The 121,896-nt window shown below is 48.4% G+C and overlaps 2 protein-coding genes across 4 annotated transcripts; one reads left to right on the top strand and one right to left on the bottom strand.

The window, feature by feature from the left end:
* The first annotated feature begins 919 nt into the window (after positions 1 to 919).
* On the top strand, positions 920 to 64,479 carry BCAM (basal cell adhesion molecule (Lutheran blood group)). 3 transcript variants are annotated; one of them, XM_083455300.1, is made up of 16 exons: positions 920 to 1,113; positions 35,818 to 35,951; positions 36,060 to 36,276; positions 39,269 to 39,339; positions 41,257 to 41,353; positions 42,425 to 42,607; positions 44,025 to 44,149; positions 44,801 to 44,960; positions 45,458 to 45,573; positions 47,259 to 47,400; positions 49,196 to 49,323; positions 51,232 to 51,370; positions 54,472 to 54,507; positions 56,610 to 56,757; positions 59,881 to 59,995; positions 60,740 to 64,479. In XM_083455300.1, exons 1-16 carry the CDS (start codon positions 1,038 to 1,040, stop codon positions 60,743 to 60,745), a joined length of 1,893 nt encoding a protein of 630 aa, XP_083311426.1. In that variant the 5' UTR covers positions 920 to 1,037; the 3' UTR covers positions 60,746 to 64,479. The 3 variants fall into 3 exon arrangements, with proteins under 3 accessions (XP_083311426.1, XP_083311425.1, XP_083311427.1); XM_083455299.1 differs by having other exon boundaries at positions 940 to 1,113; positions 54,469 to 54,507; XM_083455301.1 differs by lacking the exons at positions 59,881 to 59,995; positions 60,740 to 64,479 and having other exon boundaries at positions 955 to 1,113; positions 54,469 to 54,507; positions 56,610 to 56,776.
* Positions 64,480 to 86,885: 22,406 nt separating this feature from the next.
* CBLC (Cbl proto-oncogene C) lies at positions 86,886 to 114,782 on the bottom strand. Its single transcript, XM_083455498.1, has 11 exons — positions 113,701 to 114,782; positions 109,284 to 109,430; positions 105,330 to 105,486; positions 101,114 to 101,235; positions 98,944 to 99,081; positions 97,932 to 98,019; positions 97,066 to 97,197; positions 92,473 to 92,655; positions 92,245 to 92,367; positions 89,371 to 89,526; positions 86,886 to 88,110 (listed from the first exon to the last, which is right to left on the bottom strand). The coding sequence occupies exons 1-10, from the start codon at positions 114,033 to 114,035 to the stop codon at positions 89,398 to 89,400; spliced, it is 1,554 nt and encodes a 517-aa protein (XP_083311624.1). The 5' UTR covers positions 114,036 to 114,782; the 3' UTR covers positions 86,886 to 88,110; positions 89,371 to 89,397.
* Positions 114,783 to 121,896: the final 7,114 nt, after the last annotated feature.

Raw genomic sequence — 121,896 nt, 5'->3', positions numbered from 1 at the left:
TGCTCTTGTTTAATTCCAAGCTGCCTTGGAGACCAATTTGAGCAAAAAAGGAGGTAAAAATACAAATAGGCTGTATAAAGCAATATTATTTTCTGGAGTGGCAGCACACCCCCCCCAAAAAAAAAATCTTTGGCACCTGAAAGTCTAGATTTACTGTCATAAGATTTCATGTGTCTCATTACAGCAGACAAAGCATCAGCTTGAGTGACAGCTTTATGCATCAAGAAAAGAACGACACTCTGCACTTGCTCAGAGGTCCTCTCTTCTTATTTCTAGGTCTCAACCTCGGCCCTTAAAAGTGGATAGGCAAGAGGAAGTATAACCTCATTTGTATTTTAAGGGGATGGGATATTGTTATATTGTAATGTAACTATATGGGCAGGAATTGATAAATTGACAGCTGATGGATAATGGGAAATAAAAAATAATACAAATTAAGAAATAATTGCAAATTGTATATATGGACTGAAATGTGAGTTAAGAGATAAATAAGGAATATTTACGCAAAGGGAAAAACTAGGGGCGCATCTAGGAGGAGGAAACTATTTTGGCAATTTTTTATTAAATTTGATTTAATTTGGCATTGATTTGTTACAAAATTGGAAAACTAAGAAATATTATTTGGCAAATATTATCCCAGCACCTCGCTTTTTAGAAACCAAGCCCCGAGGGAGAGGGGCGGGTGTAGGTGGTGGGGGAGGGCGGATCTCGGCGCGGAAAAGCGGGACGGCGGAGTGACGGCAACCCCCTTTACCTGGGAGTAAGCTCCGTTGAATTCAACAGGGCTTACTTCCGAGGAGAAGGGGCTCGGATTGCGCGCCGAGCAGGCGACCGTCTCCCCTCCAGCCTCCGCCGGCTGGGGAGCCTCGCTCGCTCTCCCGCAGACCCGGGGGGCGCGGCTGGGGCTGGCGCCGAGCCGCTGGGGGCGGGCCGGGGGGCGGGCCGTCTCGCCGGGCCGGAGGGGGCGAGCTGGCGGCGGCGGCTGGGGTGCCGTAGTCGGTGGCTGCAGCTCCTCTCGGACGCACCAAAGGCGCACCATGGGCTCCGCTCGTTCCCCGACGGCGCTCCCTCTGCGCGGCCTCGTGATGGGGCTTTTTCTCCTCGCCTGCTCAGGTAAGGAGCCCGGGGAAGACCCCCGATCGCGGCGGCGGCGGCTGCTTCCTTTGCCAGCCGGGAATGGAAAGGGAAAGCGGGAGCCCGGGCGCGCGCGCCCCGGGGTGAGAAGAAAGAAAGAGACCGAGCGCAGCCGCGCCGGGAATGGCAGCGCAGCTCGCCCGGGATCTCCCTGCGCTTTCGGACACCCCCCTTCCCCAAAACACCCTTTTGCCCACCGAGGAAGCTTCCCGGGTCTTAATTCCTCCCCCTCCGCGGGTTTAAGCGTCGGATCCACCTGCTCTTCTCCGCAAGTCCCTCCCTTCCCAAGTTTCTGGCAACTTTTACGCGTCCGCGGGAGGAAGGATTTGGTGGCGAAGAGGGGTGGGGGGTCGCCTTGCACCTGCGATCTGCCCCCCCCCTATATTTTTGGAAGCAGCCAGCCTGCCACCTCTCCCTGCAGAAAGGTCTCTTTTCTTTCTCCCTGCGTTGCGTTTTGTGGCAGATGATCCTTCTTTTCTACCCGATTCCCTTTAGCCAACCACCTTTCGGGACCAGGAAAGGCGCCATGCGTTCTCTTCTACAATCCCAGGGAAGAGAGAGCCCAAAATGAATGGGGCGGGGTGGTGGGGTTGGCGGGGGCCAGGTTCAGTTCTAGGGGGGGTGGAGAGGACGGGGGGGGGACTTAGTAGATCAGGGTGGGGTGCAGGGACTGGGAATAGTTCTCTGTGTTACTGAATAGGTTTCGCCTCTTTGCTAGGAATTCAGCTCAGTGGCGTAGCGTGGGTTGTCAGCACCCGGGGCAAGGCAAGTAATTTGCGCCCCCTAACCCGTAGATTTTAGCACTGCGAGTGCGAGCGCCCCCCCCCCACAGATGTTGCGCCCGGTGCGCCCGGCCCCCCCCCTGCACCCCCCACGCTACATTCAGCTTAGTGCTTGGAAAAGTCTGGGGCTGGAGTGTAAGCGTCTCCTGGTGGGGGACCAGCCAAAGATCCCATCTCTGCCTTCTCCATCCTGCCCTCTGACACCGCCCGCATCCTGCACCACCTCTCCAATTAATATGCTACAGAGCCCCTTGGCAAGATCTAGGGTCCCCTTGGGGTCACCGCAACATAAAGCCTGTGACCCCCCCCTTCTTTCTCTCCCCACCACTCAGCTCTCTGCGCTTTCACCTTCCCAGTCCCTCCTTGCTGCCCCAGGACTGCTGCTGTTCCCTGCTCCCCCCCCCCCTCATATCCTCCCCATCCTCTCTTGGCACCGATTCTCATTTCCTGGCACTCTTTCTTGCTCAGCGGTGACTTGACCGTTCTTAAGTGACTCATGGGCAGGGTGAGGTGATTTGGAACGTAATTAAGGGAGGAAAAATAATATGCGAGTTCCTTCCCCCCCCCTACATCCCCCCCCCATCAAATACAGAAGAGGAGCTGAGGAGAACGGTGCCATCCTGGACTCAAACGCACCTCTTTTCGTCCACACACACCAGATGGTGCTATTTTATTCCAGGCTAATTTAACCTGGAATAAATCCTGAACCCTGGTTCTGTGCACGTCCTTGCTTAAAAAATCCCACCCTTAAAACCTCAGCCTTTCCTTAACCATCTGGATTATGAAAGGTGCTTAGCCCTTATCATCTCAAAAAAAGCTGTTTTGAGTGCTAAGGCTGAGGATTAAAACAAAAGAGTGCCTCTGGGCATGTGCAGAGTTCTTTTAGAAAATATATCTAAGGAACCGTGGCTCAGTCCACCTTTACATATTTGGGATTAGGACACTGAGCTCAGAGGGTGTGGTTTTTACACAGGGGTGAGATCCAGCACCTCTAATTCTTGCTACTTAAAAAAAATACAGTGATACCTCGGGTTAAGTACTTAATTCGATCTGGATGTCCGTTCTTAACCTGAAACTGTTCTTAACCTGAAGCACCACTTTAGCTAATGGGGCCTCCTGCTGCTGCCACGCTGCCGGAGCACGGTTTCTGTTCTCATCCTGAAGCAAAGTTCTTAACCCGAGGTATTATTTCTGGGTTAGCAGAGTCTGTAACCTGAAGCGTATGTAACCTGAAGCGTATGTAACCCAAGGTACCACTGTAAACCAAAAGCTACAACCCAGGTTTCAGTCCTCCTCATAGGAACTGTAGCATAGAATGGATCTAGCCGCCCGAGATTCAGAAAACAAGCTCCGCGGAGCCTTTTGTCTTGGGTTCAAAGTTACCCCTCAAGTATACTTTCCTCCCCTGCTCCCTTTCAAATCATTTTGGGACCCCCTTTCTCTCAGGACACTGGGTTTTGCCCCACCCTGACAACACCCTCTGAGTCATGACCCCCTTGCGCCGGATTTTGTAGATGCCAGAGGCTGGCACACAGGGGAGGATGTTTATACAATCTGCTCTTAGGGAGGCGGATGGGCTGCTGGAATGATGCTGGGTTGGGTGTGGAGGGCTCTGCTGGAATGAGGCAGGGGGTGCCCAGAAGAGGAGGAGGAGGAGGTATAACTCAGTTGTAAGTCTCCCCCAGTCCCCTTCCCCCAGCTTGGAGTACTGGGAGGGATGCTCTTACCCAAACAAGACTCAGCTCGCTGTTTGCTCAGCCCCAGCCTCTTTGCATTCCTGGTCCCCTGCGTTAGCTTTTCCCAGCCTCCTGGGCTCTTCAAGAACTGCTCCCTTTACCCCTCCGAGCAATGGCTGAGATTGCTGCTCCAAGGCAGCTCTGCCTCACCCCAGGCGGAGGCAACAGCAAGCACCTTGGGAGAGGATTTTGGGGGGTGTCCCTCTAGTCCCCCCTTCTTGAAACCTTCCCATCCAGAGCACCCTTTAGAAAAGGAGGTGTTCTGAGATTTGAGCCCCTGTGAAAACCACATATCCGATTATTATCAGTTGGTAAGCCTCTTTTATGGCAAGCCCCTTTAAGAACCCATTTTGTAAAGTGCTTAATTCATCCGATCCTGGCGAGCTCAGCTTGGGCATGCTTCATAAGTCTTTTCTCCAGGCCCAGAAGTATGAGATCAGGGTGGCTCTCCTGGTTTCCTGACTGGTGAGGAGGAAAAAAGAGAGAAATCACTCTGCACATGCTCACTGCAACCGTCGCCACCATGTTCCAGAATTGAATCTTGGCTGAGATTTCAGTTCTCACGCAGCCCCTCTTTAGGCGTATCATCCTCCTCCTCCTCCTTCAAAGATTTTTACCCCTTTTGTGTACATAAGAGCCACGAAAATCAATAAAATACAGCAATTAAAGCCTCTCCAGGTACAATTTCAGCAACTACGGCAGCCAGAACATTAAAAAGGGAGGGCAGAGAAGACAATATTGATAGCAAATGCCAGGATAAACAGAAAGGTCTTTAACTGCCTGTGAAAGCAGCCCATTGCCACGGCTTTGCTGATTTCCATTGGTAGCTCATCTGCAAAACGGGTGCCACCACAGATAAGGCCATCCTCTGAACCCCTGGCCAATCAGGCTTTAGGAAACGGGGGTCCGGTCTGGAGGGCTTCATGCATAGATCACCCTGAGTTGCGTTGGGAAAGTTGATCTTGGAGAGAGCCTCGTCCCAAACTGTTTCGGATCTTTATAGGTCAAAACACGCACCTTAAATTTGATGTGTGGCAGCTAGCTGGCAGCCACGCCCTGGGTGGCATAATGTGTACTGGGCACGATTCCTGGTTTCTCTTATCTGCGTTCGCAGCTTCAAATGACAAGGGCCCGAGATAAGGAGTTTCATTTACTTCAGTTTAAATTAATATCGGCAACTGCCTTTTGGATTTAAGGCTGCATTTTAAGTGTGTGTGTGTGTGTGTGTTTTATTAATGCATGCTGCCTTGGTGGTGTAGCTGAAAAGTAGGATATTTATTACATGAATACATACTTTTTTAAACAAATATCTTATTGAACTGTATAAAATGGGAGGCATTAACTAACAGTTCCAGATGCAATGCTATATGCTTAAAATGCATTAGTTGCTTGTGACACCCATGATAAATCTCCTTGCTCTCTGCTAATGGTGAGCATCAAGGAGCTGTGCCGACAGAGGTATGGCATCAGCGCATGGGGCCGAGGAGGGTTTTATCTAGTCCCCTGATTACTAATGGGGTGCAGATGTGCTGTGAAATCATCCCCAGCTACTGTGTAGAAGCAGTGCAGATGGCCAGCTCCCCATGTGGCCGTATATCTGCCCTAGTAAGTCCCCACTTGCTGAATTGAGGTGGTTAAAGAGGTAAGGAGATTTGATTTCTTGAAGATGCAGGGGTCCCTGTCCTTGTTAATGGTGATGAGGGGCAGGATAAAGGGAGGAGAATAAAGAAACTGCAAAGCTCAAAAGCGTGATGCAGAAATCGGGTGTCGTGTTCTCCAGCAGTGCGCTCATACAAGCCTAAACGGGCTCCTCGACTGTGGTGCGTGTAGCGTCGTGGAAGAAGCCTTGAGCCCTTGAGGGGGTAGATAGTTGTTTTTGCTCCCGCTGCTTCATTTTTTAAGCCTGCAGTTTATAGCTGCTGTGTTGTTTTTACGCCGTTGCGTTTTTATGACGGTTTTGGTGGGTGGGTTTGAACTGTGTTGCGGATTCCTAAGATTCTTACGGGAAGGCAGCATAAATAAATTGTTGTGGGAATTTCTGGCTTGTTTTTTAAAAAACGGAGTTTCTAGTCCTCATGGAGGTGGAGAAAAATTTTAGAGTTGAAGGAGGGACTAGCTTGCAATTGGCTTCTCAGTAGCGATTTTCTTGCCTTCTTTACGCTGCTTCTCCTTTTCAGAAGTAGCTGCTCTGCTTATCCCGAACCCCACAATTTGGTCACTCGGTCTTCTGACCAGTGCCTCTCCTCACCTATAGTTTGGAAGAAAAGAGCGGAGAAAGAAAATGAGATTTGCAACCCAGTTTGTTTGTTCTGAAGTGAGTCCCCTGTGCTCAGTGAAACGTATTCTCAGGTAAATGTGCGTAGAACTGCAGCCTCCGTGTCTATTTTGGTTCTCAAGAGGGTGGAAAGTTAGGAGTCAGATACCAAGCTGACAGATCTCTGCCTGGGGAGATGGTGGCGCTTGGATTCTGCGAGATGCCTCTTCCTGGCTCAGCCTCAGGGCATTGTGAATGAGACCGGTGTGAGCCTGCTGCCTCTTGCCCAGCCCATGTGTGTGACATTTGAGGTGTGAAAATCGCCTTGGCTCTCTGCTTAGGGAAACAAGACTCGGAGCAGCTTTCCACAAGTGGCATGAAGGATGCTAGAAATAATTGCCTTTGCATGGGAGCCGTGCATGGAACACACCGTGTCCTGCGTCCTGCTGGGAGTTGCAAGCAGAGTGGTGCATGCATGGCCACATTCGCACCATGCGTTTAAAGCGCTATGATACCACTTTAAACTCTGGGAACTGCAGTTTGTTAGGGGCACCAAGATTTGTCAGGATACCCCTGTTCCCCTCCCGGAGCTACAATTCCCAGAGAGGTTTTCACCGTCAATCCCTCTACAGAGGGAACTTTGGGAACTGTAGCTCCCTGAGGGGAACAAGCCGTAACAAATGGCAACTCCCAGAATCCTTTGGGGGGAACCCATGGCTGCTTAAAGCCCTTTAAACATGGTGTGCATGGGGTCTGTGTGTGGCAGCGAGGGGTCAGGCAGTCGTGGCGGCTCTTCCACACAAACAGCTTGCCTCGTGGGCTGACCCTTGCGCCCAAAGAAGCCCGGGGCTCGCCCGGGTGCCGCAGGCCTGTCATGGCTCCCTCGGCGATGGGGCGACGTTTTTGTCCATTCGGGGGCACCTCTTGCTCCTTTTCCAAATCCTGCCCGCTTGCTTCATATCCGCACAAACGCTCTCCCTTGCCAGAGAGAAAATGCGCCTGCCAGGAGGCGGCTAAGCGGTGCCCGTGACAGAATATGCCGCTCTTGTGTGCCAGCCGTGGCACTCACAGTGCCACGCTGCCAACTCTGGGCTCTCTTCCTCCACCTTCTCCCCCTCAGCCTGATTCCCTGATAACATCTCTTATATCCCTGAGCCAGAGAGAGGGAAGACAACCGGTCTGGCCACTTCAAGGGGCCCTCAGAGCCCAGAGCAGCGGCTGGGGGCTGGGCGGCTGTCCTTGCAGAAGGGGATGTTGCCAAATCCGCCCTTCAGGCCTACCTAAGGGGGCTGCGCCCCGTCCTCTATTCCCTTGGCAACCGTCCTCTGCTTTGTTCCCCTGCCTTTCCCATCAAGGCCTCTCAAAGCCCCTTTATGCGGCGGCTTCTGTGGTTTCAGGTGTGTTGAGGCCTGTTCCGTCCCACAAGGAACGCCTTTCATTGAAAGGCACCTGCCCGGCTTCCTTCCTCCCTGGGGCAAGGCCTGTTTTCGTTCCCCTGCTGTCTTTCTCTGCCTCTTCCTTCCTGGCGCCCATTTCTCTCTCTCTTTCTCCCCCCTCCGTTTCTCTCGCTCTGCCTGACTCCTTCTTCGCCCGTCCATCCCCTTCGCCGCATTGTGTTTATCTGACCAAGCGTGTAAACTTCTCTTCAAATCGCAGGCTAGAAATTAATGTGCGTGATTCCTCTCATTCAAACACACACGCGTCTTTATCCGTGGCAGAGCCTGGGCAAAGATTGTCCGGTAAACTCGGTCAGAACGGACACTTGACTTCTGGATTTTGACTTCTGGAGTGCTTTTGTGCACGCGCTGGGCCTTGTGTTTTGCTTCTTCGAAGTAGCCATGCTGTCGCAGGGAACCCTGGAGTCCTGGAAATCCTGTTCCCAGACCTATGGTCTAAAGGCTCTGCTAGAAATTGACCCTGGAACCTTTCATTTTAAAACGCCAAGGCTAAATGCGGAGGCAGGTGTCCCTGAGCACGTGCAGAGTGCCTTTATCTTTCCGCTGATTATCCATAGCTTGCAGGTTTTGCAAAGTTTCTGGAGCCGTGGTTGATAAGTGGTCTGAAGCCACCGCACAGAAATATTTGGATTGTCTTCTCAGAGCTGGGGAAAGAACCCAGGAGTTCTGGCTTTGATTTTTTCCGCTTGGAGCGCCCCTTCTCCTCCTCCTGCTCTCAAATTCCTGAAAGTTCCCTCTTCCTTTGCTCTATTTGGCAGCTCCCACACCAGGCAAACTCCAGTTCTCCCCCATGTTAATTAGCTGGCTTCATTAAGCATGTCTGCAGGCTCCCCAGCCCGGCTGGGATGCTGAGCTGATGCCTTGCTCTCATCGCTGCCCTGGGAGCCAGGGAGATAAACAATGTGCCCAGCAGCACCGCCTTCCCTTTCATCCTTAAGACTGGCACTGTGGGGTGGGGTGGGGGGAGAAAGCTCAGAAAGCCCTTGCTCTAGCACCGGCTTGTGGTTATTTCTAGACCCCGGGGCTTTTTTTAGCTCCTCTGGGGATTTGGGGCTGGTCCCCCCAGGCAGCTCTGGGCTGGATCTATTCATAGCTGGGCATTTGGTCTGTGGGAGCTGGAAAAGAAAGCATCCCTCGCTTTCGTAGCCTCTGAACGTGACGCTGAAGAGCAAAGGAACTTTGTCGGATTCCAGCCCCCTTGCTCCCACCCTCTGGAATTCATGTGCTGAACATAGCAGGAACCCGCGCGCATGCATGCTACCTGTCGTGCCCCGGATCTGCGGGAAAGCTGTGCCACGGGACTTGGTGTGCGCATGCAAACCGCAGGAGAGTCTGTGGTGCAGACACGCATGTCGCTACATGTACTTAGAAACATGCTTAGGTATGTGCCACAGGGGACGTTTGCCGTGGGTGTGTGCATGTTCCGCGCTTGATTTTAAAAAAGCAAAAGCTCTTCCGAGGCAATCTGGATTCTGCAAGGGATGAGCTGAATTCTGCGACCTGTGTACATTATACACGTTAAGTAAATCTTAATCCCCGCTTCCCCGAGCTTGCAGAATTTACTTTGCAGAATTGTGCTTATGCCACACAGAGGAAGAGAAATTGGCCGGGCGCTGAAATTTACAACACATTAAAACGTGAAATAACACAACCCGGAATAAAACAAATTCAAGCTACCAGGAAAATATTTCAGATCCATAATAATAATAATAATAATAATAATAATAATAATAATTTATTATTTATACCCCACCCATTTGACTGGGCTTCCCCAGCCACTCTGGGCAGCTTCCAACAAAATATTAAAATATAGTAAGGCATCAAACATTAAAAGCTTCCCTAAACAGGGCTGCCTTTAGATGTCTTCTAAAAGTCTGGTAGTTGTTCTCTTTGACATCTGGTGGGAGGGCCTTCCACAGGGCAGGTGCCACTACCGAGAAGGCCCTCTGCCTGGTTCCCTGTAACTTAACTTCTTTAAGTGACATGTTGCTTTCTCCCTATTTATTTAACTACTTATCTTCTAGAGCTGCCCCATTGCAGAAGGACTCTCGGAAGGCAATGTGGGGTAGTGGTTAGAGTGTCGGACTCGGACCTGGGAGATCAGCGTTCAAATTCCCACTCAGTCCTGATGCTCACGGAGTCCGTCACAGCCTCTTGACCTACCTTGCAGGGTCATTGTGGGGGATTAACCGAGGAGAGGGACAAACCATGTACCCCTTGGGGAAAGGGGGTGGGAGAAAATGCAGTGAATAAGTTCTTCTGCTTACCTGCAGAGGGGCCAGCCAGATGGAGGTGTCACTGGAGGCACCCAGAGATCTCCACGTGGTCGCAATCGGACCAGCGCCAGTAGCAAATTGGATAATTTCTAACACCCCATCAGGACCAGTAGCTCTGATGCTGCAATGCCGGAGGCTGCATCCAGCATTTCTCGGTTGCCCATGCTGTCAGGAAGGGAGTCCCTAAACCTCCTCTCTCCTTGCTAAGTGAACTTTTCTAAGCCTGCTTTGTGCAGCAGCTGTTGCTAAGTAAACTAGGGAACTCGCTATCTTCAGCCGTCCATCCAGTCTCCCCTTGACCTTCTGCCATCTAGTCAAGATGTTTCTCTTCCAACACGCATCTGGCCTCTCAGGATCAGTTTTTTAGCAGATCAACCTCTTTATTTGCACTGCTTTTCTACGCTGCTCCTTTTTCTTGTTTTATTGATCGCCAACGCGTTACAAATTGATTTTGCAGTTTTTAAAAACCGTTGTTAGCTCCTCTGCGATTGCAACAGAAAATCAGCTGGAGTAAAAACGAGCCAAAGAATAAATATGAATATTGCAATATGTTTTTGTGCCGAAGCTGGACACACTTCCTAACTGGTGCTGTTAGGGCTAGGGTGATGGTGAGAATTGCTCCTCTGGTGAGAATTCACCCTTTTCTAGATCAGGTGTAATATTATAGACTTGATTACATGTGTGTTGTGGGGGAGAGTGGGCAGAAAATGGAGGGATAGGTCTGTGGACTGCAGAACTGATTTCAGCTGCAGAACTGATTTCTTGCTTGTCCTTGGAATCATAGTGTTGTCGAGTTGGGAGGTATTCCAAGGTCATCTAGTCCAACCGTCTGCAATGCAGCTGTCCTTTGGTGGGCTCGAACCACTGACCTTCTGGTTAACAGCCAGACAGATTGAGCCATGGCGCCTTTGCCTGCACATCTCGTTTCCTTACATACTACATCAAGCTTCCTTTCCCTCTTTCGCCTGTAGGCTGTGTGTGTATATGTGTGCAAGCATAATATTATTGTTATCCTTGTTGTAAAAATCTTAATTTTATGGCAAGGGAATCCGGTTTCTGTAGAACTGGAAATAAAAATGGGTGCAAATCAATTGGTTTGCACCCGTTTTTATTTATTATTTCCTTAATGTGTATCACACCTTTCTCCCAATGCAGGGCCCAAGAATAAATTAAGCAGATGCAACTTTAGAGTGTGGGAAAATCAAATAAGGAACCCTATTAAACAAATAAGTAAACCTATCGTGCATTGTGTGATTTATGCAAAAAAGACATGCATGTCTTCATTTTTGTTTTCAAGGGCCCAGATATTCAAGGCATCATTTCATATTCTTTCAGGGAAATGATGGAGAGACAGCTATGGGACACTGCGGGGGAGGGGGGAGCCTGTAGGTTATCGTGGTTGGATGCTAGGAAAGAAAATGCGAGGGGACTGAAGTTTGCCTCTTGATCTTTGGTACCTCTTCATATACTGCAAGGCTTCTCACCAGCCACGAGGGCTAGCCAGTTTTCTTTAACAAAGGAGGCAGCGAGAATCCCAGGACGCCAAGTTTTGAGCTGGCTGCCCAGCGCTGCAGTTGCAAGCCCAAATCCCAGCGGTGCAGAAACGCTGCGTTCTTTCTGCTCCCATTAGTCCTTGGCTGCTCGTCTTCCTCTCGGTTCCTCCTCCTTCTCCCTTGCCCCCCCTCTTCCCCCCTCCCTGTTTTTATTCCTTGGTTGTCCCTGGCTCCTTTTTCATGGCAGGCCACAGCTGTTCCCTGGGTCAGCGGCACCTGTTACTGTTTAATCAGCCTCCCCTTTCTCAGTAACTCCTTCGTCTCCGCCGCCACCCACCCCCCTCAGGGGACGACCTGGAACCCACAAGGCTAGCAAGGGAGATCCCTCCCTCTGGGGATCTGCAAATAGAGAACGGTCTGTGTGATCCACTTCTAGGGCTTCATCAGGACCCTCCCCTTTTGCTCTTTTTAGAAGTGACTAAATAGCCGTGCTTCTCAAGTCACTAGGAAGCATGACATAGAAACATGCGCATGGCCTCATGGTATGTCCTTGGAATCCTGCACCTTCTTCTCCTTCTGCCCCATGTTTCTTTTTTTTCCTTTCCAGAAGCGGAATTCAGGTGCCTTTTGAAGATTAAACTGTTTCAGCAGACCTTTGGCCTGGTTGGCTGATGGTCAGCGTTCAAAACTCCCCATTGTTCTAGGCGCATTTTGCGAGCATCATCAGCGCGAGCAGTTTCTGAGTTCTGGGTGCAGTACTGCGCCTAAGATTTCAGATTAAAACTGCAGCGGGGAAGGAAAGGAGGACCTTTTTCTGCCTCCCTACTTCCAGCTAATCTCTGAAGACTGGAGAAGAGACCCTCTTAAGAAAATTAGGGGGGTGGGCAGGGGAAGGACTAGACCATGTGTAAAATGAACACAATATTTTAGCTGCAGTTCATTCATTTTCAACTTTGTATTCTTCTTATAAAAAAACTCGCCTAGACATTCCTTTGTTGTGCCTATAACCTAGGTTTAAGGTGCGTTTTAGCCCCTAGCTTTCATATCTCAGTTTCTAACACTGATGATGATATATTTATTCCCCATGCCCCAAGATATCTCTCTTCTCTAAGTGGCTGGTTTGCATTTAATTTTTGCGGGGTTTGTCTGGTGCATGAGAGAGAGAGAGAGAGAGAGAGAGAATGAGAATTGTTCTGTACGCCATTCTGGGAGGTTGAGAAGCAGAAACAGACAGGCGACGAGACATCAATATTTTAAGTAAATAAGTGTGCTGCTGGGCTCCCCATGGATGGGGCATGCATCCTGCCTGAAGGAACCGTGTCCTAAATGCCTTTTCATGCTGTGACTGCATGTCAGCTACTTGTAGACATCTCCTGGCTATGCGTGTGGCGGGGACAGGAATCACCTCTCTTTATGTGTTTCTCCGTTCTATCCCTCCTCCTCCTCCTGTGACATGAAACCCTATCAAGGTGCATGTTCAGAACAGCTGGCTTAACCCAAGAAGCTCCCTTAGGGTAGGCCACACCATTTCAGCACTCCCCTGTAGATCTGTTTGGCTAATAAAGAGTTAACGCCAACTCACTCGGTGTGATTTACTGCTGCTCGCTTCACAGGCAGATGTCTTCTCCATCAGCCTTCCTCAACGGGGCGCCCTTCCAGCTATTTTGGACTATGACCACTCCTATTCCTTGAAGGAATTGTGGGAAATCGATTGAATCAACGAAGCACCTAGAGGGCACCAGGTTGGGGACAGCTGTTCTACACCACCTGCTACCTGATCCTCGTAAACAGGAGGTGCCAGGAATTTAAATGGACTGTGCCAGCTTGTACTCCTTACCATTGAGTTGTGACTGACCCCTCTTAAGTTTAAGGGACGCGGGTGGCACTGTGGGTTAAACCACAGAGCCTAGGACTTGCCGATCAGAAGGTCGGCAGTTTGAATCCCTGCGACGGGGTGAGCTCCCGTTGCTCGGTCCCAGCTCCTGCCAACCTAGCAGTTCAAAAGCACGTCAAAGTGCAAGTAGATAAATAGGTACCACTCTGGCAGGAAGGTAAACGGTGTTTCCGTGCGCTGCTCTGGTTCGCCAGAAGCGGCTTAGTCATGCTGGCCACATGACCCGGAAGCTGTACGCCGGCTCCCTCGGCCAATAAAGCGAGATGAGTGCCGCAACTCCAGAGTCGGCCACGACTGGACCTAATGGTCAGGGGTCCCTTTACCTTTCAAAACCTTTCGCTGAGCTCTTGCCCGAAGGGAATCATTGCAGCGGCTTCTCCCACACGCCACCCTTGCAACTTTAATATATCTGCGTGTAAGCGGCTGGCTAGGAAAACCTGGAGGAATTACATGTTGCAATTTAACTAAATCTCCTGCAGCAGCAGCTCCCTGTTTGGAAGCCGAGTCATCTTTACGGTCTCTCTTTCATTCCCCTAATGCATTAAGACGCCGCGGCCAAGAAGGTTCGGAGAAACCGCAAGCCAAGCATGCCTTTCCATCTCGGTCCCATCCATTAGGAGCCTTCCCTCCAATTGGCTGATTAACCTGCAGATTATATGGTTTCAAGCTTTTCAAGGCCAGATAATATGGAGGAGTCCTAATCCGTGTTTGCGATTGGGGTGGTAATTCTGGATTAATTAACGCAGAGCAGGAGAGTGTGACATTGAGGTTGTGAACAAATGCTTCCTCCCCGTTTTTGTTTCCCAGCAACAGGATTTCTTCATTGCTTTGTTTACGTGACAACTTGTTTTTCCTCCAAATTTGAGGAAGTGTCGTCTGCTTGGCCAGAGAGGTGTTGTCCAGTCTCTGTCCCCTTTATCAGCTTTGCACCCCCCCCAAAAAAGGACTTGTTTGGGATGTTAGCAGCTTGATGGGCAGGAAAAGCAGAGCATAAATGCTTTAGCGAATATATTAATGTTCAGTGGCAAGCATCCAAGCCACCCAGAATGTTTCTCTTTGCTCTGGAGAGAGTCTGTTTTTCTTCTGCACTTCACACTACAGAGGTGTAGGTCATGGGGCTACGCATTGGCAAAGAAGAGCAGTTCCCTCTTGACGGTCTCCTTGTTTATCATGGGATCTGTTGCTCTGCTGTGGCTATCGATTAGTTCCTGGGCTCAGTCCAAAGGGCTGCTTTTGATCTCTAAAGTCATTTATGGCTCTGGTCCAGCGTATCTCAGGGACCTGGTCTCCTCATATGAACCAGCCCAAACCCTTTGTCAGAGGCCCTTCTCTGTGTGACCCACCTGAGGGCTGTCACCTGGAGGATGGAGCGAGCTTGTCTTCTCCTGCTCCGGAGGGCAGGACCCGAAGCAACGGGTTCAAGTTACAAGAAAGGAGATTCTGACTCAACAAGAGGAAGAACTTTTTGACAGCCAAAGCTGTTAAGACAGTGGAATGGATTCCCCCAGGAGGTTGTGGACTCTCCTTCCTTGGAGGTTTTTAAGCAGAGTTTGGACGGCCATCTATCATGGATGCTTTAGCTGAGATCCCTGCATTGCAGGGGGTTGGACTAGATGACCCTCGGGGTCCCTTCCAACTCTTATGATTCTATGTTTCTAAGTGCAGAATAGGGACGCGGGTGGCGCTGTGGGTAAAAGCCTCAGCGCCTAGGGCTTGCCGATCGAAACGTCGGCGGTTCGAATCCCCGCGGCTGGGTGAGCTCCCGTTGTTCGGTCCCAGCGCCTGCCAACCTAGCAGTTCCAAAGCACATCAAAGTGCAAGTAGATAAATAGGTACCGCTCTGGCGGGAAGGTAAACAGCGTTTCCGTGTGTGGCTCTGGCTCGCGAGAGCAGCGATGTCACGCTGGCCATGTGACCCGGAAGTGTCTCCGGACAGCGCTGGCCCCCGGCCTCTTGAGTGAGATGGGCACACAACCCTAGAGTCTGGCAAGACTGGCCCATACGGGCAGGGGTACCTTTACCTTTACCTTTTAAGTGCAGAATGCTGCAGTATGAGTGCTGACAGGAGTGAGGCCCTGTCAGCATATAATAACTGCTCAGAGAGCTGCACTGGTTTCTGATATGCTACCACGTAGGTAGGCAAACTAAGGCCCAGAGGCCGGATCCGGCCCAATCACTTTCTAAATCCGGCCCGCGGACGGTCTGGGAATCAGCGTGTTTTTACACGAGTAGAATGTGTCCTTTTATTTAAAATGCATCTCTGGATTATTTGTTGGGGCTGCCCGGTGTTTTTACATGAGCAGAATGTGTGCTTTTATTTAAAATGCATCTCTGGGTTATTTGTGGGGCATAGGAATTCATTCATATATTTTTTTCAAAATATAGTTCGGCCGCCCACAAGGTCTGAGGGACAGTGGACCGGCCGCCTGCTGAAAAAGTTTGCTAACCCCTGTGCTACCAGGCCAAGTTCAGTGTGTTGCTATTAGTATATAAATCCCCACCTCTTCCCCTTGAAAACCGGCTCTTTAGTACAAGATCAGTTCCCCAGAGATGCAGATAAATCCTTTGTCGTCTTTTAGGCAGCAGGCTAAGACCTTTCTGTTTCCTCGTTAATGCCTTTGGTACGTTAATGTTGCATCTTTTTAATGAGGTGGGTAGAAGTGGTTGCTGGATTTTATTTCGTATTTTGTATTGTCGTTGACTTTTCCGTTTTTCCGCTTTTAAATTGCTCTGACGTGTTTTGTTGTGCCCAGCCGCTTTCGAGGCTTTTCAGTTGTATAAAGTGGACCGGCAAATGGAATAAATAGATAGCAGCAATAAGAACAGAAAGGGGCTGGGGATAATCAATACGGGGGAGTGAAAGAGGCACCGCATTCTGCACCAAAGCAAAGTGGATTCTGAGACTGGCATAAGTGAAGCAAAACGCATCGTCAGCTGTTGTGCATCACATATCGAATCTCCTAGACTTGAGGATCGACAAGGAACTAACCCCGCAGCGCCATAAACCCCTGCTCCCTAGAGATCCTGACCAGCCCCTTCCCCAGCTTTTAAGACTTGGAAGCATAAGCCTGCCTTTCCCCTGATATATAGCTATCTATTTTAAGCTGCTGCATTATGTCGCCATTTCAGAATATTTTAGCCCCTGTACCATGCAGTCAAGGAATATGCAGTTCTGGCTATGATGTCTGGGGCCCAATTGCATGTTTTCTGTCCATTCACGAGAGACGGAAGAGAAAAGCCCACTTTAGGGGTGTGGGTATAGGAAACCTTGAACCTGCCTGGACAGCTCAGTCAATGAGTATGTGGTGTGGACAATGCCAAGGTTGCAGGTTCGATCCCCATACGGGACATATTCCTGCATGGCAGGGGGTTGGACTAGATGACCCTCAGAGTCCCCTCCAACTCTATGATTCTTTCCACTTGCCGCTGCTCCGCTCCCAATTGTCTCTTCCAAAGATGTCCCCCCCCTTTTTTTTCTTTTCTTTTGGAAAGAGCTTTCAAACTGCAGTAACAGGCTTTTGTGTGTCTTGTGTAATTTGGCACTGACAAGAAAGGGGGGGAAAACGAGGCGGGGAGCTGACCTGGCTTTGGAAACTTTAGTTAAAAGAAAACCGCTCTTTTGGACGCAGGTTAGTGTGTCGAAGAGAGGGATGATATGTCTGGGTTATTGCATCACTTCCATGGCTCTCAGCAGGGCAGAGTTGGGACACTTACAACCCGACACTGTATTGTTTCGATTCCAGTTCCCACCAGCACCAACCAACCAGCATGCCCAGTGGTCAGGAATGATGGGAATTGTAGTTCAGCAATACGTGAAAAGTACCATATTTTTCGCTCTATAAGACGCACCAGACCACAAGACGCACCTAGTTTTTGGAGGAGGAAAACAAGAAAAAAAATATTCTGAATCTCAGAAGCCAGAACAGCAAGAGGGGTCACTGCGCAGTGAAAGCAGCAATCCCTCTTGCTGTTCTGGCTTCTGGGATAGCTGCGCAGCCTGCATTCGCTCCATAAGACGCACACACATTTCCCCTTACTTTTTAGGAGGGAAAAAGTGAGTCTTATAGAGCAAAAAATACGGTACCTAGTTCGCTATCCCTGCTGTAGGGGATGAATTCAGGTTGGAGGAAGAAGGTCAAGATCTGCAACTGAGGTCCCTGGTTTCTTTTCCCATTTTTGGGAAGAGAGTTGTAGGGTCCAAGGTGTGAATCTTCTCTGCATCAGGGAAGGAGTTAAGGATACATCTTCTTCTTTTTTTGCAAACCTGCCATCAAGGTGGGAGATAGAACTCCTGGGTTCTCTTTTTCCCACTTCTGGGGGATCCAGGAGCTCTGTCTTCAATGAGCAAAAAGTGTGTTAGAGTTGCGGTTTTGTTTGTTCTGGTGAGGATGGGATTTCTTGCCCAAGTGCATTTCAATCTGTTTTGGCTCCGGTTTTGAAAATGTGCTTGGAGGCGGAGAGGGAAAAAAAACTTCCTGTTTTCTTATGGATAGGATGGTTATCTGGAGAGTCCATAAAAGGTGGTAAAAGCTTGGCTAGAGTTGGCTGGACAGAGTTCAGGGCAGGAGGGATTAGGAACTTTCAGAGTTTGGGAAAAGGGGGTTGTAGGAGCTAGCCGAGGCATTTGGGCCTCACTGCGAGGCAGTGTGGCGTAGTGGTTAAAGCATCTTTCCCTAGCATGGTGGCCTTCAGACGGTTTGGGCTAAAACTCCCATCGGGATGGGAACTGTAGTCCAAAACAGCTGGAGGGCGCGAGACCCGGGTTCAAATCCTTCCTCCGTCACGAAATCTACCTCACAAGGTTGTTGTGAGGATCAAATTGTGTGTGCCGCCGGAGTGGACGGTTGGGGAACAATGTGTGCTGACCGCCCTGAACTCCTTGGAGTGAAAGTGGGATCGAAATGTAACAGCAGACAAACATTTCACCCCACATTTTACTACACGTTGGCAGTGGTAAAAATTCTCTTTTTTGATGCAGGAGATGGAGGCTGAACATTTGGAGCATAAGCAACACACATGTAGAGCCTTTAAACATACATAAAATCCCACCAAGAATCTAGGGAGCTGTAGTTTCTTAAGGTTACTGGGAATTGTATATGTGAGGGGTGAACTACGGTTCCCAAGGATTCTGGAGGCAGTGTACTTTAAATGTCTGGTGCAACTGATAAAGTTAGATCAGGTGTCAGCATACTTTTTCAGAAGGGGCCCAGTCCACTGTCCCTCAGACCTTGTGGGGGGCCGGACTATATTTTGGGGGGGAAATGAACGAATTCCTATGCCCCACAAATAACCCAGAGATGCATTTTAAATAAAAGCACACATTCCACTCATGTAAAAACACCGGGCAGGCCCCACAAATAATCTAGAGATGGATTTTAAATAAAAGGACGCATTCTACTAATGTAAAATGTAATGTAATGCATTCTACTAATGTAAAAATGTAATGTAAACCTTTGAAGGTGACCCGGAAACTACAACTAATCCAGAATGCGGCAGCTAGACTGGTGACTGGGAGCGGCCGCAGAGACCACATAACACCGGTCTTGAAAGACCTACATTGGCTCCCAGTACGTTTCCGAGCCCAATTCAAAGTGTTGGTGCTGACCTTTAAACCCCTAAACGGCCTCGGTCCAGTATATCTGAAGGAGCGTCTCCACCCCCATTGTTCTACCCGGACACTGAGGTCCAGCACCGAGGGCCTTCTGGCGGTTCCCTCACTGCGAGAAGCCAAGTTACAGGGAACCAGGCAGAGGGCCTTCTTGGTAGTGGCGCCTTCCCTGTGGAACGCCCTCCCACCAGATGTCAAAGAGAACAACAACTACCAGGCTTTTAGAAGACATCTGAAGGCAGCCCTGTTTCGGGAAGCTTTTAATGTTTGATGTATTATAGTATTTTAATATTCTTTTGGAAGTCGCCCAGAGTGGCTGGGGAAGCCCAGCCAGATAGGCGGGGTATAAATAAATTATTATTATTATTATCATTATTATTATTATTATTATTAAAACACGCTGATTCCCAGACCGTCCGCGGGCCAGATTGAGAAGGCGATTGGGCCAGAGTTACAGTAGATTGTCTGCCGGGACTCATTGCTTTTGCAAATCCCCCGCCCCATTGCTTTCTCCTCTGCCCTGAGAGAAGTTGGCTATTCTTAGGAGACCCCTCCTCAATATGAATAAAGAGGCTGGCCTGGGTGCACGCCGGCCTCTTTCATCTGCCCTTCCCATGGCACTGCGGGCTGCGTCTGGCGCAGGCTCAGGGATTTGGGGTGGGTGTGGGCGAGGGGGCTCCCTTCCCGGCCTGGGAGCGTCCCCAGCGCCAGCTGTCACTGGTCTGCGTCCCCTCTGCGGGAATCCCACTAACAAGGCTAATCTGTCACTCCAGCTTCTCTTCCCCGGCGGGGAAGGCCTGAGGGAGGACAGGGCAACCTGAACCCAGACAGGGCTGGGGGTGGGAGAGAGAAAGATGGCCGGGTTGGGCTCAGATGGGACAGCTTTTGTGTGCGTGCCTCAGAGGTGGGACACCGTGGTCCCCCGGTCTGATACGGGGCGAGGAAGCTTCTGCAGCAGACATTTTAAGCTAACCAGACAAGCCTCACATAGTTTTTTGCAGTGGGAGGTGGTGAGGAGTCACGGATTGGGGTTTGGCCAGAGCCTCGGAATTTGCTTTTAAAAACAAGTAAACAAAACCTTTGAGTGAAATCTAGGGGGCTGTTAAGCTGTCAGAAGTGGCTGGCTATTTACAGTTTGGATATGGCGGTGAGAGGAAATTTAAGAAAGGGGGGGAAAGCAAGGCTTTGCCAAATTCTGGGAGAACTAGCACCGGGATATAATCTATTTAGCTGTTCTTTATACAGCGCAATGAAGCTTTAGGCGGGTGTTAAGATGCTTTTGTTTTTCAAAGCACCAGTGGCTCATTTGACAACCAGGGTTCAGGGTCCCCCCCTCCCCATTTTACCCTCACAACCACACTATGAGGCCCACAACAGTTTGTTTGGGTTGCAGATGTGCCCCTCCCAATGGTGATCTCTTGTGTAGCTGAATGTTCCCTTATACATAAAAAATAAAATTCAAGAATGTGATAGTTCCAAAAGCTAATCTGGTTGGAGGTGGCGGGGAGATGAAGAGATGAACACAAACATGGCTATGGGAACATTCCCAACGTGAAACTCAGCTGCTTCACTCTGTTCCTCAGTTTCAGTGGGAGATGGTTTGGGGGCAGATGCATCAAAGCACAGTGTTTCATAAAAAACTGCAGGATAGATAGGGAATAAAGCAGTTATTTTATGTGTACTGTGTTTCCAGAACAGTGGTGAGCTGACTTAGGCTCCAAAATCTAATTGTTTCAGTGTTGGAATTAACACCTACCATCTCATTGTTCCGATGTGCACAATTTCCTTTGTGTAGTGGAGAGGGTGCCCCTAAGGTAAAGGTACCCCTGCCCATATGAGCCAGTCTTGACAGACTCTAGGGTTGTGCGCCCATCTCACTCAAAGAGGCCGAGGGCCAGCGCTGTCCGAAGACACTTCCGGGTCACGTGGCCAGCGTGACATCGCTGCTCTGGCGAGCCAGAGCCGAACACGGAAACGCCGTTTACCTTCCCGCTAGTAAGCGGTCCCTATTTATCTACTTGCACCCAGGGGTGCTTTCGAACTGCTAGGTTGGCAGGTGCTGGGACTGAACAGCGGGAGCGCACCCCGCCGTGGGGATTCAAACCGCCGACCTTTCGATCTGCAAGCCCTAGGCGCTGAGGCTTTAACCCACAGCGCCACCCGCGTCCCGCCCCTAGGTACATGCAGAGTTCAGTTCCCTTGACGCAGCCACCACAGCCGTCCTCCCTCACCCAGGATCTTAGCAGGGCTAGGTTTCTCCACAAACAAAAGAGCCTTGGTGAATCTCGTTTTGCAAAGCAGGCAGCGTACAAAATGCGTTTCAAGGTCTTTCGCTTGCCCACACACATGGCTAGGAAGGGGGGATTAACTGCATACTATTTGCAAACATGTACATGTGCTCAAGCATTTGTTTGCATGCAGGCACGCAGCAGAGGGGGCAAAAAACAATTTTTTTTCAGTCAGTCACACTTTGGGTTCAGTGAGTTGTTACCAGAAGCGCAAGCCTTCCTCTTCTGCTAAAGGGACACTTTTCTGCTGCAGAAACTCATTACAAGACGGACGTTCTTCAATCTAGCCTAGGCTTCTAAACCCAGCTGCTAAGATTATCTGAGTGGCAAAACCCTTGCATGGTTCAGCATTTGAATGAATGGGGCTTCCTTTCCTTGCCCTTTCCCAATCTCCGCTTTTGGGTGTAATGCCAGGAATCCTGGCTGGTTGAAAAACACGTTGACAATTGAGGTGGCAGGCCTGTATGTTTTATCACTTGATCTTGTGTAGTTTTCATAAGTAAACATGCGAATTTGGCTCTCGTGATGAGTCAGAGCGCCGTTTCATCTAGCCCGGTGGTTTTCCCCTCTAAGCATCTCGGTCATTTTCCGCTTCAACTTGCCTTTCGAGTGATACCTAGGCATTACCTGAACTTTTCTGTGTTGAAGAAGATTCTGGGCAGGTTTTTGTGCGAAGGCTTGACTCCCGCATGGCGTTTGTTGCAGACCTATTGAGTCTTGCTGTGGCCCTGTGTAAATTGAAAGGTTGCCCTAGGCAGGAGTGTGTGAAATTACCGCCAGCTCATTTCTGAAAATAAATGTTCAGGCTGAGTGTGTGTTCATGTGTGCTGTGTTCTTTAATTTTAAGAGTGTGACTTGTCCACACTCCCCATTCTCTGTTTTGCATCTGGCTCCTGTTGGTGAATAAAGTAGATTCGACAAGCCTGGCATCTGCCCACCCCTTCCTCAGAGCATGTCCAATACACCCTGAATCTCTCTCCATTGCAGAGGAATCAGAGAGACCCCAAGGGACATCTAGTCCAACCCCCTGCAATGCAAGAACGTCAACTAAAGCATCCATGACAGGTGGCCATCCAACCTCCGCTTAAAATTAACCTCCCAGGAGTTTCCCAGGCACAGTTCCTCGCTGGTCTCGCTACCGGAGATATCTTTTAAAACAAAACAAAGCTTGGGGGTGTTGCAAGCTGAGCCATGTAACTGTTTACTTACATGAGTAATGGTTCCTCTCCTATACATGTTCAAATCGTACTTCAGCCATGGACTGCCTCTCTGGACCTGTCCTTGACATACAGGTGCCAGATGTACCCAGTTAAGTGGAACAGTTCTGGGTTGCGCATGAACTTTCTCTCTGTCAGTAGAGCGCAATGTCACTTTCCTCTGCCGTGCTCTCCTGAGTGCCAGCGAACTGAGAGGGAAGGAGGGAGTGTTCATGTTGCGAATGTGCTTTGCCGCCACTCACACAAAGGCATGAAGCCATGCATCCCAGTGGAGCCTGCTGCCTGGGCGCACCCGGTGTGCCACTATGGCCCTGTCTCCCTCACGGTGCGGACAGGAGACAAAGCGAGCGAGTGGCACACATCTAAGGCTGGCAGCTCGCGTTTTTCTCACCATTATCTATACAGGCCTTTTGAGAATAACGTTCTTCCCACAGGGGAGCCCTTGAAAATCTCTTTCCCACCCTGCTTCTTCCATGCGCAGGCTGGAGCATGGCCCCAGGGGAAAGTGTGCTTCACAGGCCCAACAAGGCCCAGCCTGGCCAAAGAGCCTCTGGATGTGGGCCAGAGGTCCTCATTCTCGTCCTTTCTCAGTCACGATGGAAACAGCTGGTTGGCCTTTCCAAGTTTAATGTCCCCAAAATAAAATGAAATAATCCCCAGAGAAAACGGGCCTGGCAGCGCACCCTGGGGACTAGAGAAAGGCATGTGGGCCTATATGGTTCCAAATGGTTTTAGGCCGCTGGAAGCACACCTCAGGCGGAGGGAAAATGGGTGTGTCTGTGTGTTTTTGATTCCTGGTGTCGACCATTCTTGTGAGGCATGGCGTCACCCAAGCTCTGTTTTCACTGCTGCAGGGTGGCAGCAAGCTGGCAAGCTGCCTTCTGGTACAGACTGCCAGTCGCTGGCATCTGTCTCGGCCTCCTTCCCATGGGAGACCTGACTTGCACTCTGAACATTGGGCATGTAGGCAAACCCAATCCTAAGCCAAAGGGCATCCATTTTCAGGGTTATTGTTTTGGTAATGTTTGGTAATGTTTTGGTTGTTGTTTGTTTTGGTAATGTTTATTGTAGAATGTATTGTAGAAAAACAGAGATCCGCATCCACATTCAGTCGCAAGATACAGTCAGACAGGGGGTCTCTTCATAGCTCCATCGCTATCAAACATCGCAGTATATCGAGATATCGTGATGCTTAACTGGTGATATATCGTGATGCTGAAAACCAGATATTGCCCAGCCCTAACGAACAAAGCACTGAAAGGAGGCAGGCAGGGGGGAAAGACACTGCCTTGTTTCCCATCAGTTAACCAAGTCGAAACTCACATATTATTATTATGTGCAAAGCTGCTGAATGGTCTAAAATTTAAAAATATCTGTAAGCAATATAAACGAGAGACAGGGGAAGAGGGAGGGAGGGAGGGAGATTTTTAATTGCTTCGGTTAGGGCCATCAGTTTTCCAGTACTGGGTTTAGAGGAGATTAATGTAACAATGCATATTTGCTGTTGTAGTTCAGCCTCGGCACCTCTGTGGCCGACAGTTGGTTCAGCTTCGGCAGCCACATTGTGAGCTGACAGGCGGCAGATAACCTGCCCATCTCATTTATACATAATTAACCTCATTTGCATACAATTAAGCATGTGCTTGGCGAGTGGAAGACTACAGCCGGTGGACATATTGCAACATTTCCGCGCCTGTCTTTTGTGTAATTTCTAGGCTGAGGCCAGGAGTGAGCTGTTGTTTATTTTCTTGTTGCTTAAGTGTGAGATTGCTGCACCTTCTCAAGCTCAGAGCAGTTACACCCCCCCCCCCCCACTCTGCAGTTGCTCATAATAAACCTATGTCACACTGGAGACAAGTGAGAAAATGGACGGTTTCAGCTCTTTGCAAACGGAGGTCGCAAGTCTCCTTTTGCCAAGTCTTCCAGTCATATTGAAGGAGGTGAGGACAGGTGACCCCACCTAGGCCCAAAGTCACCCCGGAGGCTGGGAGTCAGTGGGTGTGAAGAAAGGTGAATGTAAACAAACAGAACATTTTTCACCTGGGCCAAGGCAAGGTATATCTGCCAAAATGCCTTTCATTGATGGGGACAGGAGTGCCCTCCTTTCCATTGCCTTGCCCCAGCCAAAATGAGGGTTTGTCAACTCAGACGTACCAATCCTAAGTTAACCTAAAGCATGGTTTGCAAGCCCACTTCAAACTACACTTTTGGATTCCAGTTTGCTGTCCAGTTGTGAGCCACGGTCTGTCAACTTGGACTTTATGCCAAACCATAGTTAAACTACAGGAACCATTCTGTGGAGCTAAATTCAGCCAGAGTCATAAAGCTGTTGTCCCTAAACATTCAAAATCACAACGCTGTCTCTCAGAATCACGATATAAGGGTGCGTAATACATTTGAAGCTCTTCTGAGTTTTGATAATAAGGTGTTTACTCAGGAGGCTGAAAATTGGAGGGGAAATTGAGTTCTTTCCTCCTCTCACTGTTCCGCAACTAGAAAAAAACAAATTTCAAAGTGAACAAATCAACTTGCTTAGTTTAGACAAACCTGCTAGTATGCCCCTGTTTGAGGACTGGATCGCAGGACTTGCCTGTCACAGTCCTGATCTTGTGCATATCACTCATCTCACCGTATGCAAGAGAGGAACGCTCAGTATTTTCTCGGCTCCATTTTGTCACTCGCTCCAGGGCAATTGCCTTCTCAGGAGCGTGTTTTAGCCTGCTGCAGGAAGGAGAATGGTAAGGGCTTGTTCTGTAACCATTCCTCCCCTTTCATCTCTTTTACCAAAGCTTCTGCTTCCCCAAGAGAGAAACCCGAATTGGGTTTGCTCAGCATCTGCAGGTCTTGGGCATTTTAAAACAACAAGACATGTTCTTTCTTTGAAAACTTGCCCCATGCCTTCATGTCTTTCTGCTGTGAATCACCCCTCCATACCTCAGCATGCAAAACGGCATTATACGGAGAGTGATTATGGGTGTATCTACTCCAAAATGTTGCAGAACACTCAAGAATGCTTGGCCTTGATTCATGTATTTTTTTCTGATGTCCGATATTGAAGCTGTTTTGCCCAAGACCGGATTATTGCCCAGACTAACAAGGCCAAAGCCTCAGGGCTTTGGTTTTCATAAAATGGAGCCGGTGCATCAATTCATTTTCTTCTCTAAATTTATCAGCTAAAAGGCCTCTTCTCAACGGCCTGGCTGAGGGCCTGTGATATTTGGATAAATATGGCGCTGTTTTTAATGGTTTGTGCTGGTGCTGGGGAAAGGAGAGGAGAGGATTTCACAAGTGGGGGGCCACCACAGAAAAGGCCCGTTCTCGTGTTGCCACCCTCCGGGCCTCTCGTGGAGGAGGCACATGAAGAAGGGCCTCAGATGACGATCATACTTTGGCCACCTCATGAGAAGAGAAGACTCCCTGGAAAAGACGCTGATGCTGGGAAAGATTGAGAAGCGGACAACAGAGGATGAGATGGTTGGACAGTGTTCTCGAAGCTTCCAGCATGAGTTTGACCAAACTGCGGGAGGCAGTGGAAGACAGGAGTGCCTGGCGTGCTCTGGTCCATGCGTTCATGAAGAGTTGGACACGACTAAATGATTAAACAACAACAAGCTGCTAAAAGCTTTATAGGTCAAAACCAGCACTTTGAATTTGGTCCGGAAACTTATCAGCAGCCCGTGCAGTCAGGCCAGGATCGGTGCGGTGTGCTCAAACCGTCTTGCCCCGGAGAGCAGCCTAGCCGTCAAATTCTGCACCATCTGGGGTTTCCAAACTGTTTTCAGAGGTTATTCTTTCGAAGTGACTTGGGTTATGTTTTCTGTGAAGTTCCATTGGGCATAACAGAACTAAACGGGCTCGGCCCTGTATACCTGAAGGAGCGTCTCCAATCCCATCGTTCAGCCCGTGCACTGAGGTCCAGCACCGAGGGCCTTCTGGCTGTTCGCTCACTGAGAGAAGTGAAGCTACAGAGAAGCAGGCGGAGGGCCTTCTCGGTAGTGGTGCCCACCCTGTGGAACACCCTCCCAAATGTCAAAGAGATAAACAGCTACAGTGGTACCTCAGGTTACATACGCTTCACATTACATATGCTTCAGGTTACAGACTTCACTAACCCTGAAATATTACCTCGGGTTAACTTTGCTTCAGAATGAGAACAGAAATTGCAAAGCAGCGGTGCGGCAGCAGTGGGAGGCCCCATTAGCTAAAGTGGTGCTTTAAGAACAGTTTCAGGTTAAGAACGGACCTCTGGAACGAATTAAGTACTTAACCTGAGGTACCACTGTATTTGACTTTTAGGAGACATCTGAAGGCAGCCCTGTACAGGGAAGTTTTTAATGTTTGATGTTTTATTGTGTGTTTAATATTTTGCTGGGAGCCACCCAGAGTGGCTGGGGCAACCCAGTCAGATTGGGGGCATAATAATAATAAAATTATTATTATTATTACACACCGTTCTCTTGAAACCGAAACCACTTGTGTTTTCATGGTTCCTAAAGGCTTAGCTTTGCATGAAGTGGCTACGAATCCCCACTTTCACACTGACGTTGGAGACAGGGACCCCGTTGCAGAAATAGTAAGGGGTATTCAAGAGACACATACCCTGTGCCCTGAACCATTATTCTACTGGTTGGGACACAGGGAAAGAGACGGGGTATTGCCCATTCTGCCCCATTCAGCCCCATGTCCCCTTATAAAGAGCAATAGTTCTCCTCTGAGCTCCCAGAAGTCAGAGTGGAACAGAAACATCCGCCAAAAAGAGAGAGAAAAGGGTTAAGCACCACGGGTAAGAGGGGTGTGGGAGGATATTTGGGAATGGTTGGCCTTGAAGCTAAAACCTTTTTAAGTTGCCAGGCCAGCTGCTTATGCATCTCTTTGCCACAGGGTTGTTTGAGCTTTGCTGCTGGTCCTTTAGCACAAAGGCCTTTGCATCTGAATAATGCCAGGAACTGAAAGCTTTTGATTTGGCCTCTCTGTTCCTGCTGTGCTCTTAATTTCAATTTCATTTCCTCTTCTATCTGGGGGCACCTGTTTTCTCTTTCCCCATAAACATTCTAGGGTGGCAGCACTTAAATAAACCCAAGGCTGTCCTGAACCTCTAATAGTTATTCAGAACAAGGGTAGGCAGACTTCTAGAAGCAAGGCAGAATTACGTGCAAAAAACTTGGAATTAAAGAACACTGAACAGGATACCTGTGCTCAGGACCGCAGTACTTCAAGGATGGCTTATCTCTATATGAACCAACCCTGTGATCATCATCTGAGGCCCTTCTTTGTGTGCCTCCTCCACGAGAGGTCTGGAGGGTCGCACCACGAGAACGGGGCCTTTTCTGTGGTGGCTCCCCATTTGTGGGATGCTCTCCGCAGGGAGGCTTGCCTGGAGCCTCCATTGCATATCTTTAGGCGCCAGGTGGAAACCAGGCCTTTGATTCTATGGCCTTTTAAATGTGTTTGTAGGAGGAGAGTTTTTGTCTTGTTTTTGTTTTATTATGTATTTTGTGTTCGCATTTTGTGTTTTCGTGTTGTGAACTGCCCCGTGACCTCTGGATGAAGGGCGGTATACAAAATGTATTAAACAAGCAATAAATGACTCTGAGCACTTTCTCAGTCGAGGAAATTGCTTTTTGTACTGGAGCTAAACTTAGTTTGCAAACCTTTCACATAAACTTCTGCTCCTTACTGGCCTCCTTTTTCTCCCCCACTTCAGCCACTTAATTTACACAGAAAAAGGCACTTTGTGGTTGCCGTTGTAAAACAATCATAATCCCTTGCAGCTCCTGGGCTGGAGTTTTATTTTCTCTTAATTTAATTCAGACTGGCTTTCGATGGCCAGAGAGATAGATGAGAGGGCATTGGCTTAGCGGTCGGCATGTTGTGATGTTACATTGCCACAATCTGCCCTGGGACCAGGTGGGTTGTCAATCAGAGAACTAATAAAGGCATTTGGATAGGTGCAGTTTATCTACATAATGGTTGACCTGGGCGGCCCAATCAGCTCCCAGAAAACAGGTGGACCACGTGTTCTGCGTCATATCTACCAGTGGGCATTAACAGAGCCAGTGTGGTGTAGTGGTTAAGAGCAGTAGACTCGTAATCTGGGGAACCAGATTCGCGTCTCCACTCCTCCGCTTGCAGCTGCTGGGTGACCTTGGGCTATTCACACTTCTCCAAAGTCTCTCAGCCCCACTCACCTCACAGAGTGTTTCTTGTGGGGGAGGAAGGGAAAGGAGAATGTTAGCTGCTTTGAGACTCCTTCGGGTAGTGATAAAGCGGTATATCAAATCCAAACGCTTCTCTTCTTTCATGGTAATTCACAGGTTTTGCATGTAAAAAGCCTTTGGTTCAATCCCTGATAATCTCCAGGTAGGACTGGGACAGACTTCCTGCCGGGAACCCTGGAGAGGCACTGCCTCACGTTGTTGACAGCACTGAACTAGATGGATAGTCCGGCTTTGGTATTACGCAGTTTCCTAGATTTCCCTAGGAATGCATCTATGCCAGAACTACAGAGCCCTTAGAGGGCACCTGTCAGGGACTGGCTGGACGCAGAGGAATGGTGGGAGGAACCAGGTGGGGAACCCCCAAGGGAAGAAGGCTCAGAGCTCGCCCTCCTGCTGCAACAAGCTCCCCTCCTCCCTTGTCTCCCAGAACCAGGAGAGGCATGAAGAGGGTGGAGGAGAAATTAGCACCATGAAGGCGCAGTCTCAGATTGCTTGGGGAAAACTCTACAGAGGAGGGAACCTAGGCAGCTGTGAGAAGGCAGGGACTTACAGCCTCCACAACTGCTCCATAGGGACAAGACTCACCAAAGATGATTTGTTGTGCTCAGTAGACCTGACACAGTTTTTTTTTCCTAATAAAGAGTCCGGCTAGCTCAGGATTGTCTCACTAATAGGCACCTGCTTTCCAGAGTTTAAGGCAAGGGATGTTCTGAGCCTTACCTGGAGATTGCCAGGATTGAACCCAGCACCTTATGCATACAAGACACATGCCGTACCCCTAAGCTACGCCACGCCCCATCCCTCAGGAGGATTGCAGATTGCCCCCCCCCCATTTTTTAAAGTTCATTTTATAACACAAATAAATAACACAACAAACAACACAAACAAATTCTTGTCATATCCTTATTTTTCTAAACATTGTTAAGTGGGCTTCCCCAGGTCCTACCTATCTGATTTTCATTTTACTTCATCTTCAGCCGTTTACACACATCATAGTTTCTAACCATCTTTTTTTGGTCACACTTAAAATAACTTCACATTTTATCACTTACAAATAATACTATTTTAAAATACACTATCTTCTACTTCTAACCCTACAGCCTATATCCACTTCCAAAGCTATTCAAAGATTTAAATATTAACATATTTTTTTCAAATATTCCTTAAACTTCTTCCAGTCTTCTTCCACCGTCTCTTCTCTCTGGCTCTCGGAGTCTCCTGGTCAGTTCGGCAAGTTCCATAGACAGTGGTACCTCAGGCTACATACGCTTCAGGTTACATATGCTTCAGGTTACAAACTCCGCTAACCCAGAAACTTTGCTTCAGGATGAGAACAGAAATTGTGCTCCGGTGGTGCTTCAGGTTAAGAACAGTTTCAGGTTAAGAACGGACCTCCGGAACGAATTAAGTACTTAACCCGAGGTACCACTGTAGTTCATCATCTTCATCCGCCATTCTTCGATAGTTGGTAAATCTTGTTTCTTCCAATTCTTCACTAGTAATATTCTTGCAGCTGTTGTGGCATACAGAAAAAAAGGCAGATTGCTGGAGGTGTTTCACACAAGGGATATTTTTCCTGCAACTCAAACATTCACCCCACTATCACCCTTAGTAAGCAAGCTTTCCTTTCAAAACCTTAAGCAGCTGAGTGTAACCAAAAGAGGGGGGAAAGGCATGTGTGCGTTGTACCTTAGAGACAGCGATGCCTCTGCCACCCCATTTTCAACCCCGGACATGCTTCCGCCTTCCCCTGGGCACTGTATTCATCCAGCATCCTTTAGACCTTGCAATCCCTCCCTGTCTCTGGGCCTTGTGCCTGCCTGCTCTGCAGTCCGAATAAGTTCCTTCCTTCCTTCCCAGAGAATCTTTTACAGAGGAGCTTATCATAGCCCTGTCTCTGCCTCTAACTTTGGGTACCCTTGGGGGGGTGTTTTGGTGGGGGGACCTGCTCCGTTCCTCCGTCTGCCTTGGTTTGAGATGTTACGTGAAGACGAGGAGCCTTCTGTCTATGCACCAGGGTTTATGAATCAATCTCTTTTTCTTCCCTGGGTTTTCCCAGCTGGTTCCCTGGCGCTCAGCAGTTTCTGGGCATTCCGCCTTGCCAGAAGCGCCCCCCCCCCCTCTCCATTACCCGGCTGGGAGATGAAAGCTGGCTCTCTCCCCCCCACCCCCTCATTTGGAGGGGCTTATCCTGGAACAAAGCCCTCAGCGCCAGCCTGGAATCCCAAGCAGCTGCCGGCTTGCTTGCTTCCTTGTGGGCCCTTTCATATCGCCAATTTCTCTCTCCCCTTTCACACACCCCCCCCCAGTGCCAGATAGCTGCTTTATTCCTCTTCTCTCCTCTCTCTCCCCCCCCCCCCATACCAGCTCCTCCCAGCAATTCTCAATCAAGATTGCCTTAAGTGTAGCTAAAGGCATATAATATCTGATATTTAATGGAGGGAAAAGGGGCATGCTTGTCCTGTTTTGAGAGCATGGGAAATGCACAACATACAATGTAATAGAGAAAGCTGTGTGTGTGTTAGGTGTGTGTATGTTAGGTGTGTGTTAGGTGTTTGTGTGTGATGCCACATGAACCAGTCTCCCTACAATGCACACACATAACGCTAAGCTGTGGTTAACAGTGTAATAATAATAACAATAATAATTATTATTATTATTTATACCCCACCCATCTGGCTGAGTTTCCCCAGCCACTCTGGGCGCCTTCCAATCAAGTGTTAAAAACAATACAGCATTAAATATTAAAAACCTCCCTAAACAGGGCTGCCTTCAGGTGTCTTTTAAAGAGAAGATAGCTGCTTATTTCCTTCACATCTGAAGGGAGGGCGTTCCACAGTGCGGGTGCCACTACCGAGAAGGCCCTCTGCCTGGTTCCCTGTAACTTCACTTCTCGCAATGAGGGAACCGCCAGAAGGCCCTCGGCGCTGGATCTCAGGGTCTGGGCTGAACGATGGGGGTGGAGACGCTCTTTCAGGTATACAGGACCGAGGCCGTGTTATGATGAAAAGACCCATTGCTTAGTTCATATGATCCCCTAACCATGGTTTGGAGGGCTGGGGATAAACCATGGGCTCTCACACTCCCCCTTCCCTTCTTCTGTGCAGCTTCATTTCCCCGTTTCCTGTTTGGAGCTAACCATAGTTTGCCATGGCACCCAGGTCAGGAAACTATGGTTAGCTCCTGCTCTCCACTGTGCTGTTGCTTCTCTGTAAATTGGAAAGATGCAGTTTTGGCTCTGTGTGCGTTTGTGTGTATGTGCAGGAGTGCGAAAACCCTGTGTAGGCTTGCAGACTGTTGAGTTGCGTATGAAAGGAGGAAAGGTGGTATACAGTGGTACCTCAGGTTAAGTACTTAATTCGTTCCGGAGCTCCGTACTTAACCTGAAACTGTTCTTAACCTGAAGCACCACTTTAGCTAATGGGGCCTCCTGCTGCCGCTGTGCCGTCGGAGCACGATTTTTGTTCTCATCCTGAAGCAAAGTTCTTAACCTGAAGCACTATTTCTGGGTTAGCGGAGTCTGTAACCTGAAGCGTATGTAACCTGAAGCGTATGTAACCTGAGGTACCACTGTATCTGGAAGGGTATCGATCATATAATCATCTATAACATCCATGACAAACGGTCACCTGCACTTTGCTTAAAAACCTCAAAGGAAAGTCCGTATCATAAAAATAGTAATATTTTGAGGGGTATTAATTAGTACACGCATACCAGCTACAATCCTATGTAGCACGGGAGGATTGGGTACAATTGTCAGGATATCCTCGGACCCCACTTTACCAACTTTATTCTAGTAGTAAAACCGGAAGTTGCAGCAGTATACCTCTGGGACTTTAAGCTTAGAATTTGAAATTTCTCCTCAGGATGTTGCAAAGAACGTGGCTTCTGGACCAGAAGCATTAGGCGGTCTTGTGGTGGCCAGCGAGTGGAGAATAAAAGGATTGCGTTTTCCACTTAAAGCCAAGCTGCCCCGGCCCTTATCTGCTTCTAAGACACGGCAGCAGAGAGAGAGAGAACGAGCCGTGGATATTTTTAGAACGGCTGAGGAAAGAGGAGCCGGGCATTCGGTGATTCTGCTTTGCAGCTTAGAAACTTTCGAGGGCAAACTTCCCTTTGGAACCGTCTCTCTCAACAGCAGTGGGGAAAACCAATGTTAGAAAACGTTTGTTGAGTACTGTGGGGATCTGACGGTTTTCAACAGTTGTGGAGACCCCCAGCACCGCCCTCCTGCCCCTCAGGGGGTGAATGTCAAGGACTTTACTCTGCTGAACGCAGCATGTCTGCCTTTCCACATATTTGCAATTCCCAGAGTTGCTTGGGAAGAGAGGTGGATGGTTAAATTACCATGGGAAGCGTAGTTCTGGGAGGGGACTAGGGGGTTCTCCTAACAACTTTCAGTGCTCTTAACAAACTACAGTTCCCAGGATTCTTTGGTGGAGGCTAGGGCCACATTCACGGTGCACACTAAAATTTTATTTTATTTCTTTTTTACATTTATATGTCATCTTTATCATCCAAGGATCTCAAGATTGTGTACGCGTTTCTCCTCCCCATTTCGTTTAATCCTCACAAGAACCCTGTTGTAAATCTCGCTCCATATCTCTGCAGCCACATGCAGGGTTTTTTTAACTCCAGAGAAGTTGCCAGTGTTTTTAGTGGAAATCTGTCCTAATGTACATACATGTACCCAGGTTTGATAAATTACACTCGTACTTTTGAAGCCAAACGCCTTGGCTCCCAAACAAATCGGCTCCCAAACGATCGAAACCCGGAAGTGAGTCTTCCGGTTTTCGAATGATTTTCGGAAGCCGAAGGTCCGGCGCAGCTTCCGTGGCTTCCGATTGGCTGCAGGAGACTCCTGCAGCCAATCGGAACCCGCACTTTGGTTTTTGAATGGTTCCGGAAGTCAAACGGACTCCCGGAACGCATTCTGTTCAAAAACAGAAGGCATTCTGTACACATTTGCCCAAGTGGTTTTCCTTACTATAATTAATGACTTTGTACACTTCGGTTGGTTGGAGAACTCTGCCGCAAAATTCAGAGAAGTGCAAATTTTGAATAGTCATGTTTTGAGAAATGCAGATTTGGGGAATTTCTTGTTCAGATCAACATCAAATTTCTCCTTTCAGAATGGTCCCTGGTGATGACAGGGGCAAGGAGAGAATCTGCTGAGGGCATTTATTTCAACCACACACACGAGAGAGAGATCTCACATGTTGTGAGAATCATAATTCTATACAGAACAAGTTTCACACCTTTCAAATCAAGGCATTTATAGGCCAGAGAGATGAATTGCATTCTCTTCAGAGGCCATTTTACTTCCCATTGGGAATGTTACCCATTGTGATAAAAGATGAGCTGCCAATTTCAATGTTTCTCCTCCTCCCTCTGTTGCCATGGATGGGGCAGAGGAAAGGGCCGCTGTTTACAAAAAAACAATAACAGCCCAGTGAAGGGGGGATGACCTGTTTGTTGAAAAGATAGGCTGGCGAAAGCTGCTGCTGTCACATAATAGATAAGAGCAAGTGCTGTGAGCCAGGAAGTACACGGTTCAGATTTCATCTCTGCTCTGAATTTATTAGATAGCTTTGGGCAAATAACCAACCACCTCCCCCCGCCCGGATTTTTTTCCCTCCTCAGCCTCAACCTTTGCAATATGAGAATAAATGCCTATCTTGCAGGATTTCACCGGCGAGGCCTGAGAGGAAGCACTTTGAAAAACACTTTGTGTTAGCTGCATAAATCCTAAAACACGCTGCCGTTATTTGTTATTTAAAATGATGGGCGAGGGCCGTAGCTCAGGCGCAGAGCACTGCCCTTTCTTGTTGAAGGCCCACGGTTCAATTCCTGGCATCTCCGGGTCGGGCCTTGCCTGGAGACCTGCTGCCGGTCTGTGTAGGCAGCACTGAGGTAGATGGAACATTGGTCTGACTTGGTTTATTTACTTATTTATTGAATTTGCATTTTATTCATTTCTTAACATTCTTATATTACATCGGTAAACGTTGTCATATTACATTACAGCACTTAGTATAATATGATTTCCAACATGTATACATAAATTATATACAAATTTTATATGCCTAGAAAGAAAATGAAACAAAAAAAAAAAAAGAACAAAGAGAAAAAACAAAAACACTTTCCTCGCCCAAATCATATACATACCAACACACTAGACTTCCTGTCTTTCCCGTTTTATATTCCTTTTTTCCAAATGATTGTACTCTTATTATTGTATATTTCTTTACATATTATCTAATACATTCCTATATCAATATGTGTTCTTAGTCCTATTTCTCAACTCAGTCTCACTCCAGCGTCAATCAAATGCTAGCATAGATAGCGAATTTTTACTGTATTTTTGAACATATGTTTTATATCTATCCCACTTTTCCGTAAATTTTTGTTTTGAATTGCCTCTCGGGGTATTTGTTAACTGCGCCATTTCAGCAAATTCTTGTAGCTTGTAATGTCAGTCTGTTATTGTCGGGGTTTCTTGTTCCTTCCACCCCTTTGCCACCAAAGTCCGAGCTGCAGCCGTTGCATATAAGAATAAAGGCCTTCGGAGGTCTGACTTGGTTTAAGGCGGCTTCCCATGGATTTAAACCACAGGGTGAACTTTGAACATAAGGAGAACCTGCCGGGTCAAGCCTGCAGCCCGTCTAGTCCAGCATCCTGTTCTCACAGAGGCTGCCAGAAACAGAAACAGGCAGGCGGAAGAGCACTGTTCCCCCATGTAGTTTCCAGAAATTAGTATTCAGAAGTATTGCTGCCTCTGACCGTGGAGGCAGAGCATAGCCATCATGGGAAGAATAATAGAATTCTAGAGTTGGAAGGGACCCCGAGGGTCATCTAGTCCAACCCCCTGCAATGCAGGGATATGCAGCTGTCCCGTACGGGGATCGAACCCGCAACCTTGGCATCATCAGCACCACGCCCTAACCAGCTGAGCTATCAACAGCCTTATCCTCCGTTAAGTTGTCCAATCCTCTTTTAAGACCGTTATGTGGCCACAATAAAAGTATGTGTTTATGACTGCGATGTCCGAAAACGTGCTGTAATTAATTTTGGTGGTTAACGTTTTTGGGAAATTGAGTCTGTAACGTACGTGCAAAAATGGTGGGCAGCACCGAGCACTTTGTGAGGATTACAGTGAATGATCTCTTGACAGCGACACAGCCGTTAAGATAGAGGTCAGCAACTGGTGGCCCCCAAGCTGAATCCGGCCCCCCTAGAAGGAAGCCCCAAAGTTGCCAGCTTGGAGGCAAAAATATGGGATATGGAAGAACCATTGACGGTGGATATGGGGCTTGCTTGGGTAGGTCCTTAGGCAGGTGAGCCTTGGGCCTATCCGTTTTGAGGAAACCTCTGACAAAATCTACTACTGAGCATGGCCTTAGGTTGTTTTCTGGTCAGTCCTGATCTTCATTCCTTCATTCTTTTTCTCCTCCCCTCAGCCCCAGAATGCCACGCAGAAGTGCAAGTGTCCGTCCCGCCTTTGTTGGAGGTCCAGCTAGGCCACAAAGTGTCCATCTCCTGCACTCACACCACGGAAGGTCATGCTGGCTTGCCCCTGGTGGAGTGGTTCATCGTAAGTATGCGGGTCTTGGGAAGGCGGATCATGGCGGCTGGGGGTGTGGTGCTTTTAGATGCCCTTAGTAACCAGCCCTTTTCTCCTTGGCTGTGAATACCTCTGCAGACGGACAAGAATGGGGAGCAGCGGCGTGTGGCCTACAGCGATCAGGGTCGGCAGGGGGTGGACAGAGGCACCGAATACACAGACCGTGCCTCCATGGAAGCCGGCCACAGTTTGGTCATCAAAGCGGCCGAGGTGATTGACGAGAGAGCCTTCTCCTGCCAGGTGACGGCGGGCGCCGCAGGGAGCGGAATGGGAGTGACGCAACTCAAGGTGTACGGTGAGGCTCCTGTCATCGCTTCTCTCGCCACGAGGCGCTCCTGCCACCATCTTGTCTCCTTGTCCTTCCCTCGTAAAGCTCTCTTTACGGCTTGTCCGTGTTTTCACTGCCTGCCCACATGTTTCCTGGCTCCACCCTTGCTCCCCTTGCACCTGAAACTCTCCTTTGGGCCGGCCCTACCGTTGAGGCAGTGTGAAATGGCCGCCTCAGGGTCCTGGTTTTGGCTGTCAAAGAATGCTAGCAAACCTAAATTAATTGCTAGTCGATTGGCAAGGAGGAGGAGAGGTGCTTGTAGGATTTTCTGCCTGCAGGACCAAATAATTTGTCTACCCTCAAGCTTTGTGCATGAGAATTGCGGGCGGGTGGAGATTTATTGCTCTGCCTCAGGCGGCAAAATCTCTTGGACTGGCCCTGCAGATTCCACCTTCAGATCCCAACCTTGCCTTCAAACACACCGTTTTTTGGTTAACCCTTAGGCCGCCACATGAACTGGCGCAAAGCCTAAATAAGTCCCTACGGCTGGGATTTAGATCCTTGGAGCCAGAGACCTCTCCCCACTCCCTTAGGTTAGCTGTATAAGCACCTTGTGAATCAGTAAAAATGAATCTTGCTTTTCTTGGCTTGACTAGCACTTAAAAGCACCGTGTGAATCAATCGATAGAAGAAAAACAATCCCTGCTGCACAACCCTTCTTGGCCAAATGTGTTTTTTTTCCTGTTCCGGGTGTCTCGGCCCTTTTATGTCATCTCCGTATTCCCTTTGCCAAGCTCTGAAAGGCTCTTAAAGAGGAAGTTCTAGGCCCTAAGATGGCCCAATATATTTCTGGTACCTGAAGCAGAACATCCCTAATGGTGGTAAAATATTTGTGATTGGCAACTTAAAGGTGCCCTCAGAGCTGCAGCCTGAGCTGCCCCTTCTTTGCCTTGCATAATGATAAGGCCCGTCCTCTCTAGGTGTCGTCCTCCACATTAACCTGTGGATAAATTAGAACTAAGCCGGTGTTTTGTGGAGACAGGATACACAGTGTTAAGATATTGTGAAATGCCTGCCTTGCACCAGTTCAACCTGTGTCAACCTGTTTCCTTATCTCCTTAGAAGGCCCTTTTTTTGTGTGTTCCTTTTCATTTCGTTTCACTGCCTACTTATATTACTATACGCAAGGCAGTTTACAAGCTGAAGAAACAGTACCTTATATCTGATCCAATACAAATAAGTCTCAGTAGAAACATAACTTTAAATTAAACAACTTATGTCAAATAATATAATAATCCTTTGGAATATAATAGTACGCAAGGAAATTAAATTATCAGCAAACGACAATCAAATAGCAATTCACTCTTAACAATTACAATAAAAAATTACTGTAATCAGTAAAAATGACAGCGAGTCACAACACATAAAATACCACAATATGTTCAGGACCGCAAGGAAGGATCACATCGAGAAACCAAGACACACAACTTGAGCCTGGTTTTGTGGCAGCCTTGCCTTGCTTAACGCTGGTCCTGCTTGAGAAAGATATAATATAATTTCTTAGAGATAAAATAGCATCATAGAATTGTGGGGCTGGGAGGAACGTCAACTATCAGAATACCAATGGAACATATTGTAGCATTGCAGGGAGATCACTCAACCTTCCCACTCTGGCGAGAAATACCTTGTGCCCCCATCTCTTTGCTATCCTGGTTGATCTCCCCCCATCTAGGACTCTCTAGGACTTCTCATAACTCCCTGCAACCCAGTCCTCCTGGGCCAACCTCTTTCCCTCCAGCACCCAGCTGCTTCTTCGCCCGATGATGCGTAATTCCTTCCCTTACGAAATCGTTTCCCTGCCTGCAGCAAAACACCTGGAGACGCCACCTCCGCTCTTTTTTCCAAAGGTGGCTTGCATCTCTCATTCTGCCTGTGCTTTCCCCCTCCAGCAACCTAATGCTGATGGGTCTTGCATGCTCCGAGTTTCCACGGCCATGGTCTTCCAGTGGCCAGGTTCAGGTCAGCCTCCCTAACTTTGGGACATCAAACAGCTGCTTGCAACAACATCCCAGTGGCTCTGTCATGCACTTGCAAACACAAATGGGACAAGAGAAGCAGCTGTGTTTGTCTACACACCTTCCATGCTAATAAACAGAGACGCCTGATCATTTCCCCCTCTCTGATTAAGAGGAAGCGGTGGGGCTTGTTGTCCCGGAATCTAGCTCAGTGCTGGTTTGTTTTGGGGTTCAGCCCCCCGCAACCTTGCTTATTGAATAAGATAACTTCTATTGTGTTTGTCCTTGAACCGCAGCAGCACCAAGCGAGATAACAAAATTTAAACCAGATAACAGAAACTCACACAAAAAATTCAATACTCTCTATTTATAACCAGTAATTCATAAAGTTAATAATTAGGATTAGCAAAACGAAAACATTCACACTGAAGCATGAAACATATTAAAACATATTCTTTAAAAAAAACCCAACCATTTGTGTAATACAAAACTGATATCAAAGTATGTTGCTTGTGTTTTCATATCTCCATGGTACCTCCATACGTACTCCTATGTAAAGCAGCCTTTATGGCAAAATAAGCAACCCTCTGTGCCACATACTGATTAGTGACTTGTAGCAGGAAACCCAGCTTCCTTTTTGCACCACAAATTTTGGGAAACCTGTTTACTGATGTGGGGGCCCCTGCATTTTGTGGGTGAGATCACCCTGAATTTTGTTCCGAGACAAGAGCTCCTCGCTTGTTTTCTCAATTTCAATCTCTTCATTTCCCCTTGGATCTGGGGAATGAAGATGGGAGGAGGCGGGACTTCCTAGTTTCCTAATTTCCGCGGTTTGGGTGCCACTGGTGAAAAGGCCCCGCCTTGCATAGTCACCCACTCAGGACCCATCCTCAAAGGAAAAGCTTAATAAACAGGGATGTACATGCAGAACATGGCAAGTCTTGTAAGTGAGCAGAGTAGTCAATGGCCCTACTATGTCTGACCTCTACTGTCTCCTCAAACAGGTGCACCAGAAGCCCCAGAGGTCATACCTAACAGCAGGACCCTCTCTGTGACTGAGGAGGATGCCTCAGAGGTGAGATGCTGCTATCCTTTTCTTAAAGACAAAAACAAAACCTTGGAAGTGCCTGAAAGCCTTATTTCCTGACCTCAGGGCTTGGAATAGGTGCACTGACTATGGTGCCTTCACACCAAAGGGAGAGCACTCTGTACATGCTCAGAATTCACCCTTCTCCAGCCCCTTTCCTGGTGCTGAAGTGAAATGGCTCAAAGAGATAGATGAGGATGAGCTGGAAACACCTTTGAGTGTGTTCCCTGCTCCATAATTATTATTGTGAGGGAGGTTTTAAGACTTTCCTTGGGTGTGTGGATCTAGTTTCCCTTCAAGTTGGAAGACCCCACAGTTCCATGGGAATTAAATATGGCATCAGTCTCAGATTCCAGCTACTTGAACTTCTCCGTTTTGAGTTCCATTTTTAAAAAGAAAGAAAGCATCTTTCTAGCTCTCGTGCTTCAAACCGTGTGGGCTGTGCCTGGTGAATCTCAGGGGAGGCCACTGAATAAGATTTCCAGTTGTCCGGAGTCAGGCTTCTCTGCCCTATATAGCTTTGTCTCTCCTCATAATCAGCAGAAAGAATAAATCATGCAAAACACTCACTGCGCTCGGCAGGAGATGGTGCCCCAGCCAACTGCCATCTCCTCAGGAGGTCCCCTCCAAGTGACGTAAAAATTGGGCCTTCAGCCTTGCCAATATTATCTTATTGGTTCCTATTGAATGCCTTACTTTTTCAACAAGACTTTTAAAATAGAGATTATTTTAACCCATTCCGTATCCGTGTTGCAGCTAAAACGTTTAATATACAGTGGTGCCCCGCAAGACGAATGCCTCGCAAGACGGAAAACCCGCAAGACGAAAGGGTTTTCCGTTTTCAGAGGCGCTTCGCAAGACGAATTTCCCTATGGGCTTGCTTCGCAAGACGAAAATGACGAAAATTCTTGAGTTTATTTTTCGCTCCCCAACCCCTTTTTCTGAAGCGCTAAGCTGCTAATAGCCTTTTAGCAGCAAAACCGCTAATCCCTTAAGCCTTAAAAAGCCGTTAATAGCCCTTAAACTGCCAATAGCGCTAATAGCGCTAATCCGCTAATGGCCTTGCTTCGCAAGACGAAAAAACCGCAAGACGAAAAGACTCGCGGAACAGATTCTTTTCGTCTTGCGATGCACCACTGTACCGTGTTTTTTGCTCTATAGGACGCACCGGACCACAAGACACACCTAGTTTTTAGAGGGGGAAATATTGGCTTCTGCCATAGCCGCGCAACCTCTCCAGCCGGGAGCTAAACCTCTCCAGCGCGGCTAAAGAAGCATGGCTAAAGAAGCCAAGGCAGCGAGTGCGATCCATCCCGCTTGCTGCCTTGGCTTCCTCTTTAGCCTTGCGCACCCTCTCCCGGCTGGAGAGGCTGCGCGCGGCTATGGCAATTCCCCCACCTCCCGCAAAAGCCCAGAGGAGCCGCGCACCCTTTAAGGAGCGTGCGGCTCCTGCGGGCTTTTCTACGAGGAGGGAGAAGGGACTGTCTGGCCGCGTCAGTCCCTTCTCTCTACTGGGGAAAAGCCCGCAAGAGCCGCACACAAGCTCCTTCCTGCCTCCCCCCTGCATTCGCTCCATAAAACACACACACATTTCCCCTCACTTTTTAGAATGGAAAAAGTGTGCCTTATGGAGCGAAAAATACGGTATATATTTTTAAATTGTAAACGGCTTCGGGGTGTTTTATGCCGGGAAGCGATTAACAGGAAGTTAGGAAAGGTTGCAGAAACCAGCGCAATTTAGCGTTTCCTCTTTTTTTTTGTACTGCCCCGCTGGCAAGGTGGGAGGCTGTGACTGTAAATAAGACTAACTAACATCCCAGGTGGGAGAACTCTCCTAAGGACAGTGAGGGAGAGTGGTCATAGCAGGGCCTTACCAGTGATTCACCGGCTTTCCTTCCTCCCCAGATTGCGACCTGCACCAGCAAAAATGCCAACCCGGTGCCAACCATCAGCTGGTACAAAGATGGCCGCTCTCTGAATGCCTCCACAGAACGCAATAAGGGTAAGGAAGCTGTTTTTCCGCTGTTGTCTTTCCTTTGAGGATATGAGCTGTCTGAGAAAACATAACTCTAGGTACATCTCTGACTGCCACTGCCATTTTCAGTCTTGACTGCCACTGAGCATCTTACACCATCCTGAAGCTAATTTGGAATAAATGTATAGACAAACAGTTGCTCTCTCTCATCCTTTCCTCAAGAGTGCTGCCTGTTGTTTAAACTTATTTTTCCCCTCAAAATAGGCCTGCATCACTCAAAATAGGCCTCTATTCCTGCAGAACCTTAAAACCACCCATTAAAACAAAACCACCACACAGCTGAAAACCATATAGCTGCTAAATCCTTAAACTGCACGGAAGTTGCCATTTTATATACCGTGGTACCGCAGTTTTTTTAGGGACACAGGTGGCGCTGTGGGTTAAACCGCAGAGCCTAGGACTTGCCGATCAGAAGGTCAGCGATTCGAATCCTCGCGACGGGGTGAGCTCCCGTTGCTCGGTCCCTGCTCCTGCCAACCTAGCAGTTCGAAAGCACGTCAAAGTGCAAGTAGATAAATAGGTACCACTCCGGTGGGAAGGTAAACGGCGTTTACGTGTGCTGCTCTGGTTCTCCAGAAGCGGCTTAGTCATGCTGGCCACATGACCTGGAAGCTATACGCTGTCTCCCTTGGCCAATAAAGCGAGATGAGTGCTGCAACCCCAGAGTTGGCCACGACTGGACCTAATGGTCAGGGGTCCCTTTACCTTTACCTTGGTTTTTGAACATCTCCGTTGACAAACATTTCGGTTTTTGAACACGCCTCAGAAGTCGAACATGCCACGTGGCTTCCCCTGAGTGCAAGATTCTGAGGCCTAGCTCCTGGCTATTGAGTTTTCGGTTTTCAGAACTCGAACGGTCTTCCGGAACGGATTACGTTCAAAAACCGAGGTACCACCATATTTCTTTCAAATCACCGAAACGATGCGTTGGAAAATATCCTTGTGCTGCCCCGTTTCTAGAGTTCTCGCCTTCCCATGTGCCCCTCGGCCGACTGGCCTCACTCTCTGCATCACCTGTATACCTGTGCTCCTCCCCAGAGCTGTATGTCGTGTCACGGACAGTGAAAGAGGCGTCAGGGCTGCTCTCCGTCTCCAGCACACTGTACCTGCGGGTGAACAAATCTGACAAGGACTCCAACTTCCTCTGCCACGTCAGCTACGCAATGCCGCACGGAAAAGTCGGCATCGCAAAGTCGGACCCCTTCCAGCTCACGTTGCACTGTAAGTTACGTGGAAATGTTGGGAGCGTCTGTGGAGCATTCATCCTGTATGGTTTCAGGTGTGGTGGCCTTCAGTAAGCATTTTCCGTGTGACTGTGTCAATGTTATCATTAGTGTTTTATTAATTCTCTTCCAAACCACCGTTCTGAGGCCATTTACACATGTTTGTGTCCCTGCCCAAGTTTTAAGATCTCCTTTGGAGGCCTGCCTTTGATCCTCAGCGAAGGCCCAGTGGATGGGTACAGGGCCTTTTTGGTGGTGGCCCGCAGACTGCAAAATGGCCTCCAGCAGCTTTCCTCTTTGACCTGCTGTTAGAGGTGCAGCCAGAAGGGGTTGGTGCCACCTGAGGGACAGCTCATTCGGGAGAACATGGGACTCTTAAGCTCAGGGTTATGGGTTCGAGCCCCACGTTGGGTGAAAGATGCTGGAGGGTGGGCTAGAGACGACTCTTGTGGTCCCTTCTAATTCTGTGCTTCTACGAAGACCCTTGCTTTTTGGTTTTGCTTTTAAAATTCTATTTGTTGCAAGCTGCTCCGAGGTTCCTAGTCAGGTAGAAGGTGCAGGATTACAAATATCGTTCAGAATAAATCTGTTCCGGCAGGCTTTTAATTTGCTTTAATCCTGGCTGAGGGCTTTGATGTATGACCTTAATGCTCCTGCTTCTAGGATCTTGCCGCGCATTGGTTCTAATTTTATTGTATCATGGTCAGGCGTAGCTAGGTACTTAAAGGAATTGGCGCGCGGTCCCATGGCTCAAATTCTTTCAGCCTAGCCAGCCTCACAGGGTCGTAATGGGAATTAAAGGAGGAGGAGAAGAACCATAGAAACTACCTTGATCTCCTTGGAGAAAAAGGTGGGGTTATAGATGCAAGAAATAAGCAAATAAATACTGTGCAGCAGGCTTACAAGATCTTTGGAATGTGCAGGAGAAACTCAGAGATCTACGATTAATAGTAGTAGTAATAATAATAATAATAATAATAATTTTTTATTTATACCCCGCCCTCCCCAGCCAAGGCCGGGCTCAGAGCGGCTTACAAGCAATAATAAAAACAAGATGAATGATTACAACTTAAAAACAAAAGTAAAGTACAACATTAAAATACTGAAACATTAAAATATTAAAATGTAGCCTCATCGCAGGAGGAGAAGGAAAAGAAAAAAGAAAGAGAGGGAGGGAGGGAATCAAATTGGCTCCAAGCCAAAGGCCAGGCGGAACAACTCCGTCTTACAGGCCCTGCGGAAAGAAATCAGATCCTGCAGGGCCCTGGTCTCATGAGGCAGAGCGTTCCACCAGGCTGGGGCCTGTGTTGAAAAGGCCCTGGCTCTGGTTGAAGCCAATCTAGTAGTAGTAATAATAATAATAATAATACAGAAATAAATAGTCATGTGGTTTCAGTGTGGCCCTCTTTCCTCAGACTTCACAGAAAACGTGCAGTTTTCTGTAGATTCCCCAGAGGTCATCAAGGAAGGGGATGATGTCGAGTTGCAATGCCAGGCAGACGGCTACCCCCCACCGGAGTACGTCTTTTACAAAATAAAGGTACCGTTGACCATGTCTTTTTATCCATGCCCAACCTGTTCCTTCCTGGGGGGGAGACAGTGGGGGAGGGGTTTGAGACGATCTGCGTGTTTTGGTTTTATTTGCTGATATGAGTTGGAAATGAGGGTCACGGGTGGCGCTGTGGGTTAAACCACAGAGCCTAGGACTTGCCAATCAGAAGGTCGGTGGTTCGAATCCCCGCAACGGGCTGAGCTCCCGTTGCTCGGTCCCTGCTCCTGCTCACCTAGCAGTCTGAAAGCATGTCAAAGTGCAAGTAGATAAATAGGTACCGCTCCGGCGGGAAGGTAAATGGCGGTTCCATGCACTGCTCTGGTTCTCCAGAAGTGGCTTAGTCATGCTGGCCACATGACCCGGAAGCTGTACACCGGCTCCCTCAGCCAATAAAGCGAGATGAGCGCCGCAACCCCAGAGTCGGCCGCGACTGGACCTAATGGTCAGGGGTCCTTTTACCTTTACCTTTATGAGTTGGAAAACAAGGACATCCTTTCTGACAGCAGTGGGCATGAAGTCACTTCTCCAGGCCTCAGGCTGGGTGGCGGTTGCCATTGCTGTTTCGCTCCAGACAAAACAGGCCTCCTGACTTTTTTTTTTTGGGGGGGGGTCCCCTTTTTGCCTCCCTTGCAAATCCAGAGTGAAGACACACAGGTAGACCTGGGGTCCAGCGCCAACGGAATCCTGAGCCTTCCGCATGTGACCAAGGCAGACGGCGGGACATACCGGTGTCAGGTGCTGGACTTTGACAGTCCCAGTACCGTAGAGCTGGAGAAGGAGGTGACCATCTATGTCAACTGTGAGTGCCCCGTGGACTGCTGGGGGAGGGGCAACAGGGCATCATGCTGGGAGACAGGTTGGTGGGGGAGACGACGGCAGTGAAACATGTTAGCTAAGTCACTTCAATACCACAGAGTCCAGAGAGAAAAGTGACCCTGACAAGACCTTAGAGAAGAAGCAAAAATGGTGTAGAATTTGAGGAGAATGTACATAGCAGGGAGATGTACAACCAAACATACAGAGGAGAAACTTCCTCTAAACTACACAGCCAACCAGAGCACTTGCTGCTTCACGGAAGATCTTGCCAATCTGTCTGGTTGCCAAGCAACACCTCCACATACGCACACGCCCTTCTTGGGTAGTTGAGTATCACTGAGAACGGAATTAACCCCTTAAGTTACAAACTGAATGATCCCTGCTGTTGCACTTCCATCAAAACCCTGAGTATTGTCAGCCTCTCTCACTCTTTCTCTCTCTCTCTCTCTCCCCCCCCCCTTCCCCCTGTTCCCACTTTAGATCTGGATCACCTGGTTCTGAACCCAAACAAGACGGTGATGGCAAGATTGGGCGAAAACATTGAGCTGACCTGCTCTGGTACTGGTTCCCAGATGCCCACCTTGCTATGGAAGAAGGTGGGTGGAGGCGCCACACGCTTACGAAATAACGCAGGAGCTACGATCTAGCTCAGCATCGCCATTTGTGGCGATTGAGCACTAAACATCAGGTTTTCCTGGGGGGGAAGTGGGGGAACAAACAGAAGTTTGACTGATGTCCTTGCTCTCTTGCAAAGCACAAACTCCACAGGTGCCCTGGGTGGGTTGTGATGGTTTCCACAATTCTTTCCCTATTATCTTCATTCCTGTCAGGGACTGCCATCGGAGCAGGAGGAGGTGAGAGGGCTCCCGGATGATGGTGGAGAGGGCCCCAGTAGGAGGAGGGATAGCCCATACGCTGGGGAAGGAAATCAGCATAACACCAGTGGAGAAGGGGAGGAGATAGAAGAAGCGGAGAGGTGGCTCCAGGACTCTTCGCAGGAGACCAGCGGAGAGGGGACTAGTGCTCCTTTGCCCACACCCACCTTGCGCAAAAAGCTTTCGCGCAGGCAACGGGGGAGGAGACTGGGCGTCAAGCAGCTTTTATGTTGGAAGCGGTTTAAGAAACGCCCACTGACGGATTCTGCCAGCGACTGAGGCAGCCACGGAATAGAGGCTGTCCGGTCAGAAAGGGTTCAACCATGCAACCTAGCCAGGAGTAAAGGCAACTTACGCACAAGCAATCCCTAGAACCATTACAATTCCTCTAGCAGCTTGACTCAGACCTTATCTCGTCTCGCAGAACTGTGTCTTTAAATTTGCAACTTGCAAGGCTGAAACGTCGAAAGGCGCAGCTAGCAGAACAAAGCCTGAAGCTGCACACTCAAAGGAATCCTGCGGTTCCCTTGCCCAGCTTCCCATAGCTGCAAATGGAGCCTGTGCAAGAGAATCACCCTGTTGGGTTGCAGACTGTCCTGCTGGTCATAAGGGTGGAAATGGTAGGCAGTCAGAAGTGATGAATCTCCAAATACCAGAGTCTTTTCAGGTTGTCAGACCTGTTGCGACAACATTGAGGGATAGAAACTTGCATTTTAAGCGTAAGAATGGAGATGCTTGGAAAATGCATCTGGCGGTGGGTGGTGAGTCTAGGAGCAATCTCTCCCCCTGGTTTGTTTTTAATTGTACTTCGCCTTGTAGTTATTTATTTCATAAAATTTATATACCGCCTGATTCTGGAAAAAGCCTCAAAGCGGTTTACCCAAAAAAAGCTAAAGCAATAACATTATCACTAAAAGATTTGCAACCGCAATTTAAAACATACAGAAAGTTTAAACCGCAGTAGAGTAGAATGAAACAAATCAAAACTCCTACAAACTTCCTGGGTAGGCTTGTCTAAATATGAATGTCTTCCGAAAATCCTGCCCATTCTCAAAGGCTCGAGGCAGGTGACCCCACTTTCAGAAGTAATGATGATGGTTTAAGGTCATTTATGTCCTGCCTTTTCCCCAAGTTGGGGTTCAAGGTATGGCTTACAGCGTTTAAAAAGGACAAGGCAACAAACTAGCTAAAAACAATCATTAAAATGCATCAGAACATGTTTAGGACCAGCAGTTCAGATCCGCTTTGCCTGGACAGTAGCTGAGTGAGCAGATCCCGTCTTCTGCTCTGAGCCGGAAGGTCTCAGGCTGCCAGATGACAAAGAGGGAGCTGGGCTAGCCTCTCTTGGGAGGGAATTGCACCATTCAGATGCAGTCTCTTGTTTTTCCTCCCCCATCCCCCTGCAGGGAAAGACTAAGGTGGGAGACGGCGAGAGGTTGCCCCTGAATTCACTCGACTACCACATGGCCGGCGGGTACACGTGCGAAGCCTCTGTGCCCAGCATACCTGGGCTGCAGCGGACCCAGACGGTGGAAGTCGTGGTGGAAGGTAGGCTGGTTGGGGGGCGGCGGAAGCTAAGAAAAGAATTGCCCTGCAAAATCAGGCTGATGGCCCATAATACTCGAGCATCCTTTTCTCACAGTGGAGACAACCTGAAGCCCAAGGGAAGCCTCGGAACAGGACATTTTATTTATCTGTCGTGATACATTCCTCCAAGGTGTTGTTGTTGTTATTATGATTAATAATAATAATAATAATAATAATAATTTATTATTTGTACCCCGCCCATCTGGCTGGGTTTCCCCAGCCACTCTGGGCGTCTTCCAACAAAGATGAAAAATACACTAAAATGTCACATACTAAAAACTTCCCTGAACAGGGAAACAGATGTTTTCTGAATGTCAGGTAGTTGTTTATCGCTTTGACATCTGATGGGAGGGCGTTCCACAGGGCGGGTGCCACTACCAAGAAGGCCCTCTGCCTGGTTCCCTGTAACTTGGCCTCTCGCAGCGAGGGAACCGCCAGAAGGCCCTTGGAGCTGGACCTCAGTGTCCGGGCAGAACGATGGGGGTGGAGGTATACTGGGCTGAGGCCGTTAAATTAAATAAATTTGTAAACCAACCTTCATCCATAGGGCTCAGGGCAGTTCACAACATAAAAATACAAGACAAAAGCACAAAATACAGAATAAAAACAACAAAGGACGCCCCCCCCAACCAATAACCTCCACCCCCTCTCACAAACACGTTTAAGAGGGCGTCAGACGTTAATTAGCCGAAGGCCTGGTTGGAGAGGGACATTTTTGCCTGGGGCCTAAAGGTGTATAATGAAGGAGCCAGGCGGACCTCCCTGGCGAGTGCATGACACAAACAGGGAGCCACCACAGACAAGGCCCGTTGTCATCTTTCCACCCTCCAGACCTTTTGTGGAGGAGACAAATGAGGAAGGGCCTCAGAGGAAGGTCACAGGGTCCAGGGCAGTTCATGTGGAAAGAGGCAGTCCTTGAGCCTCTCAAGGTGGCATGCATGGTTCCCCCCCACAATAACCCTGTGAGGTAGGTTTGCCTGAGAGTCAGAGATGGACCCAAGGCCCCGCAGTGAACATGAACCCTTTTCTCCCAGTTTCTCTTCCAACTCTCATCCGTTGCCCTTTTAAATGTGTTGTGGTAGAGGGGGGATTATTTGGTTTGTTGTTGTTCATATTTTTACTATGTGCTTTGTGGAGTTATGTTGTTACGTCGTGACCTGCCCTGAGATCTGCAGATGAAGGGCGGCATACAAATTTAATAAGCATTAATAATATCAAACACCGCAACACGTACTGGCATGAGTGACACAGAATTCCAGTCACTGGCATTCGGGCGTTGGTTGACTTCTTGGGATAGGCTTGGGCCTACGCCGGTCTCTCAGGCCAGCCTACCTCAAAGGGTTGTCGTGGCGATAAAAATGGGAGCTCCTTGGAGAAAAGGCCAAGTTTAAGCAAATCTTGAACACAAATCTCATACATGATTCTGTGAAAGGGGGACGGGGGACAACGGTTGCTGCTGGATTACTCTCCTTCCTTCCTTCCTTCCTTCCTTCCTTCCTTCCTTAGCAACTTTCTAGTCCCTAAGCCTATGAAGACCAGCTTGAAGGTGTATAGGCCATATTAGAAGCTGACTAGAATACATAGATGGATATAATTCATTCAGTTAGTCATGGAGAGAGGCTGGTTAGCATTTTCTGTGCATGTTGCAGAATCCATCCTTTTCCTCGGCCCAGAACTTAAAAGCCTTTTGGGGGCAGGGTTCATGTGCCCCCTCCTGGTTGTCATGTCCTGACTTCCTCCTCCTTCCCAAAAACAGGAACCCCGCAAATGGAGCAGCCCCAGTCCACACGCCATTACCAGAGCCTGGGCCAGAAACTGAGCTTCACCTGTTCTGCTTTCGGCTACCCTGAGCCAGAGATCAAGTGGAGTGTCACTGGGGAAGAGGTGAGTCCAGCGGCGAAGAGCTTTGTCGGGCAAACACAGGGGACCGGCTGGTGAGGATTGTGGAGCAATTGTAGCACCTTACAGGGGCACTTGGGACGTGGGTGGCACTGAGTTAAACCACAGAGCCTAGGACTGGCCAATCAGAAGGTCGGCGGTTTGAATCCCCGCGATGGGGTAAGCTCCCGTTGCTTGGTCCCTGCTCCTGCCAACCTAGCAGTTCGAAAGCACGTCAAAGTGCAAGTAGATAAATAGGTACCACTCCAGCGGGAAGGTAAATGGCGTTTCTTTGTGCTGCTCTGGTTCGCCAGAGGCGGCTTAGTCATGCTGGCCACATGACCTGGAAGCTGTACGCCGGCTCTCTCGGCCAATAAAGCGAGATGAGCGCCGCAACCCCAGAGTCAGTCACGGTTGGACCTAACGGTCAGGGGTCCCTTTACAGGGGCGCTGGACCTTCCCCTTCACCCTCCTCTGGGCCTGAGGGCACAGAGGTTTGCAGAGTGTGTTCCTGCTGGATTTCTTGGGAGCTGGTCGGGTCTTTCTCAAATGAGGCCAGCGGTGGCAGATCAGCTTCCCTGAATACGTCAGCACAAGGGAGGGTGTGTGTGTGTGTGTGTGTGTGTGTGTGTGTGTGTGTTGGGTCTCTTCTTTTGATTCTGGGGAGCAGACGATTTGCTACCTTAGGCCAGAGGGCTTTGTTCCCACGTGGCTGGCAGCGCAGCGTGCAGCTCACCCCACAGATCACAAGGAGACCTGACAGGCCTGCTTGGGGGCCCCCTATTCAGCACCTGTGCCCCAAAACGAACCCAGATAATCCCCTGCAACGTCCTGGAGCTGAAAAGCAGGCTTGCAAGGGGTTCATTAGTGGGCGAGTCAGCGTCTGCAGGATTCCCTGCCAGAAGATGGTTCGCAAACCGCTGTTTTTAGGGTCCTTCTCTCCCCCCCACCCTTGCCTGCTGATACCCAGCTGCTCTCAAGCTGTCAGGCTGGGGGAAGCGGACTCCCTGGGTGGCCTCTTTGTGCGCCGAGATGAACAGAGGGAGTGGGCAGGGGCTGCGAGAAAAAGCCCAAGGTCACGAGTAGACACAGAAGAGCTGTCTCTGCCGTGACTTCGCCCCAGTCCGCCCCCTCACCACCAGCATGCAAGGCACACTGGGAATTGTAGTCCACAGGACAGAGCTGAGAATCCTCCCTTCGTTCTGTGAGGATTTCCATCTGACTGTGTTGCTCCGGCCTATACAAAAACATAATGAAACATTAAACATTAAAAACCCTCCCTATACAGTCATACAACATGTTACGTCCACTTCATGTTACGTTCTTTCAGGTTACGTCCCGCAGAAGTACCAGAAAGGGTTACTTCTGGGTTTCGCCGCATGCGCAGACGTGCAAAAAGACGTCATGTGCATGCGCAGAAGCGGCGAATCGCAACATGCACAGATGCACCGCTGCGGGTTGTGCTCTTTTCATGTTGTGAACAGGCCTCCAGAACGGATCCTGTTCGCAGCTATAGGTACCACTGTACAAGGCTGCCTTCAGATGTCTTCCACAGCTTGTATAGTTACTTAACTTACAGTCATGCAGGTATGGGGACACATATTGGCCAAAGTAAGCTGTAGTTCTGCCCTCGGGCACCCTTGCAACAACGTTGCGAGGTAGGTCATTATTTGTAATGAAGTCGGGTCTGGCATTGCACACGTCCACCTGGTTCTCAGCTCAGTCTCTTGATCCCTACTCTGCAGCAGCATTCTTAACTGCTTTTATTGTAGCTCCTGCATGGAGAAGGGCCTCTGGCATCCCAACCCACCTGTCCAGAAACAAAGGTGAATCAGGCGTGAGGCAGAGAGCTGGGGATGGAGAGAGACTCCGTCCCATGCGAAATGCTGCCATTCTTTGCTTCTCTCTTCCCAGCCGTCTGCGAGGTCCTTTGGCAACAGAGTCGTCAGCGAATTGTCGGTGGAGGTGACCCCTGAACTGGCCCAGAACGGGGTCACGTGCTGGGCAGAGAACGAGCACGGCAAGGCCGAACAGACGTTCCTGTTACAGATGGGTGAGTGCCCACAAAGGGAATTGCAGGACCTTTCACCCTTTCGCTCCAGACGCCTCTGCTCATCTTTGTTCGCAGATGACTTGTAGTAAATAGTCCAAGCAGCAGCATAAACCAGGGTCCGAATTAAGCAGAATGTTAACTGCAGAATTGCAATTTAACTTGCATGGTTTTTTAAAATTTAAGTGGCAGCGGTAATGGTCGGGGGAAGAGCAGGATTGCCTCCCCAAATTCTCACCACGGCCTTCTCCTCACCCTAAACTGCTACGTACCCAGAAATCACAGGATTGTAGAAGGGACCCTAATGCAGGAATCTCAACGAAAGAATCCACGATCAAAGCCTTTGCCCACATGCTGCTGTCCCAATCCTGACAACCGCTACTGACATCTTTAAGTGCCGGGCATGTTCAATTGCAGTCGTGCAATTAGTTACATGCTCAGTTTGGCTCTGGCTGAAATTGGTTCTGGGGATGCCCAAACCCTTCAGATGAGTGGAGGTTTTTGGCCCAGGTGTGGCGCTTAGTCATTTGCAGCGCTCAGGCTGCTTTCTTCCCCCGCAGGCTGGGCAGGTGTAGACAGGTTGGCAGGGAAAGGGAGCACATGGCAGTGGTTAGACAACCACAGACATTGGTTGAGGCCACTGCAAGGTGTGTTTCCACCCCCTTCCAGTAGCTCTGCCTCTCATTCTAATTTCCTGGCATCAAAGCTGTTGACAAATTCTTAATCTTCTCATTTAAACCAGTTGTGGAGAGCCTGGTGTGTGACGATGGGCCTCTCTGTGAAGGCACGCTCTCAGCACGCCTTGCTCCTGGAACCTGCTGCTTGAACCTGCTGCTAAAACTGAGTTTCCCTCTCCATATTAGCCGGGAGTTCAATGCGCACGCCTCCCTGATTCTGGAGGAAGCTGCGCTCCCAATGCCCAGTCGCCAGTTTAAAAATCGAAGCCATCAAGCGCACAGCCTTGCGGGTAAACTGGTCCCAAGCTGATATGTGGGATAATCTTGTGAGGAGGGGTGTTGCAATTTCTGTGCAGGTTCCCTATTGGGGGGGGGGTCATTTTTGCACAGGGGTTGTGGACGTTAGGGTTTGACTCCTAGACAAACCTTCCCCAATCTAGCGCTCTCCAACATTTTGGACTACAAATCCCATCGGGCCCATAGTCCAAGACCATCGGGGGGGGGCACCAGGTTGGGAAATGACCCAAGGAGACTTTCCCATGGCTGCCTGAACTCTGCACAAAGTCACAGCCCAAAAGTGTGCACTTAGAAAGGCTCAGTTCTGCCACAAACTTTAATAATAATAATAATTTATTATTTGTACCCTGCCCATCTGGCTGGGTTTCCCCAGCCACTCTGGGCAGCTTCCAACAAAGATGAAAAATACACTAAAATGTCACACATTAAATTAAAAACTTCCCTGAACAGGGCTGCCTTAAGATGTCTTCTGAATGTCAGGTAGTTGTTTATCGCTTTGACATCTGGTGGGAGGGTGTTCCACAGGGCGGGCGCCACTACCGAGAAGGCCCTCTGCCTGGTTCCCTGTAGCTTTGCTTCTCGCAGTGAGGGAACCACCAGAAGGCCCTCGGCGCTGGATCTCAGTGTCCGGGCAGAACGATGGGGGTGGAGACGCTCCTTCAGGTATACTGGGCCGAGGCCGTTGAGGCCTTCTTGCAAGGTGTGTGTTTACTTCTGCGAAAACATGCCTAGGTACTTCCTCTGCTAGGCCAGGGATGGGGCAATACGCCTCATTCCTGGAGCAACAGAAATCGTACTCGCCACCAGCTTCCTCCTCCTCCCCCAGCATCGAAGATTTCGCCATACGTTGCCTGTATTCTTTCAACAGACATCTCTCCCACCCCCCCTTCCCAAAAAGGGAACAAAACAAAGGTGCTTGTTTTTCTTTAACTGCCCAACAAGCAGTTTCCTTGGAACGGAAAAAAACGTACAAAGCCGTTTCACAACAACGCGGGGGCACTGCAGAAAGGGAGAGCCTCTCTCGGGAAATCCAAGCACTAGTGGGCCATGCAGTTACAGAATCGTAGAGTTGGGACCCCGAGGGTCATCCAGTCCAACCCCCTGCAATGCAGGAATCTCAGCTAAAGCATCCATGACAGATGGCCGTCCAAACGCTGCTTAGAAACCTCCAAGGAAGGAGAGTCCACCAGCTCCCGAGGGAGAATGTTCCACTGCCAAACAGCTCCTACCGTCAGAAAGTTCTTCCTGATGTTTAGTTGGAATCTCCTTCCTTGTAACTTGAAGCCATTGGTTCGAGTCTTACCCTCTAGAGAAGAAGAAAACAAGCTTGCTACATCCTCCATGAGATATTCCATTGAGATATTTGAAGATGGCTATCTCCTCTCAGCCTCCTCTTTCCCAGGCTAAAATACCCAGCTCCTTCAACCATTCCTCATCAGGCCTTGTTTCCAGACCCCTTTTTTGTTTAAAAAAAGTTTTTTATTAACAATTTCAACATAACAAAATATCAAAACATATCATATTCATTATTTTTCCCCCACCTCCCCATCGAACCCTGCCTCCTTCCTCCCCCCTCAATACATCCCCCAGCTCCTTTCTGATTTTCCAACACATATTATTCTCTGCATACTGTAAAATTGTATAAATTGTCTACTACGTTAACAATCAAGACATCTGTGTATGTTTATTCAAAACCTGCCAAGGAGTCCAATTCATTTTGTTGTCTTTTTAAGTAATTTGTATAAAGTTCCCATTCTTCTTTGAAGGCACAGTTGTCCTTGTCTCGCAGTTTGCATGTCAGTTTAGCCAGTTCTGCATAGTTCATCAATTTCTCTTGCCACTGTTCTTTTGTCGGGGTTTCCTCATTCTTCAATCCTTGTGCTATCAAGACTCTCGGCCTGTTTTCCTGGCCCTTGATCATCTTGGTCGCCCTCCTCTGCACACCTTCCAGCTTGTCAATATCCTCCTTAAATTGTGGTGCCCAGAACCAGATGTGGGAATCTTTTGGTCCTCTGAATGATGAAAGGGATAAGGGGAAGTAGGGATTTGGGTGCAGGCTGAGCGACTGCAGACCGCAGCAAGAGTTCACCCTGTACGTTTGCTAACGTACCTGTCTCTCTTTCCAAGCAGTTGCGCCGACGACATCTGCTTCTCCAGTGCCAGCAGGTAAGTCCCTCTTTGCCTCCCTCCTTCTCCATTCTCTTCCCGCCCCGCTGCCCCCAGACTCTGCATTGCTATTACAGTGGGTGGGCAGGGTGGGCAATGACAGCACAGCTTAGCTGGGTGGGCTTGCTGACAGTTCAGGTGGCTAACTGCTTTTTCCTTCTCATGCATGCTGCCTCAGGGAACCCCGAGCTCCGGACAGGTGGGTGTTTGAGGATGAGAAGGCAGGGCAAGAGTCACATGCACAATTGCCCTATGGAAAGGGTAGAGACAGGGCCTTTTTGGTGGCGGCTCCCTGTATGCAGAACTCCCTGCCCCAAGAAATCGGGTCGCCTTCTTCTTTATTTGCATCCAGTCAAATAAAGGAAACAGCCTTAAAAATAATAACAACTCCCTTTAAACAAGCTTTCGAGTCTGTTGCTGCTTAAAGGTATCAATTGTCTATGCTGGTCTCTGCGGTTTTCACTTTTTTGCTGCTGTTTTTAAGCTCGATAATTTATGTCTTAACAGTTGGGTCCCTTTGGCTTTTCTGCTTGCGTTGATATTCACAAGTCTCTTTGAAGGGGAAATAGTGGAATATAATCCCTTTTTGGGGGGAGTTGGGGGAGAAGCCTAATAATAGTAATAGTAATAATAATAATAATAATAATAATAATAATAATAATAATAGGTATTCTGGGTTTGACTTATTTCCACTTCTCCCTCCCCATGCGAGGGGAAAAACAGGCGAAATAAAAGAGGGAAGCCTTTCATGGAATCTCTTTCCACCGCGGAAAGATCGGAATAGATTAATTTCCCAGATGTTTTTGCTTGCAGGTTTCTTTTGCTTTCAAGTGGAATAAGGTCAGGGAAGGTTCATTGTGTGTAATTTCGGAGCTCAGAAATGCTATCCAAGTTTGAAGTAGTACATGATTCACTTACCACAGTTTATTTCTCCCTGAGGTTTTGGGTTTTACTGTTTTTTTAAAAATCCAAGATTTCAGTGGTGTGTGTGTGTTTGTGTGTGTGTGTGTGTGTGTGTAACACACCACATGAATAGCTGTGGCCTTGTGCTGTTGGTGACCTGTGGCTGAAACTACACCGTGGAGAGAGTTTTTCCTCAGGTTTGAGTCCCTAGCTGTTGTTAGACTACAAGTCCCATCATCCCTACCTAGCAGGGGTCAGGGATGATGGGAGTTGTAGTCCAACAACAGCTTAAGAACCTGAGTTTGAGAACATGGCTAGACCTATAGAAACTGCCTTTGGCTCCTCTTCCTCCCGCACTCCAGCCCAAATTCTGAGAATTGTGGTTTTGCCCCACCTCCTTCAGAATAACAGTTCCCCATGGGTTAGCGGAGTCTGTAACCTGAAGCATATGTAACCCGAGGTACCACTGTATTTAGTTTAAATGGCATTGATATAATTGTCAGGAATGCAGTTTGCTGTTCTCGTTACAAGCTGAACAACATTGTTGTTGATCTTATTAATGATAATATGTATTTCATTTATACGTATTATAACAGTAAATACATCCTTACATAGCAGCAATTAAAAAAAATGTTATCGAACAATACTGTTATTGTGGCACGTTTAACAATAGACGTTTCTCTGGTGAACCGCTCTGTGATCTTGTGATGCAGGGCTGCATATAAATCTAATACAGTGGTACTTCGGGTTAAGTATTTAATTCGTTCTGGAGGTCCGTTCTTAACCTGAAACTGTTCTTAACCTGAAGCACCACTTTAGCTAATGGGGCCTCCAGCTGCCGCCGCGCCGCCGGAGCACGATTTCTGTTCTCATCCTGAAGCAAAATTCTTAACCCGAGGTACTATTTCTGGGTTAGCGGAGTCTGTAACCTGAAGCGTATGCAACCTGAAGCGTATGTAACCCAAGGTACCACTGTAAATAATAATAGCAACAACCACAACGCTTTAAAAGCAACAACAAAGTTTTGATCTGTAGCAACAAATAAAAATGTGGGTAGAAAAATGATACCACTGTTCAGGCGGTCCTTCCCAATCTTTGCCAGACAGAAGCAGGCTGCAGGCAAGGAGGCTGGCGAAGGATCTGGTATCTGCAGGGCCTCAACCCTCCCTTCACTTTTTCTGCTTCCTTCCCTCTAACAGTGGACGGGGAGCAGAGCCAGGGCGGCAGCACCGTCGCCGTGATTGCCGTGTGCGTCTGCGTCTTGCTCCTTCTCCTCATCGTGGGCTTCTTCTACTTCATGCAGCGCCGCGGCCAGCTGCCCTGCGGCGGAGGCGAGAAGAGATCTTTGTGAGTAATCATAATCATAATCATAATAAATTACAGTGGTGCCTCGCAAGACGAAATTAATTCGTTCCGCGAGTCTCTTCGTCTAGTGGTTTTTTTGTCTTGCGAAGCAACCCTATTAGCGGCTTAGTGCTATTAGCGGTTTAGCGGCTATTAGCGGCTATTAAAGGCTTAAGGGATTAGCGGATTAGCTGCTAAAAGGCTATTAGCGGCTTAGCGCCTTAGAAAAAGGGGGTGGGGAGCGAAAAAACCCCTCAAGAATCGCAAGACATTTTTGTCTTGCGAAGCAAGCCCATAGAGAAATTCGTCCTGCGAAGCACCTCTGAAAACGGAAAACCCTTTCGTCTAGCGGGTTTTCTGTCTTGCGAGGCATTCGTCTTGCGGGGCACCACTGTACCCCGCCCAGAGCCGGGCTCAGGGCGGCTAACACCAATAAATCACAGTACAAACATAATGGGGGGGGGGCAACCCAATTTAAAATACAGCCTCATTTTAAAAGTAGCCAATAAATCAAGACCATAAGTGGAGGGAAACATTAGGGTCAGACTGAGTCCAAACCAAAGGCCAGACGGAACAGCTCTGTCTTGCAGGCCCTGCAGAAAGATGTCAAGTCCCGCAGGGCCCTAGTCTCTTGTGACAGAGCGTTCCACCACGTCGGGGCCACTGCTGAAAAGACCCCGGCCCTAGTTGAGACCAATCTAACCACCTTGCGACCTGGGACCTCCAAAATGTTGTCATTTGTGGAGCTTAAGGTCCTCCACGGGGCATACCACGTACCATACCAGTAAGGCCTCGTGGGCCGCTCAAACTGCCTACAGCCCCTTCCGCCTCTGCAGGGCTCGGCACTAGTAGGGACTAGCCACAAGGCCTTCAATGTCTAGTAGCAGGGCCGGCCCATCCATGGTGACCGGCTCAGGCACCAGGATCCACAGAGCAATGACACGCCAAGCATTCTGGCCTCTGGTGCTCCTCATCTGCCATTGTTTGCGCCTTAGTTACACGCATGCATTGAGTGGTGTCTGGCAAACCCCTCTGCTGCTCCTTGTTCTGTGTGTTGTGTGAAGTGCTGGGGAGGAGAGGTTAAAGACCTCTGCCTTTCTTCCATCATAGCTGATCAGAGGAAGGGGAGAAGGCTTATGCTACAGCCCTTCACTCTTGCTAAGTCCAAACGGTGCCGCACTTTTTAAAAAAACCTCTCTGCCAGCTCACCTAGTTTTTAGAGGAGGAAAACGGGGGGGGGGGGGTCTGAATGAAATAGTGGATGTATGATTTTTGTGGTTCATGCTGTGGCATTGATTTGACGGTGAGTTTGGGGTGACCCAATGCAAAAATCCTGAGGATCCATGTGCTTTTACCTCCTCCCTCCCAGGCAGCCTCCTTTATCTCTAGAGTCCCTTATCTCCTTCCAATCACTTGCCGATCAGCTGCTCAGTGGCTTTGTTTCAACACCCCCTTCGCTTTTGTTTGCCTTGGTGTCTTTTCCTTAGCTGGAGCAGTTTTTTGCTCCTCCTTTTCTTCTAATTTCTCTCCTCATCACTTGTTTTAGTATTCCTGTCTCCTCTCCTTGCAAGTTCACTGTCTTTACCTTCCCGCTCCCAGGCAGCCTCCTTTATCTCTAGAGTCCCTTATCTTGTTCCCCGATCGCTTGCTCTTCAGCGGCTTTGTTTCAACACCCCCTTCCCTCTTTCTAAAAAAAAAAAAAAAAAAAGCACAACCTGCTTTTTGCCCCTGGGCAATTCGGCTCCAGGGACTACACATTTGCTCCATAAGATGCACAGATATTTCCCCTTACTTTTTAGGAAGAAAAAAGTGTGTCTTATGCAGTGAAAAATATGGTAAATGTAGACGAACCAGTGGCCTCTGGTTCCGTATATGTGGGTGTTTTGTTGGCATCTGTCTGTCTTGAGAGACAACAGAGGGGTCCTTCGGGGGCAACATAAAAGCATTGGTTTAGCAGCACCTAAGTGACCTTTCCGGGGGGCAAGCCTGGGCAGTGTGCATGGAGGTCCTGGGCTGCCCCGATGACATGACCACCACCAGCCCCTCAGCCTCACTGATGTGGTCCAAAGGAAAGCAGAGCAAGACACTGGGCAGCAGCTGAGCTGCAGGAGTTACTGGAAGGAGGCGTACAAGACTCCATCCAACCACCCTAGTGTTTCCACTCCAGGTTTACTGCTTAGCCCTTTCTTAGCCAGTGTGGTGTAGTGGTTAAGAGCGGTAGACTCATAATCTGGTGAACCTGGTTGACGTCTCCGCTCCTCCACATGCAGCTGCTGGGTGACCTTGGGCTAGTCACACTTCTCTGAAGTCTCTCAGCCCCACTCACCTCACAGAGTGTTTGTTGTGGGGGAGGAAGGGAAAGGAGATTGTTAGCCGCTTTGAGACTCCTTAAGGGTAGTGAAAGGCGGGATATCAAATCCAAACTCCTCCTCCTCTTCTTCTTCTTCGTCCAAACTCCTCTTCCTTCTCCTCCTCCTCCTCCTCTTCTTCTTCTTCGTCCAAACTCCTCCTCCTCCTCTTCTTCTTCTTCTGCTTCTTTTTCATCCAAACTCCTCCTCCTCCTCCTTCGCTTCCTCCTCCTCCTCCTCCTCCTCCTCCTCCTCCTCCTGAAGATATCCTGCAGGACAGTGGAGGTTTAGGATCAGAGTTTCCCTTCCCTTAGATGGGCTACCTTCCAAGGTGGCCCTAGATAGATAGATAGATAGATGATAGATGATAGATAGATAGATAGATAGATAGATAGATAGATAGATGATAGAGATAGATAGAGAGATGATAGAGAGATAGAAAGATAGATGATAGAGATGATAGATAGATAGATAGATAGATAGATAGATAGATAGATAGATGATAGATAGATAGATAGATGATAGATAGATAGATAGATAGATAGATAGATGATAGAAAGATAGATAGATATAGATAGGTAGATCAATGTAATTTTTTTATATGTAAATCTTCGCCAGCCTTCCCTGGGCTGCAGAGCCATAAATGGATGAAGGATTGTGGAGTTGTGCCGGGTGGGGTGGGTTCGGGAGGCTGGATGTAACCGTACCCTGTTGGCTTTCGTGACCACCTGTTCCCGGAATGCGGCGCTCAGATATATCTGTTTCCTCCTCTCGCCAGGACCCCCAAGGAAGGGAACCCTGACGACACTGTGGTGGAGATGAAGACGGACAAACGGAACGAGCAGACGGGGCTCTTGAGCCCTGGGGGCGGCGGTGGCGGTGGGGCAAATGAGGTGAGGAACGGAGGAGAAGGCGGAAGGCGGTAACTCTGATCTCACTGAGCTTGGGGCAAGGGATTATCCCTGTTTCTTGAGGGTGCCAGGAATCATAGCTCCACAAAGGCAGTTTCCCACTCCTTTTGCAGACCTGGGCAAAGGGGGCAAAGGGGCAAAGAAGAAGCGTTTCTGGGGCCTGCTTAGAGGAACAGGGCTGCGTACATCTATTTAAAGCACATTTAAAACTTTGAGCCCCTAACACAAAGGTGGGGTGAGGGGTGGTGGATGGTGATGGGAAAGGGAATTATCTGTGGGATTGAGTGTAGGTACATTTGAACATTTTAAAGGATTGTCTGAGTTGTATGTTTGTATATTCGCAATATGTGTGTATTAATGCTGAATTATTTTAACAATAAAAACTTTTCAAACAAAAAACAAAAACTTTGGGCAAAAAATTCCTGCGTTGCAGAGGCTTGGGGGGTCCCTTCCAACTCTGTGATTCCATGAAAACATATTCTGCCCCCCGAGAATCCTAGTGGTTTGCTATTGGGAATTGTAACACAGCGAGGGCTAAGCTACCGTTTCCAGGATTTCCTTGGTGTGGGGATGTGCTTTCAAACGCATGGTTACAGCCCGTGTCTCTGTGGCAGGACTGCAATGGGTCCCGTAGGGAGAAGGCTGGGGGGTGGAGCTGAGGGAAAAGTCTGGGGTGCCGACTCCCTGTTTCATTCTCCCTCTCTTTCCAATCCTCTCTCCCTGCAGTGCTGAGAGCAAGCCTGGAGTGGCCTTCTTCCGGAGGATCTGCCTCTTGCCTGCTCTGTACCACACAAACCACGGGGCAAAGAGGACGCCAGGGCTGGACTGTGCGAGGGGAACCCGGTCCCTCCGGGGCCCTTCCTTCTCCGAGGGCAGAGGAGCATCCTTCCTTGTGTCTGGACTTCTTTTATTTTGTGCAAATGGGGTGAGGTGAGGGGGTTGTGCTGCTGCCGCTACTACTTCTTCCTCCTTGAAACGCCTGATTGTTATTATTGTTCTTGTAATTATTTTTGAAGAAACTGACACTTGCCTGGACCCCTCTGGCGTGAGTAGACGTGCCATCGACACACAGGCCTCTGTCTCTCCACACACCGGTTTGCCTCTTGCTGACTTGCGCACCTGAACCAAGCCCACACGTGCACTTACGTCCTGAACACGGAAACACGGCCTTGGAAGAAAATTCACACAAGTTGACTGGCCCCTTTCTTCTGGCACATGACTGTTAGCCACTTGTGGTCTGAAAGGACCTGCTTTTTGTAAACCTTCCCACCCACCCACCCGTCCTGCTTAGTCGCTTGGAGGCGATTCTTGCTCACCGTAGGTGACCAGGCTAGCAGTGTCTGTCTTTTGCCGTTGGGCAAAGACATGGGGACACCTATATTCCTGCAAACACTTCTTTATCCTCCATGTGACGCATGCAATGTGAGTGAACACATACAGGCACACCCTTGTTACGCCGCGCATCCACACCCCCACACCCGTTGAGCGTGCTTGTCGGGAAGTCGTGCGAAGACTTGCAAAGTTGACATGCTCCCCACATGCATGTGAATGTGTTCCGTCCATACATTAACATGTTTGTGTGTGTGTATGCACCCAAGGCTTTGCAAATTACGTGTGGGCATCGTAGCTGAGTATTAATTTCTACTAGACAGCCCCGAAGTCCATTCCATAATAATGGCACAAACAGCATCCTATGCATTTATCAGCACAGAAACTGTCTGATGAAGTGATATCGCTCAGGCTGCAATTCTGTATATACTAAGCTCCATTTATCTCAATAATGCTTGCTTCTGAGTAGATCATGCTGTCACGCTTTTATCTAGGTTGACAAACACATGGCATGTTTTTGTCCCCTTCAGATTCATAGGGTTGTTCTACACACACACACACACACTTATTTTCTGGCACCAAACCTCAAAATACAGGAAAGCGTTGGGTTTGGCTAATCAGTTACTTGTTTTTAATTTTCTGACTGAGGTGTTTTAGTACAAAATTGAAGAGCGGAGGGGCAGTTTTTGAAAGAGGACTTCTAAGGCCGCTTGAAAACCGAATCTTTTTTGGTGGCCTGACTGCAGGATCTACCTGGGGAGTTTGTTCCTTTGAAGTCAGCAGTAAAACTAGTTCGATACCCAGCTTTAAGAGAGTCCATCTTCAGCCAGCCAAGGTTCAGCTTTCATTTAGGAATGTGTACAATCTCACAAAGAGGTGTTTATTCTATTTAAACTGCTGGCCTGAAGTAGAAATACCATCAGTTAAGAAAACAATTTCCCTTCTCTTAATGAGTGCAAGCAAGGATCTCTGACTCTGCCGTCCTGCTTGCTCAACCACCCTCCTGTTTTTAGTTCTGGATTCTTGGCTTGACACAGCTGATCTGCATAGATAAGTACAAGCATTGCCCTACAGAGAAAATCTCTCTGCTCCATACATTTTTTTTGAAATGCAGCGAATATGTCACGGACAGTAGTAGAATTTGAAAGCCTCGTTATCACTTAGTCGTAGAATTTGAAAGCCTCGTTATCACTTGCCAGAGGGAGAGCCTTTTGCCACAGTTACTCTGCTGTGTGGTTTTATGGAAGACTTATGCATGTGTGCCTACACACAGACACACAAACACACGTGTGTGCTCACCCCCCATAATAAAAACAGCTGCCACCCACATACATTTCCAGTTCGTAAGTATATTTTCTAGCACATTCACAAGCCAGCTGATGGGCAGATTAGAGCAGCCAACCTCTGGAACCAGGCCTCTGCAGCTACCCCTTTTAAACAACCGTTTGATTTGCAGCAACAAGCACAGGAGAGCATTTAGGGCACCATGCCATGGAAAAAAATAGAAGAAAAGCTTTGCTTGCAGATTTCTCCTGCAGATCAATACTCCGTTGCAACAGCCCAGGCCGGTTTGGGTGTGCTTGTTCCCCTGCCGTAGTTACACGGCTGGCAACCTTGCAGCATGCCGGTGCCAGATAAAGCATGCCAGCAAACACACGCACACACACCCAATGCGGAATAGGCGCACAGGTTCCCAATAAGTTGCGTCAGGATCTTGCTTTTTTAAAATCTCTGTTCCCGGAGGCTGGCTATTGGAGAGCGCTTCCCTCCTTCTCTGCATCTCCCTATGCAAAATGCTTCCATCCCTAAAGGCAGCCTTACGTCCTGCAGGAGTTTGACGGCGGGGCCTTGCCACCAGAGATAGTGTGGCTGCTAGGCAGCTTTCGACTGCTGCCATCTTTCTCGCAGATTCAGCAGCAAATCTGTGCCTGCATTTCCTCTTCTGTGTACACATCCACTCACCACTTCTGACAAGTGAGGAACCCGTGGTCCCCTGGGATTTCAGCTCCCATCATCTCCAGCCAGGGATGATGGGCCTTGGAGGGCTATAGCCTCACCCTGCCTTAACGTTTTTCCACGCACGATGAAAAAAACCACGGCGGCTGGAGAATGGGCAACCTGCCCCTAAACACCCGAGTCTTACCACTAGGCAGCCACTCCCATTTCGTCTCCGTCCGTTCTCTCGTCATTCACCACCCCTACCTACGGGGGGCGTCCTGATCTCTCGGCGTCCTGATTTTCTTCATCGAAATGCATTGGGTTGTGTGTGTTGCTGTTTTTTTTTTTTAAATGGCATTTATTATCGGTCTGTACGGGACAAGCCTTTTGGGGTTCTAGTCTTCCTACTCTCCCCTGACCCCCTGACGGCTCGTGTCCTTTCTCTGTCTCTTGCACTGTCTTGTCGAGACACTGGCTCTGTTTTGGGTGGGTGGGTGTGGGGAGACTTGGGGCTTTTTAAAAAAAATGTAGTGTATTTAATGGTGTTGCATCTTAGAGAGCAAGCTGAGGCCGCTGAGCTATGGCAGAGCCCAGGGTGGAGGTGTGACAGAAGGCAGCAGTGAGGGCAGTATTCTGGCTACTGAGCTTTAACCATCCTTGCAAGAAATGAAGGTGGGGTTTTTCCATAACTCCCCTCCCAGTATGGCAGCTGCAAGACTCCTTCGCTCCCCCTTCTTCACACCCTTCCCCATATTTTCCTAGCGAGGGATGGTGTTGTGTCTCTCTTGAACACAGCCCACTGACTGAAACTGCCGCCTCCTTACACCCCTTCTTGTTTCATGGCCTCTTTTCACTTGTGCTTGTTTTTTAAAAGGTTTTGCCACCTTTTAAAAAACGAAACAGATACCTGGCTCCTCTGCCTTCCACAGCTGTTCCATCTGCAAGCTGCTAGCAGGTAAGACTGCTATGAAAAGTTTCACCTGCCATTCTCCACCCCGTCCACCCACAGACTTAAGTTTACTGCAAAAACCACGCAGGAGCAGGTCAGTTGGCAAACGCAGCCACCTGCCACCCCTCTCCCAGCTCCTGCCATAGCTCCAGCTTCTCACTCCCCATCCCTTTCGGATGTCTCTGTTACCTGCTGCCCCCACCAATTGGGTTACACTGTACATTAGCAAATAAAAAATATTGTAACCTCAGTTTGGCTCCCGCCTTCATTTCTTCTCCCTGCAGACCTTGCGCCCCTTCCTCTAAAGTCCCCTTTTTAAACTGGATTTCCAAAAAATAAAATGCAACCTCTCTCATCTGGGACGTACCATTTGGAGTCGCCCCTAGTCGCGGAGCAAAAAATTCTGTTGGCATTGGCTTTGGAGACATTAAGGCTTCCTTCCTCCTGGGAAGGAAACTTCAGCTGGGAGCGGGAGTGAGTTTATGTTTTGTTTTGTTTTGTTTTGTTCTTCTCCCTGCAAGGTGGTTGTGGTCGGGTTTGACCTTCTGCCTTGCGTGGCCTGCTTATTTTTGGCCCTGGATTCCCACGATCCACTGCTGTTGTGGAAAACGCAGAAAGCCGAAAGCGCAGGCTTGAGATCTCTTGAGCAGTGGAACGTGGGACACTTGATATTTGTTAAGAGATCCTCCTTTAGTAGGGCAGATCCCTACTGTTAAAGCACATGACTCTCCCCCCCCCCAAAAAAAATCAAAGAATCCCAGGAACTGTGGTTTGTTAAGAGTGCTGTAGCTCTGGGAGGGGGGGAACCACAATTCCCAGGATTCTTTGGGGAAAGTTGTGTGCTTCAAATGTGCATTGGGTGTGTCTCTTCTATCTCTCTATCTTTGGTGATCCCTCGTAGCCGAGTAAGATTGTCTTCCATAAACACGGTTTTAACAGTGAGTTCGTAAGTGACTGTGGAGGCCAATTCTGGATCCACACGTCCTTCCACAGTGGGGACATTGGTTTCCAGGCAGGAGCTGATCACGGTGAGGGTTTGCCAAGACTGCCTTCCTCTTAGCGTGTTTCTCCCTTTCGTCCTGAGTTTGAGTGTCTTCAAAGCCCACGACACCTTTGGTCAAGGCTGTTCTCCAATTAGAGCGCTCGCAGGCCAGTGTTTCCCAGTTGTCGGTGTTTATACTACATTTTTTTTTTTAAATTTGCCTTGAGAGAGTCTTTGAACCTCTTATGTTGACCACCAGCATTACGCTTTCCATTTTTAAGTCCGGAATAGAGTAGTTGTTTTGAAAGACGATAATCGGGCATCTGCACAACTGACCAGTCCAACGAAGCTGATGTTGAAGAATCATTACTTCAACGCTGGTGATCTTTGCTTCTTCCAGTACACTGATATTAGTTTGCCTGTCTTCCCAAGTGATATGTAGAATTTTTCGGAGACACCATTGATGGAGTCTTTTGAGGAGTTGAAGATGGCGTTTATAAGTGGTCAGTGTCTGACAAGCATACAGTCAGGTTGTTAGTACAATAGCTTTGTAAACAAGCATTTTGGTTTCCCTGCAAATGTCCCGGTCCTCAAACACTCTGCACCTTCAATCGGGAAAAAGCTGCACTTGCGGAGCTCAGGCGAAAAGGAAAGTCACTGCTTTGACTTCAATAGCACCTCTTCCCACAAGATGAAGCTTTACAGGTGAATCTTTACCTAGCATGGCACTAAGTCATGGGGCAGGTGTTGCTAAGAAAGGTTGCTCAATTAGAATAGGGCTCAACTTGGTTGAGTGCTGTTTAGCCTGGAGAAGAGGAGGTTAAGGGGTGATATGATAGCCATGTTCAAATATATAAAAGGATGTCAAATAGAGGAGGGAGAAAGGTTGTTTTCTGCTGCTCCAGAGAAGCGGACACGGAGCAATGGATCCAAACTACAAGAAAGAAGATTCCACCTAAACATTAGGAAGAACTTCCTGACAGTAAGAGCTGTTCAACCGTGGAATTTGCTGCCAAGGAGTGTGGTGGAGTCTCCTTCTTTGGAGGTCCTTAAGCAGAGGCTTGACAACCATATGTCAGGAGTGCTCTGATGGTGTTTCCTGCTTGGCAGGGTTGGACTCGATGGCCCTTGTGGTCTCTTCCAACTCTATGATTCTATGATTCTAAGCTTGCAATATTCCCAGTAACAGGTGCAAAGTGGTCCATTGGAAATTCAGCACCAGCTGAAATTCTCACCTGGACGCATCTGTCTTAAATATTCGAATGGGAGGAGTACAAGTGTAAAAAGGTTCCTAGAACCATAGAATTCTACAGTTGGAAATGACCACAAGGCTCGTCTAATCCAACTCCCTGCAATACAGGAATCTTTTGCCTAGCTTGAAGCTTGAACCCACGACCCTCAATTAAGAACCTTGTGCTCTGCCGACTGAGCTATCCCAGGCAATTATAAGATCATTGTATAATCTTAGACGGAGGCATGGCTATTGAGAAGGAACCCTGGCCTTCTGAGTTTACTGTTACACTACCGGCAAAGAAGGAAGGTCGCTATAGGCAGAGATTGGTGAAACTTGCTTTGGGAGTGAGCAGCAGAAACACATTCATAAATATATAAACCACGTGTCTGAAACCCCACAGAAAAAAAGTCCTGAACAAATTGACCTCAAATATTTCTCTGCAAGGTCAAAGTGGGAAACCTCCCCATTGTCTCTTTCCTCACAAATCCTGTCTTAAGGGCACATTTAAGATATGAATAGGGTGTCAGCCTGTGACCTGGCCCAGGAACTAAGTATTTATCTTTACGAAAGACTGGCCAGGCTCCCCAGGCAATCCAATCAAGTGACCATTAAACAGGTAACCTGCCAGACCGGAAATAAACAATGCACTCAGATTTCTGTCGTAGACCGCCTTTTCTGTGATGTAGGTATGATGCATCTGGGGGGTGGTCTTGGACTCAAAGATGGGCAATTTTAAATGTCTATATAAGGGCAGGCACACTTTTGTTAGGGGTTCCTCCTCCCTTCTGTCTGTGAGGGGGCACCCTGTTGCAATAGTTGAATAAAGATCGAGCTTACTAGCTGCTTTGCTTCTCGATATTCTCTGGTTGGCCTCTGTTATTTTTTCCTACCGATGGACAACCTACAAAGGACTCTACAAGGGCTCTTGTGTATCCCATAAGGGAATAAGGGCAGATTTTGTTTATTACAGAAAGAAGCAGCAATGAAAGGAGGGTTAGATTTCTTCCAGCAGAAGGAAAACTGGGAAGAGAGGAGCTCCACACCTCCCGGAGCTCCAGAGGTCCCTTTCGGCTAGTGGTTTGCCTTGGTGCAAGCTAAGGACATGGCCAGACTGGGCAAAGTACAGGATTGAGAGCCCAGGAACCCACAGAAACAGAAGGAGGAAACTTTTTTTCCCCTTTCCAGAGGCCTTTGGCAGCTCCTGTTGCTGCTGCCGGTCTGAACAGCTGCCAAGGTTCCTTCTCAGGAAGCAGGGATTTGCCTGCGGAGACCTGAACAAAGGAGAAAACGTAAGCCGGGACTGGGAGGGGAAGCCTAGGGGATGCATTGGCTTGGAAATGCCCAGCCATGTTGCGTAGGAGCCTGGTAGACAGTGACATTTGGGGGCTGCAAGAGCCTGCCGTATTCTTGCCTTGCCTTGCATTTATATCTCACCTCCGTCTCCAAGGAAATCTCCCCCTCCTCATTTAATCCCCTGTGAGATAGGTTAGGCTGACTGGCACACAATCGCCATTTGAGCTTCATGGCTGAGTGGGAATTTGAATCCTGGTCTCTTTTAAGAGTCTGACACTAGTCTAAACGCTATGTCTCACTGCCACTCTTAATTCAAGGGGAAGCCCCAGTTACAGTACAGGAGGCTGCCGGTTTGAGTCGACGTCTGTCAGGGGGAGACATGCCTGCTGTTAAATTCTGGCAACGGTCCCTGCTCAAAATCTTCCCCAGCTGTTTCCCCATCCATTGGGGGTGTGAGGGAGATAAAGAAAAGGCAACTAGAGGAGGAGGAGTTATGAACAGAAGACCCCAGAGGGGACAGGGTTAAGCAGCCTGGACTCTCAGTGTGCTGTAGGACAGGCATGGCCAAACTTGGCCCTCCAGCTGTTTGGGGACTACAACTCCCATCATCCCTAGCTAACAGGACCAATGGTCAGGGATGATGGGAATTGTAGTCCCAAAACAGCTGGAGGGCCAAGTTTGGTCATGCCTGCTGTAGGAGATGGAATGGGTGAGGGAACTACAGGCCACTTGAGATTGTTGGACTCCAGCTCCCATCATCCCTTGCTATTGGCAGTTCTGACTGAGCCTGATGGGAGCTGTAGTCAGTCAAGCACACAGATGGCCAGAAATCTTCACCGCAGAAGTAGGGGACTGTTCTTTCAACCTGAGCAACCTTTAAGATGCCGGGGGGGGGGGATGTTTGGGGCAATGGATGCCTTTCTACAGTCGGTGACTTTCCAACCATGCCAAAGGCAGATTTTGAGACAGCCCCTCTCTGCCCTCCATCAGGTATTGCCACAGTTCCCGGGCACATTCTAGCCAGTCGAAAGCATTTCAGGAGAGGCCAGAGCAGCGCCGCCGAAGGCTGTGGTACTCTGAGGAAGTGTCATGGCCTGAGGGCCACATAGGGAGTCCTAGAGGGCCACATCAGGCCCTGAGGCATGCCCTTCCCTATCCCTGCTTTGCAAGGACTTCCCACCCCAGGGTTTGGGTTCTTGCCATATCAAAGTTGGACCAGAGCAGTCAAAACATGGATGCCCATCTCAGGTTAGAAATGGCCTATCCTGCTTTGGGGCACCACAGCCGACTGCCTGTTAGGACTTCAAAGGGAGGTTGTGACCTTCATGCATGTGTGAACTTGTTCGGAGGTCCCACCTAGCCTTCCTGTGGTTAGAACAGGGGTGGGATAAAACGTGGATTCCGGAGCTGGATCTGTCTATGCCGAGGCCGGCCGCCACGGCTGTACACGCCTTCCTGAAAGTGTATTGGACTCTCCCATCTTTTGCACCTCTTCCGAAGGGACTCTCTCAGTCTCTGGAAGACTCATAAGCTGCTAATTAGAGCAGTTCCTTCCTGCCTTCTTGGTCAGACATCCTTCCTTACTCCCTTGACTCCCCACACGCCCTTTTTGCGTTTAACTCATTAGCTCTCCTCCTTGTTTCTTTCCAAAGAATGTCCAGGGGCACTCGCCTGCCCAACTCAGCCTGCTCTGCTTCAGGGGCGCCAAGTTACTTCCTGGTCTTGGCTCCGGTGCTCTTAAAACCAACCAACATTTTCTGTATACTCCGAATAAGAGGAGGCTGTGAACCCGGAGTGCGTCTGGTAAAACAGTGAGATGGAAACATTGGTGCCAACTGCCTGGGGTTCTGGGTGGCCCAGCACCCACAAATTTCCCCATGAATGGGCTGGGCACCCACAAATTTCAGGGCCATGCATGCTTGCATGGCACCCACGATCCCAGGCACTCACGGTCGTGGGGCCAAGTTGGCACTCCTGGCTGGAAAGGACCCCCCTCCCTGGCCGGCCACTGTGACATCCCCTCTGGGCCATTCTCCACCACCAGGGAGTTTCTGAGAATGAAAAGACTTGACACTGGAGATCATTGGCCAGTATCTTTTGAACTCTGTGCTGCTGGGCCTGTGAAGAGAGACAACAGTCACACTCAGCAGTGCCCTTGGTTCCTTACCCTTGCTGTAAATCTGGGGAATTATCGTGTGGGTTGTTGTTTCTTTCTTTTTGCAAAATTAATAAAAAGTGCATGCATCAACATGTTTGCACTTCTGCAACCAGCTTTCTAGGTGGTCTTGCTTAGGGCAACTGCTGCCAATCAGGCCCCTCCTTGCCCTACAGGGATAACAGCAGTGGCACAACCTACAGGCCCTGTTTTGCAATAATTTAGGAGAATACGCACAGGCTGAAGATTAATCCCACAGAAGGGAAAAAGCATTGCAGGGGGGTTGAAAGGAGATGGTGGTTCCGAATACTTTTCTCCAGCTCAGCTGAGGAAGAGGGTTTCTCATAGTAATAGATGTCTTGTCAGCATATAACACCTGTGCTCAGAGATATACCTTGGTTACGATCTGCTACCCAGCCAGGTTTTAGGTGCTACTATTAGTATCTAAAGGGACGCAGGTTAAACCACAGAGCCTAGGACTTGCCAATCAGAAAGTTGGCAGTTTGAATCCCCGCGACAGGGTGAGCTCCCGTTGCTCGGTCCCTGCTCCTGCCAACCTAGCAGTACGAAAGCACATCAAAGAGCAAGTAGATAAATAGGTACCGCTCCGGCAGGAAGGTAAACAGCGTTTCCATGCACTGCTCTGGTTTGCCAGAAGCGGCTTAGTCATGCTGGCCACATGACCCGGAAGCTGCACACCGGCTCCCTCAGCCAATGAAGCGAGATGAGTGCCGCAACCCAAGAGTCGGTCACGACTGGACCTAACGGTCAGGGGTCCCTTTACCTATTAGTATCTATGTTGCTGGAGGAGACTCTTGAGAGTCCCATGGACTGCAAGAAGATCAAACCTCTCCATTGTTAAGGAAATTAGCCCTGAGTGCTCACTGGAAGGACAGATCCTGAAGCTGAGGCTCCAATACTTTGACCACCTCATGAGAAGAGAAGACTCCCTGGAAAAGACCCTGATGTTGGGAAAGATGGAGGGCACAAGGAGAAGGGGACGGCAGAGGATGAGAAGCTACCAGCATGAGTTTGACCAAACTGCGGGAGGCAGTGGAAGACAGGAGGGCCTGTCGTGCTCTGCTACATGGGGTCATGAAGAGTCGGACACGACTAAACAACTAAGCAACAACGTTAGTATCTAAAGCCCTTGGGACCAGTTTACCTATGAGATCATCTCACTCCACCTCTGGCCACTTGGCTGGACCTGCTGAATTTCTGCCTGCTGTGTATCTGTTAAAGACATGGGGGAGAGGGAATTGGGAGTCCCCTTTCTGACCTGGAATCCTTTCTGGCTCGAAAACCCTTAAGAGGTGAGGGCTGTGTGTGACTACTCGGAATAGCACTCTGTACATGCTCAAATGAACTGATACTCTAGTGCTGAATGATTGAAAGCTGGGAGGCTAGGTCTCGAGGGCATTCCTTGATTTCGTTTAAGACTTCTACTCACAAAAATCCGGGGGGAAGAGAGACAAGGCTTAAACATGAAGCTTTCTTTGTGTTTTACATGTACCTAAAAATCCTCTGGGGAGCCAGAATCTAGTAAATAATGTAGGGACGTTTATGATCTCAGTTTTACAGCGTTCAATAATGCAGAGTGTGTAATCTGCAATATGAGACCCTGAAAGCATTGTGAAAAACTTTTGTATGTGTGCGCCAGAAAACGAGCAAGCGTCTGTGTGCCACAGAAATCTTTCCTCAGGCAAAAGACAGCCACACATCTTAATTTCTGGTTGGTAGCATTGCACACATAATTCAACAGGTTCGGAATTCAACAGCATGGAGTGGGCAAGGAAAGCTTGACCTGTTGGGTTTCTGCCTGCCATGGGGAAGAAAAAAAGAGAGAATAGAAGAAGGGTGGTGGATGGAAACTCTGTCACTTCCTGAACTCTATAGGTGGTCCCTGACTGGATGTGTTACAGCTTCCTCTCTCCTGTATGGATGTTGTTCAGCTGGCTAAGTCAGAGGGACACAATGGTGGCTGGCAACTTACTTTGGAAATAATGGTTGAACAGGTGTGTTTGTGGGAGACCGTGGTGGAAGGACACATGCTTAGCATGCAGAAGGACTCAGCCCGCATCATCAACACCAGCCTAAAGGTTTCTGAGATCAATAGGGACAGATATGGGGTCTTTGGCCAAGTTCCCATAGAATCGTAGAATTCAAAGTGTTGGTGCTGACCTTTAAAGCCCTAAACGGCCTCGGTCCAGTATACCTGAAGGAGCGTCTCCAGCCCCATCGTTCTGCCCAGACACTGAGGTCCAGCACTGAGGGCCTTCTGGCAGTTCCCTCGCTACGATAACCCAAGTTACAGGGAACCAGGCAGAGGGCCTTCTCGGTAGTGGCATCTGCCCTGTGGAACGCCCTCCCACCAGATGTCAAAGAGAACAACTACCAGACTTTTAGAAGACATCTGAAGGCAGCCCCATTTAGGGAAGCTTTTAATGTTTGATGTATTACGGTATTTAATATTCTGTTGGAAGCCGCCCAGAGTGGCTGGGGAAGCCCAGCCAGATGGATGGGGTATAAATAATAAATTATTATTGTTGTTGTTGTTGTTGTTGTTGTCAAATTGGAAGGAATCTCAACTCAAGCATCCATGACAGATGGCCACCCAACCTCTTCTTAAAACCCCGCAATGAAGGTGAGTCCACCATCTCCCAAGGAAGTCCATTCCACAGCCGAACAGCTCTTACTGTCAGAAAGTTCTTCCTGATATTTCGTCGAAATCTCCTTCCTTGAGATTTCTCGAGTCCTGCCCTTCGGAGCAGTAGAAAACAAACTTTCTCCATCTTCCACGTGACAGCTCTTTGGATATTTGAAGATGGCAATCACGTCACCTCTCAGGGGATTTGGGGAGGGCTGGGCGTGTCCCACGCGATCTTTGCTGATCCCTTCTTAACCAAAACGCCGCACCCAAGAACAAGCCAAGTTGGCGTGGATGGCAGAAAGCAAAGGGTGATCACACCCAAAATGCAGTGTATGTTTGCATCTCTTGCCATTGTCCTCGCCCTGCCAAATCAGCCAGGCAGCTGAGCACCAAGTTTCCATGTGGGTGCCTGCTAAAATAAATCATGGGGGTGCAATGACTGAAGAGCCATTGGGGATTGTAATGGTTCTTAAGGGGGTTGCTTGTGCGTAAGCGGGTGCCTATCTTCCTGGCTGGGTGCAAACACCTGGCAGGGCTGCCAAAGTGAACCTTCTCTGTCCGGACAGCTACTTGCCCGTGACTGACTCAATCACTGGCAGAATCTGTGAGTGGGCGTTTCTTAAACTTCTTCCAGCAAAGAAGCTCTTTGACGCCTAGTCTCCGCCTACTCTCCCTGCGCGGAGGCCTCCTGCGCAGGGAGGGCGTGGGCAACGGAGGACCTCTAGTCTCTCCGCTGGTCCCAGGCAAGGAGTCATGGGATCGCCTCGCCACTTCCCCCAGCTGCCCCCCTTCTCCACTGATGCTACGCTGATTACCTTCCCCAGAAGATGGGCTGCTTCTCCCGATCCCTGGACGCCCTCTGGAATCCCTCTGGGCTCCGCGCTCTCCCTCCAGTACTGATGGCAGTTCCCTGACAGGGATGAAACAGGACTAGGAATGGCATGCTCCCAAAGGAGTTATTTTTATTGAACTTTTTGCCACATCAAGACAGAAAACAACAAGGTCGCCATGGTACAATGACACAGTCCTTCCTGTGGAGCAAAGTTTCCTACAGATGTCCTCAAGCTGTGGCCAGTCCTTTAAATATAACTCTTCCCCGTTGATATCTGGCTTGATGGAGGTTTGCACAACTCTTCGTGGAGGTATGAGATAAAGGACCACCGTATTATGTCAAGTTTATCTCTCTCTCCTGTCTGCAATGCCTCTCACCCGCCTGGGTGTGATACACCAATTGCTCTGATAACACCACGTCCCTGTGTTTGGGCTAGCCAGGGTGTCAAACTGTCTGGCCTTTGGTGACCCCTGCCACCTCCATTTGTTTCTCGTCTAGCTGCTGTCAGCAGCAAGCGGGCCAGTTCTCCAGAAATTATTTCAAAGTCATCAGAAATAACGACTCTGGGGTTGCGGCGCTCATCTCGCTTTATTGGCCAAGGGAGCCGGCGTACAGCTTCCGGGTCATGTGGCCAGCATGACTAAGCCGCTTCTGGCGAACCAGAGCAGCGCACGGAAACGCCGTTTACCTTCCTGCCAGAGCGGTACCTATTTATCTACTTGCACTGTGTGCTTTCAAACTGGTTGGCAGGAGCAGGGACCAAACAACGGGAGCTCACCCTGTCGCCCGGATTCGAACCGCCGACCTTCTGATCGGCAAGCCCTCAGCTCTGCCCACAGTGCCACCCGTGTTGCTAATAAAGCTTACCCTGCCTCAAAGCCTCGATGGGCCATTTGGCTGCATAAACACCAGGCATTTAAAGCACACCCAAAGACTCTCTTGCCAGAACCCTAAGAACTATAGTTTGCTAAGGGTGCTGGGAATTGTAGCTATCTGAGGGCTAAACTGCAGCTCGCAGCAATCTTTTTTGGGGGGTGGGATGGGGGTAGAATGTGCTCTAAGTATGTTGCATACCAGTTTCTTCGAAAAGCCCCAGCTCTTCATCTGAGAGTGATGTGAATTTTCTGCCTGTGTCCTTTGACCTTGAATGGTCTTTTATCCCCAGCTTGAGGCGCCTGAGGAATATGCCTGTGTTTAATGGGGCCCTTTCTCAGCTCCCTTCGCTTCATAAAGAGGTGTTATCCATCATCGCGCCACAGTGCAGCGCAGCTTCTCGACATGCCCTGCACAGTTGGCGCACGCATATGCCAACCCTGGCCCCTGGGGGCTTGTGTCAATGTGCTAAATATGACATCCTTTGCTAAGATGTGGAAGAGAGAAAGATCACGGAGTGCCTGGCGATTTCTGAACCAGTCCATAAAAGGTAGCAAGGGAGTTTCTGCCGAGCCCTGTTTGCAGTAACTCTTTAACAGGGGACCAGCACTCTGCACATGCTTTAGTGCACTTGAGATCATCAGCATCCCCGCTGCCAGCTTTTGGGGTTCTGTTTCTGGTTCCTGGGCAGCAGGGTTTAGAGCTGGACTCCCGGGCGGGTTGCTGCCCTCTGTTAAAGGCACAGGAGACACAGCAGGGGAAAACATGGCCCCACTGCCGTGTCCACACAAACAATTAGGTATGCCATGCTCTTTATGGACTGAACTACATTGACTTCAATACTTCTTCTTCTTCAGCGATCACTTGTAGCCAAGTAAGATTGTCTTCCATAAACACGGTTTTAACAGTGAATCTGTAAGTGACTGTGGAGGCCAATTTTGGATCCACACATCCTTCCACAGGGGGGACATAGGTTTCTGGGCAGGCATTGATCACGGTGAGGGTTTGCCAAGCATGCCTTCCTCTTAGCATGTTTCTCACTATTGTCCTGAGTTTGAGCATCTTCAAAACCTATGACACTTTTGGTAAAGGCTGTTCTCCAATTGGAGCATTCGCAGGCCAGTGTTTAGATGACATTTTTAAAGATTTGTCTTGAGAAAGTCTTTGAACCTCTTTTGTTGACCACCAGCATTATGCTTTCCACTTTTAAGTTCTGAATAGAGTAGTTGCTTTGGAAGATGATAATCAGGCATCTGCACAACATAACCAGTCCAACCAAATTGATGTTGAAGAATCATCGCTGGTGATCTTTGCTTCTTCCAGGACACTGGCATTAGTTCGCCTGTTTTCCAAAGTGATATGTAAAATTTTTCAGAAATACCGTTGATGGAGTCTTATGAGGAGTTGGAGAGGGCGTTTATAAGTGGTCAGTGTCTGACAAGCATACAGTCAGGTTGTTAGTACAATAGCTTTGCAAACAAGCAATTTGGTTTCCCTGCAAATGTCCCGGTCCTCAAACACTCTGCACCCTCAATCGGGAAAAAGCTGCACTTGCAGAGCTCAGGTGAAAGGCAAAGTCACTGCTTTGACTTCAATAGCACCTCATCCCACAAAATGAAGCTTTACAGGTGAATCTTTACCTAAAGGTAAAGGTGAAGGTATGGGACGTGAGTGGCGCTGTGGGTAAAAGCCTCAGCGCCTAGAGCTTGCCGATCGAAAGGTCGGCGGTTCGAATCCCCACGGCGGGGTGCGCTCCTGTTGTTCGGTCCCAGCGCCTGCCAACCTAGCAGTTTGAAAGCACTCCCGGGTGCAAGTAGATAAATAGGGACCGCTTACTAGCGGGAAGGTAAACGGCGTTTCCGTGTGCGGCTCTGGCTCGCCAGAGCAGTGATGTCACGCTGGCCACGTGACCCGGAAGTGTCTGCGGACAGCGCTGGCCCCCGGCTTCTTGAGTGAGATGGGCGCACAACCCTAGAGTCTGTCAAGACTGGCCCGTACGGGCAGGGGTACCTTTACCTTTTTAAAGGTGAAGGTACCCCTGACCGTTAGGGTCCAGTCGCAGACGACTCTGGGATTGCGGCGCTCATCTCGCTCTATAGGCCGAGGGAGCCGGTGTTTGTCCGCAGACAGCTTCCAGGTCATGTGGCCAGCATGACTAAGCCGCTTCTGGTGAACCAGAGCAGCGCACAGAAACGCCGTTTACCTTCCCGCCGGAGTGGTACCTATTTATCTACTTGCACTTTGATGTACTTTCAAACTGCTAGGTGGGCAGGAGCTGGGACTGAACAACGGGAGCTCACCCTGTTGCTGGGATTCGAACCGCCAACCTTCTGATCAGCAAGCCCTAGGCTCAATGGTTTAGACCACAGCGCCTAGGTAGTTCTATGGATGCCAACCTCCTCTCCACGCAAGGAGATTGGAGGGATTCAGGGTTCCGTGGCCTGTTTTGTATGCAGAAGATCCTGGGTTCAAATCCTCAACACCTCCATATTGGGCTGAGAAAAGACCCCTCTCTGAGACTGCCTCCGCTTTGAGAAGTTGCAACAGGGTGTCGTCGCTTGAGAGCCAGTGCTGCGTAGTGGTTAGAGTATTGGCCCAAGGTCTGGGAGACCAGGGTTCACATCCCCACTTGGCCACGTTGGATGGCCTTAGGCCAGTCACCGTCTCTCATCCCAACCTACCTCACAGGGTTGTTGTGGGGAATGAAAGAGGAGGGGAGAAGGATGTAGAGCCCCCTGAAGGAAAAAAAAAAGACGGGATATGAATGCAATTGATTGCTCGATCGATGCAAAATACAATTAAACGCGAGCAGGTGGTACAATCTCAGCGGTCCTGATTGCAGACATGGAAATCCATCAAAGGTTTGTAGAAAAAGGTGTTTGTGTGTGGGTTAAGTGATCCTGCACATGTGTGTGTTCATGAGCGACACACACACACACACACACACACACTTTTCCTGATTATTAAGGCAACCGTGGGCCTGAATCTGGGCTGGGTTCCCCTTTGGACGGAAGGGCTGGGTGGGAGCGGCAGTGAATTTCCTTCCCTTCACGGGCAGCCCTGGGATGAAGCTCCAATTCCCTAGCAACTGAGCGCTTGCAAGGGGTTGAGTGTGCTTTGCTGTGTGTGTGTGTGTGTGTGTGTGTGTGTGTGTAGGTTCACTCAGAGGTGACACACACAGAGAGAGACACATAGGGCACTTTCCCTTCAGGACTTTGGCTTAGTGGGAGATCAAAACCAAGAAGCCCCTACTTATTTCAAATCAATACATGAGCTGCAGCCAACCCACACCTTTGCAGCCAGTGGGGGGTGGGCATTTGGGACTGGTAGGGTGGAAAGTGGGGAGCCCAACAGCAGGTGGCGCCAGAGCCAACGTGAGGCAGGGGCAACCAACTCTCATTTGGTCTCCATCCTACCATCCCAGCTGAGTCCTACAGGGGGCAGCACTGAGACAGAGGCGGCGGCGGAGGAGGAGGAATCTGACAGACACCAGTCAGTCTCCAGGGGTGGAAGGTACCCGGCCACAAACACCCACAATAAACCCCATTGCCTTGGGGGAGGGGGGAATTACTGGAGTGCTGCTGCCACTCAGTGCCTACAGTACTGAGCTGGATCGACTGCTGGTCTGTCCAGGCAGATTCCTGGATGTACTCCATTCTTGGTTTTTGCTATGGGTATCGATGGTGCTGCATACCCGCCAACATTTCTCCGATATAAATTGTTGTTGTTTAGTCGTTTAGTCGTGTCCGACTCTTCGTGACCCCGTGGACCAGAGCACGCCAGGCACTCCTGTCTTCCACTGCCTCCCGCAGTTTGGTCAAACTCATGCTGGTAGCTTCGAGAACACTATCCAACCATCTCGTCCTCTGTCACCCCCTTCTCCTTGTGCCCTCCATCTTTCCCAACATCAGGGTCTTTTCCAGGGAGTCTTCTCTTCTCATGAGGCGGCCAAAGTATTGGAGCCTCAGCTTCAGGATCTGTCCTTCCAGTGAGCACTCAGGGCTGATTTCCTTCAGAATGGAGAGGTTGGATCTTCTTGCAGGCCATGGGACTCTCAAGAGTCTCCTCCAGCACCATAGTTCAAAAGCATCCATTCTCTGGCGAACAGAATTATGGTCCAGCTCTCACTTCCTATTCCATAATAATAATAATAATAATAATAATAATAATAATAATAATAATAATAATTTTTATTATTATACCCTGCCCATCTGACTGGGTTGCCCCAGCCACTCTTGGGTGGCTTCCAACATTTATAAAAACATAATAAAACATTGAACACCGCATTTCCCCCCCTATACACAGCTGCCTTCAGACGCCTTCTGAAGGTTGTGTGGTGACCTATCTCCTTGGCTCGGGGGTCGCATAACTCCTACCCTCCAACATTTCTCCAATGAAAATAGGGACGTCCTTAGGACATTCTGGGATCAAATCAGAAACCGGGACTGCTTCTGTAAATCCAGGACCGTCTCTGGAAAATAGGGACACTTGGAAGGTCTGGTGCTGTTCAGGCCTCAGCGTTGAATTCTCTTGAGTATGTACACCCTACAAAAATGTTGCGCCTGCGCACCGGCACCTGGTGCCTGCAGAAATGGGAGAAGCATGTGCGTTGTCTTTTGAGACGTGGCGGTTGAATCAGTGGCGTAGCGTGGGTTGTCAGCACCCGAGGCAAGGCAAGTAATTTGCGCCCCCCCCCCCGCTGCACTGTCCCTCCCCCAGATAGTCCCTCGCTCTCTCTCCACACCGCACCGCACGCCTGGCACCCTCCCCTCCAAGGTGGGCGGCGACCCGGCGGCTCGGATCGGATTCGCACAGCCAGCACTGCAGTGAGAGAGAGTGAGTGAGCCAGGTAGGGGCAGAGAGCTGCGAGTGCGAGCGCGCCCCATTTCCTTAACTGTTTACTTCTGCAACGTACTTGCAGCGTAAAAGCCACTTTTGGAAATATAACGCAACAGTGGCACAAATGTGACGCTTGTTTTCGTGTTATTTCTTTCCGGGGGGGGGGGGGGGGAGACCTGTTTGCAAAGAACGTAGAAATGAGCGCTGGGCTTGTGCTATATATTCCACTTTTATGTGGCACAAACACAGTGCTATTTTCCGAGGTGAGAGAGAGCTCTGTGAACGCCTCCCTCGTTCTCTTAGAACGACAGCAGTGGCATTGGAGTACAGTCATACCTCATGTTACGTCCGCTTCATGTTACGTTCTTTCAGGTTATGTCCTGTGGCGACCCGGAAGTACCGGAAAGGGTTACAGTATTTTTTGCTTTATAAGACTCACTTTTTCCCTCCTAAAAAGTAAGGGGAAATGTGTGTGCGTCTTACGGAGCGAATGCAGGCTGCACAGCTATCACAAAAGCCAGAACAGCAAGAGGGATTGTTGCTTTCACTGCGCAGCGATCCCTCTTGCTGTTCTGGCTTCTGAGATACAGAATATTTTTTTTCTTTTTTTCTTCTTTTCCTCCTCCAAAAACTAGGCGCATCTTGTGGTCTGGTGCGTCTTATAGAGCGAAAAATGCGGTACTTCCAGGTTTCGCCACTCACGCATGCGCAGAAGCGCAAAATGACGTCACGCTAATGTGCAGAAGCGGCAAATCGCAACCTGCGCATGCACAGACGCACCACTGCGAGTTGTGCTCTTTTCATGTTGCGAATGGGCCTCTGGAACGGATCCCATTCGCAACCAGAGGTACCACTGTATTCTGTGAGCAGGGATGTCCCCTCTATGCGCTGCGCGGAGCCGGGATGTTCAAGGTGAAAACTGAGATGAGCAAGATGACATCTGGCAGCTCCTCTTCCCTCTGGGCATCAACCTGACCTCCGGAGGAGCATATGGGAGAGGTCTCGCCCGGCGAGCACTAGTCAGCCCCTCACCCCAATGCAAAGAGCTTGCCTGACTGGGTCAGACCAAAGGTCCTTCTCTCTAGGCCACTTCTCTGGCTCCTAATGGTAGACAGCCAGCTAGCTGCCTCAGGGATGCTCATTATCAGGAAGAGATGGAGACAGACCTGTGTCCCTGGTTGGAAGCCATCGACGCTGCCTGCTATTAATGCAGCCCTGTCAAAGTGAAATTCAAGAAGCGCCGCCCCACAGGCAACTTTGACCAGCCTTGCTGCGTGGACTTGTGGCAGAGCACTGGGGCTCTGAGCACCGCCATACCCTAAACCGGTGGCAGTTGGGGGGTAGCGGATGTGACAGAGCCCAAGATAGAATCATAGAATCATAGAGTTGGAAGAGACCACAAGGGCCATCGAGTCCAACCCCCTGCCAAGCAGGAAACACCATCAGAGCACTCCTGACATATGGTTGTCAAGCTTCTGCTTAAAGACCTCCAAAGAAGGAGACTCCACCACACTCCTTGGCAGCAAATTCCACTGTCAAACAGCTCTTACTGTCAGGAAGTTCTTCCTAATGTTTAGGTGGAATCTTCTTTCTTGTAGTTTGGATCCATTGCTCCGTGTCCGCTTCTCTGGAGCAGCAGAAAACAACCTTTCTCCCTCCTCTATGTGACATCCTTTTATATATTTGAACATGGCTATCATATCACCCCTAAACCTCCTCTTCTCCAGGCTAAACATGCCCAGCTCCCTTAGCCGTTCCTCATAAAGCATCATTTCCAGATGAAGATGAAGGCCTTTCAAAGTGGCTTTGTGTTGTGAATTCACAAACCCTCCAAGTGTCCTTATTTTTATACCCTGCCCATCTGGTTGGGTTGCCCCAGCCACCCTGGGCGGCTTCCAACATATATAATAATAATAATAAAACATTTTAAAACATCTTCCCTATACAGGGCTGCCTTCTGATGTCCTAAAGATTGTATGGTTACTTATGGTTACTCATATCAATAGCAATTTCCTAAGCAGGGGTGCCCAAACTTTTTTCAAAGAGGGCCGGATTTCATGAAGTGAACATGAGTGAGGGCCGACCAAAGTTGTTGAGCATATGGAGAATGGAAAATATTTAAGGAATATGTAAGATTATATTGTAAAAATGACACCATCTTAGCAGAACTTGAATGATACTTGTAAACAAAAATAAATGAAACAAATACTCTAGTGGGATGTATGAAAAAGGGTATAAAGTAAAGCTGTGCGATAAAACCATGAGAACAGAAACAGTATAATGAGAACGATTGGAAGTTTTATGCAGAAATTTTTATTTGAGACATGATTTTGTATAAATTTTTGGTTCTTTTTCTTCTTTTCTTTTTAATTTTTTTCTTACTTTTATGTCATGAGGTTTTCTTTTTTTGTATTTAACTTTTCTATGCTTACCTTCGTTGTACGTTTGGATTTTAAACCAATAAAGACTTACTTTATAAAAGTTGTTGAGCTTTTTAAAAGGATTTTTACCCCAGTACATGTACTGCCACGGGGGCCAGATTAAATCAACTGACGGGCCACATTAGGCCCCCAAAACTGACCTTGGACATCTGGGAGTCTATCTCTGAAAAAGAGGGACACTTGGGGGGTCTGGTGTGTGCCTTTTTGTGTGTAAAACACAGCCCTCCACCCCATTCTCTCTATGTCCTTTGGAAATCTCTCAGGCCACCTTCTCAGCCAGCCCCCTCTCCCACCAGGACACACCTGCCCTCAGTTTTGGGGTTCCACAGCAGTGCAGACACTCAGGAGCAGTTGTCCCTGGATAAATCTTAACCTCCAAATTCCCAGCTCCCTCCCTCCTTCCTTCCTTCCTTCCTTCCTTCCTTCCTTCCTTCCTTCCTTTTCTAGAGAGAGAGAGAGAGAGAGAGAGAGAGAGAGAGAGAGAGAGAGAGACTAGCTGACTCTCTCCTTTCAGTGCTTCATCTTCCTGCTTGCTAGAAAAATTCCTGCAGGTGCCCCATCTGACCCGCCCTCCTTCCTCCGCACCCTCCTTGAGTGTTTGCCAGCCTGGAATGTGCTCTTCAGCTCCGATAAGGCCTCTCGCTTGCCTGGGTGGAAAATAGACAGGAATGTTTCAGCGTGTGTAGAAAGTCGCCAACCGTGAGAAGGTGAACTTGACATCCATTGCTCTCCCTACTGCCATGTGTGTCCCCACAACCCCGTGCCAAAGTTTCCTCCCCCCCCCTTTCTGCTGAAAATGGCTCCCCGTCCCCGGCCTAGGGCGCTTTGGCTGGCTCGAGGAAGTGAGCCAGGCTGCATGCTGCAGGAACGAGTGCTTAAGCACCTCGCCCTCCTTTGGCTCATTTCCTGCGTTGAGTAGAAAACGAGAAAACTGGTGAGGAGCTTCGATCGCCACCTTAAAAGCAAAGGCATGGGGGGGGGGATGAGAGACATGGGCCGCTCTGCTCCGATTGTTAGAGCAGCAGGCGGGGAAGAGCTGCAGCGAGTGGCTAATGAGCCGGCTCGATTTAATGGACTCAGAGAAAATCAGCATCCGCCAAAGGGAGCCAGAAAACCCCTATTAAGGCTGGTGAGTATCCGGCCTTTCAGCGCCATACGGGGACTGCCTGAGTGTGACGGCAGAGAAAGACAAAGAGGGGTTTCGTGTGCATGTCCACGAGGGACAGGCTCCTGGGGGTGATTGAGTAGGGGGCTTAGCCATCACGCGGCCCAGAACTTGGGGGACAAAGCATCTTCCAAGAGATTGGGTGAGCGAAGTTCAGCGAACATGCAGAGGCAGCCAGAACTTTGCTGCTGGATTCAGGCTTGCCACTCGGTGATGCAATGGAATGATTGGCGAGGGTATACCGTATTTTTCGCTCTATAAGACGCACCAGACCATAAGATGCACCTAGTTTTTGGAGGAGGAAACAAGAAAAAAAATATTCTGAATCTCCGAAGCCAGAACAGCAAGAGGGATCACTGTACAGCGATCCCTCTTACTGTTCTGGCTTCTGGGATAGCTGCGCAGCCTGCATTCGCTCCATAAGATGCACACACATTTCCCCTTACTTTTTAGGAGGGAAAAAGTGAGTCTTACAGAGCAAAAAATATGGTATATACAGTTCCCTGGTCGGGCTCTTACCACAGGCCTGCGACAAAAAGCTTCCTTTACATCAGGGAGCCAGTGTGGTGTAGTGGTTAAGAGTGGTAGTCTCGTAATCTGGGGAATCGGGTTCGCGTCTCCGCTCCTCCACATGCAGCTGCTGGGTGACCTTGGGCCAGTCACACTTCTTTGAAATCTCTCAGCCCCACTCACCTCACAGAGTGTTTGTTGTGGGGGAGGAAGGGAAAGGAGAATGTTAGCTGCTTTGAGACTCCTTAAAGAGAGTGAAAGGCGGGATATCAAATCCAAACTCTTCTTCTTCTTCAGGGCTGGGGAACCTCTGCCACCAACCACCAAGTCATAGATGGACTTAACAGTCCTAATCCACATGCGATGATGGGAGATGTAGTTCAGTGGTGTTGGGGGGGGTGCTCCAGATCCCCCTCCCCACCTTACAGGAGGAAAGGGGAGTCTGAGATGTTGTCCACTGGCTGAGGCATCAAGGAGACCTGGGTGAGGACTGACGTTCCCCTAGGAACTTGTGAGGCTTGAGCAGCCCCAGGCAGTGCCCTATATTAGGATGGCTGCCTCCCTGCCCCCCCCCCCCCGCAGCTCCCCAGTTCTGTCAGACCCCATCTCTTCCCCTCACTGAGTCTCCTCTGTGGTGCATCCCTCCCGGCAATGTTGCCCCCTCCCAAATCCCAACCCCCACCCACCCATCCCAACCTTGAAATCAACTGTCCGAGCAAGACACTTCATCTGTTGCCGTAGAAACCGTCTCTTCTCTCCCTGCCAACTGGACCAAATCCTATGGATGCTGGGAGCAGTAGCAAGACTAGCTTGATTCATAATAAGCTCGGAAGCCATGGCTGCTTTCCTCAGGGGAGGGGAGGAGATAATCCTCCCCCCCCCCATAGCCCGACGATATTATGTCCCAGTTCCTTCCCATATTTTATTCTGCGGGATGTGGCAGCCCATATCTCACCCCAGGCGGGAGAATTTTGACTCCCGTTTCTGATAAATGCATTCCCTGGTCCTGTCAGTTGCACCAGGCCCGTGCGGTTTGTGTTGTGTGGGGAGGAGGCCATTTTGGAAGCCTCTCAATGATTTATCCATCGCCTACCCCTCCCTAATGTCCTTCCCCACCTCTTGTTTGCTTCCAGCTCTCGCTGAGGGGAAATTGGATGGGAAATGGAGCGTGGTTACAGCTGGCGCAGTGGCGTCTGGGGGGTGGGTGTAGGATGCCTGGGGAGGTGGGGGGGGGGGGAGAGATGGATGGAAAGAAAATAAGATCGCAGGAGCCAGAATGGGGGAGAAGAAGCAGGAGCTATATCAATCCCCCACACGCCGCCCAGTTTGCCTCAGATGGAGAACAGAGTTAGGAGTTGTGAAGGAAAATGGCAGATCTGTAGCCCGGCAGTGATCAAGGCTTCTCCCTCCAGTGCCAGTCTGTTAGGGGTGTCGGACCTGGGAGATCTGGGTTCAAATCCCACAGCCTTAGCCCCAAAATTCAGCTGGGTGGCCTTGGGCCTCTTCCAGCCCGGCCTACCTCACATGGTTGTTGTGAGGAGAACAGCAAGAGATGAGGGGGAAGACCATGTATGCTGCCTTGGGCTCCTGGGATGAGAGGTGGGGCAGAAATGGAATTAAATTAACAGGTAAAACGCCAAAGGCAGGTGGGGAGAAGAAGGCGAATGGGTGGCGGTGGCTTTTGCTGGGATCAGGGCAGCGGGTTGCAAAGGGTTAAACTCCCCCTCCACGCCCACTGGGATCCTGATCTTGTCCCCCCCCCCCAAGCTCAGTGACTTCTATATACATTTTAAAGCATATATACTGCAAATTACATCCATGTCATTAGCATCATTTCTGCTTAGGCCACAAAGGATGAGCACAGGGTAACTAAAGAGCTGTCCTGTACCTTATTGGCTGCTGCTCCCCCCCCCCAAACACCTGGGAAATGTAGCTAACCCCTCAGAGAGATACAGTGGAGGAGCAGGTGCGTAGTTTGGGGGTGCATGTGTCCACAAATCGGAAAACCCCAAATTGATGTTTGCTTCAGTCGAGCACAAAAGAGAGGGTTTCCCCAGGGAGAACTCCAGGGCAACCCCCCAAAAAAATAACAGCACTCAGACACTGAGCTATTAAGGATGGCCCTGTGAAGAAGCCCCGAGTGGTGACGTCATGGGCACTGCCCAATAGGAGCCTCCGACAGGATCACAACTGCTATTCCCCCCAAGGAAAGGGGGGGGGGGAGCAAGTTGCACCCCACGAACCCGTCTGTCATAATAGCACCTCATCTCCACCACCTGCCTGTGTGCCTCGGCAGTCCAGAGGAGGGGGGGTTCTTCTGAGCCTCCTCTGTTTTCGCGCAGATTCTATTCTGCTCGCCTCCTGAGCTCTTCATTCCACCACAGAGCATTGATCTGTGCTCTCAACAGTTCCCGGAATAGGAGCTGATCTCACCGAACCACCCGGAGCCAGCAAGCCACCTCTTCCTTCCCCCTGGGGAAGCGAGATCAATAGTCTCGCCAGAGGAGCAAACTGCCGCACAAGTCAAGGTAGTGGAGAACACAGGTTGAACATCTATTGGGGGGGGGTGGAATCCCCCCTCCAACAAACTCTAACTTCCAGGTCCCCAGCTTCCTTTTTCTTCCTAGCAAATATTCCTAGCATTTGCAAAAATTGCAATATGAGGCAAAATGCATTGCCCCTTTTCTTTTTCTCTTTTTTGGTGAGAAATTAGTTGTTCTTGCCCTTTCAGTGTTTTGTTTTGCTTTGCTTCCCCCCTCCTTCGGATGTCCTGTCCGATATTTTGGGCACATTTCAGGGCCATGGTTTCACTGACAGGCTCAGATCCTGCAGCCTCGGATGGAGGAATTTCGCAGACAAAGTATTTCCTCGTTGGTAGTGCCAGGGGCAGGGTGGTGGTGAGGTGGCCGCTGGCAGAGCTTCACATGAAAACATCCCTTTTCATGTGTGGCTAAAGGGACAGCAGGGACTTCAGTTTTAAAACGGCAGAAACCCTAAACCTTGGACAATTTCCAGTGCTGCACTTGAAATTTAAAGGTAATGTAACCTGGATTTGTTAAAGCTATGGTTTTTCCCAGTAGTGATGTATGGAAGTGAGAGCTGGACCATAAAGAAAGCTGATGGCCGAAGAATGGATGCTTTTGAATTATGGTGCTGGAGGAGACTCTTGAGAGTCCCATGGACTGCAAGAAGATCAAACCTATCCATTCTGAAGGAAATCAGCCCTGAGTGCTCACTGGAAGGACAGATCCTGAAGCTGAGGCTCCAATACTTTGGCCACCTCATGTGAAGAGAAGACTTCCTGGAAAAGGTCCTGATGTTGGGAAAGATGGAGGGCCCAAGGAGAAGGGGACGACAGAGGACGAGATGGTTGGACAGTGTTCTCGAAGCTACCAGCATGAGTTTGACCAAACTGCGGGAGGCAGTGGAAGACAGGAGTGCCTGGCGTGCTCTGGACCATGGGGTCACGAAGAGTCGGACACAACTAAACGACTAAACTACAACAAACCTGGACTTGTCATTATGACGTTTTAAGACAGTAGCATCCCACATGTAATGTATACCTCATGGTGAAGAGTGGCCAATAAATCTTACAAATAAAAATATTAAGAAAATCCCTGGCCCCACCCCAAATCCCTGAATCTATCAGCACCCATAATAAACAATGCAAGCTTTAAAAATCTGAAAGGAGACTCTGGTCGCTTCCAGGCGACCTGTTTATTACACTTTCATCCTGATTTGTTTGCACAAGGTTTGCAAGGAGGTTAGACGACATGTATATTTACCGAGTATACATTCTGATTGGTTTGAGGGGAGTTTGCACAACGTCAGGTCAAGCAATCGTCATCTCACACTTTACAAGAACATTTTCCCCATCATTTTCCTTATTGCAATAAAATCTGATTTTGGGGGGAGCAGGTGTGCTGCAAAACAGCAGCCCAATTGTCTTTAGAAGTGCAACCTGAATTTGAGGGCATGAGAATGAATCCCACTTGGAAGCAGCAGTAGTCTGGAAATGCCCTAGAAGTGCACAAGTGTGTGTGTGTGTGTGTACACAAGTTTGAACTTGAAGTTGTGGTATTCTCTGCCTCTATCACTTGAGTGTTGACACCACCTTGTGGATGTGGCTAACACAGCATCCATTCAACCAAAAAAAAGCATCATGCACACACAGCTAGACTGAAATGCTAACCAAAACTAACTCTTTACCACTCGTAACACAGGCCAGATTCAACCCTGGCCTCAGAAGGTCTGGAAAAAAAATATTGGACCCTTCCTTCTGAGTTTTCTCCCCAAAGGAAAAAACAAGGCATCAGAGCAATTTACAAAAACCAGCAGCCTGCCAAACAATGACGCAGCTAGGCAAGGAATGGGACGTGGCAATGACGGCATGGACACTGTCCAGTCAGAGCCCACGGCATGAGCACCACTGCCATTCTCACAAGGAAAGGAGGAAGTTCTTGTGATGCATCAGCAGGAGCGGGAAATAGCTGTTTCCCAGCAAAGATGCTTTGAGTGCTGAGCGATTTTCTGCTGGCAGGAGTGGCTGTCTGTGTGATGAGGTTTGCGCAGGTTGTGCCGTTCTCCTGGGAAAAACGGTACCCAGGAGTCGCTGAAAAATACAGAGAACCCACTTGGCTCTGTCGCACTGGCTTCCTTTGTCCTTAGCGGGGGAAGTCCATGCGGTTCAAGGCTGCGAGGCAAGGAGTTGCAGAGGAGCAAACCCGGCTTTCCCCCTGGGAAAAACACGGAGCAGCAGAGTGGGTGACAACCAGTGCGATGGAAAGATCAGTCTTGTGTGGCTGCTGCCCCCAATGGACGCAAACCAGGCTGGCGATGGGATGCCGGAGGCAGAGGGACAGGTGTACCTTCCAGCAGAGCAGATTGTGCGTTGCAGATGGCATCAGCTGTGCAAACACAAAAATAGGTTAGGCGACATCTAGCCTTCTGTTGGCTCTGGAGAGGGCAGAAGCTTTGGAGTCGGGTACAGGAGGCGCTGCCTGGCCAGGAGCACCCTAGAGAGCCAGCGTGGCTTAGTGGTTAGAGTGTTGGACTAGGACCTGGGAGACCAGGGTTCAAATCCCCAAGCAGCCATGAAGCTAAGTTGGTGACCTTGGGCCAATGGCTATCTCTTAGCCCAACCTAAGAGATATATGTTCAAATATATAAAAGGATGTCACATAGAGGAGGGAGAAAGGTTGTTTTCTCCAGAGAAGTGGACACGGAGCAATGGATCCAAACTACAAGAAAGAAGATTCCACCTAAACATTAGGAAGAACTTCCTGACAGTAAGAGCTGTTTGACAGTGGAATTTGCTGCCAAGGAGTGTGGTGGAGTCTCCTTCTTTGGAGGTCTTTAAGCAGAGGCTTGACAACCATATGTCAGGAGTGCTCTGATGGTGTTTCCTGCTTGGCAGGGGGTTGGACTCGATGGCCCTTGTGGTCTCTTCCAACTCTATGATTCTATGATTCTATGAACCTACCTCACAGGGTTGTTGAGAGGATAAAACCCACATACCCTATCTCAGTGGTGTAGCGTGAAGGGGCTAGGAGGGGCCCCCGTGACCCTGGGCACAGAATCTGGGGGGGGGGGGGGGACGACGAAAAACCAGGCACACCGTGTAGAGCTCCTTGTTGCACCCTGCCTGCCTCTGGCAGCTCAAAATCTCTCTCTTTCAGCCTGACCAAGCTTACTGGGTTGTTGATGAGGGGCAAACGAAGGAGGCATTTTTAAAAAATATCTGAAAAACTGCAGTGGGACTCTCCCACCCCCTCCTCCAAGCAGCTTGGGGGTGCGTTTCAGCTGCTGCACAATGATCCTGTGAGGTAGCTGAAGCCAGAAGATGGATGCTTACCCAAGGCCACCCATAGCTGGTTGGAACAGGTTCTGCTGAAGGACTCTGTGTAACTTATGAAGCTTGCATCCTTTCACCAACGGACATTGCTCTGATAGCAGAGAGGGCCTTTCAGATTTCTCCCTTCCCTCTTCCCCCCTTTCTCCTCCCACTGTCCTTTTTCATTCTGCTCTTCCTTCACTGGGGGGAACTTTGATTCAGCACACAGGTCTCATATTCTCCTGTGATATTCATATGCCATCGGCCTAACCTTCCCTCCTCAGGCAGTCAACTTCAGTCTCTGGTTGATTAATCTGCTGGCAATGTCTCTTACCCGTCTCCGCTGCCGTCTCAGCCACAATCAGCTCAGCTGCTGCTCCTCAGGAAACGGCGAAGTTGCCAGGGTGTCCCAGGGCGCTGCTGAAGGGGGGCTGCCCTGGGGGAGACTTGGCAAGGGGCGATGAAGCATCCAGTGGCCAGAGGAGGAGGCCTGGGCAGAGAGTCAAAGAGTTGGCATCAGCTGGCCGCTAATGATGTTTGGAACTCATAGGCAGGGCCAGATTTAGGTTTGATGAGGCCCTCAGCTACTGAAGGTAATGGGGCCCTTTATGTGTCCAGCTGTCCTTTGTCAACAACAAATTGTCACTGCTTTTGGTGTTGAATATATGCTATATGGTAATTTATGGACCTAATAGGTATCTAAAGCCATTTGCACATGTTGCCATGCAACCAGTCCATGCAGAACTGGCACCCTATATATAGAAATGAGCAAACCAGTGATATATTAGGGAGCAGGCTAGCAGGCGGAGCCCATTACTTACATCATAGGAGCCTATGCAACACAAAACACTGTTGCTGTATGTAGGTTTTATTTTATTTGTTTTTTATCTTATATTTTGGAAATGTACTTCCAGGCTTTTTTCCCCTTTGAATTTTTTTGGGGCCCCCTTGAGAGTTTTTGGGGCCCTAAGTTATAGCTTGTTTAGTTTATACGTAAACCTGGCACTGCTTGTGGGCACATTTATCCTTGCATTGCAGGGGAGTTGACCCGATGACTCTTAGGGTCCCTTGCAACTCTACAATTCTACGATCTCACGTCCTGGAGTTTACAATACGATACAATAATCTTTATTGTCATTGTCCCATACAGAACAACGAAATTGAAAAAGTCTACATCAGACATTCAAAAACCAACAAGCCTGCTATCCTAGCTATCCCAGCCTGGTTAGCCCCCTAAAAACTCTGATACCCCATAATTAAATACAGTGGTGCCTCGCAAGATGAAATTAATTCGTTCTGCAAGTTTTTTCGTTCTACGAGTTTTTTCGTCTTGCGAAGCACCACTGTGTATTGACGGTTTCCCGTAGGAATGCATTGGCGGTTTAAAAAAAAAGGCGCAAGACGTTTCATCTTGCGAAGCAAGCCCATAGGGAAATCCGTCTTGCGAAGCAACTCAGAAAACGAAAAACTCTTTCGTCTTGCGAGTTTTTCGTCTTCCGAGGCATTCGTCTTGCGAGGTACCACTGTACAATATACTCCCACAGAGACTATCCTACACTGCGTTTAAAACCAAAATCGCATTTGAATAGAAACTGTTTCTCAGGCAGCTAGTCCTAGTCTTTATAACCCTGTACCTTCTTCCAGAAGGAAAAAGCTGAAAGAGATCATTTCCGGGGTGCGCAAGAGAGTGCTGGGGGAAGCACCCACTCTGGGTTGCAACAAATGCCAGTCGCCACAAATGTGGAATCTGCAGGGGAGAAGCAGCAAGGTGGAGGGTGTGCTTATTCCGCCTCTGCCTGCCGCTTTGCCCCTGCAGTTTCCTGGCCTCTTCCCTCATATTCACAGAATGGTTATTGCTTCTGGAAGCCCCTGTTGCCGAGGGAAAGCTCATTTGGGGGGAAAGGGTGGGTGGGGAAAGGGTAAACTCTCCCCTGCCTGGTGCTTGTTCCTCTCTGCCTCACAGAGGGGAAGAAGAAACTGGAGTCCTCCCTGCCATTTGACAGGCTCTGGGGTTGGATGGTACCCACCAAAGTCATTCAAGCAAACCTTTGCAGACTGTCCAGGACAGGGGTCAGCAAACTCGGGCCTCGGGCCAGTGTCTCCAGCGCCGATTGCGCAGCGGGCCAGAGGGTGGGGGAGCGCGTGCCCAAATGCGTGCGTACACGTTCTTTCCGGCGCACTTACGGGTTGGAGGAGCACCGGAAATAGCTTGTGCGCATGTGCAAATAACGCTTGCACACAAACTATTTCCGGTGCTCCTCCGACCCGTAAGTGGGCAGCCGCACAGCACAGCACCAGTAAGAGCGGGTGGCAGCAGCGGGCCACGGGCCGGATAAATGAGTCCCTCGGGCCTTATCTGGCCCACGGGCCTTAGTTTGGGGACCCCTGGTCCAGGACATCCTCTGCACCTCCCACTCCACACAAGATGCAAGAATAGCTTGCCGGATGAGGCCAACTGGCCCATCCAGTCCGGCATCCCGTTCTCACAGTGGTTCTCTTCGGGGAACCCTCTAGCTCAGTGTTTCCCAGACTTGGGTCGCCAGCTGTTTTCAGACTACAACTCCCATCATCCCTAGCGCACAAGACCAGTTGTCAGGGATGATAGGAATTGTAGTCCAAAAAAGCAGCTGGGGGCCCGAGATTGGGAAACACTGAGCTAGCAGAATCCAAGCACCAGAGCCCTTTCCTGTGGTTTCCAGCCACTGGGATTCAGAAGAATTGACGGAAAAACCTAAGGCCAGAAAACGTGGGATTTGTTTCCTCCTTCGGCTTGCGTCCAGCGGTGGAGGCAAGTGTATAGCCCTCATAGTTAAAGGTAAAGGGACCCCTGACCATTAGGTACCTATTTATCTACTTGCACTTTGACGTGCTTTTGAACTGCTAGGTTGGCAGGAGCAGGGACAGAGCGATGGGAGCTCACCCCGCTGCGGGGATTCGAACTGCCGACCTTCTGATCAGCAAGTCCTAGGCTCTGTGGTTTAACCCACAGCGCCACCCAGCCACCAATAGCCCTCTCTCCTCCATGAATGTGCCCAATCGTCTTTTCAAACCATCCAAGTTGGAGTTCCGCAGTTTAGCTATGCGCTGCGTAAAGGGAAATGCTCTTTTGCCTATCCTGACTCTTCCATCATTCAGCTTCACTAGATGTCTCTGAGTTCTGGTGTTGAGAGAGAGAGAGCACAAAATTTTAGAACTGGGTACCACTCACCTGGTAGTCAGGACTGGGTAGGGGGGTCTTCTTCTGCCTCTGCATGTTTAGCCGAGGTGGCACTGGCGGAGTTTGCAACTTGGAGGTGGTGCACGGAGCTGAGACAGCCTTTGCTGCCTGGAGCTGAGGGTTGGTGCAGAAGGGGAAGGGGAGAATTAATCCAGATCTTGCCCCATCGGCTGCACTCCCCACCCCACCCCAGCCGGTATTGCACCTTGTTCTACCGACCTCTCTCTCCTGGCGCATCATGGCCAGTTCCTGAAGCACCACCTCCACGTCTTCCAAATCCCCCTCGTCCCCCTCATCCTCCAGGCTGGCGCTGTCTTCTTTGTAGCTGAAGCCATCAATGAGGATGTCCTCGTGGCCCCAGATCTCCCGGCGACAGAAGGGGCAGGTATGAGCTTCGGAGAGCTGGGGGCGGAAAAGGCTGAGTTAGAATTTGCCAGGCTGGTGTCAAGGGCGGCTGTGTTCCCGAAGGGGGAGTTGGGAGGCGGAATCCTGTCCAGGTCACTGTTAAAGGTGAATCTACATAATTCGCACCAGACCTCCCATGAAACAGGCCCTTTTCTGAATTTTGCAGCGCCCTTCTCTAGCCAAGTAACGTGTACCAAAAATGCTGGGATAATGTTCATTTTTTAAATTGCACATGCTAGTGAAAATAATGGTTGAATTATAGGGTTGTGGAGTTGGAAGGGAGCTTAATAATAATAACAATAACAATAATTTATTATTTATAGCCTGCCCATCTGGCTGGGTTTCCCCAGCCACTCTGGGTGGCTCCCAACAGAATTAATGATAATAATAAAAAGGCGATAAAACATCAGACATTAAAAATTCCCTAAACAGGGCTGCCTTCAGATGTCTTCTAAAAGTCAGGTAGTTGTTTATTTCCTTGACATCTGGTGGAAGGGCGTTCCACAGGGCAGGTGCTACCACCAAGAAGGCCCTCTGCCTGGTTTCCTGCAACCTCACTTCTCGCGGTGAGGGAACTGCCAGAAGGCCCTTGGAGCTGGACCTCAGTGTCCAGGATGAATGATGGGGGTGGAGACGCTCCTTCAGGTATACTGGACTGAGGCTGTTTAGGGCTTTAAAGGTCAGCACCAACACTTTGAATTATGCTCGGAAACGTACTGGGCCATCTAGCAAGAATCACAGCTAATGTCCCCAAAAAATCCACATTATATTACGGAAAGCTGCATTGTGAAAATGTGCATATTACGTAGAATTGCATACAAGCAAATTTGGAGAACTGGTGAATTTTCATGAGTTTTTTGTTTTAAATAAAGCAGTCGTGAATTGGTACGGAAATGTGGGGAACAGGATTTAAGGCTGTAAAATTGAGAAACAGAGAGGAACTGATTCGGTCAAATTTGCCCCACCTTTGCCCAAAGAGGGAGGGGTAACGGTGGCAAAAGAGAGCACAGCAGCTGATGTGCTTTTGCAACACATGTGAACAGCGTTAAGAACTGGGAACTTCAACAAAGTGTTGCTGCATGGAGTCCTGCTGTCCCGGATTCTAATTGCTCCATTCCATTCCCTTGGGTTGTAATTCCCCCACTGTCAAGTCAGCATTCCCTGGCTGCTGAGGCTACAGAGAGACAGCATAGTGTAGTGGTTAGAGTTTCGGACTAGGACCTGGGAGGGTAAGGTAAAGGTAAAGGGACCCCTGACTATTTAGGTCCAGTCGTGACTGACTCTGGGGTTACGGTGTTCATCTCCACCGTTTACCTTCCCGCCGGAGTGGTACCTATTTATCTACTTGCACTGGCATGCTTTCAAACTGCTAGGTTGGCAGGAGCTGGGACCAAACAACGGGAGCTCACCTCGTTGTGGGGATTCGAACCGCCGAACTTCCTAGGCTCTGTGGTTTAACCCACAGCGCCACCCGTGTCCCAAGGACCTGGGAGGGACAAGGGTTCAAATCCCCACTTGGGCATGAAGCTCCTTAGGTGACCGCTGCCTATCTCAGCCCAGCCTACCTCGCAAGGTTGTTGTGGGGATCAGATGAGGAAGGGGGCTTCAATAATAATAATTTTATTATTTATACTCTGCCCATCTGGTTGGGTTCCCCTTGAGCTCCTTGGAGAAAGAGGTGGGAAAATATATGCAGTAAATAAACAGTAAATACTGAGCACGCTCAGTCTTCACTGGGTTGAGTTTTTTGGGGGTGTTTTCTCTCCTTTATGGCGTTTGTGGTTTCCGATCTCTTTTATCACCCCTTGTGAGGCTAGGGGGTAGCGACATGCCCAAATCATGCACCTAAGGTTTGTGGCTGTGTGGGAATTTGAACTACGCCGTCCCTCGTTTAAATCTGACTCCCTGTAAGAGACACACAGTCTCTGAGTTTGTTAAAATACGATGGGCTGGAGAATTGGTTTATGCTGCCGAACGATAAGGAGCAGCTTATCTCCGAAATGTGCTGAGGAGAATTAAGAGAGCGAGAGAGATCCTAATGAACTGGCTCATGCAAATGGGCCATTAGGCCTGATGGAACTGATAAATCCAGATGCGTGGCGGATGAACTTGTCAACTCCCTGTGTTGCCGTCTCCGGTCTCAAACGATTTTCTTAATGATTTATGGAAGCTTGACGAGCGGTCCGGGGGTTAGATTACAATCTCAGGGCCGTATTTCAAAATGGAGATAGAGATATAAAACGAAGAAGACGCATTTAGAAATAGCAAACCAGGGATAGAGAACCTGAAGCTCTGCAGACGATGGTGGACTACAGATCCCATCATCCCTGACCAGTGACCATGCTGAGGCTGATGGGAGTCGGAGTTTGGCCACCACTGGAGATCAGCAAGTTCCCCATCCTTGTACAGTGGTACCTTGGTTCTCAAACGCCTTGGTACTCAAACAACTTGGAACCCAAACAATGCAAACCCAGAAGTAAGTGTTCCGGTTTGCAAACCTTTTTCGGAGGCCGAACATGCTCAGTTTTGAGTGTTACGCTTCCGATTTGAGTGTTACACTGAGGTCTGTGTTTCTGTAATTTATTTTGCATTTTTGCGGCTCTTTTTTTGTGACTGTGTAGAACACAGTTCAGCTACTGATTGACGGATTGTGTGACTGCAGTACATTTTTTATTGCTTTCATTTTAGGGATCAATGGTCTCGTTAGAGAGTAAAATTCATGTTAAATTGCTGTTTTAGGGGTCATTTTTAAAAGTCTGGAACGGATTAATCCATTTTGCATTACTTTCTATGGGAAAGTGCACCTTGGTTTTGGAACACTTTGGTTTTGGAACGGACTTCCGGAATGGATTAAGTTTGAGAACCAAGGTACCACTGTACTGACTGGATGAACACTTAAGCAAGATGGAATCAGTATTATGGGCTGGCTGGAAGCAGAGGAATGGAGGGAGGACCCAGCTCGGGATGTGACAGTTCATCTTGTGGAGCACATCAAGGAAAACAACAACAAGGGGCTCAGCCACACCATCCAGTCTTATGCCACTTCAACAGTCATGGTTTCCTCCAAAGAATCCTGGGAACTGTAGTTTGCTTGTCACAGAACAACCTTGCACTCTGACCGGTTTAACAGCCGGTCCGTCCTCCCAGGGAACTCTGGGAACTGTAGTTCTGCGAGGGGAATGGAGGCCTCCTAACAACTCTCAGCGCAATTCCCATAGTGATATTTTTTTTAAGGTTTGTTAAGGGTGGTGAGAGGTACGCGGGTGGCGCTGTGGATAAAACCTCAGCGCCTAGGACTTGCCGATCGCATGGTCAGCGGTTCAAATCCCCGTGGCGGGGTGCGCTCCCATCGTTCGGTCCCAGCACCTGCCAACCTAGCAGTTCGAAAGCATTCCCGGGTGCAAGTAGATAAATAGGGACCGCTTACTAGCGGGAAGGTAAACGGCGTTCTGTGTGCTGCGCTGGCTCACCAGATGCAGCTTGTCACGCTGGCCACATGACAAGGAAGTGTCTGCGGACAGCGCTGGCTCCTGGCCTATAGAGTGAGATGAGCGCACAACCCTAGAGTCTGTCAAGACTGGCCCGTATGGGCAGGGGTACCTTTACCTTTAAGGGTGCTGAGAAGGGACGTGGGTGGGTTAAACCACAGAGCCTAGGGCTTGCCGATCAGAAGGTCGGCGGTTCGAATCCCCGCGACAGGGTGAGCTCCCATGGCTTGGTTCCTGCTCCTGCCAACCTAGCAGTTCGAAAGCACATCAAAGTGCAAGTAGATAAATAGGTACCACTCCGGTGGGAAGTTAAACGGCGTTTACGTGTGCTGCTCTGGTTCACCAGAAGCGGTTTAGTCCTGCTGTCCACATGACCCAGAAGCTGTACGCTGGCTCCCTCGGCCAATAAAGCGAGATGAGCGCCGCAACCCCAGAGTCGGCCATGACTGGATCTAATGGTCAGGGGTCCCTTTACCTTAAGGGTGCTGAGAGGAGGCCCCTATTTGCCTGTTGTTGTCTTTTAGTCATTTAGTCATGTCCGACTCTCTGTGACCCCATGGACCAGAGCACGCCAGGCACTCCTGTCTTCCACTGCCTCCCACCGTTTGCTCAAACTCATGTTAGTAGCTTCAAGAACATTGTCATATTCGCCTACAGAACTAAAATTCCCAGAGTCCCCTGGGGAGAGGGACCGACTGTTAAACCACTCTGAGGAACTGTAGTTTCAGGAAGGGGAATAAGGGTCTCCAAACAACCCTCAACACCTTTTACAAACTACAGCTTCCAAGATTCTTTGGAGGGAAGCCATGACTCTTAAAAGCGGCATAATGCTTAACGTGGATTGACAAAAGGCAGCGAGGCCCAGCCCGGCAGGGCGAAGGGGCAGGTGCCTGGGAAAGGTCAGGAATCGGGCCCTCACCTGCCATGTGTTGAGGCAGCCCCGGCAGAGGAGATGGCCACAAGGCTGGATGCGGACATCTTTGTCGTTCTCGGCGCAGATCTTGCAGAGCTGGAAGGTGGAGCCCACCTGGCAGTAGAGTTCGAACTGCTCCTGTGGGAAAAGCGGAGAATGGGACATGGGATGGCGATTTGAGAGAACAAGAGGCAGCGTCGCCTAATGGTTGGAGCGCTGCACTCGGAGACCCATGTTCCAATCCTCACTGAACCCTGAACCTGAGGTTGCTGCCTCTCAGCCTAACCTACCTCACAGGGTTGTTCGGAGGATACATTTGGGAGAGGGGAAAGCTAGGGATAGGCATGCATTGTTTTCCCACAAAGGTCTGGCGAAACGCAACGGTTTTAACCTGCTATTTTAAATGGCAGAAACAAAGAGGAATCAAGGGGTGCCAGGTGGATTTCTCCAGGGAGTGGTAGGCCACAAACAAGGTGTCAGTACCCAAAAGTCCCCCTATCCTGGGTGGATCTAAACACAGGAACCCCCCCCCCCCCCCGTGCTATAAATGTCAGAAATTAGATCATTTTAACAAAAGATTTAAAAAATCTCTATGGAAAATCACATCTTTAATTTTTCCTGCTCTCTGGCGCCACCTGGTGTTGCAGGTTGTTAGCACATTCAAATTGCTGTTTCTTTACTAATGTAGCTGAGTCCCCAGGTGGCACCCACCTAGAAGCTGGAGATATGGGTGCTGGAAACCAGGCATTTGATGAAGGTGGGCATGCATGAGTTTTTTATCCTGTTGTCCTTGCTGTCTCTCTACTCGGAGCACTTAATTTTAAAGTCTTAACGGCCTGCTCAGGTTGGGGGAAGAGCACAAGGAGACTTACTTGTGAGACCTGGATTCGGTTTTGGGATGACACCTCCGTCAACTCGGCCAGATCCGGATTTGCATTCTTCCCGTCAGCATACAGATAGCTGCAGAAGGGGGATGGGATAGAAATTCAATCCAGGTCTTGCCTGAAGCCGAATTTAACAAATTCCCTTTCCAAAAAAACACCATGTGAACCGAAACACAAAAATGTGTGCAGTTATCTGAATTTTGCTCTGCAGCTTACTCACCGAAGCATGTTTGGAAATTTGCATATATGGGGGGGGGGAGTTTGCATAAAAATGAATACACTTTTTGCTTCTTGGACGAAAGTTGGTATATAAATATAAAGAAATAATATAAATTGGACTAGTGCAATGCGCTCTATGTGGGGCTACCTTTGAAGGTGACCCAGAAACTACAACTAATCCAGAATGCGGCAGCTAGACTGGTGACTGAGAGCAGCTGCCGAGACCACATAACACCGGTCTTGAAAGACCTACACTGGCTCCCAGTACGTTTCCGAGCACAATTCAAAGTGCTGGTGCTGACCTTTAAAGCCCTAAACGGCCTCAAAGGCCCAGTATACCTGAAGGAGTGTCTCCACCCCCATCATTCTGCCTGGACACTGAGGTCCAGCGCCGAGGGCCTTCTGGCGGTTCCCTCGCTACAAGAAGCCAAGTTACAGGGAACCAGGCAGAGGGCCTTCTCGGTGGTGGCACCCGCCCTGTGGAACGCTCTCTCACCAGAGGTCAAAGAGAACAACAACTACCAGACTTTTAGAAGACTTCCGAAGGCACCCCTGTTTAGGGAAGCTTTTAATGTTTAATAGATTATTGTATTTTAATATTCTGTTGAAAGCTGCCCAGAGTGGCTGGGGAAACCCAGCCAGATGGGGCGGGGTATAAATAAATCATTTATTATTATTATTATTATTATTATTATTATTATTATTATTATATTAGTAACAATAATAGAACACCCGCAACTCCGGCCCCATCACATCCCCACCGCCAATCCCCGTCACCTACAAGCCCTCCTTGCGCCCGTCAATCAGTGCCTGGAAGAGGGGCTTGTTCTGTGGAATGGTTTGCAAGATGCTCCCGTCTTCTGTCACGTAGCCGATGGCCCACTGGCCAAGCCGGGTGCAGCTCAGGCGGAAAATATAGCTAAGATGGAGAGAGATCCAGTTGAGTGATTGGATAAAATTATGGAAGGAAGGCTTAAAATTTGCTGCATGTAATGCACTAAAAGAAAATGTGGTGAAAACGATGTATAGATGGTACTGTATATTACACCAGTGAAGTTAGCAAAAACGTATAAAGTCAGTAATAAATGTTGGAAATGTAAGGAAAAAGAGGGAACATTTCATCACATGTGGTGGGAATGTAAAAAGGTGAAATGCTTCTGGGAGATGATAGATAATGAGTTGAAAAAAATGTTGAAATATACATTTATAAAGAAACCAGAAGCATTTCTCTTGGGAATTGTGGGAAAGGAAATAAATAGAAAGGAATGTAAGCTTTTTCTATATGCAGTAACAGCAGCAAGAATACTATTGGCCCAAAAATGGAAGCAAGAAGAATTACCAACGAAGTTCCTCGAAGTTCCAGTGTATGTGACAGAACTTGCTCAGGATTATCTCAAACCCCACACCTTTTGTGTTTTCCAGTGTTCCTAAACGGTTAGCTTGGGAGCATACAGAACCTCCATGTTGCTCCTGCATCTCTTCTTTAGGGGGACCCCAGGAGCCCGGCCTCAATGGCCGACTCGTCTCCTTTCACTCTGATTGGTTCCAATCAGCACAAAGGACAAGGAGATTTCTTAGTGGCTGGAAATCTCCCCATTCAATTGGCGGAAATGACTGGCAGAATCCGAGACCAGGGAGAAGAGTCGGTGGAAGAAGATTGGAAAAAATTCAAAGTATATTTACAGAAACACTGCAAAATTAATGAATGTTAGAAGAATGCTGGAAAGAAGCTATATCGTTTTAGTAGAAATGCTATAAAGAATTAAGCAAAAATTGATTGTTAATGGGCCAAAGTGGAAAATTTAAAGTTAGATTGTGTTAAGATAAACTTTAGAACAAAAAATTGAGAAAGATGGAAAGGATTTGCTGAAATAGCTAATTGAACTAGAAGGTGTGAGGTGTGAGGAGGTCAATGAAACAAGTAAATGAAAGGTAAAGATATGGAAATTGGATGCGTTTTTAAATGTTTTTTTTGGGGTTGTTTTGATGTATTGTTTTTTTAAATGTATTGTTTGTTAAATTCTTTGTCGTTTTTTTCCTTTTTTTCTGTAACTATTAAACTTTTAATATATATATATATATATATATATATTTTAAAGAAGTCTCCCCATTCATTCTGGCTGGGCGCCTCCAGGAAGCTAGAGGCGGGATCCCGCTGCAGAAATAGAAAGGGGACTTTGGCCCTCCCGTGACCCCAGACCACTACACCTCGGCCCACCAGCCTATCAGGAATGAATGCTGAAATATGTTGAAATATACATTTTTTAAAAAACCCAGAAGCATTTTTACTTGGTATTATAGGTCAGGACATTAATAGGCAAGATGTTAAATTGTTTTTATATGCAACAACTGCGGCAAGAGTATTGTTAGCCCAGAAATGGAAACAAGAAGAAATTCCGACAAAAGAAGAATGGCAGGCGAAATTAATAGACTATGCAGAATTGGACAAAATGACAGGAAGGATTTGAAATCTGCGGGACCAGAGATTTACAGAAGATTGGAAGAAGTATATGAATTATTTGAAGAGCTAGTATAACTATGAGAGAGATATTGGTTATGAGTTTGAAATGTAATAGGGAAGATAAGAAATCCATACTCAGAGATTAGATTGGAAAATATTCAGACAGGATTGATGGAAGTCAAAAATCTGAATAATATGTAAAAGTATGTTTAATTACTGTTGAAAATGTTAAAAAATGTTACTGTTAAAAAAACTAATAAAAATTATACATAAAAAAAGGAATGAATGTGGGAAAGACGCTCCTTATTGTATAACTGCCACCTAAACAAATCAGAACAAAGGCTTGAGAAAGAACGGAGCTGGTCTAACCACCGCATACACTTTGTGCAAGCAAACTGGAATAAAAACTGGAGGGTCCCTGAGAAAAACCAGTTCTTAAGTGATGCAAGGCGGCCTGCTCTGGTAGAACCACTTGAGAGAGCCATCTTACCTGCCGGGCTTGTTGGTGTAAGCCTGTAGGCGTGCCTTCACTTCGTCGTAGGTGAGGAAAGCCATGTACCCTGGGTGAGTGACCGCAAGGTACGTCCAGTTCTTGAGCAATGTCGGCCAAGGCTGCAGGGGAGGGAGCAGAGAGAGGCATCAGCAAGCGGCCGGGAGCCGTTATAAAAGTAAGAGAGGGGGGCAGAGAACCTGTTTCAGCCTGAGGGCCAAATCCCCTTCTGGCAAATCTTCCAGGGGCCGCATGCCGGTGGTGGGTGGGGCCATGGGCAAAGTGGGCAGAGCAACAGATGCAAATTTTCCCTTCTACATACACATAGTCTTCCCTCCAGGTATTATTAAGGGGGCATTTCCAGGCAGGCAAAGCACTCACAGAGGAATGCAAAGAAGGGAGTGTGACTAGGGAGGAGCAGCAGCCCTGAAAGAGCCCTGGGGGCCAGAGAAAGAGGTCCGGAGGGCCACATTCCCTACCTCTGATATACAAAAAGTCCTCCTATATCAGACCAAAGGTCTATCTAGTCTTCTCCAGCTGTTTTGGGACTACAACTCGCATCATACGGGACCACCTCTCCTGGTATGCCCAGCGGAGGACCTTAAGGTCCACAAATGACAACATTTTGGAAGTCCCAAGTCGCAAAGTGGTTAGATTGGTCTCAACTAGGGCCAGGGCCTTTTCAGTACAGTGGTACCTCAGGTTAAGAACTTAATTTGCTCCGGAGGTCCATTCTTAACCTGAAACTGTTCTTAACCTGAGGTACCACTTTAGCTAATGGGGCCTCCCGCTGCCGCACGATTTCTGTTCTCATTCTGAAGCAAAGTTCTTAACCCAAGGTACTGTTTCTGGGTTAGCGGAGTCTGTAACCTGAACATAGCCGTCAACCTTTCCCTTTTCTTGTGAGGAATCCTATTCGTAATAAGGGAATTTCCCTTAAAAAAGGGAAAACGTTGACAGCTATGAACCTGAAGTGTCTGTAACTTGAGGCATCTGTACCCCGAGGTACCACTGTTCTGGCCCCGACGTGGTGGAACGCTCTGTCACAAGAGACTAGGGCCCTGCGGGACTTGACATCTTTCCGCAGGGCCTGCAAGACAGAGCTGTTCCGCCTGGCCTTTGGTTTGGACTCGGTCTGACCCTTATGTTTCCTTCCCTTTATGGTTTTGATCTATGGGCTACTTTTAAAATAAGGCTGCATTTTAAATTGCATGTTAACCTGTATTTTAAATTAGTTTCCCCCCTCCTATTATGTTTTTATTGTAATTTTACTGGTGTTAGCCACCCTCAGCCCGGCTCAGGCCAGGGAGGGCAGGGTGTAAATAAAATTTATTATTATTATTATTATTATTATTATTATTATGCCTAGGATGATATCTCACTCAGTCCTGACACACATAATGATTTGCAGTACATTGCCAGGTCAAAAATTATGAAACCGATATCACTTCAAATCGATATTGGGCAATATATTGATATATCACCCAGCCTAAACTGCCATCGAGAGTTATAGTCTGGCACCTGCTACACCTCTGCCCACTGACAAGGGCTCTACGAAATGACATGAGGAACTGAAGGCTGCAATAGCTGGACCACACAGCCCTAATAATGATTTTATTATTTGTAAGCCGCCCATCTGGCTGGGTTGGCCCAGCCACTCTGGGCAGCTTCCAACAAAATATAAAAGCACAGGAAGACATACACCAAACATTAAAAACTTCCCGATACAGGGCTGCCTTAAGATGTCTTCTAAAAGTTATGTAGTTATTTATCTCCTTGACATCTGAAGGGAGGGTGTTCCACAGGGCGGGTGCCACTACTGAGAAGGCCCCCTGCCTGGTTTCCTGTTAACTTCACTCCACACAGGGAGGGAACCGCCAGAAGGCCCTCAGAGCTAGACCTCAGTTAACAACAACTTGTGCCACATTCACACCATCCATTTAAAGCACCATGATAACACTTTAACTGTCATGGCTTCCCCCAAAGAATTCTGGGAGCTGTGGCTTATTAAGTGTGCTGAAAGTTGTCAGGGGGAAAAAACCTATTCTACTCCCAGAAGTACAATTCCCAGAGTTCCTTTAGAAGTGGGATTGACTGTTAAAATACTCTGTAAATTATAGCTCTGTGAGGGGAATATGTGGGTCTCCTCACAGCTCTCAGCACTTTTAACACAGGGCTTGAGCGTTGCCATCTCAGAATGTAGGATAAGTAGGAGTTCTTGTTATTAAATATACCAAGAAAAAAGAACACCAAGAACCCAGGCCAATGTAAGTTTTAATAGTGGGAGTGGTCCCTACTCACAAATCAATAGTCAATAGTAACAAAACTCTAATTATCCCCAATTCTGTAACGAATTATTGTGTTATACATATCTTTATGAGTTGAGTTTGTAATCTCTGTTAGAGTTTGCAACCTCTATTTGAGTTTGTAATCCTTGTCAGAATACATACTTTTGAGTGGATTAGTTTTTGTTACCATTGACTATTGATTTGTGAGTAGGGACCACTCCCACTACTGAAACTTACATTGGCCTGAGTTCTTGGTGTGCTTTTTTCTTGCCATCTCAGAATGTAGGGACACAGTATCTGGAAGGCAGGGCAAACTGACTTGCAGGAAGCTTTCGGCAAGAGCTTTGCAAATGGGTCAGAGGGCTGCCGGCTCCACCTGACAAACAACCGGCTGCCTCCTTCGCGACATCCGTCCCCCCCCCCTTCCTCCACACCCCTCCATGGAAGATCTTTGTCTTGTGTGCACCGTTTGCGTTTTTCGCGCCTCTTGCAAGGAGAGCAGCTGACCACAGGGCAGGATGTGGGTGGTGTGCGTCCATCGCTCACTCAAGGCTGCCATGCGTGGGTGGTGATAGCAGAGGGGGGTCAGCAGAGGTGGGCGAGGAGCCAAAGTTTCCATCTCTTGGCTCGGTTTAATTTTGCAAAGGTGCAGGGAGGAAGTGCTTCAGGTTTTTTTTAAAACAGAAACACCTCCCCTCACTGAACATATAAAGGCAACAGGCAACACAACAGAATTCGTGTGCCATATTCCCTCTAATAGCAAACTCGGGGGGTGTTGCATGACAACGGAAAACGGAGATAAAATAGGACCACCAAGAGCAGTTTTCCTAAAATTAGCCCTGATTCATATGATCAGCCCTCATTTTCTGTGTTTGCATCCTCTAAATTCCCATTCTGCGTTTTAAAAATATATATATATACCATTATATTATTGTCTTCTTGGTTTTATGTTGTATTTTTGTTTTAAAGATTTTTTTTGTTTCTCTATCGTACACCATTTGGAGTTTTGCTTTCTTTAAATGCTAAGCAGCTTATAAATGCTTTAAAATAAAACAAATACATTTCAGTGCCCAGGTATTCAGACATTGCTTATTTTGAATGTGAGGAGCCAAGGGAGAGCAAAACGTTTCGTTAAACTTCCTCCCCCCTGTCCAGGGAGGGATAACAGATATCCATGTTAAGAGTGTTTGTTTTTATTTCATAGACTTTCTATTATATCAAAAGCCTGGAATGTATTACTGCTGTCTACGCCCTCCACACCCAATTATTTGTCCCTGCTTCAATATTTTGCAAAACGACCTGCGCCTGAGAGTGGATGCCAGGCCAAGACTGGCCCATAGAAGAAGCCACAGCCAAAGAAGATTGGTAAAATAATCTAGTGAACTATGCAGGGCATATTAGACAATATGAAACCCAAAAGGACATTGGTTTTTTCCTTTCTATTTTTTTAAACAAGGGAAATGTTTAAAGCATCACCTTGTGAGCTTTGTGTATAGGTTTTTACATTAGTCGAACTTTTAAAAGTCACTTGTAATAAGAAGAACAAGGTTTAAAAATTACATTATTAAGAATATAAGATTTAAGGACATGCATGATTAACAGTAAAATAATGGAACCAGGAGGGGGAGTGAAGGGAAGTCAATTAAGATTTATGGTTGAAATTGTTAATTATGAATATTATTATTGGGTTTTTTATTTTTGGAAAATTAATAAAATCGTTTTTAAAAAAGATATTTCGCAAAATGATGTTTCCGTTTTGCATTTGATTTTGTATTTTGATAAAACAGTAAACCAATATAAAATAAACAGATTTCCGTTTTCCCTCCCCAAGTATTCTGATTTTGCTTCTTTTGAAGGTGAAGAGGGCAAGACATCTTGTTTTCAGGGTTAAAACCAACTCCAAGGTCCCACCAACTCCCCGGGTGTACCTGAAAGAGGCGGGTGAAAATGTCAAACTCGAATACGGAGATGTGCCCATTGCAGGTGAGGTCGATGGTGGATCTCAGGGCTAAGGCCATTGGGCCAGGATCCACAGGGTGGACCCGATCGAGTCCTTCCCGAAATTCAGACCAGGATACGAGGCTCCTGCAGAGAAACAGAAAGGTGACGCCAAATTCAGAGTAAGGAGGGTCACTGGCCAATTGGAACATGCCCAGACGAGGTCACTTTCGCTAGACATGGCTTCCCCCAAAGAATTCTGGGAGCCACAAACTGTGAAGGGAGTTACAATCCCCAGAGTGGTTTAGCATTCAATCCCTCCTCACAAGGAAACTCTGGGAACTGTAGGTCTGTGAGGGGAACTGGGGTTCTCCTAAAACAGCGCTTCTCAACCTGTGGGTCCCCAGATGTTGTTGGACTACAACTCCCATCATCCCTGAGCTCTGGCCTTGCCAGCTACGGAGGATGGGAGTTGTAGTCCAACAACATCTGGGGACCCACAGGCTGAGAAAGGCTAAAAACTCTCAGAGCCCTTAGGGAACTACAGCTCCCAGGATTCTTTGGGGGAAGCCATGATTGTTTAAAGTGGTATCGTGGTGCTTTAAACGTGAATGTGGCCTGGGGGAGAGATAAGGGGAATGAAAATATGGTTTCAGCAACTAAGGAGGATGAATTAGGGACCCTCTAGACCAGGAACAGATTAAGATGAAGAGAGGCCCTAGGCTACTTCACTTGTGAGGCCCCTCCCAATCTCACACTCTCACAACTAGAAGAAAATGAAAAAGCATTGTAAACAAAATTGAATGATGCCAAGGATGATGATGGGTATTTAAAATGCTGCAATTCACAATTTCTCCCCTAAAGGACATCAGAAAACGTCATCAAAATCTGTTTACAAACTTGCACAAGAACTCAATAACAGGTCTGATTTCTGAAGGGCTTTGCTGGCCTTGTGGAAATGACCTAGCACATGGATTTATATCTCTAAGATTCTGCCCCATAGGGCCCAACAAAAAAATTTCAAGTTGGGCACTAGAGCTTCAAATTGGGACCCACTGGCTGGCCCCCTAGATTTAGAGGCCCTAGGCTTCAGCCTACTTAGCCTATACATAAATCCGGCACTGCTCCAGACGGCTCGGTTGTTGGGTTTGTTTGCAGATATATTTTGCAATATAAAGGTAAAGGGACCGCTGACTATTAGGTCCAGTCGTGACCGACTCTGGGGTTGCGGTGCTCATCTCGCTTTATTGGCCGAGGGAGCCGGCGTACAGCTTCCGGGTCATGTGACTAAGCCGCTTCTGGCGAACCAGAGCAGCGCATGGAAACACTGTTTACCTTCCTGCCGGAGTGGTACCTATTTATATACTTGCACTTTGACATGCTTTTGAACTGCTAGGTTGGCAGGAGCAGGGACCGAGCAACGGGAGCTCACCCCGTCGCAGGGATTCGAACCGCCGACTTTCTGATCACCAAGTCCTAAGCTCTGTGGTTTAATATGGTTTAATGTGGTTTAGTATGGCATTGACCTAATCATAGTGCATTATTGGATGGTTTTATACTGGACTGCACACACATTCAGCCTTGTCAGTTGTTCTGGGATGCTTTCTTGTATTAGTGCTGCTTGGACAGGCACTCTTGCACTGTAGTGCAATAAAACCTGGAGATCTATAACATACACATACTGGAGCATTGGTAGTATTTATTTCTTGCAATTCTATTCCACTTTTTTCTCCAACAAACAGGTGGCGCATATGGTTCTCCCTCTTCTCATTTAATCCCCGCAACGACTCTGTGAAGTAGGCTAGGCTGAGAGGCAGTGGCTGCCTCAAGGTCACCCAGCGAGATTCAGGGGTTGGACTAGATGACCCTCAGGGTCCCTTCCAACGGTGCAACTCTATGAGCCTACGACCGAGTGGAGAGTCCAACCCTGGCCTCCCAGGTTCTAGTCGAGGCTTCCTCAACCTCGGCCCTCCAGATGTTTTTGGCCTACAACTCCCATGATCCCTAGCTAGCAGGATGGGAACTAGTCTCAAAACATCTGGAGGGCTGAGGTTGAGGAAGTCTGTCATAGTCTGACTCTCTCCAGGGTTTCCCAAACTCAGGTCTTCAGCTGTTTTTTTGGATTACAATTCCCATCATCCCTGGCCACCGGTCTTGCCAGCTAGAGATGATGGGAGTTGTAGTCTAATAAACAGGTGAAGGCCTGAGTTTGGCAAACCCTGTGCTATTAACCCCGACAACACAATATTACAGCAGGGAGTTTTGGGACCTGTGCCAATTGGAAGCAAAGGCAGAACGTCTCTCCCAAGACTTTTGCAGGCACGAATGGGATCAAAAGCAGGATTGTGTACAAACCGCCCACCCCCTGCTACCATCCTGAGTCACATATGAGACGCCCCCCCCCCAATACCATTGTGAATGCACAATAAACAGGGCAACAGGAGTCTGTGCCGTGATCAGGGCCGCATTTGGTCTGATGAGGCCCTGAGCTACTGAAGGTAATGGGGCCCTTTATATGTCCAGCTGTCCTTTGTCAATAACAAACTGTCGCTGTTTTTTGTGTTGAATATTTGCTATATGGTAATTTATGGACCTAATAGCTATCTAACGCCATTTGCACATAACAAAATATGTACTTTATCAAAGTAATTGTTGAACTGAAATACAATTAAGAAGAAGTATATTAATAGGTAAAGATAAAGGACCCCTGACAGTTAAGTCCAGTCACAAACGACTCTGGGGTTGTGGCGCTCATCTTGCTTTCCTGGCCGAGGGAGCCGACGTCTGTCCACAGCTTCCGGCGTATGTGGCCAGCATGACTAAGCCACTTCTCGCGAAACCAGAGCAGCGCATGGAAACGCCGTTTACCTTCCTGCCAGAGCGGTACCTATTTATCTACTTGCACTTTGACGTGCTTTCGAACTGCTAGGTTGGCAGGAGCAGGGGCCGAGCAACGGGGATTCGAACAGCCAGCCTTCTGATTGGCAAGTCCTAGGCTCGGTGGCTTAACCCACAGCGCCACCCCCATCCCAGGATATTAATAGTGAAATACAATTAAGAAGAAGTATATTAATAGTGAAATAATTATTAAGCTCTAACTTAAAATGATTTTTATTCATAACAAACTTAATAATGTAAACCCATTGGCATTTGGCAATAACAAAAGTTCCTTTAGAAACACAATTTACAAAGACTTACAATCTAGTCTCCAGAAACTTGCTATAACATGTAATAATAATAGGTGTAATATATGATGCAAACTACTAATTATAAATAGCAGAACGTAGGCGCCCTATATATAGAAATGAGCAAACCAGTGATATTTTAGGGATCAGGCTAGCAGGCGGGGCCTATGACTTACATTGTAGGAGCCTACACAACACAAAAAATGTTGCTGTATGTAGGTTTTATTTTTTTTTGTCTTATATTTTGGAAATGTACATCCCGGTTTTTTCCCCTTTAATTTTTTGGAGGCCCCCCAAGATTGCGGGGCCCTAAGCTATAGCTTCTTTAACTTATATGGGTGGCACTGTGGGTTAAACCATAGAGCCTAGGACTTGGTGATCAGAAGGTCGGTGGTTCGAATCCCCACGACGGGGTGAGCTCCCGTTGCTCGGTCCTTGCTCCTGCCAGCCTAGCAGTTTGAAAGCACACCAGTACAAGTAGATAAATAGGTACCTCTCCGGCGGGAAGACAAATGGGGTTTCCGTGTGCTGCTCTGGTTCGCCAGAAGCAGCTTAGTCATGCTGGCCACATGACCCGGAAGCTGTACGCCGGCTCCCTCAGCCACTAAAGCGAGATGAGCGCTGCAACCCCAGAGTTGGCCACGACTGGACCTAATGGTCAGTGGTTCCTTTACCTTTTTAAATCTGGCACTGGTGTGTTGAAGTAGAAAGAGTTTGGGTGTGCTGTTGTACCAAGCCCGAGCGACCTGCAGGTCCTACCTTGAACCCCACGTCTCCCTCCAGAAGGTCTGGGCCTCGGGCTTGCTGAGCTGGTAGGTGCTGCCGCGGTCTTGCCCGTCGGGGAACAGAGCCTGCAGTTCGGCCAACATGTGGCTAAAGATCAGGGACAGCTTGGTGAGATTCCTCCTGCAGTAAGAGAAGGGGAAGTGGGGAAGGCCAACCAACCTGTCAATCAATCAATCACACACAACTAGCCTTAGCTTTAGGCACAAATGATAATCATTTACCAGCGGTGCCCGGGGAGGCAATTTTTACAAGCACACACAACACAACGAAGAATTGGCACAGCGGGTGTGAAATATAAAGCCATTTCCTGCTTCTCACGATACAGTGGTACCTCAGGTTAAGAACTTAATTCGTTCTGGAGGTCTGTTCTTAACCTGAAACTATAACTATACCACTTTAGCTAATGGGGCCTCCTGCTGCCACCGCTGCACAATTTCTGTTCTCATCCTGAAGCAAAGTTCTTAACCCAAGGTACTATTTCTGGGTTAGCGGAGTCTGTAACCTGAAGCGTATGTAACCCAAGGTACCAGTGTAAATAATAATAGCAACAACCACAACGCTTTAAAAGCAACAACAAAGTTTTGATCTGTAGCAACAAATAAAAATGTCTGTAAGCTGAGGTACCACTGTAATTTATCTGAAATAAATGTTGGCGGTTGTGGGCTCTCCTTCACTGGAGGTTTGTAAGCAGGGGCTGGATGGCCACCTCTCATGCATACTTCAGTCGATATTCCTGCATTGCAGGGGGTTGGACTAGATGACCCTTGGGGTCCCTTCCCGCTCTGTAGTTCTATATGATTCCAGTTGCCCCCCTTTGACTCATAGTCTTGAAAGCCGTTCAGAAATATGCCATTAATAAAAGCCACGCCCTGCAGTAATCAGCCGCATGTTGCTAATAATAGAATTCAACAGCACGGGCTTTGAACGGATTTCCCTTCAGGTTTCACGACAGCAAAGCTTCACCTGTTGGATTTCAACTGTGCCTCTGTCAAAGCCCCGGCCGGGACAGAAGAAGCAACCTTGCAGTCAGGCATTAGGGCTTGTTTTTTTGCAGGGGACAAGGGGGGAATGTGGGAAAATATGTGGGTTGTCGTTTAACAACAGCAGAACAGGCAGAAATATGACAGGTGAAGCGCTTTCCTCCTCGATGCCTCTTGGGGCTTGTGCATGAGGTATATGTTGCGGTGGGAAGGGCTGGGTGGGTGGCTTCAGCGGGGTCCAAACAGGGTTGCCAAACAGCCAGAAAAAAGCCAGGCCTGGCCTGCTCCTGTTCCTTTAACAGCAGGCTGCCATGAGGGAGTGAGACAAAGGGACATTATCTGCCGATTGCTGTAGATCAAAAGGCTGTAGCTCATGGGTTCAAAAGGCAGCAAGGAACTTTTATTCATAAGGTCCAATTGTGGCCTTATAAAACAGGAGGGGAGAGGCCCTGGTTACTAAGCAACCAGCTGATAAATGAGGAAACAGAGCTCATTGCGGCTGCAGGTGGATGGGTGGGGAAAAAATGGCCAACTCTGTTTTCTTTCACCTGCTTCTGTGCTGCTATCAGTCCCGTGATCTGCACACCTTAGCATGAAATAATTGCCTGACGAATTTTGCAGTCAAGTTGTTAAACCAGGTGGAGGCTGTACACTTCTAAAAGCACACTTCCGAAAGGAATCATGGGAACTGTAGCTCACCTTCCCAAAAAACTACAGTTCCCAGCACCCTTAAGAAACCGCAGTTCCCAGGATTCTTTGGTTGTGTGTGTGAAAATTTAAATGTACGCAACCCGCCATTCCCTGCCCCCCCAATTCACCACCCTGGTTGCCATTTCTGCCACAGCATCTAAATTAAAATTCGTCAGCGCCCCTCTTGGAGGGAGGATTTTTTAAAAATGCAGCTCCCCTTTAATGATTGGGTTGAAGATATGTACAAAAACTCACTATGCACGAACAAGCTGCATGCAAACGTCGGCATGCCATGAACAAATTTAACGATATTTGGATTTCATTTTTATAAATACCATAAGGTCTGGTTAACTACAATAAGAATTTCCCCTCTTTTTTTTTTTTTTTTGGTAATCTACACAATATTTGTTGTTCTCCTGCTTTGTTTTCTACATGGGTACTATTTCTTGTTTCTTCTTCTTTTTTGTGTCTTACTTTACCCTGTGCACTCACAATTTTGTACTTTTCTTATTTTTCAGTGAATAAAATAAAACAAAAAAACACCTCTCCTCCACTCCTTCTTGCATATAAGGCTCGTAGGTCCAAGATTTCCTTCTGTTCTGGCTTCTCAGGATTTACAGGCGCAGTCCAGATTCTCCTGACCTGGTGTTAAAAAATGCCTTCCATGTAGGCACAGAATTGTGCCCTCTCTCCTCGCCCTGGTTGCAATGTTTCACAGCCTAAAAGAGCCCCAGGGACTAAATGATATTGATCTACCCCAGCTTTCGAGGTGTACTTGATTTTAAACTAACCACAGCCCTTATTGCAACTTTTAATCCAGGACTTTCACACCTGAGATGCGTGCTTTCAAGGCCCACCCTATTCCCGTGATTGCAATCTGCTTTAAGCGTTTTTAATTTTAAATTGCTGTATCCCACCTGGGAGCTGCTGGTGAAGGGAAGGTAATAAATGTAATAATTATTACTAGCAAAAATTATTGCCCATGTTTTACCATGGCAGAAACTCTGTTTCCCTTAACAGCTGCCGTGTGGCAGGCAGAAATCCAACAGATGCAGCTTTTTCTTGAACTTGTGCTGCTTGGAACAAACTGCCCTGGTCATATTGTTCAGTAGAATACGAGAATTGTAGAGTTGGAAGGGACCACGAGGGTCATCTAGTCTAACCCCGTGCAATGCAGGAATCTTTTGCCCAACGTGGGGCTCGAACCCACAATCCTGAGATTAAGAGTCTCATGCTCTACCTATTGAGCCAAAGCCAGGTTGTTACCGTATTTTTCGCTCTATAAGACGCACCAGATGACAAGACACACCTAGTTTTTGGAGGAGGAAAACAAGAAAAAAAAAAATATTCTGAATCCCAGAAGCCAGAACAGCAAGAGGGATCGCTGCGCAGCGAAAGCAGCAAACCCTCTTGCTGTTTTGGCTTCTGGGATAGCTGCGCAGCCTGCATTCGCTCCATAAGACGCACACATGTTTCCCCTTACTTTTTAAGAGGGAAAAAGTGAGTCTTATAGAGCAAAAAATACGGTATTTCATAGGGTTTTTGCCATGAAAGAAGCTGGCAATAGAAACAGTGTTGCCTTATCCCAGAGCACCAGCAGGGTTGCTAGTTTGTAAAAGTCCTTCTGGCCAGAAACCTGGGCTTTAGCCAGGCAGAAACCTAACAGGTGCGGCCTTCCACTAGCATGCTTGCAACCTGGGAAGGAAGGGAGGCGAAAAGTGTGCCCTTGCACCTAAATCTGGGAGAGCCACTGGGGTGATCTCTAGATGTTGCTGCATGACAGCCGCCACCATCCCTGACCATTGGGCATGCTGGCTGGTGCTGATGGGAGCTGCAGTTCAGAAATGCCAGATTAATCCATACTTTGGGGGGGGGGTCTTTAGCTTTGTCAAATTTGAGGGACCCCACAGCACTAACTATTTCCCCAAAATGTGTGCTATTCTGTCAGAAAACAGAAATAATGAACTTTCGCACCTGCAAGCTCACAAGCCGGCTGAAACATAATTGTGCAGTACCATACCCTCCAAGCTTTCTCTGATGAAAACAGGGACATCCTATTCAACAACAACAACATTTATTACTCTGCCCATTTGACTGGGTTGCCCCAGCCGCTCTGGGTGGCTTCCAACATATATAAAAACATAACAAAACATTAAAAAAACCTTCCCTATACAGGACTGCCTTCAGATGTCTTCTGAAAGTTGTATATTTACTTATCTCCTTGCCTGGGGGATCACATAACTTCATACCCTACAACATTTCTCCGATGAAAATAGGGACGTCCTAAGGAAAAGCGGGACATTCCGGGGTCAAATCAGAAACCTGGGACTAAATCTAAATCTGGGACAGTCCCTGGAAAATAGAGACACTTGGATAGCCTGCAATATTTGAAAACTTAGCTGATTATTGTGTTGTTTTAGAGACCCTACATAATCGGAGGCCCTAAAGCATCGCTCGCTGGCAAATCCAGCACTGGTGACCACCCTTGTCCCAGAAAATGGGGGCAGCCTAGCAAGATTTTGCAGAACCTAGGATAGTTCTATTGGCAAAGCGTGAGACTCTCAATGTCAGAGTCGTGGGCCCCACATTGAGCAAAAAATTCCTGTGTTGAAGGGGGTTGGACGAGACGAGGCTTGTGGTCCCTTCCAAAGCTACGAGTCTATGATTCTACGATTCGCCCTCTTTAAGTTGAAAGATTTGACCCGTTTCTTGACGTTTACCTGGCAGCCGAGCCCTCCTGGAAAATTTGCTCCTTCTCCCTCTTGAAGAGCCTGCTGGCTTGCTTGATCTTCTCCAGCAGGTTGGTGAGGAAGACCCGAAAGTAGGTTTCTTCCCAGAGCTGGGCCAAACCCGCCCCGTAGTGTTCCCGAACAAGCCTGAGGTGTTGGTGCGTCTGGGGCAGGAGGTAGGGCAGGTGAGGGGGGCTGTTGCGGAGGCCCAGGCGAGGCTGCCCCACCAGGTGCTGCAGCTTCGCCAAGCCCTGCAGAGCTTTCTCTAGGGTGCGATGGGACGAAATCCAGCGAGGCAGCCGGGACGGCCCGGGAAGCGTCTCCATGGCAGTCGAGGGGAGGAAAGGAATCGGAGGAAGGCGAGGCCCAGCCTTTGCCGGAGTTCCCCAAGTGCCAGCCTGGGAGCCAGGCTAGCAGGTTTCTGAGTGGATACCGCCTTGCGTCACGCAGAAAAGCAGGGAGGAAGGAGGAAAGGTAGAGAAATAAAAAGAGCCAAAGAGCACGGCTGAGACGTGGAGGGGAGGAAAAAACCTCTGACAAACCCCTGAAAAGGAAACAACAACCATCAGCGCCGGAGAGCGAGAGAGCCCTTGACAACACACCACAGGGCTGGCCACAACACACGGGGGAGAGTTTTGCAGCAGGAGTGGACAAGCTGATGCCTGCGCCGAGCAGGCTTGTTCGTCTGCCTCAGGGCATCGCACACTCACCCTCAGCACCCCACACAAACGCAAAAGTGCTCCGGTTATTCACCTCCCGCTGCCGCTGAATATTTACCAGCTGCATATTGTGCACTGGGTGTGTTGCGCAGACTGCAGCAGGGGTGCGGCAAATCTCTCTCTCTCCCCCAGGGCCGCATTTGCTCCTGCACAAGCTTCCGAGGGCCGTGTGCGTACCCTCCAACATTTCTCCGGTGGAAATAAGGGATGTCCCTGAGAGGAAACGCAACACAAAAAGTGAATAATTGGAATGGGCCATATTTCAAGAACACCTTAAAAAGTACACGGGTAATGTGAATCTCCTGGCAGACACAGAATGGATCTTGAAAACATAGAGCAAAAATTGTATAGGAAAAAAATATAGGGAAGTAGAGTAACAAAAATGAAATGCGTATAGATGAACAAATTACAAAACAATGCAATAAATGTTCATGGTGTGTTGATGTTGTGTTTGAATATATGCAAATGTTTGTATTGTATATACAGTGGTACCTCGGGTTACAGACACTTCAGGTTACAGACTCCGCTAACCCAGAAATAGTACCTTGGGTTAAGAACTTTGCTTCAGGATGAGAACAGGAATCGCGTGGCGGCAGTGGGAGGCCCCATTAGCTAAAGTGGTACCTCAGGTTAAGAACAGTTTCAGGTTAAGAACGGACCTCCAGAACGAATTAAGTTCTTAACCCGAGGTAGCACTTTATTTTATGTATTGTATTGTCTAAGTTCTATGTAAATTAAAGTATAATAAAGAATATATATATGGAAATCGGGACGTCCCGTTCCATAATGGTAATTTTACTATTTATACCCTGCCCGTCTGACTGGGTATCCCCAGCCACTCTGGGCAGCTTCCAACATATATCGAAACATAATAAAACATTAAACATTAAAAAAAAAAACCTTCCCTATGCAGGATTGCCTTCAGGCGGCTCAGGGGGTCAGATAACTCCATACCCTCCAACATTTCTCCGATGAAAATAGGGACATCTTAAGGAAAAGTGGGATCAGATCAGAAACTGGGACAGCTTCTCTAAATCAAGGACATCCTTGGAAAATTGGGACACTTGAGGGCCTCTGCATGCCGGAGTGGTGAGGGGATGGGAAGGCGGGAGGTGGGGGCTGAGGCCTAATTCGAAACCCTGCGAGGCTGTCTGCACACAGAGACGTCTGGAGCGATCCTCCCCTCAGGCGAGGAAAAGGATTTGCGGTCACAGTTGAAGGACATGTTTAGGGCAGTTTTTAATGTTTGATGTTTTATTGTGCTTTCAATTCTGTTGGGAGCCGCCCAGAGTGGCTGGGGAAACCCAGCCAGATGGGCGGGGTATTATTATTATTATTATTATTATTATTATTATTATTATTATTAATGTTTCTAGCCGGGGGGGGGGAGGAGTTTGTGAAGGGGCTAAGCAGGGCTAGGGAAAGGTGGGGCTTGAGGAGAATTTCGAGAGCTGGACAGAGTGCCTGGGGGCCACATTTGGGGCCAAGACTGCAGGGAAGTTTGCCAGCTTTTCTGATTTGCCTGTTTTGCCTCCAACAGATGCATGCAGAAATTATTATTATTATTAATAATAATAATAATAATAATAATAATAATAATAATAATAATTTTATACCCCCGCCCATTTGGCTGGATTGCCTAGCACTGTTGCATCCTTGTTCAGGAAAACCTTCAACGGTTATGTTTCTGGCTGCAAGGTAGCCGTTCAAGGCAGACGACCCCCGTCAGTAGAAAATCCGGCCACTTTAACCATGCCTATTTTGCATACGGCCTCAGTCCAGTATATCTGAAGGAGCGTCTCCACTCCCATCGTTCTACCCGGACACTGAGGTCCAGCACCGAGGGCCTTCTGGCGGTTCCCTCACTGCGAGAGGCCAAGTTACAGGGAACCAGGCAGAGGACCTTCTCGGTAGTGGCGCCCGCCCTGTGGAATGCCTTCCCACCAGATGTCAAAGAGAACAACAACTACTTGACTTTTAGAAGACATCTGAAGGCAGCCCTGTTTAAGGAAGCTTTTAATGTTTGATGTATCACAGTATTTTAATATTCTTTTGGAAGCCGCCCAGAGTGGCTGGGGAAGCCCAGCTAGATGGGCGGGGTATAAATAATAAATTATTATTATTATTATTATTATTAGACCTTTAACTGCAAGCATTTGCCTCTTTGGAAGGCCCATAAGCTAAGGCCTCAACTGCACACTATATTAAAACAGTATCATGTCTTCTCCCAAAGAATCCTGGGAGCTGTAGTTTGTTAAGACTGCTAAGAGTTGTTAGAAGGCACCTACTCTCCTCACAGAGCTACAATTCCCGCTGATTCCTGGGAAGAGGGATTGTCTTTTAAACTGCTCTGGGAAACCAGCCTCATATAACCAGCATACTCAAGTCAAATTAATGCATGAAGGGGTTAAGACCATAGAGTAAGCTGTCCTGCCAGGCTTAGCTAGGCCACACCCCCTCACCTTGGGAGGAAGGGTTATCAAGCTCCTTGTTCTTCCATTCCACCATGTGAACCCCACCAGTAAGGAGGTCTATGCTGGTTGTTCCAAGGTCAGACTCTGTGGCTTAAGCAAGCCGCCCTTTGCGTTTCTATACAAACAATTTAGAAACACTCACCACTTGGAAACCGAAGTTTTGCTGCCTGTGTTTTCTGACTGCTGTATGGAAAAGCACATGAATTTGACCTTTGAAGAGTTTGTAAGGAAATCATTTTTCACTTACCAAACCTATGGTCTCTTTCTGTGCTAAGGGAAACGAGGAACTTTGGGAGCAACTTAGGATATTTTAAGGGTCTAACAGCCTATATTTCCACGCTTTCCTTTGCTGCATGTTTTGTGGTTTTAATTCTCTCACCAAAGACTACTAGCCCCCAACCTGGATCTTAGGCATCCAACGAATTCCCTTTTTATTTATACCTGCACGGCCTGCACAAGAGCCTTCTCCCCTCCAGTGGTTTCCAGTCAAGGCAAGCTGCATTTTTTCTAAGATTTGCTTATAGATTCTTTTGATTTTTGGCCTGTTGCCTTGAGAGTCTGTTTTGGTGGAAAGGCGTGTACCAATGCCATTTTATTTATCTTTCAGGGAACTTGAAAGCTTCCTGGCTGCTTCGTGATGTTTTAGTTGGACCTGATGCAAGAGATTATCATACTGATACTTATCCAAAATATGGTTGCTTTACATTATTCTCCTTACTACTTTTTAATCTCTGCCGTTTGATGTTATTTCAGTGTACATAGTTCTTTGTAGGGCAACACAAGGAAAAGCAGACCTTCCAAGTATCCTTATTTTCCAAGGACAGCCCCAGGTTTACAGAAGAAGCCATCCTGATTTCTGATTTGAACTCAGAATATCCCACTTTTCTTTTGGACATCCCTAGATAAATAGGTACCTCTCCGGCAGGAAGGTAAAAGGTGTTTCTGTGCGCTGCTCTGGTTCGCCAGAAGCGGCTTAGTCATGCTGGCCACATGACCCGGAAGCTGTACGCCGGCTCCCTCGGCCAGTAAAGCGAGATGAGCGCCGCAACCCCAGAGTTGGTCACGACTGGACCTAATGGTCAGGGGTCCGTTTACCTTTTACTATTTTCATCGGAGAAATGTTGGAGGGTATGGAGTTATGCAACCCCTGAGCCAAGAAGATAAGTAACTATACAACCTTTAGAAGACATCTGAAGGCAGCTGTGTATAGGGAAGTTTTTAAATGTTTAATTATGTTTTTTATATATGCTGAAAGCCTCCAAGAGTGGCTGGGCAGGGTAAAGGTAAGGGACCCACGACCATTAGGTACAGTCGCGGACGACTCTGGGGTTGCGGCGCTCATCTCGCTTTATTGGCCGAGGGAGCTGGCGTACAGCTTCCGGGTCATGTGGCCAGCATGACTAAGCCGCTTCTGGCGAATCAGAGCAGCGCACGGAAATGCCATTTACCTTCCGGCCGGAGTGGTACCTATTTATCTACTTGCACTTTGACATGCTTTCGAACTGCTAGGTTGGCAGGAGCAGGGACCGAGCAACGGGAACTCACCCCGTTGCGGGGATTCGAACCGCCGACCTTCTGATCGGCAAGCCCTAGGCTCTGTGGTTTAACCCACAGCGCCACCCGTGTCTCTCAGGCTGGGCAGGGTATAAATAATAAAATCATCATCTTCATTCTTAAGGACTCTCGTATTTTCATTGGAGAAATGTTGGAGGGCACAGAAAAGGTCCTGCAAGCCAAGTTACAGGGAACCAGGCAGAGGGCCTTCTCGGTAGTGGCACCCGCCCTGTGGAAAGCCCTCCCACCAGATATCAAAGAGAAAAACAACTACCAGACTTTTAGAAGACGCCTGAAGGCAGCCCTGTTTAGGGAAGCTTTTAATGTTTAATAGACTATTGTATTTTAATATTCTGTTGGAAGCCGCCCAGTGTGGCTGGGGAAACCCAGCCAGATGGGCGGGGTATGAATGAATGAATGAATGAATGAATAAATAAATATTATTATTATTATTTTCTATCGGTAGGAGAAAATAACAGAGGCCAACCAGAGACTATTGAGAAGCAAAGCAGCTAGTAAGCCTGATCTTTATTAAACTGTTGCAGCAGGGTGCTCACACCCCCCAAGCAGGAGGGAGGAGGAACCCCGAACATTGGTGCGCAAGCTCTTATATAGACTTTTGAAATGGCCCACTCTGTATCCCAAGACACCCCCCCCCCCCGAAACATCATACATACATCACAGAAGGAGGCGGTCAACAGCAGAGGAGGCTGTCTACAGCAGAAATCCTGTTTGCCAGGGTACCTGATAATGGTCACTGATTGCGTTACCTAGGCAGTCTGGCCATTCTTTTGTGATGGATGGTAAATACTCAGTTCCTGAATCCTATTCACACACAGATATGCCCTTAAGACCGGATTTGTGAGCAAAGAGATCATGGGGAGGTTTTCCCATTTCCTTCTTCCTCACAGAGAAACATTTGAGGTCAATTTGGGAGAGTCAGAATGGTTTAAGGACTATTTGCCTGTACTGTTTCAGACAGGTGGCTTATATATTTATGCATGTGTTTGCCTGGTACATTGATGAACATTTATTTTATATCTTAGACCTTACAATTCTCATAACATTTTTCTTTCATATAAAATATGAATTGTAAACATCTGAAAACGTTTGTAGGTTTGAGTTGAAATGTCTTGTAATGTGAATGTAAGGAACTGATTTACATATAATGAGGTGAAATGTAAAAAGAAGATAGAAGGTAAAAAAGTGGTTATAGAAATGCTAAGAATTTAGTAAATACGTTCAGAAGTCAGAAAGGAGGGAAGGAGGTCAATGCTCTGTTTGAACAATGTTTTAGGCTATAGAATAATGTAATAAAATGTGGTTATGATAGAATCATAGAATCATAGAGTTGGAAGAGACCACAAGGGCCATCGAGTCCAACCCCCTGCCAAGCAGGAAACACCATCAGAGCACTCCTGACATATGGTTGTCAAGCCTCTGCTTAAAGACCTCCAAAGAAGGAGACTCCACCACACTCCTTGGCAGCAAATTCCACTGTCGAACAGCTCTTACTGTCAGGAAGTTCTTCCTAATGTTTAGGTGGAATCTTCTTTCTTGTAGTTTGGATCCATTGCTCCGTGTCCGCTTCTCTGGAGCAGCAGAAAACAACCTTTCTCCCTCCTCTAGGTGACATCCATGATAAATGTGGAAAACTCAATAAAAAATATTATTAAAAAAAATACAATTCTTATAACAAAAGAAAAACGCAAGGGCTCTTCTGGCAGCTTGCAGGTGCTTTGTAACACCAAGAATGTGTGGGGAGTCTTCATGTGATTTGGATGACACACAAAGAGCAAACTGGCTTCGTGGTTACCCACAGAGAGCTGTTTAATGGGGAACTCCGAAGATTCACCCAACAACTCCCAGCGCACTTCACAAACTGCAGCTCCAATTATTCCGTGGGGGAAGCCGTGCTGCTTTAGAATCATAGAATCATAGAGTTGGAAGAGACCACAAGGGCCATCAAGTCCAACCCCCTGCCAAGCAGGAAAGTGGCATCACGCAGTGCTTTAAATATATGGTGGGAAATCATAGAATCTTAGAGTTGGAAGGGACCCTGAGGGTCATCTAGTCCAACCCCCTGCGATGCAGAAATCTCAGCTAAGAAAAAAGCATACCAAGAACTCAGGCCAATATAAGTTTCAGTAGTGGGCGTGGTCCCTACTCGCAAATCAATAGTCAATTGTAACAAAAACTAATCCATTCAAAAGTATGTGTTCTGACAAGGAGTACAAACTCAAATAGAAATTACAAACTCAAACAGAGATTACAAACTCAAACTCATAAGGATATCTATGACACAATAATTCATTACAGAATTAGAGATAAGAGCTTATGAGTAGCGATAAGTTCATGTTAGTCCATAGTTAGATTCGACGGGAAGGTTTCAGATCCATAATATTGACTTCTGACTTCTGCTCAATGATTGAAACTAAGACCTTCATGTGTAATCCTTGTCAGAATACATACTTTTGAATGGATTAGTTTTTGTTACAATTGACTATTGATTTGCGCGTAGGGACCACTCCCACTACTGAAACTTATATTGGGCTGAGTTCTTGGTGTCTTATATTGGTCTTTTTTCTTGGTATACAGTGGTACCGCGGGTTACATACGTTTCCGAGCACAATTCAGCGTTGGTGCTGACCTTTAAAGCCCTAAACGGCCTTGGTCCAGTATACCTGAAGGAGCGTTTCCGCCCCCATCATTCTGCCCAGACACTGAGGTCCAGTGCCGAGGGCCTTCTGGCGGTTCCCTCGCTGAGAGAAGCCAAGTTACAGGGAACCAGGCAGAGGGCCTTCTCGGTGGTGGCACCTGCCCTGTGGAACGCCCTCCCACCAGATGTCAAAGAGAACAACTACCAGACTTTTAGAAGACATCTGAAGGCAGCCCTGTTTAGGGAAGCTTTTAATGTTTGATGCATTACTGTATTTTGATATTTTGTTGGAAGCCGCCCAGAGTGGCTGGGGGAGGGGTATAAATAATAAATTATTATTATTATTATTATTATTATTATTATTATTATTATTATTATTATTATTATTATTATCTTGGTTGCCCTCCTCTGCACATGTTCCAGCTTGTCAATACAGTGGTACCTCTGGTTACGTACTCACAGTAATTCGTTCCGGAGGTCCGTTCTTAACCTGAAACTGTTCTTAACCTGAAGCACCACTTTAGCTAATGGGGCCTCCTGCTGCCACTGCGCTGCTGGAGCATGATTTCTGTTCTCATCCTGAGGCAAAGTTCTTAACCCAAGGTACTATTTCTGTGTTAGAGTAGTCTGTAACCTGAAGCATATGTAACCTGAAGCGTATGGAACCCGAGGTACCACTGGATTCTTAAATTGTGGTGCCCTGAACTGGACACAGGACTCCAAGTGGAGTCTGACTAAGGCAGAATAAACGGTGTTATTACTTTCTCCGATCACTAGACTT

This window comes from Podarcis tiliguerta (assembly GCF_965153285.1).
Source record: "Podarcis tiliguerta genome assembly, chromosome: 8".
NCBI lineage: Eukaryota > Metazoa > Chordata > Lepidosauria > Squamata > Lacertidae > Podarcis > Podarcis tiliguerta.
The sequence above is the reverse complement of the archived record's forward strand: the minus strand, read 5'-3'. Positions and strand labels throughout refer to the sequence as shown.

Coding starts and splice junctions, on each gene's coding strand:
- CBLC (XM_083455498.1), bottom strand. CDS start 114,035: ATGGAGACGCTTCCCGGGCCGTCCCGGCTGCCTCGCTGGATTTCGTCC. Junction 97,198..97,931: donor ACCGAATCCAGGTCTCACAA/GTAAGTCTCCTT, acceptor CTTTTCCCACAG/GAGCAGTTCGAACTCTACTG. Junction 89,527..92,244: donor TACCCAGTCCTGACTACCAG/GTGAGTGGTACC, acceptor CTCTCTGCCCAG/GCCTCCTCCTCTGGCCACTG.
- BCAM (XM_083455299.1), top strand. CDS start 1,038: ATGGGCTCCGCTCGTTCCCCGACGGCGCTCCCTCTGCGCGGCCTCGTG. Junction 42,608..44,024: donor CTTCCAGCTCACGTTGCACT/GTAAGTTACGTG, acceptor CTCTTTCCTCAG/ACTTCACAGAAAACGTGCAG. Junction 47,401..49,195: donor GGTGGAAGTCGTGGTGGAAG/GTAGGCTGGTTG, acceptor TCCCAAAAACAG/GAACCCCGCAAATGGAGCAG.